This window comes from Pogona vitticeps, chromosome 2 (assembly GCF_051106095.1).
Source record: "Pogona vitticeps strain Pit_001003342236 chromosome 2, PviZW2.1, whole genome shotgun sequence".
Taxonomy (NCBI): domain Eukaryota; kingdom Metazoa; phylum Chordata; class Lepidosauria; order Squamata; family Agamidae; genus Pogona; species Pogona vitticeps.
The window spans coordinates 162,066,402-162,209,858 of record NC_135784.1 but is presented as its reverse complement, the minus strand read 5'-3'; the positions used below and the strand labels follow the sequence as shown (position 1 = coordinate 162,209,858).

At 43.5% G+C, this 143,457-nt stretch overlaps 4 protein-coding genes, 2 long non-coding RNA genes and 1 pseudogene across 10 annotated transcripts; 2 read left to right on the top strand and 5 right to left on the bottom strand.

Annotated features, from left to right (window-relative positions):
* Positions 1-848: 848 nt before the first annotated feature.
* On the bottom strand, positions 849-18,613 carry LOC110091365 (17-beta-hydroxysteroid dehydrogenase type 6). Its single transcript, XM_072991039.2, has 6 exons — positions 17,016-18,613; positions 15,522-15,590; positions 12,501-12,822; positions 8,990-9,248; positions 7,248-7,405; positions 849-2,563 (listed from the first exon to the last, which is right to left on the bottom strand). The coding sequence occupies exons 3-6, from the start codon at positions 12,811-12,813 to the stop codon at positions 2,346-2,348; spliced, it is 948 nt and encodes a 315-aa protein (XP_072847140.2). The 5' UTR covers positions 12,814-12,822; positions 15,522-15,590; positions 17,016-18,613; the 3' UTR covers positions 849-2,345.
* Positions 18,614-32,296: 13,683 nt separating this feature from the next.
* LOC144586413 (17-beta-hydroxysteroid dehydrogenase type 6-like) lies at positions 32,297-43,631 on the bottom strand. The gene is made up of 5 exons (XM_078384586.1): positions 42,012-43,631; positions 38,895-39,216; positions 37,090-37,348; positions 35,236-35,393; positions 32,297-33,645 (listed from the first exon to the last, which is right to left on the bottom strand). The coding sequence occupies exons 2-5, from the start codon at positions 39,205-39,207 to the stop codon at positions 33,428-33,430; spliced, it is 948 nt and encodes a 315-aa protein (XP_078240712.1). The 5' UTR covers positions 39,208-39,216; positions 42,012-43,631; the 3' UTR covers positions 32,297-33,427.
* Positions 43,632-44,710: 1,079 nt separating this feature from the next.
* Positions 44,711-59,674, bottom strand: LOC110091362 (17-beta-hydroxysteroid dehydrogenase type 6). Of its 4 annotated transcripts, none has more exons than XM_020815456.3 (6): positions 56,292-59,674; positions 55,767-56,053; positions 54,134-54,455; positions 53,180-53,438; positions 51,229-51,386; positions 44,711-49,762 (listed from the first exon to the last, which is right to left on the bottom strand). In XM_020815456.3, the coding sequence occupies exons 3-6, from the start codon at positions 54,444-54,446 to the stop codon at positions 49,548-49,550; spliced, it is 945 nt and encodes a 314-aa protein (XP_020671115.3). In that variant the 5' UTR covers positions 54,447-54,455; positions 55,767-56,053; positions 56,292-59,674; the 3' UTR covers positions 44,711-49,547. The 4 variants fall into 4 exon arrangements, with proteins under 4 accessions (XP_020671115.3, XP_078240714.1, XP_078240713.1 ...); XM_078384588.1 differs by having other exon boundaries at positions 55,859-56,053; XM_072991037.2 differs by lacking the exon at positions 44,711-49,762 and adding an exon at positions 50,490-51,098.
* A 4,369-nt stretch (positions 59,675-64,043) lies between these two features.
* Positions 64,044-104,002, top strand: LOC140704653 (uncharacterized). The gene is made up of 6 exons (XR_013541228.1): positions 64,044-75,063; positions 90,777-92,619; positions 92,729-92,812; positions 101,708-102,024; positions 102,589-102,730; positions 103,681-104,002. It is a non-coding gene; the product is annotated as an uncharacterized LOC140704653 (long non-coding RNA).
* LOC140704651 (retinol dehydrogenase 16) lies at positions 77,974-90,173 on the bottom strand. Of its 2 annotated transcripts, XM_072991031.2 has the most exons (6): positions 85,875-90,173; positions 85,529-85,580; positions 84,272-84,593; positions 82,343-82,601; positions 81,020-81,171; positions 77,974-79,240 (listed from the first exon to the last, which is right to left on the bottom strand). In XM_072991031.2, exons 3-6 carry the CDS (start codon positions 84,582-84,584, stop codon positions 79,023-79,025), a joined length of 942 nt encoding a protein of 313 aa, XP_072847132.2. In that variant the 5' UTR covers positions 84,585-84,593; positions 85,529-85,580; positions 85,875-90,173; the 3' UTR covers positions 77,974-79,022. The 2 variants fall into 2 exon arrangements, with proteins under 2 accessions (XP_072847132.2, XP_072847130.2); XM_072991029.2 differs by lacking the exon at positions 85,529-85,580.
* LOC140704654 (uncharacterized) lies at positions 82,600-85,852 on the top strand. The gene is made up of 2 exons (XR_012083973.2): positions 82,600-83,474; positions 84,218-85,852. It is a non-coding gene; the product is annotated as an uncharacterized LOC140704654 (long non-coding RNA).
* A 36,184-nt stretch (positions 104,003-140,186) lies between the features above and the next one.
* LOC140703716 (small ribosomal subunit protein eS4-like) lies at positions 140,187-140,997 on the bottom strand (annotated as a pseudogene).
* Positions 140,998-143,457: the final 2,460 nt, after the last annotated feature.

Below are 143,457 nucleotides of genomic sequence, written 5' to 3'. Positions count from 1 at the left end.
GAACAGGAAGGACTGTCCTGTGATTTAACGACCAATGCATCATCTTCTGAGCTAGAACCTGTCAAGGTTTCCTACGTTGACTATTTCAGAATTAAAACCATTATAGGAAATAGACCTAAAAGTATAGTACTTGTAGACTTTGTGTCATGAAAACATTGTTTACTACAATTCAATCCGTCAAGCGTGTCTTTGGCAATCTCCTTTTTCATTTTGCTTTCCAATCTGTAAAGACATATGGAAATACTGACATCTGATGGGTAATTGGTGTAAATACATTTTGTTTTTCTTCTAGGCAGGTGAGACATCAGATTATTTTTTGTTTTTTGTTTTTTTGCTTATAAGCAATAGTAGAAAAGGTAAAAGCTTGTTGCTGTTTAGCAGTAAGATATAAGGAATGTCTACTAATCAGCAGACAATCACCACTGGGTAGTGATTATCGTTAGCAAAAGCTTATTCTTCTCAGCAAGTTAAATGAACAAAAATTAGATTACAGTGGTACCTCAGTTTACGAACACCTCAGTTAACATAATTTTTGGTTTATGAACAAAAATCCATTGAAAATAATGCGTCGGTTTACAATGTTTTTCAACAATATGAAGCAAGTTTGCATTGCGCTTGGAGGTTTATAGCACAATCCCTTTGCATGCATTCCTATGGGAAACCACATTTTGGTTTGTGAATTTTTTTGCATTACGAAAAGTCCTGGAAAATGCATTAATTTCATAAGCCAATGTATGCCTGTATAAAAACATCCATTGTTTCTCACATTGCTATGAGAAGAAGAGCAGCTATACACAAAATAACAGGGTGCATATCGTAAACAGAAAGAAGGCACCAGAATATCAACAATAGTTACATAGGTTTTTATTTTGATTTGGCTAAAACTGGGTGAGGATAGTGTGTATTGATTTTAGGTTTATCTTAATCTGCTTGGAGCTAAATACTGCTTTTTGTTTTATATATTCATTTTTTAAAAACTTTGATATTTTTCTATGCTTTTATAAGAAGGCTTTTAAGGCTTCTAACAACTTTTAAGAGCATGTTTTCTTTTAATGAAGTATTTTAGACATTCTCAGCCTTTATGCACTATAAGCGCCTATATTTTTAAGAATCTAGTTTTAAACATTGTTTATACTATTTGCTTGTATTTTGTTTCTATATGTTGGACCTTTGCCTATAATGTAAATTTCAAGACTTTCATCCATTTATAAGTGACAAATATGAATTTTAAGTAATGTTCGACTTCTCAAAAATTACATGTTTTTAATACATTTGGATTTCATGTTCTGCCTATGGAATCTAGAAACAATATAAATAAAGCTTAGAAAAAATACAATTTTTTGAGTTGCCTGGAATGATTACAAGAAAGAGACAATACATGCACTTTAGATAATCACTTGAAAATTTCAAATGCTTGTGTACGATTACCTGATTTCATTCTGGTATTAACCCTTTACTGGAATATTGTCAGCTATGATGAACCTAGAAAACATCTGTCAGCTATAAAAAAAGTACAGTGGTGCCTCGCATAACGAGCGCACCGTTGAACAATGAATCCGCATTGCGATGCGGATTTCCCCTTTGCTAATGCGAGGGCATGCTCGCATTACGATGGGGGAACAGGTGTTCGGCGGTTCCAAAATGGCCGCCAGACACCCAAAATGGCCACCGGGACACCCAAAATGGCCACTGGAACACCAAAAATGGCCGCCGGGACACCCAAAATGGCCGCCGGAACATGGGAAAACATTGGAGAACAGTGAGTTTTGGGCCCATTTGGAATGGGTTTCCCCGTTCCACTTAACAATGTTTTCCCATAGCGAAGGTTAATCTGGAACGGATTAACCTCGCTATGTGGGGCACCACTGTACAGTGGTGCCTTGACTTATGGATGCCCTGACCTACAAACATTTTGAGTTACGAACAGCTCTGGACATGAAACATTGCTTGTATTTGAAATCATACAGAGTGCCTCCCAGTGAGGTCTGATATAACTGACGGGACCTACTTTAATTATTGAGCCACTGAAATCTTTCCTTGCAGCAGGTAAGTACTAAACAGGGCAGAAATGTGTCTGTCAGTGTAAGCCTCTACATTATTACCTCAGAGTCAGCCTTATGGAGTCCAACAGTCCTTGCTTAGAGAACTCAATACAGGACGGCTGTTTAAACTGTGTTAGCCAAATACTTATTGGATTCAACAAAAAACAATCCAACTTTCCTTAGAGGTGCTTAATAAGCAAGTCCACATCTTCTTAAGATATGACAAATGGTAATAGGAGGTTTGTCTTCATGCATGTAGATTGCTGGCTTGTTTTGACAATTGTGCTGTTTCCGAGAGATGGTCTAAACTGCCTGTGCTGGCCTTGGCTGAAAGCGGGTAAGAAAATAGTCTGCCAGAGAGGTCGGCAGGTAAGAGAGAGGGAGGTAGAAAAGCTTTGCGTCCCAGCCTGCAGAGTAACGAGTGCGAGGGTGGCAGGAAGTCAGGGCATGCTCAATTTGGTCAGTCACCAGGCGGAGGTTGTTGGAAGTTACAGTCGGTAGTTTCTGGAGTAATCTGTAGACTGAATATGAAAAATATGAAGCACAGAAAAGTTAGAACTGCTCCCTAAAAAGACACCCTTTAAACTGGGGCTAGGTAACCCTGCATCCTTTGAATTGCCCCTTTCCAAAATGGAAGTCTGCATCCAGCTGGAGAGTTCCAGATTGGAGAAGGCTGAGCTAGGGCAATAAACTGAAAATACTGAGTGGATGAACTTCTGAGGAACACCTGCCCCTCGTACTTTGGAAATGGTGCATGTCTAAAGCAGTCTCTGCACAGCTGCCATTTTGGATCAGGTTCTGTGCTCAGGACAGAACTTTCAAACAAGAGACTGAACCCCTGAAATGATGCATTCAGGGAAGTGGCTGTTGTAGTTGAGAAGATCTAGGGAGTGTGCATGCTCTCTCTCCCTGAGCTACCTTTTCTGGTTATAAGGAGAGGCCTTGCCATTTCCGGACAAAGTTTTCCATCATATCATGATATTATTTAATTACTTGATGGAGGGAAGAATAAAATTTCTCAGTTTTTATCTTTTAAACCTTTGCTTAAATCTCAAGATAATTCCGGAAATATTTTGAGAAGGTTGATTTCTTTCGCAGAAACTAATCAAGTGAAATTGTGATCCATGTCCAGTACGAAGATGCTTTTGTTGTAGCTTGAAGATACTAAAGATCAGGAGCCTGTTAAAAATGAAAGACAGCAACCCTTATTCAACCTCAGAAGCATATTTGAAAACAGCATCATCAGAATCCACAGACTGAAGAGCTAAGTTCTCCAGCCTCTACCTCTATTCATGAATCTGTCAGTTTTGCTTTCTCTCATGTTTGAATCTTCCTGAATGTCAACTTTATGAAAAAAAAATTATGGATTCTAGAAAATTCTGGTCAAACATGAACAGAATAAACTTCTTCCCTGTCCTTGCTAGATGGCCCTGGAAATAGATGTATCAGGTAGAATTAGAAATAAATATGAATGGATCTATCCTTTCTGGGTTTTCTCCATTTCTAATTTTTCTAAGCTCAAATTCAGTTTATCCTAAATTTTGCCAGTATTCTCAATCTTCATCTGGAATACTGAGAATTTGTTTTAATTTCAGGAAAATGTACACACATTTTGTGCTAATTTCTCTGAATATATGGACGGCTCTGCACATTACTTGCTTCTTTTTGTATATAATCTGTTTTTAGCATTGTTTCACAAATATGCAATCTACTATGCACTTTTCTTAGTATACATATTTTTTCACCTTGAAGAACTACACTGCAGTTAATAATTCAGCAATGAGGGCAGAAGACTTTATGTGGGGAAAAGGGAAAATGGCTGGGTAGGAAAGAAGAGAAAAAGGCACATGAGAAACAGGAAGAGGAGCAATCAAGTAGACCATCAGAATCAAATTCAGAAGGATGTTCAGCATCTAAGCTAGAAGACAAAATGGGAAGCACCAAAGGAAAGCCCACCATGGAAACAAGAGGATCCAAGAAGAGGAGAGAAAATCTTAATAATAAAGATAGATCAAATGAATAAAAAACAGTTCAAAATATTTTCAGTTGACGTAAATGGCTTAGGTAAAGGTAAAGGTTCCCCATGACAATTTTTGTCCAGTCGTGTTTGACCCTAGGGGGCGGTACTCATCCCTGTTTCCATAGAGCCAGCGTTTGTCCGGAGACAATCTTCTGTGGTCACATGGCCAGTGCGACTTAGACACGGAACGCTGTTACCTTCCCACCGAGGTGGTCCCTATTTATCTACTCGCATTTGCATGCTTTCGAACCGCTAGGTTGGCGGGAGCTGGGACAAGCGACGGGCGCTCACTCCGTCACGTGGATTCAATCTTACAGCTGAAGATCTACAGACCTTACAGCACAGAGGCTTCTGCGGTTTAACTCGCAATGCCACCACGTCCCTCATCCAAAAAACTTAAAAGAATTTGGCAACAATTGTAGAAATTAAAATTGGATATTATCTGCCTCCAAGAAACTCATATGAAAAGAATATATCAACAACATCTATTAGAAAATAAAAAATTAGGAGGGCACAATCAGTAAATTTCAAAGAAAAATATAAAATATGTTTTATAGATGGCATATGACTCCAGCTAAACTTTCTAAAATGTATGAAAATGTCTTCAACAAATGTTGGAAATGTAAAATGTAGAAGGGTATTTTATTATATGTGATGGACATGTACGGAAGCAAGAAATTACTGCAGATCAATACATGAAATGTTACAAAAAATTATATATTGTGTTATAACCTTTAAACTGAAATTGTTTTTATTGAATATCATGCCTGAGACTGTAGATAAAGAAATGAGATATTTGATAATACATGTAATTACTGCAGCTAGGATATTGCATGGGAAATGTTTGAAGCAAACAGAAATACCATCCCTAGAGGAGCTGACAGAAAAGATACTGGAAGTGGCGGAGATAGATGTACTAACAGAAGCACTAAATGAAATGTCATCTCAAAAAGGATTCAAAAACTGGGAACGATTCTATGGCTGGACTCAAAATATGGATTTGAAAACATAGATTTCCAGGTTGGAACATATTTATATTTGTGGTGGAATTGTGAAGTTATACAAAAAATATGGGCCAAAGTTTTTGAAAAAATTATAGAACTATTGGAAGTTAATATTAAAATAGTACAAAAAATAGCATTGTTCCTGTCAGTATAAATTGTGAGATAAAGAATACCAAAAAGAATAAAAAAGACATGGTATTGAATAGGATAACAGTGGCTCAATATCTTATAGCAAAAAATTGGAAGCAGAATTGGGATTTTCAGCTACAACAATGGTATAATGAAGTATGGAATATAGCAATCAGTGATAAATTGATTTCAAAAATTAAGTTTAAAAAAGAGGGATAAAGATAAATAGATTTAATGAAATATGGGAAGAATTTATAAAAGCTATATTGTGTAAAGGTAAAGGGGAAAATGGCCAATGAATATATATATTTTTGGAAGGATTTGGGGGATGGATAAAAGGAGATGGAAGATTTTGTTCATATGAAGTAGTATGAAAGATGTAATGGTCTCCGAAAATAAGCCCTACCCCAAAAGTAAGCCCTACTTAAGTGAAACTCCACCTTCCATCATTGTGCAGCAACCAGAAGAAGATGTGACTGTATTTGAATGACTGTAGATTGTTGTACATGAAAAAGAAAACATCCCCTGAAAATAAGCCCTACTGCGTTTTGGAGCAAAAATTAATATAAGACCCTGTCTTATTGTCGGGGAAACTCAGTATATATGTCCTCCAGCCCCACATGTCAAATAAATCAATATTTTATGACAGAAAGAAATCTTTCTATTTGTATCCCCAAACACCCATACATGGTGATCGGGGATACAAAAGTGTGGATGATCTTGTTCTTGTTCTCCAGTGACGCATCTTTATACTTGACAGTGTTTTCTAATCTCTATTGTTGCCCTTCTGAGTCTGAGTTCCTGGTTGCAGTCCCCCTTTGGATTGATGACTGAACCAAACTATACAAAACCGTTCACTATTTCAATTATTTCATTGTTGTTATTAATATTGTTTTGAGTGTATGCTATGAATTATATTTAAATCCCATCACTAGTGCATACTATAGGTTACAGTCTATGTCAAAGAATAAAGACAAGTACAACTAAATCTAACAATACAGCAATAAAATTAATTTGAACCATCTCTTCTACAAAAAGCCATTAACATCAACTAAGTGCTCAATTAAAAACAAGACTGCAGGGCAGGTTAAACATCATACTTGAGTCAAAAGCAATGTGTTTTTCTGAATAGTCAAAGCTATGGTTTTTTCTGTAGTGATGTACGGACGTAAGAGCTGGACCATAAAGAAGGCTGACTGTCGAATAATTGATGCTTTTGAATTGTGGTGCTGGAGGAGGTTCTTGAGAGCCCCTTGGACTGCAAGGAGAACAAACCTATCCATTTTGAAGGAAATCAACCCTGAGCGCTCACTGGAAGGACAGATCCTGAAGCTGAGGCTCCAATACTTTGGCCACCTCATGAGAAGAGAAGACTCCCTGGGAAAGACTCTGATGTTGGGAAAGTGTGAGGGCAAGAGGAGACGGGGACGACAGAGGACGAGATGGCTGGACAGTGTCATCGAAGTGACCAACATGAATCTGACCCAACTCCAGGAGGCAGTGGAAGGGAGGAGGGCCTGGCGTGCTCTCTTCCATGTGGCCACGAAGAGTCAGGCACGACTAAATGACTAAACAACAACAAAATCAGTCGTAGTGGAACCAAAGGCAGCTTTTGTTGAATGGAGTGCCTTCCACAATCTGGGAGCCACACAGAAGGAAGCCCTCTGAAACTGTTGGTAGTCCTAAGAGGGCCTCTTTTGAAGATCCTAACAATTGGGTGTGTGTGTGTTAACAATGAGACAGGCCTGCACTTCCATAGCTAACCAGGCAGCAAGCCTTTAAAGGTTAAAACCAACACCATAAACAACTGGCAACCAGTGCAGCTCAATCAGTGAAAACCACTTTCTTTTCTATTTGCAATTGTATGTTTCATGTTACTCTTCTGTTTTTTATATAAAAAAAAAAAGGGTAAAAATAATTTCTTTTGTAGCTTCTTGATCCTGATTGCTTCGTCCAGAGCCCTGATACTTTGATTTGGACAATTCTTCTCCTTTCCGTTTGCCACACAGTTTATACATGGTTTGCAAGAGGGTTTTCAGGAACTTAACTCACATTCCTCAAAGTACAGCTGCCCATAGGCTTCCCTGGTATCAGGAGGTGCCCGGCTCCATGCGGCCTTGAAACTCTCAGTTACATTTTGGGCGATGGGTGTGGCAAAAGCACCAGGCTCAATAATGCTGACGTGGACTCCGAAGGGGATGAGCTCACGCCTGAGTTAGAAGGAAAAGGAGAGCCAAAGTTATAAAAATGACAACATAATGTAGATAACAAATATTCTCTTTGGGAATGCTCTGCTTAGTTGCTACTTCTGAGAAGGTGCTCCACTGGACAGCTGATGGGCAGTGAAGCCAGGCTACTGCATCCAGAAGTGCGGTGCCTCTCCTCTGGGCTGGGTCCTGGGTCCATAACACAGTTTCCGAACAGCAAAGTTGGCAGATGCATCCTAGATTGAAGACAGGTCACTGCAACAGCCGAGTTTCACTGCCCATCAGCTGGGCATTGGAGCATCTACTCAGTGGCAGTGGCCTGTCTTCCGCTGTGATTTAGGATGCAGCAGCCAACGTCACTACTACCGGAAAGCTATGACTTCGTCCTAGAAGTCCACCCAGAGGAGTGGTGGAAGCAAAGCCTGGTGGCTGAAACAGCCAGGCTTCATCTGGGCAGCTGGAAATGGTTACATTTATTTGTAATCATGTGAGTACCATATGATTATAAACCGTATTACATAAAGGTCTCTTCTGATGATCTTAGCACCCAAGGAGGCTCTTTTATTGTGTAATTATGTTAGAGCAGCGGTCCCCAACCTTGGGCCTCCAGATGTTCTTAGACTTCAACTCCCAGAAATCATGGCTAGCAGAGGTGGTGATGAAGGCTTCTGGGAGTTGTAGTCCAAGAACACTGTGTTAGAGCATTTCATGAAATTTCTGCACTATCAGTGAGTCATTCAATGTCAAAAATATACCACATGCATATTATTTTATTGAGTTTGTCTATCAAATATTGGGCCTTCCTGTTTTCCTACTGCATTCCTACTGCTTCCTCTCTGTACTCTCAAGAACTTCTTGAATTTCTTCATAGCTGTTGTTCAAGAGCTCATATATTCTTCTTATTTCTTGGCTAGAGTCTCCTTTTAATTGTGTATTAAAGCAAGGTATGGAAAACCTTCAACAGCTTTTATTTCTTCATGGTCAACCTTAATCTTACAGAATTCTTCTCTAGTCATTCTTTTTGTTATCTTACAATTCAGGTGTAATCCTCTCCTTTTTCCTTTTAACCTTCATCAGCTGTTGCTTCAAGTTATTGCTAGTTTCACCCAGTAATTTGGTTCATATCTGAAATTACTTAGGTTTTTACACCAGTTTTCACTTGTCCTTTATATGTGTCTAATCCAGCATTTAATATGATATATTCCATATAAAGATTAATCAGAGAAAGAGATAAAATGTGCCCTTCTCTAACATTTTTGCTAATTGAAAATCATTATATTTTTCCATATACTCTCCTGACTGGAAACTCTTGCCTAGCAGGGAGGTGATGCATCAGGACAGTCAAATGTTGTGGCACATACCTGTTGTGAATTCTAGGTGTTCATTTCCCGCTGCAATGCTTCATGGGTATGGTATGTTTCTCTAGACTTCAAAACAGAAGTAATGGCACATCCCTAGTGGACATTGTTCCAAGAATCTATTGTTAAAACACTGTACTTCAAGACATATGGGCCTATATCTTTAACCAGGCATTGGGTTGGGGACTATGCCAATGAACCAAGCAACAGAGAACAGCAAGCATTTTACCTAAGGCTGTCAGAGAAGGCTTCCACACCATACTTGGATGGGCAGTAACCTCCTCCCAAGGATGCCAGTCTCCCCATCACACTGGCCACGTTGACCACCCTCCCTCTGGCTCTTCTCAACAGGGGCAGCAGGTGCAGTGTTACATCAATCACTCCCAAGAGGTTGACAAGTATCACTTTTTCAAAGTCCTCCTTGGTCAGCCATTCATTGGGACTTATGGGAACACCAATACCAGCGTTGTTGACTAAGCCCCAGAGACCTGTATCAGGAAATAATTTACATATTTAGAGTTATACTTCTCTCTTGTGGTTCCCACACATCTTAAGAGTTTGAAGCAATCTCCCAAGTTGTTTTGGATGTTAGTATGGAACTTTGGATCAGGACCTGGCCTAGACCTCACATCAGAACCATGATGTGGAATTTCTAAGATCCATGGATTCTTTTCACTTGAACAGAGCAATTAAAATGGTTATAACCAGGCATCACAGTAGTTCATACATAACCATGAAACTTGCCAGGGTAGTGAGTCACAAAGAGAATACATAGTATGCCAAATGTCAGACACACAATTTTTCAAATTTTTCTGCTAAGCATTTCCAAATTTTGAAAAAGCCCTCCTTTCCTTTGCACATCTCATATAACATCTGGTAGGGAAGATAGACCTTTCAACATCACAGTAACCCAAGTTTATACACCAACCACCGATGCTGAGGAGACAGAAATTGAACAATTCTATAAAGACTTACACCTTCTAGAACTGACACCAAAGAAAGATGTTCTTCTCATTATAGGGGATTGGAATGCTAAAGTAGGGAGTCAAGAGATAAAAGGAATTACAGGAAAGTTTGGCCTTGGAGTTCAAAACGAAGCATGGCAAAGGTTAATAGAGTTTTGTCAAGAGAACAAGCTGGTCATCACAAACACGCTTTACCAACAACACAAAAGGTGACTCTACACATGGACATCACCAGATGGGCAATGCCGAAACCAGATTGATTATGGTATGTTCTCTGCAGCCAAAGATGGAGAAGCTCTATACAGTCAGCAAAAACAAGATCTGGAGCTGATTGTGGCTCTGATCATCAGCTTCTCATAGCAAAATTCAAGCTTAAACTGAAGAAAGTAGGAAAAACCACTGGGCTAGTCAGGTATAATCTAAACCAAATCTCTTATGAATACACAGTGGAAGTGAAGAACAGATTTAAGGAACTAGATTTGGTGGACAGAGTGCCTGAAGAACTTTGGATAGAGGCTCGTAACATTGTACAGGAGGCAACAACAAAAACCATCCCAAACAAAAGGAAATGCAAGAAAACAAAGTGGCTGTCCAACGAGGCCTTACAAATAGCAGAGAAGAGAAGGGAAACAAAATGCAAGGGAGATAGGGAAAGTTACTGAAAATCGAATGCAGACTTCCAAAGAATAGCAAGGAGAGACAAGAGGGCCTTCTTAAATAAACAGTGCAAAGATATAGAGGAAAATAATAGAATGGGTAAAACCAGAGATATGTTCAAGAATATTTGAGCTATTAAAGGAACATTTTGTGCAAAGATGGACATGATAAAGGACAAGAATGGTAGGGACTTAACAGAAGCAGAAGACATCAAGAACAGGTGGCAAGAACACCGAGGAATTATACCAGAAATATCTGGATATCCCAGACAACCCAGATAGTGTGGTTGCTGATCTTGAGCCAGACATCCTGGAGAGTGAAGTCAAATGGGCCTTAGAAAGCCTGGCTAACAACAAGGCCAGTGGAGGTGATGGCATTCCAATGGAACTATTTAAAATCTTAAACGATGACACTATTAAGGTGCTGCACTCAATAAGCCAGCAAGTTTGGAAAACACAGCAGTGACCAGAGGATTGGAAAAAATCAGTCTACATCCCAATCCCAAAGAAAGGCAGTGCCAAAGAATGCTCCAACTACCATACAATTGCACTCATTTCACATGCTAGCAAGGTTATGCTCAAAATCCTCCAAGGTAGGCTTCAGCAGTATGTGGACCGAGAACTCCCAGAAGTACAAGCTGGATTCCGAAGGGGCAGAGGAACTAGAGATCAAATTGCTAACATGCACTGGATTATGGAGAAAGCCAGAGAGTTCCAGAAAAACATCTACTTCTGCTTCATTGACTATGCAAAAGCCTTTGACTGTGTGGACTACAGCAAACTATGGCAAGTTCTTAAAGAAATGGGAGTGCCTGACCACCTTATCTATCTCCTGAGAAACCTATATGTGTGACAGGAAGCGACAGTTAGAACTGGATATGGAACAACTGATTGGTTAAAAATTGGGAAAGGAGTACGATAAGGCTGTATATTGTCTCCCTGCTTATTTAACTTATATGCAGAATACATCATATGAAAGGCAGGACTGGATGAATCCGAAGCTGGAATTAAGACTGCTGGAAGAAATATCAACAACCTCAGATATGCAGTTGATACTACTCTGATGGCAGAAAGTGAGGAGGAATTAAAGAACCTCTTAAGGAGGGTAAAAGGGGAGAGCGCAAAAAATGGTCTGAAGCTCAACATCAAAAAACTAAGGTCATGGCCATGGGTCCCATCACCTCCTGGCAAATAGAAGGGGAAGACATAGAGGCAGTGACAGATTTTTATCTTCCTGGGCTCCATGATCACTGCAGATGGAGACAGCAGCCACGAAATTAAAAGACGCCTGCTTCTTGGGAAGAAAGCAATGACAAATCTTGACAGCATCTTAAAAAGCAGAGACATCACCTTGCCAACAAAAGTCCAAATAGTCAAAGCTATGGTTTTTCCTGCTGTGATGTATGGAAGTGAGAGCTGGACCATAAAGAAAGCAGACCGCCGAAGAATTGATGCCTTTGAATTGTGGTGCTGGAGGAGGCTCTTGAGAATCCCCTGGACTGCAAGGAGAACAAACCTATCAGTTCTAAATGAAATCAAGCCTGAGTGCTCACTGGAAGGACAGATCCTGAAGCTGAGGCTTCAGTACTTTGGCCATCTCATGAGAAGAGAAATCTCCCTGGAAAAGACCCTGATGCTGGGAAAGTGTGAAGGCAAGAGGAGGATGGCAGAGGACGAGATGGTTGGACAGTGTCATCGAAGCTACCAACATGAATTTGACCAAACTCCGGGAGGCAGTGGAAGACAGGAGGGCCTGGCGTGCTCTGGTCCATGGGGTCACGAAGAGTTGGACACAACTTAATGACTAAACAACAACAGGGAAGATAACGCTGGAGGAACTTACAAAGTATAATTCCTCTGTGGTCAATTCATACTGGTGTGAAGCCAGAGGGAGATGAGGAGCAAGTTTGTTGTGGCAAATGCCCCAGTTTCAAAGGGGAGCATGGGAAAGAAGAGATAAAACTTGAGGGACTTAGGCCACACCCAGTCTCTATGAACACTACCTGAGGCAGCTCAAAGGCTGCTGCAGCAAGTGTGCTTTGATTAATGTCAAGTAAATTTGTATCTGAGGTAAACTAATCATGTTGCTTGAGTAAAAACTGTTAAGGGAATCTGTCACCTTTGCTTCCAACACATCTTTTCACCCACTCTGTTGCTGCGGCAACACTCTCCGTGCTGGTGACCTCCAAAATGGTGGTTTTGAGTCGCCCCGAGGTGAACTTCTGCAGCTCCTCTGCCCCTTTCTGGGAGTGACAGGCGGCCAGCACCCACATCCCCTGGGCATCCAGCTGCCTGGCAAGCTGGTTCCCAAAGCCAGAGTCACAGCCAGTGATGAAGACATGTTTCTCTGTCAGGTTCTCCACAGTCTGTCTCTCCCGGTACCATCGGTGAAGGAAGTAAAGCCCCAAGAGGGCAACCAGGTAGAGCCACATGGCTAAGATCTGTGAAGAAGACAAATCAGAACGGGAGAGCATTAGCTTTGAGTTGTAGCCATGCATGGCTTAAAGCAGTGGTCCCCAACCTTGAGCCTCCAAATGTTCTTGGACTACAACTCCCAGAAGCCTTCACCACCACCTCTGTTGGACAGGATTTCTGGGAGTTGAAGTCCAAGAACATCTGGAGGCCCAAGGTTGGGGACCACTGGCTTAAAGGTCCTGTATCTGTTGTCATTGGAGCATCTGTCAGTAATAAGTAACAAAGTGAGCCAGTTCCAATGGAGGTTTATTGAGATCAATGGACCCAAGGCCATTTGTTAGCAAATGCAATAAGGAATGATTTAATTGATGGTATGGGTGAAAATAATAAAATAAAGATTAACATTTGCTGATGATTCCCTATTGTCAGTGAAAAATCCACTAGAATGTATAGAAAGAATTAAAATTCATTTAGAAAAATTTGGAATTATAAGTAGATTACGTGTAAATTGGCAAAAATCTGAAATAATGTTTTGTCATAATAAACTAGAACAAGAAAAGTTTGTTGATAAATATGATTTTAAGATATGTAAATCTGTTAAATATTTGTTATAGATTTAGTAAAAGATACCCCCAAAAATAAATGACCATAATTATAATAAATTAAAAAGAGATATTAAAAAGAAATTACAGGAATATTCTAACTTAAAACTTTCTTGGTTTGGAAGGATTGTGCTGATAAAAACGAAGATTCTACCAAAAATTAATTTTTTATTTAGAATATTACCAGTACAGTTAATAGAAGATGATTTTATCCTTTGGCAAGGAATGATCAATAAATATTGTTATGAAGGGAAGAAAGTCAAAATAAATAATAAGTATTGGTACAAAACAACAACAAAAGGAGTTATAGGCATACCAAATATTAAAAATTAGATTTTTTAATATAAAAATATCAGTTGAGGTTTATTGGGGAAATTATATAGAAAGGTTAATTTGGTGGAAAATGGAATCATCAGAGCTACAGGTTGATATTGAAAAACATCTATTTGGTATAATTAAAAACATAAAATAAGTAAAATTAATAATTTTTAAGACTATGTTAAACGTATGGTACAAGCATAAAAATAGTTTATGTCCGTTTAACTCTCCATTAGGATTAGTCACTAAAATAGAGAATTTTCCTGCTAATATGAAAGTTTATGTAGAATTATTTTTCTAAAAAAGTGATTAGATTAAAAGACTGGTTGGATAAGATGAGATTGAAAGATCAACTGAAACAAATCCTTCAAAACAATATCTTATGGTTGAATTATATGCAGTTAGAAAGATAGACTAATGAATGGGTAAAGAAGTATAGCAAAGGTAGAGAATATATAAAATATGAACAATTTCTATTATCATATGAAGATATTGATTCAGTAAAGGGTTCAGTGAGTAAAATTCATAGATTCCTGCTAGATCTAGAAGAAGAGACCAAGAATGAAGGATTTAAGTTAGTGTGAGAACAAGACTTAGGAAAAGAAATAAATTATGAAGAATGGATGAAGATGTGGAAAATGAGGGTTTTATGATTTATGTCAGTGAGAATAAAAGAAAAAATATTCAGATTTGGTTTAAGATGGTATTTGACACCGATAAAATTGAATAAAATTAATGCTGGTTATCTGAATGTCTGTTGGAAATGTGAGAAGGAAATTGGTACATACTTTCATATGTGGTGGGAATGTGGAAAAGTACAAAGATTTTGGAAACTAATCTTTAAAGAATTAAATGACATATGTTGAAATGATATAGAATTTAATCCTGAGATAGCTTTGTTATCAATATTTGAGATATGGAATATGATATAATGATTAGAGAGTTGGTTACCAATTTATTAACAGTAGCCAGATTAATAATAGCTAGGAATTGGAAATCAAAATCTGAATTTCAAATGGAAGAATGGTATAATGAAATATGGAACATTGCTATAAACGATAAGCTAACTTGTAATTTAAAGGTTAAGAAAGGAGAGATGAAAAAGAATAAATTTTATGATATATGGGGCAGATCTATTGAATATGTGCTAATAAGAGGAAAAGGGAAAGCTCCAAATCCGGAATCAATGCAGTTCTGGAGAAGAGGTCAATAACAGAAGAAGAAGAATATAGATGGAGGAAGAAGAGGATTACTGCAAGAGGTCCTGATTATGGTGGTGGGGAACACAGTCAATTTGTATTTTGATTTATGTATTTTATGTTTATATTGTAGTTTATTTAATAAAAAAAATTAAACAATGGATCCAAGGCCCTTGCTTTTCTACAGAGAACACGGTCTTTGGATAAAATCACTTGGCTTGCCCTTTTTTAGATTTTTCTGGTTGATCATTAGATTATTAGAAATCAATCTACTTCTGCTTCAGCCTTGCAGATCATTTTATACCACTAACAGCACTTCCCTATTTATTGAAATGTTTCCAGATGGAGGCCTTTTAGTGCCACCCACCCAAATACATTGTGTGATCATTTTGAATTTTCCTTATTAAAATATTTTCTGTGTCAAGAAAACAGATTCTCTCAACTCCTGTTGTGAGTGAAGGAAAAGCAGTTAAGCAGAATAAATACGCATGTGGTTAAGGGTTGGTTCGGGCAGCTTTAGAATCATCCATAGAAAACCAAGCTCAGCTATCACAAGGAATATGTTAAACAAAGAGCAAGACCTGACATTATCATGTAATACTGTACCTATTGAAGGGCGGGGTGTTGATCACACTTCTCAGACCATCCTGATTCTTACAAGATTTTGCTGATCTACTAAAAAAAAAGTCATAATTGCAATACTGTAGCACACACATCTTAATCCAGACTACAGTAGCACCTTCATTGCCACATAATCAGTATCCACTGATTCACTTATTCATGGCCTGAAAATATTGAAAATATGAAAAGAAAAATCCCAAAATTATATATTTTTAATGATGAACTTACCAGACCAGGTCACTAGAGGGAGCCAGAGGCCACGCTATATTTAATGTTCACTAGAGCCAGCATCCCCAACCCCCAGTCCACAGGTCAGTACTGGGCCATAGCCTTGGCAGGACCGGGCCGGGGAGAGAGATAGCCCGCTCCCTGCATGCATGCCCCCCATGCATGCCCCTCCCACCTACACTCATGGACGCACACATGCCCTGCTCATGCATGGACTCACGCATGGGCCCCCCACATGCATGCATGCATGGGTGCCCCCCCATGCTAAACCGGTCTGCGCTTCAAAAACAGTTGGGGACCACTGCACTAGAGGAAACAGATTTCCACGATTTCAGTACCAGAACTGGCCACAAGACAAAACCAGAGACCATACTATAGATAGTGTGCACTATTAAAAATAGTGTTCATTGTTTTTCAGCATCCACCGGAGGCCCCTGGAATTGATCCCCAGTGGATAAGGGGCCTTACTGTGCTTGTGTGGTCATTTTCTTTGACTTCAAAAACTTTCTTCAGTCCATGGTGCTAGCTGGGGAGCTCAGTGAATTTTGCATCTGACTGTAGAGCCAGAGGTTAGACGTTTGATTACCCACAGTGCCTCCCAAGGGAAAAGTGATCCTCTGTAACTTGGAGCAACTGCACATTCCCATGGAAAGGAAAGACAGACTATGTCCAAGTATTCTCTCAATAGAAAAGCCTAGTAAGGGTCAACGTCACCCGGGATTGTTTTGATAGCATGTAATTATTTTTTATTAATCTCTCTACAGCTTCCTGCATGGGGGGGGGAATACAGTTAAAAAGAAAATACAGTGTTTACACAGATATTCAAAAAGTCTTTGTTCACAACAGAGCTGTGCTGAAACTCTGCCACTTCCACCCAGTGCTAATGGTTACATCAAATATATCATTTGAGTGCAACACTTCTTTTCCTTCCATGAAAGGTTTCACTCACAGATGATCACCACAAACCAGCTGCCTTTGAGGTGGGTGAGAGCAAACCTGGCTGGCCAGTTTTACTAGTCAGCTTAATAAGATGTCAGATTTCAGTTATCCCCACTGAGCTGCTTTTTTTTTTTTTTTAAAAAAACCTATTTTATGCCTCTTTTCAATTATGTCCACCAGATTTTAGGCCCTTCTCTTCCAAGTGAAGTTGTTTAGGACATGTTCAACCTCCTCGTTAATCAATGCCATTTCTGGATTGAGACATTTCTCATAAAACATGAAAGTTCTAAATTAGCACAAAGTACAGCTTACTTGATTGTCCTTCCGCTTTTAAGATTGCCAATGTTCTCCAGCTGCGCCTTTTAACAATTGGATGAGAAGCAGAGAAGGAGGACAGAAAGAAATGAAGGGAGAGAGAATTTGTCTGATGAATTTTAGCTTGATGCCCAAATCACAAAACAAACAAAGGTTCCCCCCTTGGCTCCATCACGCAAATTCTTACGAAGGATTATGCCTGTAACCTAATTTACCAGTTAAGTAAAACATGCTTTTGCAGTGAAAGCTGGCTGTCAGGAACTGACCTGTTGGTGATAAAGTGAATAATTACTGTCCAATCGAAGTGGTCATAGAGAAACCACAGCTTCCTCTCCCCTCTTGGTCAGTTTTTCTTGCTGTAATTTACACCTTAAAGGGAAGGGAGGCTGCTGTACTTTGAGTCAGAAAATCACCTGGTTGCAGGGAACCCTCCTGGACAAAACTGGACCAGCATTCCAAACTTCATAACATTACTTTTAAGAAGATGAGCAGTGAGTGATAGGATGACAATCCCGGCCCCAGGGCATCATCCTGATATTCCTTAGTTATTTCAATGTGTCTTAATATTCCTTTGGCTGTCTAGCCAGCTGGAAAGTTCAGGCAAACGGCACTATTTTACTTCTCTCACTTTCTTCGAATTATCCTTTCAGATTAACAGGCCACCAGGACCTCTGATACTGATCTAAGATGTATCAGGCAAAATCAAAAGAAACAAAACAAAACAAAAAGAGAAAAACATGTGGCACCTTTAAGGACTAACTATTATACAGCGGTGCCTCGACTTACGACTATAATCTGTTCCAGAAGATGGATGTTAATCGAAATGGTCGTAAAACGAAGCACAGTTTCCCATAGGAATGCATTGAAATGCAATTAATTCATTCCAGCCGAAGAAAAAAATCACCAAAAAATTCACTGCAAGACTCATTGGAAACATGATTAATCCTTTCCAAGTGAACGGGGAGAGCAATCAAGTGTGCAAGACCTGTTGGAAATGCACAGAAAACAAACGGAGCAGATCAGAAATGCACAGAGAACAAAGGGGGCAGGTTGGAAGTGCAAAGAAAACAAAGGAAAAAGCAAGGGAAGCATGCAGGACCCATCGGAAATGGGGAGGTAGAGCCAAGAAACAAACTTCACAAGACCCATCAGAAATGGGGACCCCCCAAAAGCAACCAAATCCCTCAAGACCCATCAGAAATGGAGGATAAACCAAACAAACAACCCCCCAAGACCCATTGGAAATGGGGAAAAACACTCCAAAAAGCAACAAAATCTCCCAAGAACCATTGGAAATGGGAAAAAACCCAACCAACAAACAACCCCCCCCCCCACAAGAATCATGATAGCACAGAAATATAAATCCCCCCAGCTCAAAATCACTCTGCAAAAACACCCAGAACAGTTTTTTAAAAGCAGGAAACAATATCTTACCTTACCAGCCAGTGGTGTCTAGAAAATGCACCTGTTTCATAGATTGTTCCAGGGTAAGGTTGCAACACCATGTCTTCAACCCCCTCTCTGTCCCTTCTCTCTCACCCCATCTTTGTTCAGGCTTGGTGTCTTTCTGTCTCCTGGAAGAATGTTTACAACAGAACCCTAAAACAAACATAGGCCATAAATTACTGCACGTGAGATATACTATACACCCAACCCTCCGACGGCCAATGAGTATTTAGAATTTTCTACTTGTGAAACTGATATTTCATCCATTATTTCATTCTGTTTCCATGTGTCTGATGAAGTGTATGTGCCCAAAAAACTGACATTAAAATGCAATAGTCTTCAAGATGCCACACATTTTTCTCTTTTTTGTTTTGTTTTTGTTTATTTTCTTCGAATTATGCCTGATAATACTTGCGCAGACTAACATGGCTACCTTCTCTAAAACTACAACTGATCTAAGTGTGTGATCAGACAAGCACATAGCCTGCTGTTTGAATCAGTACAGGGGCAGGCTGGTGTGGGGACACACTGGTGTGCTCTTAAAGACAGCAGTCAGATAACATTTTTGCAAAGGAATCCAGCTCATCTCCAGAGCTTTTGTACCTGCAACTTTCTGGATCCTGTCAAGGTGCTTCTTATTTTTTTTGATCCAAGTAATATCTCTCTACTTTGGCTTATTTCCAGCTCATCTGATCACTGGGAACAGACAGAAAGAAGCCTCCCTCTTTCAGTTTGCCAGTATCCTGGTAGCTTATTAAGACAGCCGCTTCTTGATATAGGCAAATTGAACACATCCTCAGCTCCATTGAAGTGTTTAATATCCAAAGGCAGCAGGGAGAGGCTGCCTTTGAAAAACCAAACCCACCAATGCCAGGTTGTGTGTGTGCTCGGCTTAGCTTTTTAAATGGGGTATGCAGAGCAGCAGTGACAAGAGAAAATCTGGTTCTTTAAGAGAAAAGCAAACAGAAACACACACACACCTGCCTTGCCCTTCCTGTCTCTTTCCTGGCCTTTTGAATTGTGAGTACAGAAGCACAATATCCCACATTCATAAACTGGAGGTTTCTTTAGATCGACATGCAAGCTGAAAACCAGGCAGAGACAATAGTGGAGTTGATAACTTATCTTGCTTTGCCTCCTCAAAACAACCCACCCGTGGTGCTTTTCTTCCTTGCATTTCAGCCCCTATCCTGTGTACACAATAAGTAGCTGTGTGGGGAAAATCTTAATCAGACAGGGTAACGAATCCTAACAGGGGCTTATCATTTACAGCCCCCAAGGACCAAGTCATTATTATGTAATACTGTACCTATCAAGGGGGAAGATGTTGATCATATTGCTCAGACCTTTCAGTATGTTATAGATTTTGCCGATCTGTTTACACAAAATAATTTCAGCTGGAAGATTTTGTTAATACTGTAGTACACAAATCTTAATTCAGATTATTTGCATGATCATTTTTCTTTGTTTTTAAAGGCTTTCTTCAGACCGTGATGCTGGCTGGATAGCTCAGTGAATCTGATAATCTGACTTCTAAATCAGAGGTTACGGGTTTGCTTCCCTACTGCGCCTTCTGAGAGAAGAGCCAACCACTGTAGCCTGGAGAAACTGCACAATCCCACAGAAGGGAAAGGTAAACCATAATTAAGTATTATCTGGCTAGGAAACCCCAGAAAGGGTCACTATCAATTTCAATTGATTTGACAGGTAATAATTATTACTTATTAATCCCTGTACTGCTTCCTTCCTGCATGGGGGAAAATACAAGTTTTTTTGAAAAAAAGGAAAATGTACTCTTTACACAGAAAAGACTGATATTCAAAAAATCCTTGTTCAGAACAGAACTGTGCTGAAACTCTGTCACTTCCATCCAGTTATAACAGTTATATCAAATAGATCCTAAGAATGCAACACTTCGTTCCCTAACTAGGAGAAGTTTCAGTCACTGATGATCACTACGAAGCAGCTGCCTTTGAGGTACTTGAGAGTGAACCTGAGTGGCCAGTTTTACTAGTCCATTGACATGTCAAGTTTGAGTTATCCCCACTGAATTTTACCCACTGGATTTTGTGCCCATATCTTCCAAGGGAAAGCATTTAGGACACTTTCAATCCTCATTGTTAGTAAATGATTGTCGCGAAATGCCAACAGGTGACGTCATTCCTGCCTGTCCATCACAGAAGCTCAAGAGGGAGGAGCCAAGAATAGGGCAGGAGGGGCGGAGTTAGAGAGACAGTTGGAGATGTGGAATGGCAGGAGAGTTAGGGTTTAGGAGAGAGAAGGAGAGGGCTGGTGAATTGAGCTGAGAGTGTTAGGAGAGGGAATTGAGAAGGTTAAACAATATTGAACAAGCAGGAATGAAATTATAAGCACTGTAAGAGAGATATTGATTGAAAGTATACAGCAGTTTGGAATAAAAGTGATTGCCTACATGATCCAATACGTGTTAATACCTGATACAGTTCATATGTGATTTACCTTTATGATTTACTTGACAATAAAAGAATGTTTGTTAATTAAATCTCTGATTCCTAAATTCAATAACCCTTCGTTTTGGCAGCACACGCGTATAACATAATTGGTATTAGGAGAATACCTGGTGGCAGCGTGAAGGAAAAAGGGCGAGATCCATAGTGAGGGCCATATAAACAGGGGCTACAAGGATGATCGCCACAATGATGTTTCTGGATTGAGACATTTCTCATGAAACATGTAAATTCCTTCTTCACACATGGGACAGCTTCCTTGATCGTCCTTCCACTTTTAAGATTGCCAGTGTTCTCCAGGCAGGACAGCTGCACCTTTTAATAATTGGATGAGAAGCAGAGAAGGAGGACAGAAAGAAATGAAGTGGGGAGGAAGAATTTGTCTAATAAAGTTCAGCATGATGTCCACATTGCAAAACAAACAAAGGTTTCCCTCTTGGCTCCATCAGGCAAATTCTTACGAAGGATTATGCCTGTAACCTAATTTACCAGTTAAGTAAAACATGCTTTTGCAGCGAAAGCTGGCTGTCAGCAACTGACCTGTTGGTGATAAAGTGAAGAATTACTGCCCAATCAAAGTGGTCATAGAGAAACCACAGATTTCCTCTCCTCTTTTGGTAAGTTGATTTTTTTCTTGCTGTAATTTACACCTTAAAAGGAAGGGAGGCTGCTGAACTTTGAGTCAGAAAATCGTCTGGCTGCAAGGAATTCCTCTCTCCCTCCCGGACAAAACTGGACCAGCATCTGAACTTCATAACATTACTTTTAAGAAGAATGAGCGGTGAATGAGAACCATCTTGCTGCTGTTAGTTATTTCGATGTATATTCTCGAAGGCTTTCATGGCTGGGATCTGATGGTTGTTTTGGTTTTTCGGGCTGTTTGGCCATGTTCTGGAGGTTTTTCTTCCTAACATTTTGCTAGTCTCTGTGGCCAGCATCTTCAGAGGGCAGGAGTCAGAACTCTGTCTGTGTTCTAGCTCCTGTCCTCTGAAGACGCCGGCCACAGAGACTGGCGAAACGTTAGGAAGAAAAACCTCCAGAACACGGCCAAGCAGCCCGAAAAACCTACAATCACCATATTTCAGTGTGTCTTGAGATTCCTTTGGCTGTTTAGCTAGTTGGAAAGTTGAGGCGAATGGAGCTCTTCTCCCTCTATGATTTTCTTACCATTTATGGTACAGAGAAGCAGGCCACCAGGGCCTCTGGTACTGATCTAAGACTGTGATCAGACAAGAGCTTAGTCTGCTGTTTGAACTAATGCAGGGACAGGGTGGTGTGCTCTTAAAGACAGCAATCAGAGAACATCTTTGCAGAGGGAACCAGCCAAAGCCCAGAGCTCCTAGTTTTTGTGTGTAAGTAGTATGTGTTTACTTTGGGTTACCTCCAGTGTATGTGATCAAAGAAAATCTTTCAGTGTGCCAAGACCATGAAGTGGCTTCTTGATATAGGCAAATTGAACACATCCTCAGCTCCATGGAAGTGTTTAATATCCAAAGGCAGCAGGGAGAGGCTGCCTTTGAAAAACCAAACCCACCTATGCCAGGTGTGTGTGTGCTTGGCTTAGCTTTTTAAATGGGACATGCAGAGCAGCAGTGAAAGCAGAAAGAGACAGGAGAAAATTTGGCTCTTTAAGAGAAAAGCAAACAGAAACCCTCTTCTTTGACCTTCGTGTCTCTTCCCGCTTCTGACAGTGGGCTGGTCGGGACCAAATAGGGCCATATCGGATCCATATGCTATTTGGAGGCAAATATAACACCAAATAGCCTTCTGGGCCTCCTAGCAGCCTTCTTTGCCCTGCTCCAGCCTTCTCCGGAATGGGACAAGCCCAAAGTCAAGCAGGTTGGTAGGGAGGAAGATGGATCTTCAGGAAAGCTTGACAAAAGCAAATAGAGGCTATACTGATCAGAACGCTAAAATCTAGGGCTCAAAAGAGAATGGCTCTTGGTACAGTGATGTAACAGAGGTGCCATAAGATCCAATTTCCTGGGACCTACCCTGGTGCGAGGCATCAGGGTTTTTTTTTACCAAATGAGTTTCAAGCCCTATCTCAAGGCTTCCCCCATACAGTGGATCTGCCTAGATACAGGTATCACTAGGGCACTGAAATTGTTAAAATATGATCCATTCTGACCAGACTGGGTTCCATGTGGCTTTCCAGCCCAAGCTAGCAAAAAGCTGTCTTCAAACATGATCCTCTCCTTAGCTTTTCCTATTACAACTGAGTCCAGGAGAAGTCCCAGATGGAATATGTGGTCTTTTGACGGAAGTGAATGTGCAAACACATATGGCAATTGGTTGTCACCCTCCATCTGGAGTAGTTGCTGGTTTACCCACAGGATCTCCCTTTTGTTGACATTAAATGTTAATGCTGAACCACAACCACCTCCCTTCCAGAGTTTAAGTCTTCCTAGAGTGGCTAGATGGCGGTGAGACATAGACCTGGGTGGCAGAGGTGACATCTCAATCAAAACCTTTTTCTTAAATGATCAGCAGGAGGCAAGAATAACTAAGGAAAAGAGAGAGGAGGAGGAGGAGAGAATATATCCCACGTCCATATTCTCCACCCGCCTCCTCTTTCTGTGCAGTGGGCTGCTCCTGTAGCAAAGGCATGTAGGTAAAGATACCCCTCTTTGTATCTGTACAACTGCAAATACGTACAGTTGCAGTCACTGTATGTTTTAGACCCTGTCCCAACCTTCTGCTTTGCACTCTTGGGCTAAAGATAATTTGCTTGCCTTACTTTTCCCAATATATGGAATGGCTCACTAGTGCTGTAGTAAAATGTGGACTCAACACAATCTTTTTGCATTTTTCATGCCAGGATTTGTTTGCATCAAGGTGGTGAGGCCAGTGCCTCTAGGTAGGATGCAAAATGAATTTTATTGTAGGAATAGAAATGTCCAAGACAAGGTTTCCTCCAATCCCCTTTGTTCCTGCCCTGGGCGCAGTTCCCTTCACTGACCCTGGGCCCCTTGAATCTCTGGGACAACCTCTAGTTACCTCCACCAGGACTGGGCCCGAGTAAAGTCCAGTGGCCGAGACAGTCTGGTTCCTTCCTTTTAAGGGTGGCTTGAACTAGCAGTCAGACATCTTGCTACAAATTCTCCAAAGCCCTCCTGGAGAAGCTGATGTTGGACTTTGTGGCACTTATGCCATATCCACCCTTTGTGGGTTGAAGCCAGGAGTGGGTTGTCAGGTGGAGGTGGATTTCCCCAGTGGATGAACTTGGCATGGGACCAATTTGAAACCCCTTCCTTGTCCTTTGCTGTGTGGGAATCAGAGCTGTCCAGGGTCCTCAACCAGGAAGTAATCTGGTCACTCTTCCCTTATAGAGAACTTCCTCCTGCTCCTCTACCACATTGTACCAGGTCCCTGCTCCTTCAGAGGCAGAAGATCCTGGTCCTGCCTCCTGGCTCTCAGTTTCCTCCTTCTTCCTGATGGCTCTCCCACTCCACTCACTCATCCTCCATCTTTATTCCCTTATGTAGAGTTTATTCACCTTTATTACCTCGTGGAGAGTTCTGCCCCCTTCATGGATTGCTGCCTTGTCGTGGAGAAGGGGCTTGAGTAACTCAGAGAAGCTATGGGCTATGCTGTGCAGGGCCACCCAAGACGAACAGGTCATAGTGGAGAGTTCTGACTAAACGCAATCCACCTGGAGTAGGAAATGGCTAAAAGATATGACGCTGGAAGATGGGCCCCTCAGGTCGAAAGGTGTCCAACATGCTACTGAGGAAGAGCGGAGGACAAGTACAAGTAGCTCCAGAGCTAATGAAGTGGTTGGGCCAAATTCGAAAGGATGCTCAGCTATGGACGTGCCTGGAAGTGAAAGGAAAGTCCAATGCTGCAAAGAAAAATACTGCATAGGAACCTGGAATGTAAGATCTATGAACCTTGGGAAGCTGGATGTGGTCAAACAGGAGATGGAAAGAATAAACATCGACATCCTGGGCATCAGTGAACTAAAATGGACAGGAATGGGCGAATTCAACTCAGATGATTATCATATCTACTATTGTGGGCAAGAAGCCTGTAGAAGGAATGGAGTAGCCCTCATAGTCAATAAAAGAGTGGGAAAAGCTGTAATGGGATATAATCTCAAAAATGATAGAATGATCTCAATACGAATCCAAGGCAGACCTTTCAACATCACAATAATCCAAGTTTATGAACCAACCACCATTGCTGAGGAGACTGAAACTGAACAATTTTATGAAGATTTACAACACCTTCTAAAACTGACACCGAAGAAAGATGTTCTTCTCATTCTAGGGGACTGGAATGCTAAAGTAGGGAGTCAAGAGATAAAAGGAACAACAGGGAAGTTTGGCCTTGGAGTTCAAAACGAAGCAGGGCAAAGGCTAATAGAGTTTTGTCAAGAGAACAAGCTGGTCATCACAAACACTCTTTTCCAACAACACAAGAGGCGACTCTATACATGGAAATCACCAGATGGGCATATCGAAATCAGATTGATTATATTCTCTGCAGCAAAAGATGGAGAAGCCCTATACAGTCAGCACAAACAAGACCTGGAGCTGATTGTGGCTCTGATCATCAGCTTCTCATAGCAAAATTCAAGCTTAAACTGAAGAGAGTAGGAAAACCCACTGGGCCACTCAGGTATAATCTAAACCAAATCCCTTATGAATACACAGTGGAAGTGAAGAACGGATTTAAGGAACTAGGTTTGGTGGACAGAGTGCCTGAAGAACTTTGGATAGAGGCTCGTAACATTGTCCAGGAGGCAGCAACAAAAACCATCCCGAAGAAAAAGAAATGCAAGAAAGCAAAGCGGCTGTCCAACGAGGCCTTACAAAGAGCAGAGAAGAGAAGGGAAGCAAAATGCAGGGGACATAGGGAAAGTTACAGAAAATTGAATGCAGACTTCCAAAGAATAGCAAGGAGAGACAAGAGGGCCTTCTTAAATGAACAATGCAAAGAAATAGAGGAAAATAACAGAAAAGGAAAAACCAGAGATCTGTTCAGGAAAATTGGAGATATTAGAGGAACATTTTGTGCAAAGATGGACATGATATAGGACAAAAATGAACGGGACCTAACAGAAGCAGAAGACATCAAGAAGAAGTGGCAGGAATACACAGAGAAATTATATCAGAAAGATTTGGATATCCCGGACAATCCAGACAATGTAGTTGCTGACCTTGAGCCAGACATCCTGGAGAGTGAAGTCAAGTGGGCCTTAGGAAGTCTGGCTAACAACAAGGCCAGAGGAGGTGATGGCATTCCAGTTGAACTATTTAAAATCTTGAAAGATGATGCTATTAAACTGCTACATTCAATATGCCAGCAAGTTTGGAAAACTCAACAGTGGCTGGAAAAGATCAGTCTACATCCCAATCCCAAAGAAGGGCAGTGCCAAAGAATGCTCCAACTACTATACAATTGCACTCATTTCACACGCTAGCAAGGTTATGCTCAAAATCCTCCAAGGTAGGCTTCAGCAGTATGTGGACCAAGAACTCCCAGAAGTACAAGCTGGATTCTGAAGGGGCAGAGGAACTAGAGACCAAATTGCTAACATGCACTGGATTATGGAGAAAGCCAGAGAGTTCCAGAAAAATATCTACTTCTGCTTCATTGACTATGCAAATGCCTTTGACTGTGTGGACCACAGCAAACTATGGCAAGTCCTTAAAGAAATGGGAGTGCCTGACCACCTTATCTATCTCCTGAGAAACCTATATGTGGGACAGGAAGCAACAGTTAGACCTGGATATGGAACAACTGATTGGTTCAGAATTGGGAAAGGAGTACGACAAGGCTGTATATTGTTCCCCAGCCTATTTAACTTATATGCAGAATACATCATACGGAAGGCTGGACTGGAGGAATCCCAAGCCGGAATTAAGATTGCCGGAAGAAATATCAACAACCTCCGATATGCAGATGATACCACTCTGATGGCAGAAAGTGAGGAGGAACTAAAGAACCTTGTAATGAGGGTGAAAGAGGAGAGTGCAAAAAAACAGTCTGAAACTCAACATCAAAAAAACTAAGATCATGGCCACTGGTCTCATCACCTCCTGGGAAATAGAAGGGGAAGATATGGAGGCAGTGACAGATTTTACTTTCTTGGGCTCCATGATCACTGCAGATGGTGGCAGCAGCCCCGAAATTAAAAGACACCTGCTTCTTGGGAGGAAAGCGATGACAAACCTTGATAGCATCTTAAAAAGCAGAGACATCACCTTGCCAACAAAAGTCCGAATAGTCAAAGCTATGGTTTTTCCTGTAGTGATGTATGGAAGTGAGAGCTGGACCATAAAGAAAGCTGACTACCGAAGAATTGATGCCTTTGAATTGTGGTGCTGGAGGAGGCTCTTGAGAGTCCCCTGGACTGCACGGAGAACAAACCTATCCATTCTGAAGGAAATCAAGCCTGAGTGCTCACTGGAAGGACAGATCCTGAAGCTGAGGCTCCAGTACTTTGTCCATCTCATGAGAAGAGAAGACTCCCTGGAAAAGACCTTGATGTTGGGAAAGTGTGATGGCAAGAGGAGAAGGGGACGACAGAGGATGAGGTGGATGGACAGTGTCTGTGAAGCAACCAACATGAATTTGCCCCAACTACGGGAGGCAGTGGAAGATAGGAGGGCCTGGCGTGCTCTGGTCCATGGGGTCACGAAGAGTCGGACACGACTAAACGACTAAACAAAATGAAAAAATGGAGAGTTCTGCGCCCTCACCCTATTGATCAGGTGTCCTTCATCAACCAGCTACCCTTCCTGGCTGTGAGCCAGCTGTCCAGCCTCAATGCCTGCCAAAAATGCACCAGAAGGTGATTCCAATGGGTTCTCCTGGGGGTTCTGGGTAAGAGCAGAAAGTCCACCAGGGGAGACATAGATTACTCCTCACAGTCACACGTCACTTTCACAACAGTCGGCTTAAGCCTGTGCTCTGGATGGCTTTGCCAACTCCTGTGGCTTCTCTGGCTGTGTCTATCATTTCCTGCCCTTCTCCTTTGTTGACCAGCCCCAAAGGGCACCAGTTGCCAAGAATTCAAAGTGTATTCCAACGTGTATTCATTGCTATGGTGCAACTCTCACCTGCATGGAAGGCACATGTGCTTTTCAGGTGTTTCATTGCCAACAGGGTTACACCCATAAAAGAAGGAGTAAGAGTCAGTGCATAAGCTAGGAGTTAGACTAAAACAAATCATAAGTTTATTTCTAAAGAGCAGCCGTGATATTATCTAATGTTGACTAACTAATTGGAAAGAGAGAGGCGAAAGTTGAACCCTGCCATTGAATATGAATTGGAAGAGACAGTAAGCAGCAAATGCATCCACAAATATAGCTTGGACTCAGCAGTCAGAGGACAGCACTCTGTCTGAAGATGCCGGCCACAGAGACTGGCAAAACGTCAGGAAGAACAACCTTCAGAACACGGCCAAAGAGCCCGAAAAACCCTCAACAACCATTAGATCCCGGCCATGAAAGCCTTTGCGAATACAATAATCTTTCTTCTTTGGCTACACTGTGGTGTAAGGAGAAGTGAGGAGAGGCAATTATAGAGAGGTAATTGTGAGACTGCAGCTAGTAATTCAGTTTTCGAGTCTGCTACTGGAAATTCACATAATATGATATTATACCACCTATTATGTCCTGCACTTTTTAGTACTTTTACACTTTTAAATCTATTTTTGGATAATGGTTTTGATAGTTCCATGTTTAATTCCTTTTTAATAGTTTACCTACCTTGTTTTAATGAAATTTCATGATATACGAATCACTCTTTTGTACTGGTGCATGCATTCTTAGATAACAAAGGACCACTGGGGCAGGTTCATCAGAAGAATTACTGTATATAGAAGATAGACTTTGGTGCAATATCAAGTTGGTATTAAACCACTGTGGAGAAGCAAGTTGGATGCTGCTTACTGGGACATGAGTAACTTTTGATTAACTGATTGGTGTGCCTGATGCTAGTTGTTCAGGTTCTGCAAGTTGATGTAGAGAATAGGAACATCTTGTGAATTGCATCACCCACCCATGTAAGAAGCAGTGACCTCAGACCAGTGTTGCTTTTCTTTGGCAAAGGGCACTCATCACTAAGGTGGTGGCTGCTTACCCTCCCCTAAGTGTTCTTGTGTGGTATGGGTGGTGGGGGTTAGGCAACCGCAAGTATGTGGAGTGTTGTACAGATTTCCCAGATAACATATGAGAAATACTGTATGTTGTAATTACACGCAAAAGCCAGATCCTGAAACACTCAGACAGTTTGGAACGGGGAAAGATGAAGCAGTATTGTTATTCCAGAAATGTACCCTGAGCATGTTTCATGGCATGCACAATTTGCAGCATGTAGAAACTGTAGCCACAGCTGATTGAGCTGTTATGGAAGGAGCTTTACTGGTTATTGAAGTGAGGCATAAGTGAGGGTTTTCTAACAGGAACTGTGTCAGCCATTTATCACAAATTCACAAGGCTAAGACAACCTTCCCTTATCTATTTTTTGTACCTAATCTTTATATAATTCTTCCATAGTTTTTTTGCAAGCAAAGCTTATACTGCTCTCCTGCATTCCATCATTAACTGGTGCTGGTTTCTTCATTTTGAAATGAAGGGCTTGTCGAAGTGGAACATTTGTACCCCATTTTATACATGCTTTATTGCTGATGTTATTGGTATTTTTCCTTCCATTCACATGACACAACCTTGTGCAGGTTCAATCAGCAACAAAATCTGTGACTTCACATATTTTAAATTTTCTTGGATTTTTTTTTAAAGTTTGGTACTTCATAAGAATTGGCATGTGGTTATAAATGGCTTCCCACATCATTTCCAAGGTCACGCTTTCCCCTTTGGAAGTTTCAAATCACAAAAACAATACAAAAAAGGCTCCAGAAGAGTAGTTCAAGTTAGGAATTAGTATTAGAAGATCTTTTCAAGACACTTCTTGATTGTTTGGAGGTCAGAGTTTCCTAGTTGGAAGCATGCAATTAAGTTTTAATTAGTTCACATACACACACATGCACATACGCACACTCCACAAAGGAAGCTTCCGTGGGGAATTTGACTTTGACCAGGAACAGATGCATGAATAGTCTCTTTAGATCAACATGCAAACTGAAAAGCAGCCAGAGACAACAGTGGGGTTGATGACTTCCCTTCCTTTACCTCCTCAAAACAACCCTTCTGGGGTGCTTATTCTTCTTGCATGTCAACCCCTTGCCTGTACACAACAAGTGTCTGTGTGGGGAAAGGATCCTCCTCCCCACTTTCTTGAATGACTGGGACAAGAGGGTAGACTGGTTGGGTGAGTAAATGTTGTGAGCTTATGTACAATCTTTGAGAGGTATAGGTTGCCCTTGACATTTTTTAGTCCTGTCATGTCCAACTCTAGGGGGCCGTGCTCATCCCGCTTTTCAAGCCGTAGAGCCAGTGCTTGTCTGAAGACAGTTTCCGTTGTCACGTAGCCAGCATGACTAGGGAGCACCTTTTACCTTCCCACCGAAGTGGTACCTCTTTATCTACTCGCATTTACATGCTTTCGAACTGCTAGGTTGGCGAGGAGCTGGGACAAAGCTCACTCCGTCGCATGGATTCTATCTAAGACCATGGAACTGGTGGAAGCAGACATGACAGGTAAGAAGGCAGTCATGTGGCATTGGAGAAGAAGGTAGGCCTTCCTCTAGGTCAGTGGTTCCCAGCCTTGGGTGATCCAAGTGTTCTTGGACTACAACTCCAAAAAAACAGCGGGTGGAGAAAGCTTCTGGGAAGCTTTCTTCCCAGAAGTGTTCTCGGTCCAAGAACACCTGAGTTATCCAAGGCTGGGAACCACTGCTCTAGGTCATAGCCAAAGACACCATTTGTCCACAAATGCCTCCTGTTCTTCTTACCTGTGGTGAGATTTGGCCACCCCTTGTTTAGATGTGCTTCCCTATGCTCGGGGGTATAGTGGTATGAGGGTGCACCCTGTCTCCCCTTTGTTTCCCCCGTCAACAGAGGCTGATTTGTATTCACCATAAATCTTTCAAATACAACATTAACCTTATCAAACAACCCAGTAGTCTTTTCCCTTGCCAACAGGGCAAGGAAAATTTTGGGTTCCCCTTGTCTCAGAAAGGTCCCTCTGTTCTTAGTCTGTTGTCATGTTCCACGCATGTTTTAATGTCTCCTCTGAGCCCTAGGCAATGGCAGCAGTAGGGGCAGTGTATAGTCTCCACCCCTCTCTGTCGCCTGCGAGACATGTGAGGCACCTAACCACTTGGATGGTGATTGATCCCATTGAGGTTTCTATGCTGCCCGCTCCTTCCTCTTTTCTTCTTCCTGTTCATGGGTCAAAGGGTTTTCCCATCCAACCTGCTAAGACCTGCTTTTCTCTCTTCGCTTCTACTATCCTGGCCTCTACTTCTCTCCCTCCTTTTTCTTCTCTGCCGCCCCCAATTTTCTTCTCTTCCCTATTTATACCTTCCCATTTTTATCTTCCCCTTCCCTCTCTTTCTCAGTCTTTCTCCCTCTAGTCCTACCTCGTCTCCAGCAGAGGGTTTCCCATTTTCCCTTCCTTTCCCCCCCCCCCACTGTATTGTTGGCCTGGGTTTCCTCTCTTTTCCAGGGCAGAGAGGACAGCATGCAGGTGGATGGTGAGATCATTCCTCCCCCTTTTCCACAGGTAGTATATTTGGAAGTGCAGGTGTCTCTCCTTTCCAGACTGCAAATCCTTGACTCAGAAATACAGAGAATTGTAATGGTTCATCTCAACAAATGAGGACCAAGTCATTTGGAAAGGTAGTGGCTCTGAATTGCCCATTCAAAACCAAGTCATCCTCAAATACTTTGAATTACAATACCGTGTTCCTGAAAAAAAAAAACCCCTCTTTCTATCCTAGCTACTGTGAGGAGTACAGCTCAAAAACAACAGGGAAGGCCAGTGGGATGGCAGTAGTGGTAGATGATGTCAAAGTCTGGGCTACTGAGAAATTTGTGGAGTTCAGAGCTTGGGAGACCTGGCTCCTTTTTATCACTACTCCCAATTGTTTCTGAGAACACAGAACCCATGTGCCATGGATCTCAGAAATGGTTATACAGTCACTTCTGATGCACATCAGCATTTAATTAATAATGTTAGGAAGAACATCTGCAACATACAAGACATTCACTTCCATCACTTGTGTTGCTGCATAAAATATTGATAAATTTTTGTTTATGTAATATACCAGCACTGGAAGGAATACCAATATCAGTTCTTGGTATTCCTTCTACTGGAAAGCGGAACAAAAACATTTTTGTGTGTCGGTAGGGAGAGAGATTAACAAAATTCAGGGAAAAAATGCATTTATGGGGTGCAGTGTTGCTGCCCTAAAAATGGAAAGTACGGTACTTTTAAAAAAGAAGTCTTAAAGGTTGTTTATTTATTTATTTATTTTATTGGATTTTTACCCCACCCCTCTAGGCCATGTCTACTTGTTGAGAAAGTGAAAGTACATCTGTCAAGTGCTTCATGGAGGACAGTTTATATTACAAACCCAAAACACCTAGTTTGTTTTGAAACAAAGCTACTGATAAGATAACCATGCAGAAATAATTCATTCAGTTTTGTGCCAATTTTTGTTAGAAGGAGTAAACAGTAGTTCAATGATGTATAAACTGATGACTGTTATTTTACATTGTTTATTTCTTGATAAGCAAGTTGAGAAGAGAAAGAGGGTTCTCATTTGTTTTATGAGGCTTTAGCCAGAAATCTGTAAGAGGTAATTCTTGCGAGAAAGGGTAAAATTTTATGTTATTGTTATGTTCCTGCCTGCCCTTTGGTTGTTTCACCAAGCAAACGGCACAAGCCACGTGTTGTGTCGCTGCCACCAGTTGATTACATCAACATTGTTTATTATTAAGGATAGAGATCCTGGCAATGTGTCATTTTTAAAAGAACCAAATAGAAGTTGTTGATTATTACAAGTGATGAAGGTACAATCAATGTCGTTAGCTCGTAACAAAACATCCTACTTCATCCACCCTCCACTGCCAACCCTCTCTCTCTCTCCCAAACACCAAATCCTTTACTGGGATAATGTCAGCTATGATGAATCATAGGCTTCTGTAATTTGCCTGAGAGCTTCATAAATTTTTGTAGGATTCCTGAGAGTAAGGCATCCTTATCAGGATCTGACAGTACCTCCTTCAGTTCCTGATCCGTTGAATCCCTCCTGCAGCACATAAGTGGCAAAAAGGGCAGAAGTTTGACTGCCAGTATAAATCTGTACATTATTACCTAGGAATCCCTCTTATTGAGTCCAATGGGTCTTGCCCAGGGAAGTCATTACAAAACAGAAGCTGAAACTGTGATCCAATAGGGCTGATTCAAGGAAAAATAATCCAGCTTTCCTTAGAGGTGCTTGATGACCTTAAGTCCACATTTCATAAAAGCATGACAAACTGCAAGGGGAGGTTTTTCTGCATCCATGTAGATTGTTGGCTTCTTTGGACAATCGTGGTGCTGTTTCAGAGGAATGGTCTACACTGCCTGTGCTGGCCTTGGGAAAATATGGCTCCACATATAGTCTACCAGAAAGCTTGGCAGGTAAGAGACGGGGAGGTAGAAAAGCTTTGCATCCCAGCCTGCAGAGTAACGAGTGCGAGGGTGGCAGGAAGTCAGGGCATGCTCTATTTGGTCAGTCACAAGGCAGAGGTTGGTGGAGCATAGTGGATGGAGTTTCTGGAGTAATCTGTAAACTGCACATGAAAAATATGAAGCAAAAAAAGTTAAAACTTTTATATTCCTAAAACATGTTTTAAATTAGGGTCAGGTGACCCCAAATTGTGGTGCTGGAGGAGGCTCTTGAGAGTCCCCTGGACTGCAAAGAGAACAAACCTATCCATTTTGAAGGAAATCAACCCTGAATGCTCATTGGAAGGACAGATCCTGAAGCTGAGGCTCCAATACTTTGGCCATCTCATGAGAAGAGAAGACTCCTTGGAAAAGACCCTGATGTTGGGAAAATGTGAAGGCAAGAGGACAAGGGGACGACAGAGGATGAGATGGTTGGATAGTGTCATCAAAGCAACTAACATGAATTTGCCCCAAGGGAGGCATTGGAAGATAGGAGGGCCTGGCGTGCTCTCTGGTCCATGGGATCACGAAGAGTCAGACACGACTTAATGACTAAACAGCAACAACCCCAAATGCTTTGAACTGCCAACTCCCACAATGGTAGCCAAAAACCAGCTGGAGCCTTCCAGATTGGAGAAGGCTGTGCTAGGGTGATACTTGAAAAGGTGGATGAACTTCTCAGGAATACCTACCCATTACACTTTGAAATGGTACATGTCTGAAGCAGTCCCTGCACAGCTACCATTTTGGAGCAAGTTCTGTGGTCAGTACAGGACTTTCAAATAAGAAACTGAACCCCTGAAATGATGTATTCAGGGAAGTGGCTGTTGCAGTCCAGAACATCTGACAGCCCCTTAGTGGCGTATCCTGTTATAAGGAGAGGCACTGCCGTTTTCCAGACACAGCTGTCCATAGCCAGATGTGCATGGAATATACTATTATTTAATAGCTAGATGGAGGGAAGTGTCAAATGTTTCAGTTTTTTCTGCTACATTCACCTTGCTTAAATCTCAAGTTCAGAAATATTTTGAGAATTTTGCTGAGTGTTTAACAGAAATGAAAGCAATGAAATCCTCAGCCTTCTGCACTGACTCGAATCAGCCACGGCCAGTATGAAGAGACATGTGTTGTGCGTGCCTGCTTGCCTTGCAGATACTAAAGATAAGGAGGCTTTCCATAAAATCCAGTAAAAAGAGCTCAACTGTAAAAAAAACCCAGTAAAATCAACTTAGTGTATAACTAAAAGCAACACTGCAGGGCAAGTTTAACATCTTACACAAGTAAAAATAATATGTTTTCCCACCCTTCTTGAAATCAGTCAGAGTGGAAACTAAAGGTAGTTCTGAATGAGGTATTGATAAACTTAAGAGGGCTTCTTGTGAAGACCCAAACACCCTGACAGATGGTTCCTCAGATAACCAGGGTTCGAGACATTTCAGGCATTACAGGTTAAAACCTACACCACTAAACAACTAGCAAGCAGTGCAGCTCAACCAGTGCAAACCGTTTTCTCCTTTATCCATTTTTATATGTTTCATGTATGAACTTTTCTGCCTTTTTTTAAAGGCCACAGTTTCTTTTGCAGCTTCTTGGTGCTGCTTGCTGAGGTCAGAGCTTGGATGATTGAATTTGGACAATTCTTGTCCAATTCGTTTCAGTTGCCACACCACTGATATGTGGCTCGCAAGAGGATTTTCTGAAATTTAACTCACTTTCTTCGAAGTACAGCTGTCCATAGGCTTCTCTGGCATCAGGAGGTGCCCGGCTCCATGCAGCTTTGAGACTCTCACTAGATGTATTGACTAGGGGTGTAGCAAAGCCACCAGGCTCAATAATGCTGACTTGGACTCCAAAGGGAATGAGGTCACGTCTGAATTGGAAGGAAAAAGAGAACCAAAGTTATAGTGATTACAACATAACATTGATAAAAAGTATTCAGTTTGGGAATGCTCTGCTCGGTTGAATGGAAGGGTTCCCACAATTTCTGTAATAGAAAAAGTGCTTCTCAAGAGCCCATACTTGAAAACAAGACTAGATGTTCAATAAGGAGGCAGATGAGAGCAACCCTCTGAACCATGCCAGGCTGCTATGGTGGCTGGGAGTGCAGTGAGACCAGTGCCAATGGTTGGTGTACTTAGAAGACTGAAGGTAAATGGGGAAAGGACCTTCTATCATCACCACACCCCAACAGTCCCCTTTGCTGCTGCTGTTCCCCTTGGGGAAAGGCAGAGGTGAGCTATCTGAGAAACAGCTGCTGCAAGTCATTTTAGTCAAAGTGCTGTACTATGTCTTTCTGTGAAATGCCCAATGAAAAGCAACTAGAAATCCCAAATAAGAAATAATTAGCTGTTTGGAGAAATGTATAAGTAGTTTAAAAAAATAAAATTCATAGACCTGGGATAATGTTTATAAAACTATTTCAACAGGTAAACTTGTTGCATTTTTACCAATGAGAAGCAGAGTTTTAACACTAGCACTGAGGTTCATATTTTCTGAAGGAATTATGGAATTATGTTAGTGTATTACGTAATGTTTCCTGTGCTATCTATCAGTGATTCATTCAATCTCAGAATTTTACCCAAAGTATTGTTTTACAGTTAATGGCCATTATTTCATATACAGCATGTGTACTCAACAAGATGCTTCTTTATTATACTTAAGAAAAATTGATACAGTTCTAGGATGGTTGTTCTTATGTGCTTGTTTCTGACCAGAGGCAAAACTATGAATTAATGATCTTTTAAAAAATCCTGTTAACACAGTTTACAAACTAAATGCTGTAGTTTCTTTTATTGGGTTTCTCCATCACATATTGTGTCTTCCTGTTGTCCTGCTGCATTGCTGCTTGTTCCTTTCCTTAGTGTCAAGGACTTTTTCAAGTTTCTTCATAGCTGTTTTTCCAAGCCTCAGTTTTCTTCTGATTTTTTGGCTGCAGTCTCCATTTTAATTGATGATTAACCAAAGTATGGAAAACCTTCAATACCTTCTATTTCTTCATGGTCAACCTTAATCTTACAAAATTCTTATTTAGTCATTCTTTTTGTTAGATTACAGTTCAGGTACAATCCTCTCATTGTTCCTTTTAACTTTCAGCAGCTCTTCCTTCAAGTCATTGCTATTTGCTTCACATCTGAAATGACTGATGCTTTTGGCACCAGTTTTCACTACTCCTGTGTCTCCAAGTGTGTCTATTCCAGCATTTCATGCGATATGTTGTTCATAAAAATTGACCAGATAAGGAGATATAATGTGCCCTTGTCTAACATTGTTAATTGGAAACTATTCTATTTTTCCTAAGAGGAACCTCTTGCCTAAAGGGGATCTGATGGATTAGGACAGTCAAATGTTGTGGCACACACATGTTGTGGATTGCAGGCATTTGTTTTCTGCTGTGATGCTTCCTGGAGATGGTAAAAATTTTGGAGGAAGCACATCTCTAGAATCCAAAACAGAGCAAATGGAATGTCCCTAACAGACATATTTCCCAGTGTCTGTTATTAATCACTGTAAGTCAGGATACCTGGGTTTGCATTTATAACCTGGGGGAAATGGCACTGCTATTTTACCTCAGGGTGTCAGAGAAGGCCTCCACACCATACTTAGATAGGGAATAACCTCCTCCGTAGACAGCGACTCTTCCTGCCATACTGGCCATGTTGACCACCCTCCCTCTGGCTCTTCTCACCAGGGGCAGCATGTGCAGTGTTACATCGATCATCCCCAAGAGGTTGATATTTATCACATTTGCAAAGTCCTCCTTGGTCAGCCATGCATTGGGAATTGGACCATTTATTACACCAGCATTGTTGACCAATCCCCAAAGACCTGTATCAAGAAATAATTTACATATTTAGAGTTCTGCTTATCTCTGATGGTTCCACATCTCTTAAGATATTTACTAGGGTTATGAAGTAAACCCCTCCCCCACATTGGTTTGGAAGTCAGTATGGCGATTTGCATCAGCACCTGTTTGAAGCCTTGCGTAAGAACCGTGGTTTAGAAATCAGAAGATCTGTCACTTGATCAGAAAGACTAAAATGCCTATAACCTAGTTCATACATCACCATATGAAACTTTACAGTGTATTGAGTCACAAAGAGAAGATTTAGTATGCCAAATATCAGGCCCACAACTTCTCAAAATTTTCTGCTAACCACTTCCAAAGTTTGCTAATGCCATGGCAGAAATGCCCTTTCCACATCTAATGTAGCTTCACATAGTGAAGAGAACACTGGAGAAACTTCAGAAGTATATTTCCTGTGTAGATAATTCACACTGGCATGATGCCAGAGGGAAATCCTACTTTACCTCAAAAGACCCAAGGAAATGGTGGAGCAAAAAGGTGGAACCTTCACCTCTAAAGCTCTGGTGTAGCAATTTCGTGAGAAGAAGCCATCTTGGAAGGGAGCCACCAATGGAGATAAATAAATACTCCACCCACTCCTTTGGCTCAATCAGGTGGATGGCTGCCTCTTCAACTCTGCTAAGGGAGGATAATTTGGGTGAATACGTCCTTCCTGATTGCTACCTCATTTTTAAAGTCTTTTTAAAATATTTGGACTCGACTTGCGACTTGTACCCATTTTTTCCAAGTTGATTTTTTGAGTCTTGTTATTTTTTAATGGAGATTTGCAGGCAGAGACAGGCAAATGATTATTCTATTTTCCACCAAAGTAACCTTTCTGGGTTATATATAATTTCCCCAATAAACCTCAACTGATTAGCCAAATAATATTTTTTTTTATATTTGGGATGACTATACATCCTTTTTTTGGTTGTTGTTTTATACCAATATTTTTTATTTATTCTGGCTCTCTTCCCTTCATTGCAATATTTATTATTAATTCTTTGCCAAAATGTAAGTTTGAAATCATCTTCTGTTAACTGTATTGGTAACATTCTAAATATAAAAAAATATTTTTGGTAGAATCTTCACTTTTATCAGTGCAATCCTTCCAAACCATCTTAAAAAACCAAAAACAAACCTAAGTCATGTCTGAATTGAGTGCCCATCCCTGGAAGATTCTAAACAGTGTATTTCCTCTGTAGACAATTCACACTGGTGTGAAGCCAGAGGGAGATGAGGAGAAAGTTTGTTGTGGCAAATACCCCAACTTCACAGGGGTGTGTGGGAGAGAAGCCACTGGTAATGGTGGGGCTAATAAATAAATAAATAAATAAATAAATAAATAAATAAATAAATAAATAAATAAATAAATAAATAAATAAATAAATAAATAAAACTAGAGGGACTTAGGCCACACCCAGTCTCTATGGACTGAGGCAGCCCAGTGATTTTTGTCAAGTAAACATGTATCTGAAGTAAACTAATCATGTTGCATGAGTAAAAACTGTCAAGGGAGTTTGTTACCTTTGTCTCCAACACATCCTTTCACCCATTCTGTTGCTGCGGCAACACTTTCTGTGCTGGTGACATCCAAAATGGTGGTTTTGAGTCGCCCCGAGGTGGCCTTCTGCAGCTCCTCTGCCCCCTTCTGGGTGAGACAGGCGGCCAGCACCCGCATACCCCGGGCATCCAGCTGCCTGGCAAGCGCTCTCCCAAAGCCAGAGTCGCAGCCGGTGATGAAGACATATTTCTCTGTCAGGTACTCCACAGTCTGTCTCTCCCGGTACCATCGGCGAAGGAAGTAAAGCCCCAACAGGGCGAGCAGGTAGAGCCACATGGCTAAGGCCTGTGAAGAAAGCAGGTCAGAATAGGAGCGATTTAGATCTGGTCTAGAGGGGCAGGGTATAAATCCAATTAAAGTACAGTAAAGTAAAGTAAACGGAGCAATGACAAGGATAGTTCAGCTATCACAAGGATATGTTAACTGTAAAGCAAGACCTGATATTATCATGTAATACTGTACGTATTTGGGAAGGGAAGGGGGATGTTGATCTCACTGCTTGGACCTTCCAGTTTGTTACAAGGTTTTGCTGATCCACTAAAACAAATTCATTACCGTTTGAAGATATTGCAATACTGTAGCATGCAGAACTTGATCCAGGTCATTTGTGTCATAATTTTCTTTGGTTCTAAAGGCGTTTTTTAGTCTGTAAAGCTGGCTGCCACAGGACTTTACATTCATTTCAAGAACTCAGAAGCATAATCCAGATTTTTTAATAATTAACCACACTCAGAATTTGCCATCTGACTTTAGAGTCACTGTGGCTCTGGAGAAAAGAGACAACCTCTGTAGCCTTGAGCAGCTCTTCAGCCCACAGAAGGGAAAGGAAAAATGTATTTATTTAAGTATTCACTTGCTAGAAAACCCTAAAATGGGCTATTATCTCTTAGGATTGATTTGACAGCATGCCGTTATTCTTCATTAATCCCTGTACTGCTTCCTCAATGGAGGAAAATACAATTTTTTTAAAAAAAGGAAAATGCACTTTTTACACAGAAAACAATGTTATTCAAAGTCCTGTTCTGAATTGTGTTGAAACTCTAAGCTCAGTTACACATCCAAAAGCCCCTGCTTTTGAATCAGGTTTAACATGTTTCGAATAAATTTTTCAAAATGACGAGTCCTTGACACACGGGGAAGTTTTTGATTTATTTTGACAAGAAGCATGTATTTTTGGTTGTAAATCGAGGTTTATTATTAGCCCCAGAGAGATTGTTTATTTTAACTTGCTTGTGAAATTGGTCTGTTTTGAATGTTTTTTACATATATGGATGCCTCTATATTAAACTGTGTCTATGGGGTTTGTCACGTTTTGCATGTTAAGGCCAACAAATCATGCCCAAGCTGTAGTTTCTGGACATGGCTCTTAGGGAATGATCAGAGCCAGCTCCAGGCCAATTCCCTGATCCCATCCTCTGAGAGCCTGTCCACGAGGATACCATGGTCAACAGTATCAAAGGCTGCTGAGAGATCCATGAGCACCAACGGGGTAGATCCTTCCCTATGAGCCTCTCTTAAAAGGTCATCTTGCAATGCAGTCAGTGCCATCTCGTCACCTCGTCACAGCTTGAATACTGACTGAAATTGATCAAGGCACTCCTGCTCCTCCAGGTACGCTTGAAGCTACTCTCACCACCCTCTTGATCACCTTGCTCTTTAACAAGGGTATGTTGGTGATCAGCCTATAGTTTATAAAAATTTCCATCATCAGATGTGGACATTTAACTATGGGCCAGAGGACGGTTTCCTTCACCCAGGAGGGAAGAGATCCCTCCCTCAGTGAGGCATTAATAACATTCACAGCCCAATCAGTCATAATTGACAGCTTTTATCAATGAAACAGGACAAAGAGTGGCAGCAGTCTGCAACTGGACAGCACCCTGCATACATTCTCTGGTGTTACAGGGTCAAACTGAACCACTCGGGCAGAAGGATAGGTTACAGCAGCGATCTCCACCCAATTGACCAAACTGCTAGTGTAGATCAGCCTGAAAAGCCTCAATTTTAGATTTTAAAAAGGCTGCAAATTGATAACTGGTGAAATCACCAGCATGAAGCCATTGCTGACCAGGGTTGGTGAGGTTATAGACCACCCAGAAAAGTTCCACTTGATGATTTGCAGCCTCACCAATGATAGATATTAAAAGCCCCCCCTTTTTTTGCTTTGGCATATCTCCTGGTCAGAATCTCAACAGCAGCCAGATCTTGATTGGACTGGTCCTTCCTCCACCTACTCTCCAGGCATCTCCTTGCTAACTTCAAAACCCGGAGCTCACCAGGATACCAGGGGACAGGGCAAACTCTGAACTGGAGAGGGCATTTGGGAATGATAATGGCAACCGCCCAACTCCTCTCTGTATAACATCTGTCATCCTGGCTTTGACAAGGTCATCAGTCAGATCCAAAACTCATTAGGGCTGAGAAGTCTCCAAAGGCAGACCGTTCTTTTTTAGGTCCCTTTTCCCCATGGAGGGGGGGTTTGCCCTCAACAGGTTAAAAATCACCAGGACTTGTCCCAAAAGGATGCACACAGTGATACAAAATCCATGTGACTGCCACATAACTTCACAACAATTTGAAAACCCCCAGTCCAGAATCCAGTCTATCCCACCTATTCCTAATAGTTACATCAAATTGCTCATAAGGGTGATACTTCATACTTCTTTCACAAGCCATGAAAGGTTGCACTCACTGATGATGCCAACAAGCCAGCTGCTGTTGAGGTGCATGAGAGCAAACCTGGCTAACCAGATTTACTAGTGAGCTAACATCTTAAATTTCTATCATCCTCACTGAGGTTTTACCTATTTAATACAAATTTCAATTATCCCCACTGGATTTTATGCCTTTCTCTTCCAAGTGAAGGTATTTAGAACACTTTCAGCCCCCCTCACTAGTCAATGATGCTTCTGGATTGAGACATTTCTTTTAAAATTTGTGAGTTCCATCTTAGCACACAGTGGAGCTTACTTGATTTCTACTCCATTGGGCAAATTCTTGCAAAAGATTATGCCTGCAAGCTAATTCATATGTTAAGTAAAACATGTTTTTGTAGTGAAAGCTGGCTGTTGGAAACTGACCTGTTGGAGACAAAGTGTGCTTGATCTGGTTGTACAGAAAGCAGAGACTTCCTCACCTCTTCTGGCACTTTGTTTCTTCTGCTGCTATAATACATATGCAGAAGAGAAGGGTGTACGCTGAATTTTGAATCATAAAACCACCCAACTGCAGGGAACTCCTCCCTCCCAGCATTCCATACTTGGCAGCATGACTTTTAAGAAGAATGAGGAGGGAATGACAGGATGATATACCAGGTGCCTGAGAATCAACCTGCAGCTTCTTGTTATGGATAACTTCAATGTGTCTTAATATTCCTTTGGCTATCTAGCCAGTTGGAAAGTAGAGGCAAATGTAGCTATTCTCCCTCTCTCATATTTTTTTATTCCCACAGCGAAGCAGGTCACTAGGGCTTCTGGTGCTGATCTAAGATTGTGATCAGATTAGGTGTTTATTGCACTGTTTTAACCATTGCAAGGACAGACTGGGGCACTCTTGAAGATGCAGACAATATATTTACTGGAGTGAAGCAGCCTTCCCTCAGTGCTTTTCTACCTGTACCTTTCTGATTCTTCTTTGATTTGCCTCTTTCACTCTGCAATATTGTGAAATGTTGCTTCCGGCAAGGCACCTAGGAAACATAACATCCCTGTGAAGTGCTGAAGTGCTGTAATGAGATCATCACCACTGAGCTGTATGAAATCTTCTGTCTTTGCTGGAGGAAAGGTGGATTACCACAGGACATGAAGGATGCAAGCATCCTCACATTGTACAAGAACAAAGGCTACAGGGGCGACTGCAGTAACTACCGTGGCATCTCTCTTCTTAGCATTGTAGGAAAGCTGCTTGTTGTGCTGAAGAGGTTTCAGGTGCTTGCAGACAGGGGCTATCTAGTATCACAGTGTGGATTTCAAGCTAATACAGTACTCGTGGATCCACCATTGACATGGTATTTTCCCTCAGGCAATTGCAGGAGAAATGTAGGGAAAAACGACAGCCACTCTTTGTGGCTTTCATAGATCTTAGAAAGGCCTTTGATTTGGTTACCACGGACGGCCTTGCGCCAACTCTGTTTGGGATCTTTTTTGCTGTCATGCTGAGGCACACTTTTGGAACTGCAACATAAGGTGTCTATCTCCAGACTAGATCAGATGGAAAGCTCTTTAATCTCTCTAGTTTGAGAGCGAAGACCAAAGTCCAGCTGAAAAGTATGTGGTACTTCCTCTTTGCCAATGATGCAGTTGTTGTTGCCCATTCTGCTGAAGATCTCCAACAGTTTATGAACCATTTTAGTAAGGCTTGTCAAGATTTTGGATTAACAATCAGCCTGAAGACAATATAAGTTATGGGCCAGAGTGTGGACTCACCTTCCTCTATCACCATCTCTACACAACAATCAGAGATTGTTCATGATTTTGTCCTAGAACAAGCTGGAATTTTTAGCATGTATACATTACTGAAACAGCGGTGTCTACGTTGGCTCAGGCGTCTTGTGAGAATGGCTGATGGTTGGATTCCAAACGATCTTCTGTATGGAGAACTAGTGCAGGGAAATTGCCCCAGAGGTAGATCACAGCTGTGATACAAGGATATCTGCAAGTGGGATCTGAAGGCCTTAGGATTGGAGCTCAACAGGTGGGAAACCTTGACATCTGAGCGTTCAGCCTGGAGGCAGGTGGTGTAGCATGGCCTCTCCCAATTTGAAGAGTCACTTGTTCAGCAGATCAAGGCCAAGAGGCAGTTCCCAAACCAGCAAAATCAGGGAGCTGGACAGGGGACAGATTGTATTTGTCTCAAGTGTGGAAGGGATTGTCACTCTCCAGTTGACCTTCTCAGCCACACCAGAAGCTGTTCCAAGACCTCTGTTCAGAGTACATTACCATGGTCTCTCAAGACTGAAGGATGCCTACATTTTAAAAAATGTGAAATGGCTTAATAAGAGCCACTTCATGATACACTAGGACTCCCTTATCTATGGGATCAGTAGCCACTGATTCACTTATCCATGGTCTGAACATATTAAAAATATTCAAAGAAAAAATTCAGAAAAAAGCCTATTTCCACATGTGTTACCAGAACCAGCCACAAGAGGGAGAAAGAGACCATGGTATGAATACTTGTTAATGAAGAACACATAGCATGGTCTCTGGCGCGCTCTCGTGCTGAGTTTTAGTAGTGCAGGTAAAATAAGTTTTGTGGGTTTTTCCCCCTTTTATCATGCTATTTATATAGTATTTGCCTATATAAAAACTTGTTCACAGTTTTTAGTGTCTGCAGGGAGGCTTGGAACCAATCCTCTGTGGATATGGGGGTCCTATTGTACAGATAAATTAAACAGTTCCTTGGATCCATGGAAAAATATAATTTGCCTATATCATGATGTGGTTTTTATTAAGGAGAGGCTTCCTTTGGAAAGCTGAACCCTCCTTTACTCATGCGTGTGTGCACGCATGTGTGCCTGTCTGTCTCTGTGCCCTTGCTCCCCTTCTCTCTGCGCTCTCTCTCTCTCTCTCTCTCTCTCTCTCTCTCTCTCTCTCTCTGTGTGTGTGTGTATTGGCTTGGATTTTTAAAAGAGGCAAGCAGAGCAGGGGCAGGAGGGGAATTTTAGTTTACTTTTTTCAACTGGACCTCCCAGTGATCTTATTTACTCCACTGCAGCCCATTCCAAGATGGGCATGGGCAGGTTGGTAGAGAGGATGGTGGATCTTCAGGTGCGACAGACTGAAACAAATAAGGACTTTAATTACTTAAATAGTGGTGACATCTCAGTCAAAATCATGCTGCTTAAATATGAGCACCAGGAGGCAAGAATAAGTAAGGGAGAGGTGTTACCCAAATGGTATGAGTCAGCCCAAATATTCAACACAGGAACCCCAGACACTCAAACATTTCATGTTTGTGTTCCAGCCTCAAATGCAACCTTCTCTTTCCAAGATTTAACAGACTCAACTCTAGCAGGGAACTGTGTGGCAACTTTTTAATTGGGTTTCTCTTATTAGTATGCATATTGCTTTTTTATTTCCTGCTGTATTCCTTGTCTTCCTTACATTATACAATGGAAGGGTCTAGAGACAACATGAGGCTGGATACACAAACCCTTATTAGGGATGGCCAGCATTGTCCTAAAACCAGTCAAAAACGGTTGTACAGGCCTTGCCTCTGGCACCGCCCCAAAATCCCCCCTCCTAAGTAGTTAGTATAAGAAACTGATAAGAAACCTGTAAGAAAGGGGTTTGTCTTTGTAAGGGGCTTTTGCTTGCATTTAGAGCATAGCCACTAGCGTCCATCTCTTCCCTTTAATAAAATTGTGTTTGTATCTCACTAGTCTCCTTTTCTCAGTCTTCCAGCAAGGATGATCCCCACTTAGATTTTGGGTAACAGAGGGAGAGGGAGGGAGGGAGAATATCCCCATGGTGCAGTAATGAAATGTATGCTTAGTGCAATGTTTCTGCATTTGTGTGTGTGTGTGTGTTTGTGTGCCAGTCATTGTGCATGCCACTGTCCCCAGGTTGGATCAGGATGTAGTTGTTATTTCCATGGGCTCCAGACCCTGGTTAGGATACAGAGTGGTTTTTATTGTAGGACTAGAAATGTTACTTTGACCAAATTCCGGGAGGCAGTGGAAGACAGGAGGGCCTGGCATGCTCTGGTCAATGGGGTCACGAAGAGTCAGACATGACTTAACGACTAAACAATAGAAATGTTACAGACAAGGTTTCCTTAAAATTCCTCTCCCCTTGATCCTGTCCTGGGCACCATTCACTTCACTAGCTGAGAAAACTTTGAATCTCTGGGAACCTCCAGTTAGCTCCACTGGGGCTGGGTACAGAAGCACAATATCCTGCATTCATAAACCGGAGGATTTTTTCCCCCAAAGAATGGACTATTGTGGCTTTTAAAAGCAGGCGTATAAATATACGAAACGAAAACGAATACACAAATCCCAACACAAATGTCGCAGATATAGAATTACCCAATGCTGGAGGATTTCAGAAGAGGACCACATGATCTGTACTATGGTTATTGGGGTGGGGGTGTGGGGGACAGGAGGAAGAACAGCTTGGATGTGGCTTGTAGTCTCTCCATGCCAAAATATTTTGGAGGACTGTTCTGGACTTCATGAAATGGTGAAGCAAAGGTGTGAGTAGGGGAACACGTGAAATGGAGGAAGACTCTTTAACCTGTCAGATAAAGTATTGTTGCCATGCTTGTTCCACAGAATGGAGACTAGAAAGCCATGTCCCAATTTCCAAACTCCTTATTTGATTTAAGCCAGTGGAGAAAGAAAACATATATACGCCAAAAGCTTTACAGACATGCTGTGCGTATGTTTTCTAAAAGATGTTCCTTTCCCTTTTGAAATTAAAAAAAGAGAAAAGGTTGGAATTCACAAAGAATGACACTGGAAACAAGGTGAAAATCATCTATACTCTGTGAAAAAAAGTTAGTGACGAAAGACAGGGACAAAAATAAACTCATTCGAAAAGTGCTGTTGGAGGAGAGCCGTACAGATATAAAAGCCAGAAACAAAGAAAAGTGGTTATTCAATCAAGTCAAGCCTGAATTCTCACTAGAGCAAAAATGAGTAACTTAAGCGTATCCTACCATGCACATATAATGGAAATACATGGTGACCAGAATAGACTATATTGCTGGGAAAAATGGGTTGGAGAAGTAGGAAAAGAGGAAGGCTTAACATGAAATGGGTTAACTCAATAGAGGAATCCACAGCTTTTGGTTTGCAAGATCTGAGTAGAACTTATTGGAAAAAACACTATTGCTAGGAAGAAGAGGCAGTAGGAATAGAGAACAACCTAACGTTAGATGCTGTTGGCTTGCAAGATATAAATAAAGCAGTTAATTATAGGACATTCTGGAAGTAAGTAACTCACATAGAGCCTGTCCACACTGGAATATAATTATGGTATATGGAACCATGATGGCACTCTTTGTCACAAACGGAAAGACCTCATCTGCTTTTGTTTTAACTTACAGCAATCTGTCCTTCCCCTTTAAGAGCTGCCCCACGCCAAAAGGGCACAAATCTAGGGCATGAAGTCTATTTGGCATAGCTCAATGAAATACAAAATAGCTCCTTGTTTAGCTTTTATAGTACTTTGTACTTTCAGCAAAATGACTCTGAGGCTGCTGTTAACTGAGGAGACAACTCTATGATGTTGCAGAGGTGGCATTAAAAGGGAAGTTGGAGAAATCTTCTCTATTTTAATCTTCTTTTATTTTTAATATCTCCCTAACTGAAACAGCCCTTTAAAACCATGCCAGGTTGATGCATTGCCATATCAATACTCCACTTACTTTTAAAAACATTTTAAAACAACCCCCAGAAAATGACAGTCCCCTGAATGAGGTCTGTGAGGAAAAGACAAGAAAAGGGGCTATGTTGACTCCAAGGCAGTGCAGCCCCAGACTTGGCTGAAGGAGGCAAAATGGTGTGTGTGTGTGTAAAAACTTGCTTTGAGATCATCCCCAGCCACAAAGAATCATTGAAATTGATCCTGACTGAGAGGGACAAAAGTTCAGTCCTCCCTGGTTTTTTAAGGTTTATGATTAATTTTAGAACATTGACAGTTTATAAGATAGCCCAGAAACTCAGATTTTTTTTCTGCCTTTAAAATGGGTGTTTTCAAAGACCTTATTAGAAATTTGGATGCTTGGATTCCTCCCAAATTTAAAAAAAAGCCCTCCCATGAGAAGTGTCCATACAAGTCTTTCAGTCACCGCTTTCCTCATATGTAAGTGCACCGGGTTTAGACATGAGTAAGATTTACCCATTTTATTTGCAAGCACGTTTACCCAGCTTATCCATGAGCAAGGATTACCCAGTTTACTTGTAAGTACGGAAACAGCAGCACAGGTTAGTGGTGGCATGAGGGGTGAAGGTTGGAGAGAAGGAAAGGAGGTAATCCCCCTGCCCCCCTCTTTTTCCTCAGCCAGACTTCTGTTGGAGCTGTGCTGCCTGGTGGGGCCAGAGCCCATGGAGTCATCCTGCCCCCCTTCTTTGCCTTTTTCTGTGGCCTTCATTCAGCAGCCCCTGGTGACTTTCCTTGTTGGCTCAATAAAGTAAGTGGCATATCAAAACAGCAGGAAGCTTTCTGGCCACCTCATGCACTTTCCCCAATGCAGAGAGTTGTGAACAACTGTATGTTCTCTCCCGCCCCTGCCCCCCCCCATGATATTTCCCCTCACTTCATCAACCTCATGAGAGTCATTCCATTCCATCTCCCCAGTTCACACCCCACACAGCACCAACTGGGTGCAAAACAGCCACCTATACAGTGGTGCCGCGCTAGACAGTTACCCCGCATGACAGTTTTTTCGCTAGACATTGGCTTTTTGCGATCGCTATAGTGATTCGCAAAACAGTGATTCCTATGGGGGAATTTCACTGGACAATGTTTGGTCCCTGCTTCGCAAACCGATTTTTGCTAGAGGACGATTTTGACAGCTCCCCCCACACTCGCAAACAGGTGTTTTTGGGACCTAAGCTTCGCAAGATAGCGATTTAAACAGCTGATCGGCAGTTCGCAAAGCAGCTTTCCTATGGCCGATCTTCGCTAGACAACAACGATTCTTCCCCATTGGAACGCATTAAACAAGTTTCAATGCATTCCAATGGAGAAATGCTTTTTGCTAGACAATGATTTCGCTAAACAGCTATTTCAGTGGAACGGATTATCATCGTCTAGCGAGGCACCACTGTATAGGCTATACAATGCAATAATTAGGAATACAATACGTTGAATGGTACACCTAGTGCTGTGCCAGAAAGGAACAGGGCAACTCTTAGAGAGGCAGGATGGACTGATCTAAGCAGAACCTCATGTGGATGCCGTTATTGATTCTGAAACAAATTGTACAAACTGCGATCCAAACAGGGATCTCTATCCCTATCTGGACAGACCCACCGTGGCTTCTTGGGATGGGGCTGTGTCCCTTCCCATTGCTTCCTGTGTCACCCACAGGGCACACAAGGACTTTCTGAGGAAAGAGAGAGAGAAAGACTTTAAATGTTAAAAATGTATGGGATGCGAGAGTATTGGGGAGGCAGGGTTGCTGGGGCCTCACTTTGCCCATCCCATCTTACACTATATAACTATAGAAGAGGCTGGAGTTGTGACTGATGACATTCAGTGGGATTTACTTCTACATAATTCTGAAAAAATACGGATAGTGCTTAAAGACCAATGCATCATCTTGCAAACCAGAGTCTAGCTGATGGTACCTTCTTCAATTACTGATTTGTTGAAATCCTTCCTACAGAAGTAGAAGTGTGGCTGCCCATGTAGGCCTCTACATTATTACTTCCAAGTCCTATTGAGTCCAATGGGCCTTGCCCAGAGAAGTCATTACAAAACAGAAGCTGAAACTGTGTGATCCAATAGGGCTGATTCAAGTTAAAAATAATCCAGCTTTCCTTAGAGGTGCTTGATGACTTAAGTCCACATTTCATTAAGGTATAACAGACTGTAAAGGGAGGTTTGTCCCCATCCATGTAGATTGTTGGCTTGATTACTGTGGTGCTGTTTCAGAGAAATAGACTACACTGCCTGAGCTGGCCTTGGGTAAAACCGGATCAGCACATAGTCTGTCAGCCAGGTTGGCAAGTAGGAGAAGGGGAGGAAGAAAAGCTTTGCATCCCAGCCTGCAGAGTAGCGAGTGCGAGGATGGCAGGAAGTCAGGGCATGCTCTATTTTGTCAGTCACCAGGCGGAGGTTGGTGGAGCTTCGTGTTGCAAATTCATGCATTCTGTAATCTGCATATGAAAAATATAAAGCAAACAAAAAGCTAGATCTTTTGTCTCCCTGAACAGATATCTTTTGAACTAGGGTTATGTAACCCCCAGGATGAGGTGTAGTAGCTAGTGGAGGGAGCTGGTTGGGTAACTCAGTGATTTAGGTACTGTATCTGGTTACAGAGCCAGAGGTTGGGAGTTCGATTCCCCACTGTGCCTCCTGCAAGTAGAGCCATCCAAGCTGTATAATCCCAGGACGCCCCCAGAAGAAAGGAATGGTAAGCCACTTCCAATTATTCTCTACCTGAAAAGGGTTGCATTGAGTCAGACCTGACTTGGAAGTACATAGTTATTATAAAGTAAACCCAGAGGCTTTGGGTTGCTGACTACCACCGTTACTGGCCATGCCATGTAGGGCTGAACGAAATGGTAGCCGAAAACCAGCCAGAGAAATCTGGATTGAAGAAGACTCTGCTGGGGTGATACTTGAAAAGCCTGAATGGATGAACTTCTCAGGAACATCTGTTCCCTCATACTGTGGAAATTGTGAGTGTCTAAAGTGGTCCCTGCAAAGCTACCATTTTGGAGCAAGTTTGTGGGTCAGAACTTTTAAAGGAGAGAATGAACCCCTGAAACGTATTCAAGGAAGTGGCTGTTGCAGTTGAGAACATCTGGTAGCCCCCTAGTGGCCTATTCTGGTTATAAAGATAAGCAGCATTACCATTTCCACACACAGAGTTCCATAATATTATTTTATATATTATTTAATTACTTGAGGGAGGGAAGAATACAATTCTTCAGTTTTTTTATTCTGCTACATTCACCTTGGCTGAAATCCCATGCTCAATAATTTGACAATTTTGGTGCACATTTAGCAGCAAGAAAGCAAATGAAATTCTCAGCCTTCTGCTCTGACTAGTTTCAGCCATACTCAATAAGAAGAGGCCTGTGATGTAGCTGCCGGCCTTGCAGATATTAAATATTGGAAATGAAAGACAGCAACCCTTAATTATGGATTCTAGAAAATTCTGGTCAAAAATGAACAGGATGGATTTCTCACCCATCCCTGTCAAATGGCATTGGAAATAAACTTAGCAGGTAGAATCAGAAGTAAACATGATCTATTCATCGGGGGTTTTCTTTGCCTCAAATCTTTCTGTTGCTAATCCCAAGAGGGCCTCTCCTGAAAATCATGACATCCTAACATAGCAGTCCCTCAGATAACCGGGCCTCGAGCCATTTCAGTGATTATGAGTTAAAGCCAACACCAGTAAACTACTGGCAACCCGTGCTGGTCAGCCAGTGCAAACCATTTTCTTCTCCATCTGTAAATGTGTGTCTCGTGTTACTTCTCTGCCTTAAAAAAAAAAGTACACAAATAATTTATTTTATAACTTCTTAATCCCGACAATTCTTCTCCTTTCCATTTGCTACACAATTTATGGCAAAACATGGCTTGCAAGACGGTTTTCTGAAACTTAACTTACATTTCTCAAAGCACTGCTGCCCATAAGCTTCTTTGACATCAGAAGATGCCTGGTTCCATATAGACTTGAGTCTTTCCTTTATGTTTTGGCCAATGGATGTAGCAAAACCACCAGGCTCAATAATGCTGACTTGGACTCCAAAGGGAATGAGCTCATGCCTGAGTTAGAAGGAAAACAAGAAGCAAAGTTGTAGCAATTACAATATAATACTGGTAAGAAGTGTTTACTTTGAGAATGCTCTGCCCAGTTGAACGGAAGCGTCCCTACAATTTCTGTCATAGGAAAAGTGCTTCTCAAGAGCACTTACTTAAAAAACAAGAATAGATGTTGATAGCATGGAGGTTTGTCTTTTGATATGGACGCAGGCAAAAGTGACCCTCTGAACTTTGCCAGGCTGCTGTGGTGCCTGGGAGTGCAGTAAGAACGCTGCCAACTACCGGGGTGCCTGGAAGACTGAGGGTAAAAGAGGAGAGGACTTTCTATCATCATCATCACACCTCAGAAGTTCCCTTTGCTGCTGCTGTTCCCCTTGGGGAAAGGCAGAGGGAGCCAGCTGAGAAACAGCTCTTGAGGAAGCCTGCCATCATCAGTCAGTTTTGTCAGAGCACCATGCTGTGAAATGCCCAGTGAAAAGCAACAGGAAATCTTGAATAAGAAATAATTAGCCATTTTGAATGGTGTGATAATAGTTTTTTTTTAAAAAGGAAGCTTGTAGATGTGAAGTAATTTGTATAAAATAATTTCATGAGGTGAACTAGATAAATTTTTACCAATGAAAAGCAGTTGCAGAGTTATAATCGTAGAACTCAAGTTCAGATTTTCTGCAGAAATTATGAAATTATGTTAGCGTATTATCTAAAGTTTGCTGGGATATTAAAGATTCATTCAATGTTTAAAATGTATGATATGTATTGCATATAAGTTAATGGTGATTTTAAAGAAAATTCTTTTTTATAAAGAATGTAAGCTCAACTTGATTCTTCTTTGTTATACTTAAGAGAAGTTGAGAATTATTGTTCTTATATCCTTGTTTTCAGGCTTATAGCACTGCTACAAATTAATGACCAACATAATGTCCCCATATTAACTTGCAAACAAAGTGCTGTGGTTTCTTTTATTGAGTTTGTCCATCATATGTTGGGACTTTGTTTCCAACAACTTTCCTGCTGCTTCACTTCCTTACTCTCAATGGCCTTTTTTAGTCCCTTTGTAGCTGCTGTTCATTTTTTTTTCTAATTTCTTGGTTGCAGTCGCCCTGTACTGATGATAAAACCGAGGTACTAAATTCTTGTTATGAAAAACCTTCAATATCTTCTATTTTTTCATTGTCAGCATTAAAATTATGGAATACTGTACTTCTCTAGTCATTCTTTTTGTCATCTTATAATTCAGGTGTAATACTCTACTTGTTCATTTTAAACATCATCTGCTCCTGCTTCAGATCATTGTTGTTTGCTGCAAGTAATGTGGTTCACATTTGAAATGACTGATTTTTCTTTCACGGCTCCTTCACATGGGTGTAATCCAGTATCTCGTGGGAAATGTTCTGCATAAAGATTGACCAGATAAAGTGACGATCTGTACCCTTGTCAAACCTTTTGCTAATGGGGAACCACTCTATTTTTCCATATTCTATCTTAACAGAATACTCTTGTCCAGAGGGTAGGTGATGCTTTATCACCATCAAATGATGTGGGACACACTTGTTGTGGATTCTGGGCTTTCCTTCCCTGCTGCAGCGCTTCTTGCATATGATAGTTTTTTTTTTGGAAACACTTCTGAAGAGGCCAAAACAAAAGAAATGCCATATCCCTAGTGACTATATTTCCTAGCATCTGTTATTAAATGCTGTAATTCAAAATACCTGGGTCTGTATTTGTAACTTGAAATTTGGATGGGGAATTTGCCAATTAACCAAGCAAAAAAGAACACTGGAAAGCTGGTATTTTACCTCAAGCTGTCAGAGAAGGCCTCCACACCATACTTGGATGGGCAGTAACCTCCTCCAAAGAATGCCAGTCTCCCCAGCATACTGGCCATGTTGACCACCCTCCCTCTGGCTCTTCTCACCATGGGCAGCATGTGCAGTGTTACATCAATCAGCCCCAAGAGGTTGACACGTATCACATTTTCAAAGTCCTCCTTGGTCAGCCATTCATTGGGAGTTAAAGGAGAACCTACACCAGCATTGTTGACCAAGCCCCAGAGACCTGTATCAAGAAACAATTTGCATACATAAAATTCTGCTTATTTCCAGTGGTTACTACATATCTTAAGATTTAGACATTTACAAGGGCTATACAGCAATGATCCAATTTGGTTTGGATGTCAATATGGCACTTTGGATCAGGACCTGATCCAAACCTCACGTCAGAACTATGATTTGGAAATCTGAAGACCCGTACCTTCGGTTCACTTGAACAGAAAGACTAAAATGGTTATAACCTGGCACATCACCAGGAAAACAGCCATGAAGAGAAGATTTACTGTGCCAAATTGCAGGAAGGTGACTGTTCAGATTCCTGTGACAACCGCTTTCAAATTCTGCTAAAACCTTGGCAGGAATGACCCTCCCTCTCTCCCACCAATGTAGCATTTGAGAAGAAAGGAAATACTAGTGGGACTTGAGCAGTATTCTTCTTCTGTGGCCAAAGCATACTGGCACGAAGCCAGAAGGAGGCTAGGAGCAGGTTTGTTGTGGTAAAGATCCCCACCTTCAGAGGGTAGTATGGGAGAGAAGAGAAAAAGCTAGAGGGACTTCTGCCATACCCTGTCTCTATGGCCAGTGCCTGAGGTAGCCCAGTGGCTGCTGCAGCAAGTTTGTTGTGATTTTTGTCAAGTAAAGTTGTATCTGAAGTAAACTAATCATGTTGCTTGAACAACAACCATCATGGAAGTCTGTTACCTTTGTCACCAACACTTTCTTTCACCCATTCTGTTGCTGCGGCAATGCTTTCTGTGCTGGTGACATCCAAAATGGTGGTTTTGAGTCGTCCTGAGGTAGCCTTCTTGAGATCATCTGCCCCTTTCTGGGTGAGACAAGAAGACAACACCCGTATCCCCCGGGTGTCCAGCTGCCTGGCAAGCTGGTTTCCGAAGCCAGAATCGCAGCCAGTGATGAAGACATATTTCTCTGTCAGATTCTTTACAGTCTGCCTCTCCTGGTACCATCGGCAAAGGAAGTAAAACACCAACAGGGCAAGCAGGTAGAGCCACATGGCTAAAGCCTGTGAAGAAGACAGGTCAGAACAGGAGAGCTTTAGATCTTGCATGTAGCCATGCATGGCTTCATGGTCATATATCTGTTGCAACAGGTGTATCTATCAGCAATAAATCCCAAAATGGGGCAGTTCAGGTGGAGGTTGATTGAAATCAATGTATCCAAAGCGCTTGGTTTTCTGCTGATCGATCGATCAATCAATCAATCAATCAATCCATCCATCTATCCATCCATCCATCTATCCATCCATCCATCCATTGAGACAGAGCATTGGAAGTAATGATAACAGCACTTTGCTTGCCTTTTTTACATTGTCTGGCCCATCATAACAATTAGTGATCAATTTACTTCTGCTTCAGCCTTGAAGATAATTTTCTACCACTGAAAACATTTGTGCTCTGACTGAGTCACTATCTTTGGATGGTTCTAAATCCAGGCCTTCTAGTGCAGCCAAACCAAACACATTGCATGATTATTCTGAATTTTCCTTATTAACATACTTTCTGTAGCAAGAAAGTAGATTCTCTGATCTCCAGTTGCTAGAGAAGGAAAAAAGAGTCCAGCAGAATACGGACTTTCCATAACATCTCGTTTGAGGGTTAGCTTGGGCAGCTTCAGAATCATCCGTGGAAAGACAAATTCAGAAAGACATTCTCATGTAATACAATTCCCATTGGGGTGTGTGTGTTGATCACACTTCTCAGACATTTCTGTTTGTTATAAAATAATTTCAGCATGAGAATGTTGCAGTACTGTTGCACACACATTTTAATCCAGATTATTTTTCTGATTATTTTCTCTATTTCTAAAGGCTTCCTTTAGTTCATAAAACTGGCTGGATAGCTCAGTGAATTTGGTATCTGATTGTGAAGCTAGACATTAGGGGTTTGATTCCCCACTATGCCTCCCAGGAGAAGAGCCAGCCTCTGTGTCCTTTGGTAACTGCACAGTCCCCAAGAAAGGAAAGGTAAAACATGTATCCTCTATGTAGAAAATCCTGGAGAGGGTCACAATTAATTGAGATTGATTAGACAGCATGTACTTCTGTAATTATTATTTATTAATCCCTACACTGCTCCTTGCATGGGGGCAAAATCCTTTTTTAAAAAAGGAAGAAAATGCACTGCTTACACAGAAAAGATTGATATCCTTGTTCAGAACAGGACTGTGCTGAAATGCTTTCACTTTTACCCAATGCTAATGGTTACATCAAATAGCTCCTAAGAATGCAACACTTCTTTCCCTAAGCAGGAAAAGTTTAAGTCACTGATGAGCACCACAAACGAGCTACCATCGAGTTGCACAAGAGCAAACCTACCTGGCTAGTTGTGCTGGTCAGCTAACATGTCAAATTGTAGTCATCCCCACTGAGTTTTGTAACTGTTTTATACCTATTTCAATGATACCCACTGGATTTTATGCCTTTCTTGTCCAAGTGGCGATATGTCTTCGACACTTTCAGCCCTCCTCGTTAGTCAATGACATTTCTGGATTGAGACACTTCTCATGAAACGTGCCAGTTCCTCCTTAGCACACAGGGCAGCTGCCTTGATTGTCCTTCCGCTTTTTAAGATTGCCAGCGTTCTCCAGGCAGGACAGCTGCACCTTTTAAACAAATGGATTACATGCACAAAAGGAGGACAAGAAGATATCCCTTTTCACGAGTGTTACAGAATTGGGGGGTGGCAGTGGTGAGAAGAGTTGTCTAATACATTTTATTTTGATGCCAAAACTGCAAAACAAACAACGACCCCCCGCTCGGCTCCCTCAGACTAATTCTTACAAAAGATTATGCCTGTAACCTGATTCACGAGCTAAATTAAGCTGGCTGTCAGGAACTGACCTGTTGGAGAAAATGAGAAGAACTGCCCGCAGGAACTGTTTGTAGAAAACGTACTGTACTGTACAGACTTCCTCCTCTTTTCAGGCCCCTTGGCAGTTGACACTGTTTTTTTAAAAAACTTCTTGTTGTATTTTATACCCGGAAGGGAAGGGAGGCTGCTGAACTTTGAGTCAGAAAACCGCCTGGCTGCAGGGAACTCCTCCCTCCCATAGAGTAACTCGACCAGACTTCCAAACTTGGTAACATTCCTTTTATGAAGAATGAGCAGTGAGTGATAGGATGACTCTCTAGGTCCCAGAGCATCATCCTGCCACCGCTTAGTTATTTCAGTGTATCTAAATATTCCTTTGGCTGTCTAGCCAATTGAAAGTTGAGGCGAATGGAGCTCTTCTCCCTGTCTCATTTTCTTAGCATTATTGGTACAGAGAAGCAGGCCACCAGGGCCTCTGGTACTGATCTGAGAGTGTGATCAGATTAGGTGTTTAAACCCCTGTTTGAGCCGGGCAACATTCTTCTGATTTCCTGGCTCTGTTTGATCCGATGGTTGAGGCGTTTCTTCTGATGCTTCCACAATTCAAATACTGTGCTTCTAAGTGGAAACATTGTGCTAACACAGTACATTGTTCCATGGGAAGGGGGGGGGCAGAGGATGAAAACAGCCTTGCTCCCCTGTTAAGGACAGAGTTTGAAAAACAGTGAAAAGCATCCCGCATCCCAAGACCAAACAACCTGATACTTCAAAGTGTGAATAATCTCTTCAGTCATTTGGTGGGGTGGGGCATGCAGTTGTGTGAAAAGCAGCCAGTTTTGCTAGATACAGAAAACTGGGATCAGTGTGTGCATCTTCTTGGGAAAATGTTTAATATGTTTTCAAGTTATGTTTTATCTCAGTTGAGGGTTTTAGAATAGTTGAATTTGACACTTTGTCCTGTACCCACCCACCCTGCTCTCATACTGGCCACTCTGCCCTGCTGCTGCGGTGAGGTGAGGAAGGGGGAGAGAGAGCTATGTACTTGTCTTTTTAGAAAGTTTGGCTGCTTCTGCTGCTTTAAGAATGCTCCAGCTGTTGCCATATGTCCCCACAGAAGACACCACAGAAATGAAAGGGGCCTGGCTTTGCAGTGGTGCAAAAACACTGATCCAAGCATGTGTCTTCATAGATCCATATGATTTTAACATGGGATCATCCTCAAGCCACTGTCCAATCTGTGGGCAGAGATGGTGCCTATGGTTGAGATTGTTTTGAGGATGATCCTACATAAAAATCATGTAGATCCATGAGGATCTGTGCCTCTGATCCATTTTTTTGCCCAAAGACAGCTGTTCACTCCTCCAATCCTGCAATGGACTAGCTGTGTCTTCCCTTCCTTTTAAGCTCCCTGCACCCATCCCTCCCTCCTCCCTCCCTGATGCCCTTTCCCCCCTCTCCTACAGCTCTCCCATTCTGTTTAATATTTCTGTTATGTAAAATTGTTTTATATGTATATTTATTGTACTATTTTTTATGTTGTTAGCCGCCTAGAGTGGTCCTGATCCGACCAGATAGGCGGGATATAAATAAAATAAAGCATGCTGCTTTAATAAATAAATAAATAAATTCCCATGCAGCTCTTCTTACTGCTGCCATTTCTCCCACTGCTTCTGCTGGTTATCCAAAAATGCAATTTGCAGCGACAGTACTGTTTAGATATATGGAAACAACAGAAATAAATCAAGGTTTCATATGTGTGCTAAAATAAATTATCCCCTGGTGGAACAGTATTTCATGTCACTTTCCAAACAGACAGCATACTTCCCTGGCAAAGTAATCATGTTTCTGTTTATATCATGGAGACACCTTATGTTAAATTGCTTTTTTCCCCCAAAAGCAGAATGCGATACAACAGTGTTTCTTTTTGTTGGTAGGATCAAGCCCACAGTTCTCCTAAAGACTGCTTTAACCAAATGCACCTTTGTTCCAAGGACATCCATTAGTGCAAGCAACAAGAGAATGCCATATGCAGTCCCCTGTACTCTGGAAAATACAGGCAGGTCCTCAAGAACAAGCCTCAAGTCAAAGAGAGGAAAGAAAGAAAAAGACCAACTAAAAGCAGACACTGCCACTTTAAAAGAAATGGCAGTGAATGTGAGGGAAGGCAGAGAGAGAGAAGGGGAAGAGAGGGCAGGAGAATATAAAGGGGGATCAAATGGCAAAGGGACAGACTGGGTGGACAAAGAACACACACATACAAACGCAAGAAGGGGAGTGGATTGAACTTGAGAACCTATGAAGGGGAGAGTGGGGAAAACTGACCGTGCTTTGGGAGGAGGTTGAAAGGAGGAAAGAGGACCCTAATAAGAGGAAGCCTTCTTATTAGGGGGAGAAAGAAAAAGAAGAGAAGAGAAGGAGAGAGCTAGCTGTGGCACAGAGGAATGATGAGAGGGGGTCTCCCAAGAGAGAGTCTTCACTGCAGGACAACCCATGGAGACCTGGCATGATAACCCAGGAGAATGCTGGGGACTGCCCAGTGATGAGGAGTGGTGAAGAAAGGAATCTGACTTAGCAAAGCTGCTTCATTGTTCTCAAAGACTGCACAAAGCATGGTCAAGCTGCCCTAATGGCCAGTGAAGTGAACCAGATAATCTCTGTGTTTATCAAATGCTGCTAATGGGCTTCTTTGTACTTTATCGATGCATAAATGAGTTTATGGTGGCAGGGTGCTATCTAGGGTGTAGTTCACATGCTTGTATTGCCCCCAAAGCATAACAGAGCAATGATATATTACCCAGCTGCAACATGCTGGTGTAAACAGCTAGTACGGAGTGCCAACCTTACCAATTGCATAATAATCTGAATCTCTTATTGAAATTGACACTCAAAGGAATCTTGTCAGCCACAAGGCTTGGTTTTAGTCTGTTTCCAGCAATGAAATGTCCTGGGAACAGACTAGAGTGCACCAACCTGGTAAAAAAAATATACAGTGGTGCCCCGCATAGCGACAATAATCCAGTCCGAAAAAATCATCGCTATACGGATTCATCGTTATGCGGGGCAAAAAAGCCCATAGGAACGCATTAAAACATGTTTAATGTGTTCCTATGGGGAAAAAAACTCACCTTTAAGCGAAAATCCTCCATACGACCGCCATTTTCGCTGCCCGGTAAGCGAGAAAGGGCGCGAAAACACGGCTGGCGGCCATTTTATTTACCTGGTGGCCATTTTGGAACCGCCGATCAGCTGTTTTTAAAACATCTCAATGCGAAAATTGGTAAGCGAAACGCTTACCGATCATCGCAAAGCGATGTTCTGCCATCTAAAACATCACAATGCGATCGCAAAAACAATCACAAAAACACATCGCTATGCGGAGTCGTCGTTAAACGAATCGCTCGTTATGCGGGGCATCACTGTATAAAGGCCTGAGGGGCACAAAAAGATGTGGATTGGGGGCCTAGGGGCAAATTGGTCCACTCATCATGTGGTCACTAGAAAACAAGTGAACTGATGTGCTCTTGAAGCACATTAAGCAGGGGGACAAATGTTAATCTCAAGCCCTGACTGTTGACTGCTTAGGTAGATACAGAAACAACATATTTTCATGCAGAACTGTTGTTGTATTTACCTCCTACATGGCTGTGAGAAGGAATTCTCAGGGGACATTTAAAAGGGAGAATGGTGAAAGTAGTTATATAGCATAGCATTCATCAAATCACAATTTTGACAGCTACAACTGCCCTGTAAGGTGGGACATCTGGTCAAGGATCGACCCTGGCCCCTTCTGCCAGAAGGGGCGGGGTTTTGGGTGACGTCAGGGGGTTGTGGAGGCCCCCGTGGACCTATAGGAGGTTTACCTAGAGTTGGGGGACCCCCGTGACCCTAGGGAGGCCTGAGGATTGGCTCCTGAAGGGTAGGGCAGGCCTGTGTCCTTGTAGACCAATAGGAGTCATTGGAGGGTCTGTGTAGAAAAGGGGGGGGGTGGACCTAAGGCATGCCTGAGCATGCCTTAGGCCACCTGACTCAGAAAACCTCACAGCCGCGTTTTTGGAGAGTTCTCTGTGTTGGCCATTCTTTGCACCTGATTGGTTGGAAAGGCTGCAGGCTCTGATGGAGGGTGATGGGATATAAGGCCAGCTAGAGGAAATGGCTGAGCTCAGCAGTTCTGGGCAGCAGCTTTATTCTGGCTGGAAGATGTCATCCAGCCTCCTGTTATGAGGAACTCTGCTTGAGCACTGGAACCTTGTTACTGTGTGGGGAGAGCTGAGAGGTAGGAAGCTGTTACTGTTTTCCGTGAGAACAACTCTTAGCTGCCTAAATCTCAGAATAGGCTTTGTCCTTAAGGTTGCTTTTCAGCCTGGATGTGTTTTTGTATCACCCTGGATAGAAGTAATAAAATTGTACAGTTTTCTCATTGACTGCTTGAGGGATTGTTTGTGCTAAAACCTGTGTCTTCCCCTTAAAAGGCTTTTTGAACATTTTGTGGGGTTTACATTTTCTACCTTGCAGAGTGGGTTTGCTTCCAAAAGCAGTCTGCTACTTTTAGGCTCCCTGGAGAACCAACGGGCTTGCAGGACGTGCTAGTACTATTTCCCAATCACTAGCACATTGACTCTCCTGGCAAACACCCCATTGCTTAAAGCAATGGTAGCAGGGCCGGACTGGTCATCTGGAAATTCTGGCAAATGCCAGAAAGGCCGATGGTCAGAAGGCCGGTTCCTGCCTCAGCCAGGGCCGATTTTTGGTCCCAGTCCGGCCCTGCCTCCAGAGAAGATGGAGCGGAGCTCCCCACCAGCCGCTGAGGGGGAGCGGCCGGAGGGCGACGGCGGCGGTGGAGGGGAGCCGGAGCGAGAGGAGGAGGAGGAAGAAGGAGAAGAGGCACCCCCTGACTCGCCCCCTTTCTTCCTTCTCTACCCCGGCCGAGGAGGAAGAGGCGCCGCCGCCGCCGCCGCCACCGTGACCGGCTGGCCGCCCCCGAGCGCCTGGAGCGTTGTTGGCCCGGCCGGCCCAGGCGGGCTCCCTTTGCCCGTCTTGCTCAGTTACATCGAGTCGGAACCGGGACCGCCGCAGACCGGCAGCTCCCGTGAGTCAGCCTGCCCGGGGGTGGGGTGGGGGGCGCCGCCGCTTCCTTTTTTCCCACGCCCGCCCGCCATCCCATCCCTCCCTTCTTCCCTCCCTCAGCCGCTGCCCTCCTTTCTCTCCCGCGGACCCCACCCTGACGGGTGGGTAACACGTGCTTTGTACAGATCGGGTGTGTGCGTGTGTGAGTGTGTGTGTGTGAGTGCCCGTGTAAGTGCCCATCCCTCTCGGATTTCCCATTTCTTACACAACCCCGAGATGTGGGTCGCCCTCCCCGCTTCGTCGCTACTTTTAGGGCGTCGCCTTGGGGTGTGTTTTTTTTTGGGGGGGGGAGAGGAGAGCTCCCTTCTGCTCCCCACCACCACCTTCCATACCTCAGAAGGTAGCCCACCCCCTCCTCTCACTCGTTTTCTTTCCCTTCCCTCTCCCCATTCCTGCCAGCCCCCCTCCCATCTCTATAATCTTATTTTTAAAGCCTATTAGTCGCCTCTATCCGGCTTTTTTAAAAAAAAGACTCCCGAAGCTGTTGGGATCCATGCAAAGGGAAGATTAAAAATTGGTGGCCAATAGATCTGTCTGCAGCCTTCCCCTTTTGCATCTTTACTCGAAAGTAACTGTAGGACTCGCTATCAAGAAAGGAAAGCTTTTGCAGCTTTCCTTTTTGTGTGTGCATGTGAATTCTCCTTCGCTTCCCTTAATGCGTTTTCCTTCCTTGCCACCTCCCTCCCAGCCTCAAGGAAAATCCTTTCTTCCTGTCCAGAAATGCTAATGGAGTGAGGGAGGATGCTTAGTCCCATCATCCATGATAGTGACAGAATGCTTTGGCTGATTCTATTCAGTGTGCCACTGTTTTAACAATATTAAAAAGAAGTATACAGTACTATCTAGACATAATAGCAAGACTTTTTAAAATACCACCATCGCAATAAACGGAGTTTGGTTGGGAGCGTCATTCTTCATTCCATTCCAAGAACCTCTTGTACTGTAATTGTTGTCACTGATTGCTTTGCGATTATTGGAAGTGTGGAATCGGACAAATGATCAGTTGGAAGAATTGTTGAAGCTTTCCTGTGGAATTGAAGTCTTTTCTCAGGGTGTGTGTGTAAAATCTTTTAATTTACGGATTTATTTTGGCCAAAGGAACTAGGAAAAGGTTTTGATGAAATCAAAGAGAGAGGCCTCTCTCTCATTATGTAAATACAATTTATGTGTCCTGTTGGTAGAGGGTAAGAAAGTGAAAATGTTCTTGGGACAATGAAAGAGGAAGACAAATTTTTGCAGTCTTGGTGACTACATCTTGTCGAATTTTGACTATGCAAGAATTTGATTTTATGATAATTTTTACTGTTTTAACAGAAAAAAAAGAAACAAATAGTTAGTCCCTGGCTCCCCAAGAGTTTACCTTCAGTCATGGCATAACATATTATTTAATTCTTCAGCACCCATCATATAATACAGTATATACCATATGTAGTGCATCATTTTCTCAAATGTGGTTTTGTTTTATGGATTTCTTCAAGCCCTGCTATTGATGACTTTGTCATCAGAGTACACTGTGCCATTCTTTTATAGAGTTCTTAGGTGGAAGTGGTATTCAGACAATTCTCACGGGTGAAATGCTGTAGACTCGTCCCCTTTAAACACAGTGTTCCATTGTCAGTTCTCATGTCCAGTGTTTAATGTATTAAGTGAAAGAAGCCGGATCAACTCATAGAAACATGGCGTGTTGATACTGTTACACAAGAAGTATGTGAGGAATAGATTCAGGAAATCAATAATATTTATTTTATGGATTGCATTTTAAAAATTTATACTCCATGCTTTAGTGGCCCTCTCAACAGTTCCTCTCAGATGGCTTGCAGAATTGAAATATACAAATATTATGTAAAAAAATTAATTAAACACCAACATAGGACAGGATAAGAAGACAAAATGCATCAGTTCCAAACTTTGAAGTTTGTGCTGTTTAAAAGACCGAGGAAATAAAAAGTATTCATGAATTGATAAAGTAGCTAAGTTTTTCATCAAGAGGGCATTCTGTAGTTGTGATCAAATGTCAGCATTCTCTGTATAAAAGAAGATAGATGTGTGGCAGATGATGATTATTTTGGGCTACATGTGTCACCTAGCTTGTATACTTATATATGACTTTCTATTTACACATTCTTAAAAAGTCAAGGAAGTGTCATGCTAACATGTGTCAAACCTTTCTGAATCAGAAAGCAGAAAAGGGAATTGAGGTAGAGAGTTCATTTGCTCTTCAAACTTATATAGGAATAAGAAGTAGTGCTGATACTAGGTGGTTCTTAGGATGCCTCTTTTTCTGCTAGGAGTAGCTTTATAATGTAGATTTATATTATAATACTGAATTGGCCCCACAACCATATTTTCCAGGGTTCCTGGAGAGTATCCATGTGGTCTGGAAACTTTTTTTATTCAAACATGTCATTCACTTCTTCAAGAAAATGATACAGTGGTACCTCGGCTTACAAACTTAATCCATATTGGATCGGTGTTCGCAAGTCGAAAAGTTTGTAGGTCAAGGCACCATTTCCCATAGGAATACATTGAAAACCGATTAATATGTTCCGGGAAAGAAAAAAACAAAACAAGTACACAATGTGATCCTTGATGTAATCACGGAGAGCATAACTCGACGTTTTCTTGCTAGTGAAACACTGTATGCCGACTACGCATGCCTAGACCCTAGGAACTTTTCAAACATAAGAGAACAAGGGCTTCATATATCTGCAATGGAAGATTTAAGTAAAGTCTTGATCAAATTTAATGAGAATGCCACAGCTGAAAATTTGCGGTGTGAATTAACTAGTCTAGCTTTGCATTGGGACAAATTGAAGACATCAGCGCTAGAAGAATACACTGTAAGGGTATCAAGAGAAACGCCCATGGAAGATCTAAGTCAACAATTTGATGAAATGGAGCTGTTAAATAAGCCATGTGCAACATGTAAGAACTGTGCCATTTGTTGCTATCAAATTCTACGGCGCTACAATTTATTAACAGATGCCTATAATGTGATAGGTCTAGCCTACAAATTCCTACTGACTCTATCATTTACTCAAGTTGCTTGTGAGAGAAGCTTCTCCACCTTGAGGTTCATCAAGAATCGACTGAGGAATACTGTATCCCAGGACCATTTGGATTCATTCATGTTAATGGCTACAGAAAAAGAAATCCTCATGAGTCTTGATGTGGATGCCATCATCAACAGAGTTGCAGAGAGTAGTGAAGCCCTGCAAAGTCTTCTTATTCCTTGATAACGTATCATTCCTAAGTCTTTCCAGTATTAGTAGGGTTCAAATTTAAAATGTTCAAATCATAAACGAGGTGGAAAGTTCTTGAGCCGAGCCTTTTGTTCCTGGTGGAAGTGTTGATGTAGGAGGATCTGCTACTTATGGCTTGTTCACATTGAACGTTTTGTTGCAGTTATGTTTAATGATCTAATGTTTCAATACATTAAAATAGCTATAAGATCTCACATTGTACTGTTGGTATTTTTTGTTTAGCATTGTTTGGCATTGACAAATTTAAACATTAAATTTTAATTACACTTTTTGTTAAACGTGATGATTTTATAGGTTTAGATTTCCTGATGCTCCTTGTTATTTATACAACCAGGGCAATGATTGGGATAGGGAGAACTCGTAAGCATGTACCAATACCACTATACCAGCAACGCCCTTTCAGCACGCCACAATATCGTGAACGGAGCCCACAACAGGTGGGCCTGTGTGCTCTAAATGCCAGGGCCGATTTTTGGTCCCAGTCCGGCCCTGAATGGTAGTGTGACACAGGATGTGTGCACTTGCAAAAGAAAAACAATGGAGACAAGAATACACAGCAGCAGGAAGGGACCAAGGGGTGCATGGGGGAGAATATGACATGAGAGGGGATAGACAGTGTTTGTCAAGGAGGGAATGACAACAGCAGGAAGGGGGAGAAGATGTGGGAATAGAGAAAGGTTGCGGCAATGAGGGAAGGCCTGGAGAGTTTAGTGGTGCAGAGAACCAGAGTTGTACTAGGCCAGAAACGTTAAGTGTATAGACAGAATTGGCATTGAAAATAGAATGATTGGAGAGTGGAGAGGTGCAAAGAATGAGACTTCTGATGTCAGAAAAGGTAGAGGGGATAGATAGTTTGTGTTTGGAAGGAAATGACTGGACAGCACGGTGAGGCAGGAGAAGCAAGCTGCTGGTGTTCCAGAAAATAAGGGTAGATAGACAGGTGTATTGCCAAGAAGGGATTAACTGAAGACTCGGGTTGATGAGGCAGAGAAGGACCATGGTCCAAGTGTTACAGAAACTTTTTGAGCCAATGTACAGGATTTGCATTAAGGATGGAATTAGTGAAGATTTGAGGCATGCAAAGAACCAGGGTTGTGCTGGGCCCAAAAAGGTGGAGTGATAGACCCAATTTGCATTGAGGAGGGAATACCTGTAGAGTTGAGCAGTGCAAAGAACCAGGTTTGTGCTGGGTCAGCAAAAATGGGGTACAGATGGGGCTTGTGTTGAAAAGGGAATGATTGGAGAGTTTATGGGTGCAAAAAACCAGACTGCTGGTGGCTCAGAAAAGATGGGGGATAGACAGCTCTTGCACCAAGGAAGGAATGACTGTCGAATGGGTTATTGAAGAACCAAGCTTGTGGTTGCCCAGAAAAGTAGCTACAACAGACGGAGATTGCTCTGAGGATAGAAAACATGGAAAGTTGAAGGGTGGTAAGAACTAGGGTTATGGTGCGACATAAAAGATTGGGTGAGAGACAGGGCTCGCGTTGAGGTGGGAAAGACTGGAAAGAAGGGTAGGGCACTAGAACCAAACTTGATGGGCCAAAAATAATTTGGGGGGGTAGGATTTGCATCGAGGCATGAACAACTGGAGATTTGGAGGGGATGAGATTGAACAGAGTTTGTGTTGAGAACAGAATGACTGGACTAGAAACTGGGAGGGAATGACTATGGAATGGGTTGTTGAAGAACCTAGATTGTCATTGCCCAGCGACAGACAGGAGAGAATGCCTGGAAAGATGAAGGGTACTAAGAACCAGGGTTGTTGTGGGACAGAAAAGACTGGATGAGAGCCTGGGCTTGCTTGGAGTAGGGAAAGACTGGAAAGAAGTGCAGGGCAGTAAAACCAACTTTCTGATGGGTGAAAAAAGAGGAGGTGATAGACAGGACTTGAGTCAAAGAAGGAAAACCTACAGTGTGGAGGAGTGTGAAGAATAAGACTTGTGCTAGACCCAATAAAATTGAGCGGGATACACAGGGCTTGCATTGAGGAGGGAATGTCTGCAGAGTGTAGGAGTGTGAAGAACAGGACTTTTGCTTGGCGAAAATAGAGGGGCATAGACGGCTTACCTTGAGGAGGGAAAACCTACAGAGTGGCGGGGTGAGAAGAACAAGACTTGTGCTGGGAAAAAAATGGAGGAGAATAGACAGGGCTTGCATCGAGAATGCCTGCAGAGTGTAGGAGTGAGAAGAAAAAGACTTGTGCTGGACATAAAAAAATGAAGGAGAATAGACAGTGCCTGCGTCGAAGAGGGAATGCCTGCAGAGTGTAGGTGTGGGAAGAGCAAGTCTTGTGCTTGGCCAAAAAAGATGGAGGGGGATAGACAGGGCTTGCATTGGAGACGGAATGCCTGCGGGGTGCAGGCTTTCTGAAGAACAAGAATTGTGCTTGGCCAAAAAAGATGGATGGGGATAGACAGGGCTTGCGTCGAGGAGGGAGAACCTACAGGATGGAGAGGTGGGAAGAAGAAGACTAGTGCTTGAGGCCAAAATGTGTAGAGTGATAGACCGTGCCTGCATCGAGGAGGGAATGCCTGCAGAATGTAGGAGTGTGAAGAACAAGACATGTGCCTGGCCAAAAAAGAAGGAAGGGGATAGACAGGTCTTGCGTCGAGGAGGGAAAACCTACAGGGTGGAGGGGTGGGAAGAAGACTTGAACTAGACCCCCCCCCCAAAAAAAACAGGGGGATAGACAGGGCTTGCATTGAGGAGGGAATGCCTGCAGTGTGTAGGAGTGTGAAGAACAAGACATCTGCTGGACTGAAAAAGATGGACAGGGATAGACAGTGCCTGCATCGAGGAGGGAATGCCTGCAGAGTGTAGGAGTGAAAAGAACAAGACTTGTCATTGCCCCCCCAAAATAGAGGGGAATAGACAGGGCTTGCATTGAGGAGGGAAAACCTACGGGGGAGGTTAAGGGTGTGAAGAACAAGACTTGTGCTGGGCCCAAAAGATGGTGGGGGTTAGGAAGGGCTTGTGTCGAGGAGGGAAAACCTAGAGTGTTGAGAGATGTGAAGAACAAGACTTTTGCTGGGCTCCAAAAAAAGGAGGGGGATAGACAGGACTTGTGTCAAGGAGGGAAAACCTACAGAGTGGAGGGGTGTGAAGAACAAGAGTTGTGCTGGACCCCAAAAAAGGAGGGAGATAGATAGGGCTTGCGTCGAGGAGGGAAAACCTACGGGGGGGGGAGGTGAGAGGTGTGAAGAACAAGACTTGCACTGGACCCAAATGATGGAGGGGGATAGGGAGGGCTTGAATCGAGGAGGGAAAACCTAGAGTGTTGAGAGATGTGAGGAACAAGACTTTCTCTGGGCTCCAAAAAAAGAAGGGGGATAGACAGGGCTTGTGTTGAGGATGGAAAACCTACAGAGTTAAGGCGTGTGAAGAACCAGGCTTGTGCTTGGCCAAGAAAAAAAGAGGAAGATAGATAGGTCTTGCATCGAGTAGGGGAAATCTAGAGGGTGGAGGGCTGTGAAGAACAAGACTTGTGCTGGACCTCCACAAATGGACGGTGATCGTTGAGGGGGGATGCCTGCAATTGAAGTGGAGTGATGAACAGGCTTTTGCTGGTCCCAAAATGATATAGGGGGATAATTAGGGCTTGCGTGTAGAAGGGGAAACCTATAGACTGGAGGGGTACCCAAAAAGATGGAGGGGGTAGACAGGGCTTCCTTTAAGGTGAGGAAACCTACGGGGTGGAGGGGAGTTAAGAACAAGACTTGTGCTGGATTTCCAAAAGAGGGAGGGGGATAGGCAGAGCTTGTGTCGGGTAGGGAAAAACTACAGGATGGAGGGATGTGAAGAACAACGCTTGTGCTGAACCCCAAAATATGGAGGGCAATAGACACGGCTTGCATTGCGGAGGGAAAAGTATGTAAAGAACAAGGCTTGTGCCAAATCTCAAAAATTGGAGGGGGATAGAAAGGCTTGTATCGAGGAGGGAATGCCTCCATTTGGAGGGCAGTGAAGAAAAAGGCTTGTGCTTGGCCAAAAAAGTTAGAGGGGGTTATACACAGCTTTTGTTGAAGAGGGAAATGCTACAGGGTTGAGGAGTGTGAGTAACAAGGCTTCTGTTGGACCCAGAAAAGATGGAGGGGACAAGGCTTCTGTTGAGAACTTAAAACGTAAAGGGTGATATGTGTGTGAAGAACAAGACTTGTTCTGGACCTATAAAGATGGAGCGGGATAGACAAGGCGTGCGCCGACAGGGTGGTGAAGTGTGAAGAACAAGACTTGTGGTTGACCTAAAAATGGAAGGGGATGAATGGGTCTTGTGCCGAAGAGGGAAAAACTATTGGGTGGATGGTTTTGAAGAACAAGTCTTGTGCTGAACTCCAGAAATGGAGTGTGATAGATAGGGCTTGTGTCAACGTGGGAAAACTTGTACAGTGGAGGTGTGTGAAGAACAAATCTTGTGCTTGGCCAAATAAGGTGGAGGGGGATAGACAGGGCTTGCATCAAGGTGTGAAAACCTACAGGGTGGAGGGGTGTGAAGAACAAGACTTGTGCTGCTCCAAAAAGTTGGAAATGGATAGAGAGGGTTTACTTCAAGGAGGGAATGCCTGAAAATTGGAGGGTTTTGAAGAACAAGTCTTCCGCTGGGCCAAAAATGTTAGAGGGGGATAGAGAGGTCTTATGTTGAGAAGTGAATGCCTGCAGGGTGAATCAGCAGGAAGAACAAGTCTTGTGCTGGACACATATAGATAGAGGGAGATAAAAAGGGCTTCCGTCGAGGAGGGAATGCCTGCGGATTGGATGGTTTTGATGAAGAAGTCCTGCTGGACCCATATAGAGAGTGACAGAGAGGGCTTACGTCGAGGAGGGAATGCCTGCAGGGTTACGGTGTTTAAAGGACAAGGCTTGTACTTGACCCATAAAGATAAAGGGGAATAGAGAGGCCTTACGTCGAGGAGTGATTGCTTGCAGATTGAAGTGGTTTGAAGAACAAGCCTTCTACTGGGCCAAAAATGTTAGAGGGTGATAGAGAGGTCTTAGATCAAGGAGGGAATGCCTGCTGGGTGAATCGGTGTGACTAACAAGTCTTGTGCTGGACCCATGAAGATAGAGGGGGACAGAGAGGGCTTGTGTCGAGGAGGGAATGGCAGCCGATTGGAGGGTTTTGAAGAACATGGCTTCTGCTGGACCCATAATGATAGATGGTTATATAGAGGTGTTACATTGAGGATGAGAATGATAGATGGTTATATAGAGGTCTTACGTTGAGAATGAATTTGAATAACAAGGCTCATGATGGACCCATAAAGTTTAAAGGGAATAGAGAGGGCTTACGTCGAAGAGGGAATACCTGCAGATTGGAGGGGTTTGAAGAAAAAGGCTTGTCCTGGACACATAAATATAAAAGGGGATAGGGAGGGCTGGGTCCAGGAGGCTTGTGCTGGACCCATAAAGGTAGAGGGGAATAGAGAGGGCTTATGTCGTGGAGGAACGTGGTGGCGCTGCGGGCTAAACCACAGAAGCCTGTGCTGTAGGGTCAGAAGACCAAGCAGTCATAAGATCGAATCCACGTGACGGAGTGAGTGCCCGTCATGTCCAAGCTCCCGCCAACCTAGTGGTTCGAAAGCATGCAAATGCAAGTAGATCAATAGGGACCACCTCGTTAGGAAGGTAACAGCGTTCCGTGTCTAAGTTGCACTGGCCATGTGACCACGGAAGATTGTCCTCGGACAAACGCTGGCTCTATGGCTTGGAAACAGGGATGAGCACCGCCCCCTAAAGTCGAAAACGACTGGACAAAAATTGTCAAGGGGAACCTTTACCTTTACCTTTTTATGTCATGGAGGCAATGCCTGCAGCATGGAGGGGTTTGAAGAACACACACACATATAAGTTTATTGCTTGGCACACAAGCTGTTGCAAAGTACATCAAATAAATACAATACAGTACAATTCAATACACTGTAGTATGAGGGGGGAAGCTCAAATCAAGTTAGATTTCTATCACAGGTAAAAACCTCTAACGTCTTTTTTTTTAAAACCCTAAGGAAAACTAAGTGAAGGCAGATGATAGACAGTATTTGGTGACATTAACAAGCATCTATTGTGGAAGGTGGAACCCCAAGGGTACATGAACCTAAATAACCACTTGATTAGTAGTAGCGGTGGTTACAAGTTTCATTTTCATAAGTATAGATATAAATCTTGCTATTCAAAATAATTTTATCACTGTCTGAAAGTAGAATCCTGAGCTTTTCCTGGACAGGTCTTCCAGGATATTTTTCCAAAATAAGCTTCAGGAGCCTTTCACAGTGGGTCACGAATAGGGGAGAGTAAAACACATCATGTACTAAGTCCTCAACTTATTTTGATTGCAAGAACTAAGTCTCTCATAGTATGGAATTTGTGTGTGTTGCCCTTTTAAGCTAGCAAGCGGCAACATATCAAGACGTGCCTGAGTTAAGGCTTTTCTAAAGTCGAAGCTCACTGAATCGGCAAAAGAAGGAATATTTAAAGGTGGAGATGAAATCTTATAGAACGGGGCCATTTTTAGAGTGCCTAGCAAACCTATATCTGTTTGGTAACAGACATCAAATAATCTCTGCTTTAATGAGCTTTTTGCTGAAGACAGACCAAGGTGCCTTACATACTCTTCTGAAAATCCAAGTTTGGCTACTAGTTGCAGTATGGAGGATTTCCACGTTCCAGAATTCATTTCCCCGTATGATTATGTTAAATATTCTGACTGAGTGGTAAACAAAATTTTCAGCCAGTAGTTAATTATTGATTTGTTGACTAGTGTCATTATTGACATTATTGACAATTCTAGTCTAACTAGCGTTGAGGGAGTTGAGGGAGATACTGGCAACAATAGTCGGGCAAATCTGTTTTCGGTTAATTCTAGTAAGTTTCCAATTCCCGATATTTCAGCACTGTACAGAATCTGGGGGAGTAACTTGGTTTTATAAATTTCACGAGTGGGGGGGATCAAATGTCCTCCTTTAGTTCTACAGAATCTAAAGTATGCCAAACATGGCTTTTTTTGAATTTCTGCTTTGTAAAATCAATCTGAAATGCCCCGGAACCTTACTGATAAAACATCACACCTAAATATTTAAAGTAGGTTACCTGTTCCAATATTCTCCCATCCATTGTCCATTTATGTGGCTGAGGTCTTCTATTGAGAACCATAATGTTGGTTTTCTCATAATTAACATTCAGACAGTTCTCCTTGCAATAATTACTAAATTATTTTAAAAATCTTCTGAGACCTATTTGTGTGTGGGATAGTAGCCAGGTATCATCTGTATAGAGTAATATTGAAACATACTTTCCCCCTACTCTTACAGGGAAAAATTGCAGTTAACCTGGCTACCATATCATTGATGTACAAATTGAAAAGCAATGGAGCTAGGATACAGCCCTGACGGACATCTTTCTATGTTTTAACTATGTTAGATAGTTGACTAGAAATGCTGTCTCTGACCCTTGGGGAAATATCAGTATGGAGGTCTCTGATTCTTTGTAGCAATCTAGGATCTGTTTTAAGATTTATAAGTTTTTCCCACAAATGACCTCTAGGGATGGAATTGAAAGTAGCTTCGAGGTCAATAAATGCTACATTTAATTGTCCTGAAGATACAATAACATATTTGTTAATTAGATGGTTAACAGTAAAATATGGCCCAATGTTGAATGCCCCTCCCTAAAATCAACCTGTTCAGGAGCTAAAAGTTTATATTCCATCACCCAATCTTCCAATTTTAAAATGAGATATCTTGCGTAAAGTTTGCCTATTACATCAAGCAAACTTATAGGTCTGTAATTGGCTAGGTCCTTTCGCTCGCCTTATAGATGGGCACAACAAGTGAAGATGACCATTCTCTAGGGGTGCCACCCACCATATCTATATAAGTAAGGTATCTAGGGTCGGGGCCCACCAGTCCTGAAAAGATTTAAGTATATCCAGGAGGGTGAAATTTTCCCTGGGAGCTTTATTGTTCTTGATTGTTGAAATCAATGATTTTATTTCTTTAATTGTAACTGGAGGCTACACTGTTAGATCACTGGGCGATGATATTAGAGGTATAGATATTTCGCTAGTAGAGGGTGGATCACTGAATAATTTCAAGTAATACTCTTCCCAACATTCAGTGGGTACATAAGAATCCAGATCATGGCAAAACCTCACCTCTGCTGATGCGAGCAGTCGCCAAAATTTTGCTGTATTTTTCTGGGACAAAGCCAGGGCAAGTTCCCGATAAGATTCTTTTATTGAGGCTTGTTTTTTCTTTTTGAGAAGCTGTTTATATTTATTGCGGAGGTCAAAAAATATCTGGGTAAACTTTTAGACTGATTTTGTTTGTACAATTTTAGAACTCTTCTTAATTGGTGCTTCATAGTTTTGTACTCTCTATCAAACCAACTGATATTAGTTGGTCTGTTTCTGGGTGATAGTCTTACCCTCTTGATCAAGAAGGGTCTCAAAGTATGTATTAGTTTACCATATCCTCCAAGGGCAGTGTTGTTGTTTTGAGCTGCCTCAATTTCCCCTTTCAGTTTGAGCATAGGAGCACTATACAAAATTTGTTGTATTTCTTGCTGGAGTATGGGAGACCACTTCAGTCTAGTATCTGCTGTCACCAACACTTGATCTATTGGGAAATAACTATCCTTCCCATTATTTAATGAAGCTTTAGGGGTGTGCATGTAGAATATAAGGGGATGATGGTCACTTTCTGTCTGTGTACCCACTGTAAAGTATAAAATGTTACCTAGTAAGAGTGGGGTAATATCTAAATAATCAAACTAGCTCCATTTTTACTGAAATATGTGAACTGGGGGGAAAGGGTTCTGCTTGGCCAGAAATGTAGGAATCCCAGACAGGGCTTGTGTTTTGGAAAGGTATAACTGAAGAATGAGTGGGGGATGGGGAAGAGCTTGAGTTGTGGAGGGAATGCGTGGAGAATGGAGTGTTGAAGATGCAGGCTTTTGTTTGTCCACAAGCTGGGATTTACTCATGAGGGCTGAGTGTGCAGAAACAATCTTGTGTTAGGCAAGAAGAAATGAGGGGGGGTATACCTGGCTTGTTTTGTGGAGGGAATGACCGGCAACAATGTGGCCAAAGAACCACATTGTCGGAAAATGTGGGATGATAGGGTTTGTGTTCAGTAGGGAATGACTGGAGAGTGGGGAGTGATGAAGAAGCAGGCTTCAGGTAGCTGAGAAAAATTGGGGAGTGGGCTTAGACAGGAATTTTGTCAAGGAGGGAATGATTGGAGAATGTGGGATGAACAACAAGGCTTGCGGTGCGCCAGAAAACTGGGAAATAGATAGGCTTGCATCAAGGAGGAAATAACTGGGGAGTCGGAGAGAGAAGAACCAGGATTGTGGTGGGCCAGAAAACAAGAGGGGATAGACAGGGATTGTGTTGAGAAGGAAATGACTGGAGATAGTGGGGTGAACAACTAGACTTGTGTGGACCCATAATATATGGGGCAGATTGACAGGTTTTGCAACAAGGAGGGAATGACTGGAGATTTGGAGGATGAAGAATCAGGCTTGTGGTCAGCTAGAAAATTTGAGGGGAACAGAAAGGGCTTGCGTCAAGGTGGGAATGATTGGAGAGTTGGGGGTGAAGTGAATAACCAGGTTTTTGATGTTCCAGAAAATTTTGGAGAGACAAACAGGGCTTCTGTCGTTGTGGGAATGAGCAGAGAGATAAGTGGTAGTAGAGGAGAAGAACCACACCTCTGGTGGCCAGAAAAGATTGGGTGATAGACAAACCTTGCGTTGAGGAGGGAACACTTGTAGAGAAGTGTGAAGAACCAGGCTTGTGGTGGGCCAGAGATGTGAAGGGGATAGACTGGGTTTGAGTTGATTAGGACATGACTGGAGAGTTAGTGGGTGAAGAACCAGGCTGGTGGGATAGACAGGGTTTGATGAGGGGATGATTGGACAGGTAATGATTGGACAGTGGGGGAAGAAGAAGCAGAATTTCAGTGGGCCAGAAAAGATGTGGGGGGGGATGGAGAGGGCCTACATGACTGGTGAGTGTTGGTGGTGAAAAAACAGTCTGATGGCAGGCCAGAAAGATGGGGAGATGCTCAAATTGCAAAACAAATAGAGGTCTCTGCTGGGCTCCATCACATCATTCTTACAAAGGATTATGCCTGTAACCTAATTCACAGGTGCAGTAAAACATACTTTTGCAGTGAAAGCTGGCTGTCAGAAACTGGCCTGTTGGGGATAAAGTGAAGAACTACTGCTCAATTCAAGTGGTCATAGAGAAAGCACAGACTTTATCTCAACTTCTCGCCCCTTGGTTTGTTTGTTTGTTTTTTCTGTTGTAATTTATATACAGAAGGAAAAGGAGGCTGCTGAACTTTGAAGCAGAAAATCAGCTGGCTGCAGGACACTCCTTCCTCCTGGACATAACTCGACCAATCTTCCAAACATGGTAACATTATTGGTTCACAGGCAGGAAATTCATGGTTCATGGTTCATCAGCCTTGATGGACCATGAACCAGGACAAACTGCCCGTCTCTATTTGGCATCCTTTTTCTATGCTGGCAACATAGGCATGATGTTTTGCATCAATATTGGGTCATTTCCTGGATTTTTGAATCATGGGCACAGAAATGCAATATCCCACATTAATAAACCAGACACTTAAAAAAAAAGAATTTATTTCCTGGTTTTTTAAAATGGGAGCTTTAAAATATCCACAAATCCCAATAGAAATTTCCCAAATATAGAATTATCCAGTGCTGTGGGATTCCAGGAGCACATGATCTGTGCTATGGTTATTGGGAGAGCACTGAAGCAAGAACAGCTTAGATGTGGCTGTAGTTCCTCTGTTCCACAATATTTTGAAGGGTTGTTTTGGACCTAACAAAATGGTGAAGCAAAGATGTGAGTAGGTACACCAAGTACAGAGACATACACACCCTTTAACCTCTCAGATAAACTAACATTGCTCGCTCTGTAGAATGCTTGAAAGCTATGTTCCAGTTTCCAAACTCTTTATTTCAATTAGGCAAGCTGCAAAAGAAAAGCTATATAGGACGAAAAGCTTTACAGACATGCTGTGTGCATGTTTTCCAAAAGATGTCCCTTTGCCTTTTGAAATAATAAAAAGGAGAGACTGGATTTTGCAAAGAATGTCACTGGAAACCAGGGTCAAAATCATCCATATTATGTGAAAGAAAGGCAGTGAACAAGACAGGGACAAAAATCAACTCATTTGAAATGTGGTGTTGGAGTAACGCTTTATAAATACAAAAGACAGCCAGAAAAGTAGAAAAGTGGATGCTCAATCCAGTCAAGCCTGAACTGATTGAAAAAGAAAGGAAGAAAGAGAGAACAACCTAATACGAGATGTTAGTTTACAAGATCTGAGTAGAGCTGTTAATGACAGGACATTTTGAAAGTCAGTAACTCTCATAGTCAGCACACATCAGAAGTGATTTAATGGCACAAAGTATCTTTATAGTTTTTTCCTTAATAACTAAGCAATTGTCTAGTGACAACGTTGGTGGAATAGGCCCCCAAGCTCTGCTAACATCGAGGTAGACCATCTCCAGCCACAAAGTAAAAACCAGTAATTTCACAGTTTAAATGAGTGAGCTTTGAAATATTTATCCACTCATTTTATATAGATATTTAAAAGATATATAATATAATAGAAAAATATATTTAATATATTAATATATTTTTAAAAGAGGATAAATATTTCAAAACTCACTCATTTAAACTGATAAACAGACATTTAAAAGAGTTTCTCTTTCTGGTGTACCAAAATATAAATAAATATATATGTAAATATTTGTACACCAGAAAGAGAAACTCTTTTAAATGTCTGTTTGGGCAGGAATGTGTTCAGAAGTTTTCTCCTTAGAGTTATTCAATTTGGTTCCGAGTGTCAGATTCAAAATTTCAGACCTCCCCTGGGCTGTCAAACGCGCAACACTGTTGCAGACTTGAGAGTGTTTTTTATGTTTAGAACACTCATTCACCTCAGGAAGCCGGAAACACAGACTTTCCCCCTCAAAATTGCTTTTTAAAAATTCAGATCATCCCCCTCCAATGCCTGGATTCCTTACAAATAAATGAAGTAGCTGAAACTCATCATTCTCTGTCAAGATAAGCAAGTTTGGACTTTTGAATATATTTGATCTGTTTTAAATCTACAGACTGCAGAAGATTACTGCTGTCTGTCTGGGAGTAAAATAGTGTTACATATTTAAAAATAACTCAAAAGCCATTTGTCCAAACTTCCCTAAATTTAGCACAGAGCAAAAGCAGACCATCTGTCATATCTGTGCCAAGTTCAGCATTGATGCAAGGTCTAGTTTCAAAGTTATGATTTTTTGTTTGGGGTGCCCCTATTTTTTTCCTATTTAAATATTTTTAAACTACTAGGAATAGGGTAAGGTAAAAGGTAAAGATAAAGGTTCCCCTTGACAATTTTTGTCTAGTCGTGTTCGACTCTAGGGGGCGGTGCTCATCCCCATTTCCAAGCCATAGAGCCAGTGTTTTGTCTGAAGACAATCTTCCGTGGTCACATGGCCAGTGCGACTTAGACACGGAACGCTGTTACCTTCCCACCGAGGTGGTCCCTATTTATCTACTCGCATTTGCATGCTTTCGAACCACTAGGCTGGCGGGAGCTGGGACAAGCGACGGGCGCTCACTCCATCGCGTGGATTCGATCTTACGACTGCTGGTCTTCTGACTCTGCAGCACAGGCTTCTGTGGTTTAGCCCACGCCACCATATCCCTAGGAATAGAGTAGGGAATACAAAAGGTAAAAGGAAGTGTAAGGGATGGGGAAAGGGTTTTAAGTATAGGAGAACACAAAGTATACAATCATCCAATCTATTCATATTAGGTATGCAAAAAACAACTTTATATTCTTTTTTATACTGTTTGGTTATCTAAATATCAGCTTATATTCATGTTTTAATTTAAATCTAAGTTATTCCAACTCTATCAGGAAATCGAGAACAATTATAAAATACATCCCCTCTTTCAATTTCCTTCTGTCTTGGACATACATTCAGCCTGCCTGAAAAATATCCATTTCTAGTACTTCCCATATTGTCTCAGTATCCTTCTCTTGTTTCTGTGACTCTATTTTCTTCCATTTTGGGGGAGATAAAATTGAATCCAGGACAGTAATCTGATTTTTAACATCACCTTTTCTGACTGTTATAGCTGAGTTGCTCACAGGGTAACTCTTAATCTTATCTATGTTACCTGGCATCGCTCTCAATTAAAACTGTTCTGGAGTTAGTACATTTTTTGAGTTGCCTTATGGAATGCTGAATTTGCAGTTGCAAGTGTTGCCCTTAATTTAGTTATAGATGGTAGAATATGGGTCTGGATGTTTGGACACACTGTCACATGCACTGGGGGCTGGCATCAGCTGAATTGGCTGTTTGTTTGCTCCTTTTAGTGCACAAATAATATTTTGCTGCACCCAGTCCAAATGATGGCCTTTTTATCATTCACTCAAAATTAGAGATGGGGATGACACACCATTTTGGTGAGTCATCCTGCTTCGTGATCCGTCAAAGTTGATGAATCACAAAGCATGAAGTCCCCCCCCCATGAACCGACGAAGCACAAATTTATTCGTTGGTTCGGGTGGGGGGGGGTTAGACAACCAGAGGCTGTATAAAAAACAAAGCTGACCCCTTCCCACCCCCACAGCTTGCCCCCCTGCCCCTGTCGCCTCCCTACCTTGGTGGCCACTGCTGTACCGCTGCCACCGGCAGACTGCCGCTGCTGACAGACCACCGTTGCCGCAGTCTCCAGCTGGCCTTAAGGCAGGCTAACGGAATCCAGGCTGCCCTTTGCAAAGTTGGAGGCTGCAGCTTCGCTAACCTAAATGAAGCCGCAGCTGCCATCTTTGCAAAGGGCATCCTGTGTCCTTTTCTGCAGGCAGTGGCTGTGGAGGCCCCCTGGAGACTGCGTTATCACCTCAAAAGCAACAGCTACAAGTATGGTAAGTTGTTAACTTTCCAGTACTCTCAGTTTTAAACTTCTGTGCCAATAAGGATCTGGGAGCTGGTAGGCAGTTCAGCTGTGTGCCTGTCCAACAAGTAATAATGTAGGAAATTGCAACAGAATGAAGAGATCTTGAAATCATCTTTCTTGATATCAAAGCACTGCACAATTTTAAATTATGGTCATATGTGAAATATAGGTAAAATTAAAAATACATTAAAATGTTATGATAATTAGACTACTTTTGACCAGAAGTGGACTGTTTCTATAGCATATCTCAGCCATTTGCTAGATCTTCTTTTGTACACATGGTGGGGATATTGGTTGTATTGGTCTTGGAGTATGGGGATATTGGTTGATCCATTTTTCAATATGTTGGCTTTTGTAGACCTCATAGGCCTATGTCAGAAGAGAGCTTTGGCTGGTCTTGGTTGGCGATACGTCATGACAAAGTCCCCGACTGATGCTGGCAAGTAGGAGAGCGGGATGAAGAATAATTTGGCATCCCAGCCGGCAGTGTAGCGACTACGGGGGTAACAGGAGGTTAGTGCATGTTCCATACAGTCTGTGACCGGGGAGAGATTTTTCTTCCGCCATCTTTGGCCAACAAATGTTTTGTTAACTGTAGAAGAAGAAGAAGAACACAGATCCATCAGTCTCACCTGTGCTAGTGGCTGAGGATGCAGCTGTCACAACTTATGTGACAGAACTGAGGCCTAATATATATATTAGCAAGGAGGGCCTAGCGTGCTCTGGTCCATGGGGTCATGAAGAGTGGGACATGACTAAACAACAATGACGAATATATGTTAGGAACTGGAAGGTGGTGCTGTCAGTTTGGTTAACTACACCAACGTCAGTCCCAACCAGTAATCCTACTCACACCTCCACTTTCAGAACTTAAAGAACAACCCTTCTCCTTTTGCAGGAAAGCTAGAGTCAGAAAAGGCAGAAACTGTGTTTCCTTCCACACAATAGCCCAGTCTCATACTGTCTCCTACAGGAACTTTTTCCAAAACAGTTGTGTGTTTTTAAGAACCCTCCGCACTCCTTTTATTAAGCAAATTCCCCTAGTACCCTTCTGTCCAAAATGTAAGAAGCATAAAGACTTCTCCAAGATTCAGCCCCATAATCTCTTTCTCAATAGCAAGACTGAGCTCTACCACTCAGCATGTATACATAGGAGGAAGATGCCAAGCAGGCCAGTTCACAGTGTATTATACACTGTTCATCAAAAACATGCTGCCGAGTTTTCTCATGACAGAGTGACCAAGTACAAGAAGCCCTTCCTTGCTGGAGAGCTGTCTCCCTGGGAGTGGGGTGCATTGGTTATATTCCCCATAGTTCTGCAAACCTCAGTGCCTCCACTCTGGAGGCCAGCCTTGGCTTCAGAAGTTGCCAGCCTTGGCTTCAGAAGAACATAACATGGACTTTAAGCACTGCATAGCTCCTTGACCATCTAAGAAGATGAGACAGAATGTTCAGCATCAAGCCCAGGGCCACCTGCCCCTTTAAAGTTCTCTGTTCCTCAGCCAATGGGTGGAACGGGACAGAGCACTCAGGGCCCATGGGAGGGTCTGGATCTGAAAGTGACCTTTTTGGAATAAGACACATCCAGCTCCCAGTGGCCTACTGAAGGTCCCAGAAGCATTGTCTCTAGTGGCCTTTGCTTGTGGACTGTCTTCTAGCCACCCCTGCCTATCCTGCCTGCTCCTTGTACTCTCCTGCCATCTGACTGTTGTACCATCTGCCTGTTACAGGCTTGAAACATTGACATCAGTCTCTTCTTGCACCACCAGTAGCACATCTCTTTAAGGAAATGCACCTTTTCAATGGAAAAAAAACTGTGCAAGGATCCATCTCCTGCTCTGTGTAAGAACTCCTTTACATGACCAAGTCACTGTGCTCAGTTAATCTAGATCCCGAATGTTACAGGAAACAGATATGCATCAGAATTAATTTGAAGCAGCAGTTAACACCTGGCAATAAGTGCTCATCATCCATTTGGAGCAGAAGGTGCCTGGGAGAGGCAATGTGGTGTATCACAGCAGCCTTATCTCACATTTTCAGCATGTGCTAATATTATTGCTGCAGGAAGTCAAGGAAGGAGAGAATATGAGCTTTTCTCTATCTAGCTCCACAGCTCTTTCCCAGACTTGGCAATTGTTAATTGAAAATATCATCAGCATTTATCTCATGATTCTGGGAGGGGCCAGGCTGAGAGTTCCAAGTGAAGGGCAGAGCTCCTGTGGGACATGTTGAACTGTGTGTGGAGCTATGAGGAATTTGAATTTGTTAGGTCTTATTCATTTCTTACACTACAGTAATGGCTACCAGTCAGGCCCCAATCCCTCCCACCTGATCCTACAACATATTCAACCTCTAATGGCTTGGGACTCACAGTTATTCCAGTACTCTTGCCCATAGAGTTCCTTGATCTCCGCAGGCACTGTATCCCAGATTGCACGGAAGTCACTGACATTACTTATTCCTGTGAAAAAGCTTCCTGGCTCAATGATGCTGACTTTGACCCCAAAGCGGTATAATTCACGCCTAGGAAGAAAATCAACGTGTGAAAAAGAACATTTTCTCATGAGCTAGGATCCTTTATTGCACTGCCCCACTAGCTAAACAGGGAAATGTCTTTCTGGTGCTGAGTGGTCTAATTAAGCCTTTCTAAAGGAGCCAAGAATCAACAGAATTCAAGATAGATCTGTTGTGAGGCAAAGTAAACCACTCTAGAGTAGGCCCACAGAATCAGTCGGGGTTTGGTGAGTCAATTCTTTCATAAGTTCCACTGATTCAAATGGGCCTACTCTAACTGTGATTTACTTGGCTACAGTATGTCACTGTTAGAGTAGGCCCATTTGAATCAGTGGCACTTACCCAGAAGTTGAGTCACCAAACCTCCACTGATTCAATGGGTCTACTCTAACATGATGCACTACACTAAAGCAACAGAATTTTGGCCGCCACTTATGAAAACTGATAGGATTATCAGATATTATTCTGCTGACAGACTAGTGCAGAGGCTGTGACTGATGAGGAGACTACTATTTGGCAACACACACACAAAAACACCACAAACCAACCCAGAATACAGTAACAACAACAAAATTTACCAGTCAGAACATTACAAGATAATTTACTATGGCTAATTTCAGTTAATTGCCAGGATGCCAGGGCACATCTCAGTGGTGCAGCTGGGCACACAACATATGACTGGCACCATTTCAATTAGGTGCAATTAGCCACAGCAAGTTGTGTATATCTCATGTGAATGCCAATAAGATTCTGGCCAATCTTCATTCATTTGAGAAACCTATTTGTAAAAAGTGTAAGAGAAAAAAAATTTCTAAAATTGATTTCAAGAAGCCCCGAGAATTTTCTTGTATTCCTACAGGTCTAGTTAATGTGGTGGAGAAAAAAAAAGCCAGAGGATGCATTCAGAAAACAGAGGGAATCTTAAGAGCAAAAGTTTACTCATAGCTCTAATAAAAACCTGAAGGGAAGTTGCACATATAGTCTATCTATCTGCCTATGAGTCTGCCACCCTTCCTCCCCAATTGTTCGGATGATTTGCTGTATGATTTGGTCATATATTTAAATAAAAACAAGCTTGAAAGTATGACATACAGCCGAGTACCTGACCCATCTCCCCTTTTGGCTGGTCGACAGCCGCAGAAACCGTAGAAGTGTTTTGGATTGAGAGAGGTTTATGTACCTGAGACTGTCGGAGAACGCCTCCACTGCAAATTTCGAAGGGCTGTAGCCCCCTCCGCTATATGCCACTCTTCCAGCTAAGCTGCTTACATTGACCACCCTTCCTTGAGCTCTCCTTACGAAGGGCAGCATGTGCAGGGTCACATCGACTGTTCCAAGGAGGTTGACTTCTACTATCTGTGCAAAGGTCTCCTTGCTTTGCCACTCATTGGGGCCCAGTGGCATTGCAATGCCCGCATTGTTCACCAAGCCCCAGAGTCCTGTGGAGAAAGACTCATGGGTATTCTTGCACTTGACATCTATCGGCAGTGATCTCAGTTATTTCAACCTTGTCTGTTATTTCAAAATTAACTAGGTGTTTCTAAAATTGATTTCCATACCATGTCAACGTAACCTGTAAGATTGATTTCAAATGAACCTTTAAGCCCATTCTCATGGTCAGACCATATTATGGCACAGTTTAAATTTGTAATGGCTCCCCCTCTCTCTGCAAGAATGGGCACACCTATTGAATTGGTCAAGATGGATTCTTGAAGGCTCTGAGGAATTTTCAGAACAACATGGCTTGCTTTCCTATTGAAACCTTTGGCTCTCTGTGTAATGTTAAGAGGGGAACACAAAATTGAGTAGCTGTGTAAATCCTCACTTGTCTCATCCTTGTCTATGCTTCACAAGCGAGTGGTGTATTTTGTCATGCTCTGGAAGAAGAGAAGAATGAGAACAAATTCTTTTGTGCAAACCAAGGAATATTGCCCAAATAATGTTTAATGCAGAAGTCACACTTCTTACACAAAAGTTGTTTAACTTATCTCCTTTTTAAACAACTTCCCAATTCTTTTAGGCTTTATGTGGTTTGCTTCTCAAAATGAAGGGGTACTTTGCACAAATTACAGAAACACTGACCAAAAATAGCATTTTTTCCACAAGGAATTTCACAGGAGCTTGAAAATTCCTCACTGCCTCATCAAGTTGCGACCCATGAAATCTATGAGACCAAAGAGCAAAACGAGTCCTATTGTCAAAAAGGTCAATCTCGAGCCAAGCATCCTCTCTGGTGTTACAGAGCCCAGCCAGCTTTTTGACCTACCAAATTTGCTGAAGGGTTGAAACAAAGTGACTACAACCAGGCAAAAGTAAGCACACAGCTTTGGGAATGCTTTGTGATGGTGAGAGTGTCATAATATATTTTGTGGAATAGGGAGCAGATACTGTATAATGTCAAACAGGGTGGGTGAAAGTAACCTAGAGTTTCAAAAGAGAATACAGTGGTGCCTCGCTAGATGATGATAATCCGTTCCACTGAAATCGCTGTTTAGCGAAATCGTCTAGCGAAAAGCATTTCCCCATTGGAATGCATTGAAACCTGTTTAATGCATTCCAATGGGGAAGAATCGTCGTTGTCTAGCGAAGATCAGCCATAGGAAAGCCGCTTTGCGAACTGCTGATCAGCTGTTTAAATAGCTGTCTTGCGAAGCTTAGGTCCCGAAAACACCCGTTTTGCGAGCACAGAGGGAGCTGTCAAAATCGTTGTCTAGTGAAAATTGGTTTGCGAAGCAGGGACCAAACATTGTCCAGCGAAATTCCCCCATAGGAACCATTGTTTTGCAAATTGCTATAGCGATCGCAAAAAGTCAATGTCTAGCGAAAAAACTGTCATGTGGGGTAAATGTCTAGCGAGGCACCACTGTATAAGGATTGTACGGTGGTTAGGGAAGCCAATGAGTTGAGGACAGGGGACAAAGATAATGAGGAGGGATTTGGGAACATGAGGGATAAATCTATTTATGTGACAAGTGAAGTGTATCGGCATTTCTGTATAGATGCATAGGTGTGCTGTGTATGTAAAATTAATAATAATTATGTACCATCCGGTCAGTTTTTCTAGATACAGAGTACTGAGAGCATTATGAACAAAGAGGGAGCCTGTTACCTTTGACCCCAACACATCCTTTCACCCACTCAGTTGCTGCAGCAACACTCTCTGTGCTGGTGACGTCCAAAATGGTGGTTTTCAACCGATCAGTCGTGAGTCTCTCCAGCTCCTCTGCCCCCTTCTGGGTGAGACAGGCGGCCAGCACCCGCATACCCCGGGCATCCAGCTGCCTGGCAAGCGCTCTCCCAAAGCCAGAGTCGCAGCCGGTGATGAAGACATATTTCTCTGTCAGGTTCTCCACAGTCTGTCTCTCCCGGTACCATCGGCGAAGGAAATAAAGCCCCAAGAGGGCAACCAGGTAGAGCCACATGGCTAAGGCCTGTGAAAAACAGTGATCAGGCAAATAGGGGGCTTTCACTTGCTGAGCATGGTCGTTTTTCCTCCTTATGAACAGCTTTCCGAGCTAACTGCCCTGTTAGTTAGGTGCATCCAGGTCACCCTGTGCTTTTGCTGCTGAGGTGGCAGTGAGGAAATATGGGCTGATTCCAAGCATGGCCCTAGAAGGCTGGCATAGCCTTCTTGTGTTGGGCAGAGTACATCCAGGCATGTTACAACTGCTTCCAGAGAGGGTGGGCTGCCAGGGTTGGTTGAACTCCTGAGCAGCCTGTTTTCAGGTGGTTCCTCTAACATAAAGATGTGGTGCTTGTGTTTGCTCATTTTCAGGGCAGCTGAAGGCATTTTGCAGTCTGGGATACAACACCAAATTGTCAACTGGCAGAAGTAGCTATTCCTACACACACACACACACACACACACACACACACACACACACACACACACACACACACACACACACACACACACACACACACACACACACACACACACACACACACACACACACACACACACACACACACACACACTTACTTCTCAACACACTGTGGCATTCTCATCACATCAATAAACACAAAGGCAAATAAATACATGTAGAAATTTTTTCTGCCTCTAGTAAGGAGGAAGGCAGAAATGAGATAGCTGGGGATAGCTTGAGGTGCACGTCACTTGCTCTAATGCATGAACTGCTACCATTAGAGTCACGTTTCATAACACCTGGAAGCCTACACCTTGTAGGAGAAAACTCCACAGATCTGGGAATCTGGTGGCACTCAAACAGAAGAGGAGTGAGGACTAGAGACATATGTAAAGTCTTGCTCGTTCTCTTCATGTCAAATATGTCTCTTCCTGTTTCTGCTGAACAAGGAAGAAAGCAAGGATGAGAAAGATGGCAGGAATTTCTTCCCAACTAAATACAGTTTGGGCTTCAATTGCAAGAAAACTTTGATCTGATTCATTCTATGATGGCCTGCAGAAGATAAAAGCTTTACATTAAAATGGTCTTTCTATACCCAGATACTGTGACAGACACACAGAAACATTATGCATTGTATTAAAGTGTTATAAGGTCATTTGTAAATGATGTATTCAAAAGGTTTAAGCAAAAATTTTAGAGTATATATTTTAATTGTATTTTAATGTTTTATCTTTTTATTGTATTTTGATTGTTGTAAGCTGCCCAGAGACCTTTGGGTAGTGTGGGTGGCATATACGTTAAATAAAATAAAATAAAATGAAATAGCTCTTTGAATAAATTTCTTACCTTTCTTACAACTCTTTCATCTTTGCTTTTGCCTTGGTGATTCCAGGTCTTCTGCCAGATTCTACTTGTGTACTTTGGTTAGCAAGATCAAAGTTCAGGGGATGTTTTTTCTCTGGCTTTTGGCCCTGAATTGATTTCCTAACACATATTGAGAAACTATAGTTCATGAGCAGAGAAGACAGATTGTTTCATTTATTTAGAAGGAAGAGGGAGGTCTCAGATTAAAGCGTGCAAAAAAAAAACTTAGCTAGCTGGTTGGCTGTTTGTGGGGGAATGCCAGTCCCCAAAGTTGCTAAACTGTTGGCTGATTCTACAATAGTAGAGCAAACTCTCCTGGGACGTCACAGCTGCTTCTGGGAGGATTACTACCCATTCTTCCTCTTTCTCATAGTGATAGGGAGCTAGCTTCAAAGCCTTTCCTTGGGCCAATCCTAATGGCATTATGTAATCACTGTCCTATCTGAACTCTGTCAACAATCTGTATACTGTCAACTATCTGTGAGCTTGTAAGGTTAAGAAAACACAGTCCTCCTGGGGGTAGGGCAGTCTTGTTCGAGGTTCTCTTCTTCTGGTCACCCATCAGGAGCACTGCTAGCAGACATCCTTCTCTGTGTGTGGCTGACTTTTTTAACTTCTATTCTCTAAGACTATTTGCTATCTTAATTATTTGTGATCACAAGCCCATCAGCCTTCTCATTTCATGACCCTACAACCGTTGTAGCGAGAACATGGGTCGCTGGACCAGTTTGTGCCTCATGACTGACTGACTGACTGACTGACTGACTGACTGACTGACTAAATAAATAAATAAATAAATAAATAAATAAATAAATAAATACAAGAAACTGACTTATATTGAGCCAAACAGTTGGCCCATCTAACCCAGTCTTGTGCAATCTGACAGCATTGCCTCTTCAAGGTTTCAGGAGCATTCTTTCTTAGCTATACTTGAAAATCCTTGGTATTTCCGGATGGTTGCCCGCCAAGTACTAACCAGGCCCAACTCTGCAGTAGCCAAAATCAGTATATGTTCAAGGTGGCATTGTAGGACAAGCAAAAAAAAGCATGTATTTTGTGAATTTTGGTAAATTCTTCAACACATGGCATGACATGAAATTATTCTCCACCTCTACTGACTATTCAATAGGTGTTTTTATTCCGAGCATGGAGTGGACCATGTTGTCTGTCTAATGACTAAGCAGATGTTAAAGAAGGGGGACGGGTAACAATTCAGGGCCTACTTCAGGGCCAATATCGTTAAATAATCAGTGGGAGAGTGAAACCTAGACCTTTAAGAATTAAGAGTACTGAAAGCCATGGATCTGGATGGATGGATCTGTTTGTTTTGGTTCTTCCTGGGTTTATTTTTTAATATATTTTCAATGCTTTAAAAAAACCTCCAGTATATGAATGTGGGATATTTTGCTTCTGTACCCATGATTCAAAATGTCAGAAAATGGTCCAATATTGCTGCACATTAGCCTGTGCATGTTGCCAGCAGGAAAGGGGATGCCAAGCTTTACATAGCAAAAGCAGCCTGAATGTTGGCAACAGCAAAACATGATGGTGAGGAAAAGAAAACTTTGTCTTTTTCAGGAAAAAGGATGGAGAACCTTCTTCTGGGCAGAGAGGAAGGTATAGGGTAGGGAGTGAGATGAGGTTCATTGCCACTGTGGTATGCTCCATATCAAAGCAGGAAAAAAGCTGAGTGGAATATGTGTTTTTCTTCCTATTACCTGACATTCTCTTTGTCCTTTGGGCTAACCCCATTGTTACTGGGCCTCCTCCTCATGATCCATGGACTGTTGGTCGCCCACAGTTAAAAATGGAGTTCTCAGTTAATCAGACACTTCTGTGGGGTAGAATGGGCTGAGTGAACGCCATTAGCCAAATGGTTTTGACTTTTTTGTGAAACCTTTGGAGTCTTTTTCTGCTGCCTCTTATACCCTGGGAAGATTAGTTGGAAACACTGAGAAATACAAATGGCCTTTGGAACTTAGGCACACAATTCCTAGCTATCTCACCGTCTTAGGTCAGATAGCTGAGTCTGTCCCAACAGGATAGTTGAGATTATGACTTATCTGGACAGGCTGGAGTGGCTGAGTGTTCAAGAAGCCCAAATGATGTCAAAGACTTGTTTGGCGAGAAATTTGGGGGCAAGAATGTTGTTGTTCTGGAATAGGGCAACCACAGAGGGTAAGTGACCTCTCAAGATAGCTGCAGGCAGAGCAGAACAGAAGAATCCCTTCAGAAAATGGCAGTCTTGTATCCTCAGCCTTCCTTCTTCAGCTATGCGTTTTTAGTATTGTCCCTTCCAATCAGTGGTTGCACTTGGTCTTTAAAGAAACCAGTACGAATTTAATCCTGAACTGCCTCTGCATGCTTTCCTATCAATATAGAGCAACTGTGCCCTATTCCCATACAATGAAGAGGCAAGGTGTCCTCACAGGACAAAGATAAAGGCTGCAGGCTTCAATTGCTCAGAGAAGACAGAAAGTGTAGCACCGAGCATAGCTCCCAGGGCTGATACTGACATGTACTGTATGGGATGGAAATGATCATGGAAAGGATCTAGAAGTAACCTGAGCATCTCCAGCAGTGTATCGGAACAAGTGAAGATTGGCAATAAAATGCTGCAGGGTATCTGAAATGCCACATAAACCGAGCACTCCTGTTTAGAGCTCCAGGAGCCTTGTATTATTCTGTGGTTGGATGGGTAAGACTGGGGTGGAAAGAGAAGAGTTTGAGAGGAGGATGAAGAGAGCAAAGGGGAAAAGTCACCTTTCCCCTCTTTCATATTCCTTTGCTATGTAAGACTTCAGGTTTCACACTTTTAGCCACATGCCTGAGCACTTCCATGTGTTTATTTTTACACAGCTCAGCAAAAGAGGTTCTCAGCATGCAGTTCTGAGGAGGTTTGCCAGCTTTAGCTACAGGCTTTACATCGTGTCTCTGAATGTTCAAAGTCTGCAGCCAAAGAATGTACAAATCTGTTTTGCCCCCAGGGACTCCAACAGTTGTACATTCACCAGGTTCAGGGAAGAGCGACTGTGCCTAATCTCTGTGTTTACTGAATTCCGTCACTAAGTATGGAATCAACAAGAAAATTGGCTATACAGTGGTGCCTCGGTAGACAGTTATCCCGCATGACAGTTTTTTTGCTAGACATTGACTTTTTGCGATCGCTATAGCGATTCACAAAACAGTGATTCCTATGGGGGAATTTCACTGGACAATGTTTGTTCCCTGCTTCGCAAACCGATTTTCGCTAGACAACGATTTTGACAGCTTTCTCCGCGCTCGCAAAACAGGTGTTTTCGGGACCTAAGCTTCGCAAGACAGCGATTTAAACAGCTGATCGGCGGTTCGCAAAGCGGCTTTCCTATGGCCGATCTTTGCTAGACAATGACAATTCTTCCCCATTGGAACGCATTAAACAGGTTTCAATGCATTCCAATTCACTAGACAATGGTTTCGCTAAACAGCGATTTCAGTGGAATGGATTATCATCGTCTAGCGAGGCACCACTGTAATGGAAAGGAAACAGAATTCCTTTCCTCTCAGGTTCTCCTAATATGTCCCTGCGGTATGCAAGAAGCAGAATTTTAAAAACTTCATAGCTTAGATCTCCCAAGGCATGTTTCCCATCTCCAGGATGATGCACATAATTAATCGTATTTCTTCTTAAAGCCTGTTTGTTTAAGACTATAGTTCAAACTAGCTCAGGATGGTTTAAGTGCTTCATAACATCACACAGCTTTATAGCTTAAACCTGCATGGTGTTATGCAGCATTTGAGGCAACGAAGAACAGCTTGAACTCCAGTCTGAAGCCAGCAAGATTTCAAATTGGTGATTAGAGTTACCACATTCTAATTCTGTAAGCCCAGGCAGACTAATTTGCATATTGTGCAAACTAATTTGCATATTGTGCAAACTAATTTGCATTATAGGCAAACCCAACACTTGAATTATTTAATGGCTTATCTACCACTGTTCTAATCTTGGTGTCACATGTAAAGTAAACAGAGATGTAAAACCGCTAACTCAGTATAATACACCACCCACTAGCATGTGTCGACCAAACCATGACTCCAAAACAAAAAAGAAAAAACGGATTTATTGACACTTTTCAAAAAGCCATTAGAAAATGCAAGGGGACTTGGTTTGTCAGATAATCCCAATTTTCACATGAAATCTACTTTTCCATTAACAAAAAACTTTTGTAGCAACCATTATGGTTGATAAGCATGGAAATACACAGATTAGGGAATGCTGCCCTCAGCAGTGAGGGAGTTATATTTCACTCCAGCAGAATGAAAGATCTTTGGCACTGAGGTAGCTTGGTTTGTCTCTCGCAGGCACACAGAGGCATGAGGCATTGAGCACTTAGCAGCACTGACATAGTTGGCAGCAGTAGAGTGGCAGCAGTGCCCCATCGGGCACTGGGGCACATAGAAGCAGCAAAGTAGTATGTGTTGCCCCATCAGGCACTGAGGTAGAAGGCAGCAGCAAAGTCGCGTGTGTTGCCCCCATCAGGCACTGAGGTAGACGGCAGCAGCAAAGTCGCGTGTGTTGCCCCCATCAGGCACTGAGGTAGACGGCAGCAGCGAAGTTGCGTGTGTTGCCCCATCAGGCACTGAGGTAGATGGTAGCAGCAAAGTCGCGTATGTTGCCCCATCAAGATGTCCACATCCCACACTGATTTTCTAGGCTGGATCAGTGTGGGATTACATTCTAGGTACCAACATAATTATTGGCAGATACGGTGGCATTGGGGGTGGCATTGGTAATTTATTGGCAGATATCTGCCACATGGATGAGGAAGAGGGAGGCATTTGCCATCAAGGAGGGATAGAGACACTCACCAAAGTGAACTAAAATATGCTGTTTTTGGCTGGCAGAAACGGTGGGATGCTGAATTCAGATCTGCAAGCAGCACATGAGCCTCTAGAAGCTGGAATGAACAGTGTACCTACCTACTGAGGCAGTAGAAAAGGCTAGGACGCTGGAATGAACAATCTGCAAGGAATTTGGAATGAAGGCTGAGTGGACTTTGGAGCACCGTGCTTAGCTATGCTATTTTGCCAATCATTGGCATTAACGTGAAGAGTGTTTTGTTTTGTTTTTTGAAAAAATTATTACAACTGGGATAGGAAAATTAGATTGAGTGATGTCATTGACAACTGCAGACAGATCATGAACTTGTCTTTATATTGGTTTAAAAATGGTTATGGTACATAGCTGTGCACTATGACGGTGTACATTTAAGGCAGTAGATTTAAACATGGAGAGGGAAGAGGTGCCCTTTGGAGTTTTCTAAGCAAAAGAGAGAACCAGTGGACTCGTTTCGCCATTCAACTGAGCATCACGGCACTGCAGTTTGAGGACGAGAAAATGCAGAGAGAGTCTCAGCCCACAGAAGAATATAGGCTCTTGCCTGAACTGGATGGCGTAGTGGAGGTTGATGGCTTCGAGAGGTCAATATGTCAGTGAACCTGCTCTAGGTTTTATTCTGAACTTTACAAGAGCCATCCGAAGTAGGGAACCTTCTTGTCAAAAGGAGCTGAGCATCTCACACAGGACTTTCAATGTCTAAACTAAAACCCAGAGCAGATTGGCCACACCACTGACCTTGAAGACGCCAGCCTTCCCTGAAATGCCACTGTGAGGGATAAACTACGAGGCTGGCTCTCTCCTTCCTCCTTTTGTCCCACGATAGATTGAGTTCCAGTGGTTGATGGGAAGCTACGGAAGCATTAGTCACATCTGGCCTTAATTTTCAGTGGTTTATTTTCCCAGTCAGTATAAGGCAGACAAAATCTTTATTGAGCTATCAGTAGAAGATTGCAATATGAGAATAGGATTAATGCACCAATTTAGGGCAGAATCCAAAATCCCAGATAGGCTTGCTGTAGAAGGTTTGGATTGGCCTTTAAGTCCCTTTTGCTGGCACAACTATCCTTCTGCCGGCCTAGCCCCCTGAGGCTGGCCTAACCCTCTGTGGGGGCTGATCCCCCATCTGATCAGTGGGGAGAAGGGCCAAAAGGGGAAGGGGAAGTGGAGGAGAAAGGGAGGGGCAGGGGAGGAGCTGAGTTACACCAAGCTCAAACTCCTCACCCTTATGCTGGCACAAGTCAGGCCAGGGAAAAAAAATACTCCAAAGTAATTTCCAGCACATGGAACCCAATGGGAGCTCGCAAAATAATTAAGGCCCCAATCCTCCCACCTCTCAGGGAGACACACTCAGTTGAGATTACGATACAGCACACCATCACCGGTATATATACCCCTCACTCAGATGTCAACATACGGGCCAGGGGACACTTTCTCTCTGGCTTTGCAGGGTACTGACTTTGGACTCACAAGGAGACACTTGAGTCGTGGTGGTGGTGGCAGCTCACTATGGGAAATGGCACTTTGCAACACAAAACACACAAAAGACCCACTCCAAAGCGTGTAATTTCTCTTCTCTAACATCTGTCTGCCTTGCATCCTGCCTCGTATCCTAACAGGTAGAGACTTCAACCCCCAGAAATCTTGACCAGCAGAGGTGGTGGTGAAGGCTTCTGGAAGTTGTAGTCCAAGAATATCTGGTGGCCCATGGTTGGGGACCACTGTCCTAACAGGTAGAGCCACTAATCTGTCTGCCTCGTATCCTAACAGGTAGAGCCATCCAGGAATGCAGCTGCAAGACACAAACACCCCGAAGCCTGGGGCTTCCAGCTTCTAGAAAAGAAAACCCAGGTAAGTGAAGGGGGAGAAACCATGAAATGTCAGTCTTGCATTTCTCATGAGAGTACTTCTTACTAGCAACAAAAAAGACTTGACTTCTTCTCCTGCCTGTGTCTTCTAGGGCTGAAGTGAAGTTGTTGTGATAAAGCTGAGACTCTGCATGCGCACAATAGACTTCAGGGAGACTCCAAAGCCCATGAGCCAGGTCAGTCCATACCCCCTTGGTGCCCTCTTTAGCTATCTCCCAACAGCACCGCCATGTCCAGTGTTCTACGTCTTCAAAAGAAGCAATGGCCCGCTGTCCTCTCCTTTCCATACTAGGCTAGGGCTTTGAATGTGGTCCCCCCCCATCTCTCTTTTTTATATAGGTAGCTGTGCTACGGGTGCAGCTCCTGAACCACTCTGCCCTGTGTGACGACAGCCATTTCACTAAGCACTGCCTGAGCCTTGCACCTGGACACTGGCAATGGTATGGCCAGACAGCTATGGGTCAGGTGCAGCACAGCTACACGAAGGCTCTCTGCACATGTCTCTCTGCTGTCTGTCTCTCTGTCTGTCTTCTCTTTGTCGAAGATACAAGGGTGTTTCTGAGGCAAAATGCCAGTGCCCAGGCACACTATATTCCTAGCACCCTTTCTTTGAACCTGCTCAGTAAAATGCCATTTACAACATGTCATTTGTTTATTCTTGTAATTACATGATTACACAAGTAGGCTCAAGGCCTTTCTCCTAGGGGATGATGTGGCAGGAAAATGGAAGGAACATAAACTCCATTTTCCATCATAATGTCAGGGGAAGGGTGGAAGAAACCCCATGGCTGGCCTTTAACATGGGGTGGGGAGTGAAAACAAATGCAGAGGGCCCATCCACCCATCATGAGCTCTAGGAACAAGGTTGAGAGTGGGTGAGGCCTGTGCCGGCTGTCCAATAATGACCCAGGAGGCTGAGGGTGGGCAGAATGCTACTCTTCAGGGACCCAAACTACCCTCCCAGAAATTAACCGGGAGGCTGAGGGTGGGTAGGACTAGGGTCGGATGGATCCACGTAGCTCCCCATTCATGAGCCAGGAGACGGAGGGAGAGGGTGGAAGCCAACCCGGCTGCCCAATCATGGGGGAAAGAGCCCAAGTTAAGTCCCTAAACATTACCCAACCAGAAAAGAAGACAGGAAGATGGACAGTGAAAGGTCAGACCCTGAGCTGTGTAGAGTTGTGTCAGAGGGACGAGAGCCCCCGTGATCCCCAACATGCCCAGCCTAGGAATGGTTGCCCAAAGTCCAACTCTGCACAGCTCTGGTTGCTATAGTTGCCACTGATGTCGAGTTAGTGTGACAAACCCAGACCTACTGGGATCTGCCACACAGTTACACTAAGCTGCCACCAACCATTCCCTATAAGAAGTCACACAGACCAGGGATGGATTTTTAAACAATAAAAAGAATAAGGTTTATTTAAATAACAACAGGGTAAATAAAACAATCAGGTGAATCAGATAAAGTAACGTGGCTTATTCTCACTCATACAAGCATACAGTTTGGTTCACCCAGAACCCTTAACTTGAAGCACAGACCCTGAACCTATCAGTTCTGGCTAACCAACAGACACCTGAACCTATCAGGTTGGTACTCTGACACACAGAAGTACCCTGTCTGACACACAGACTTCCACAACAGCTTCTTCTTCCCAGCTGCTGCTTCGTCACATCCCAGTGTCTCTCAGCATCTCCTCTCACCACACAGGCATCACATATTTATACAGTACAGCCCCTCCTCCTGATGTCCCGCCTTCCACTCCCCATAGGATGGAACTTTCCCTCCAAACCCATGACAGACAGGTAACATCAGTGCTGTATGTAACACCTCCCCTCTTTAAAAGTTGTTTTGTAGGGGGAAAGCTAAGGTGCTTTTCACCAAAAAACAACCTGAATAAAATACACAACAACAATTATACATACCATATTATACTTACTCATACTTACATTCTAAGTTAAGCATAGCAAATAGGCATTTAAACATTTACCATATACATTACATCAATTTACCTTTATTCATACAAACCCAAATTCAGAAAACAGGTACATTAACTTTTTGTCATCATTATATACACAGAGTCCATGTTCTTTCGCCGTCTTCATTCTTCAGGTCTTCTTGACAAGGCGTCAGCAACACAGTTCACTGACCCTCTGACCACCTTCACTTCAAAGTCATAGTCCTGTAGGTTTAAAGCCCACCTCATAAGTTTGCTATTGTGGCTTTTCATTGTCTTTAACCATTGCAATGGTGAATGGTCAGTACACAGAATAAAATGTCTTCCCCAGATGTAAGGCTTGGCCTTCTGGATCGCGTAGACTATGGCCAAACACTCCTTCTCCACGGTTGCCAAATGTCTCTCACCTTTTTGAAGTTTCCTACTCAGGTAGGACACTGGATGCTGGTCACCATTCTCATCCTCCTGGCACAGAACTGCTCCTACCCCGCTGTTAGACGCATCGGTGTAGATGATGAACTCCCGGTCGAAGTCTGGAGCACGCAGGACTGGATAGTTGATTAACGCCTCCTTCAACCTCTGGAACGCCGCCTCACAGTCGCTGGTCCACGGGATGCGGTCATCAGCCTTCTTCCTCGTCAGATCGGTCAGCGGAGCCGCAATCTCGCTAAACCTCGGGATGAACTTTCTGTAGTAGCCCACCAACCCAAGAAATGATTTGACTTTTTTCTTGGTGTTGGGTCTAGGCCAATCACGAACAGCTTCTATTTTGGCCTCCAGGGGTTTTATCACTCCTCCCCCTACCATGTGACCCAAGTATTTGATTTCTGGGCTACCCAGCTGACACTTGCTGGCCTTTACTGTTAGCCCTGCTGCACTTAACCTCTGCAGCACTAACTCCAGGTGTAACAGGTGATCTTCCCAGGTATTACTGAAGATCCCTATGTCGTCAATGTAGGCCACTGTAAAGTCACTGAGCCCTGCCAAGGTCTGGTCCATCAGCCTTTGGAATGTGGCTGGTGCATTTCTGAGACCAAAGCTCAGGACTCGAAACTCATAGAGACCAAAAGGGCTGCAAAAGGCAGTCTTTTCTTGATCCCTGGGATCAATTCTTAATTGCCAATATCCCTTCACCAGGTCCAATGATGAGATGAACCGACAACCCCCTATGGTTTCAATCAGGTTGTCTAGCCTGGGCATTGGGTAGGCATCAGGAGTGGTTACACGGTTTAATTTCCTGTAATCGACACAAAACCTAATGCTCCCATCAGGCTTGTCCACAAGGACTATCGGAGAGGACCAAGGACTAGAAGAGGGGACGATTATGTTCTCCCTCAGCATCTCGTCCAGCTCCTTCCGCACCTTGTCCCTATAGGGTCCCGTTACTCGGTATGGGGATACTGCCTGCGGGGGTGCATCCCCTGTGTGGATCCGATGCATCACTCCCTTCACTATCCCCGGCTTGTTGGAAAACACCTGCTGATATTTACTAAGCAGCATTTTTAGTTCTTGCTGCTGGTCTTGGGTGAGTGCAGGACTGATCTTTACCTCCTCTGGGTTGTATTTTACTTCCCCTCTACCCTCCCAGAAGGGTAATTCCGCTTCCTCACTCTCAGCTGCTTTTATCGCGAATAAAACCCTCTGTTCCCCTCTGTAGTAGGGTTTTAGGGCATTCACATGAACCACCCTCCTTGCTTGGTTCTCCTCCTGCTCTATTAGGTAGTTCAGGTCTGACATCTTGGAAATGACCCTATATGGTCCTGCCCATTTGAGCTGCAGTTTGTTCTCTCTGCAGGGCCTAAGCCAAAGCACTTCCTCCCCTGGGTCAAAGTGCCTCTCTCTAGCTTTGCGGTCATACCATGTTTTCTGTCTGACCTTCTGAGCTTGCAGGTTTTCTGCTGCCAGCTCTAGATTTCTTTTTAGGTCATTCATCAAGGTGTCTATGTAAGTCACAACGTCTTGTGGGTCATCCTGGGTGATCTGCTCCCAATTTTGTTTGATCAAATCAAGGGGCCCTTTCACCCCTAAGTGTGCAGCAGACATGTCAGAGTGACCCCTTTGTAAGATCATGGGGCGATACTTTTCAGGTACCATCAGCTGACTTGTGATCCCATCTCCCCCTTTTGAGATATTCCTCAGGGTTTCTCTACATAAAACCCCCTTTTCCTCCAGAAATCTCACTGGGGTTTCAGGTGTTAGCTGGGCGCCAGTCACCTGTTCAACACACTTTTGGAGAGTGGCGTCTGCCTTTTGCTCCTGTCCAAATCTGCTGTCTGTGGTTAAGGTTTCCACCACAGCTTCTGAACTCCCCTCTGCTTCCGTCTCTGGCTCATCATTACCCCCCTGAACTGTCCCTGTGGTGGCTTGTGAGCGTGTAATCACTAGCACCCGTTTCACATGTTCAGCCAGGTCATTTCCCACGAGCACGGCTGCTGGCAGAGTCGATGAAATCGCTAGCCGCCAAGCTCCCCTCCAGCCTTGAAAGTTGACAGGTACCTCTGCTACTGGTAGAGAGATTACCTGCCCCTCAATCCCTGCCACCTTCATGCTCTCATTTGGGATTATAAACTCCCTAGGGATGATATCTGGATGGCACAGGGTTACCTGGGAACAAGTGTCCCGCAGCCCCCTATACTGACGGTCAAGTATTCCTACGTCCACCCCTGCTGCCTCAAACAATTGAGAATCTGTTTTCACCAGCAAGCAGCGCTTTACCTCTATAAGAGGACCATTTTCCTCAGCCTGATCAGCAGAGGTAGCTGTTCCCGACTGAGTAGCCATGGCAACAGGCTCCCTCTGTGACACTGAGCCTTGCTCTTTCTGGACACAGAACACAGCTTTTGGCTTGGTCCCACTAGAATTCTGAGGCACCATTCCTTTTAGCTGCTTTAGTTTCTCACACTCTGAGATTAGATGACCCTTTCCCTGACAGAAATAACATTTTCTGGTGTATTTTGATTCTCTCTCATCTTGTTTTGGTTTTCCCTCCAAAATCTGAGGTCTTAGTTTCATGTCTGAGGGCTTCCCTTCACCATGGGCCCCTCCCCCTTGCTGGCTTTTCCCTGGTCCCTGAGAGTACTTGCTGTAGGCTTCTTTGGGTTTACCTACAGATTTCCCCTCACCCAAGGGCTCTCTTATTTGGGAAATAAAATCCGCGATCTCTGCGGCTGCTGCCACAGATTTCGGTTTCCTTTCCCTCACTTGGAAGTTCAATTCCCCATGCAGGACTGAATAGAACTGTTCCAGGGCTATCAAGTCTTTAAGCTGTTCATAGGTCTCTGTCCCCTCCTGCGATAGCCATTTCTCAAGCAGCCTCACCAATTGGGCCCCCACTTGAGTAAAAGTCTGTTCTGGTTTCTTGGTTAGGGACCTGAATCTTTGTCTCAGCTGCTCTGCATTTATCCCATGTCTTGCAAACACCAGTTTCTTAAACTCTGCAAAATCTTTCATCAGTTCCTCAGGCATCTCGGCATAGACCTCAGCCAGGCTACCACTGATTAAAGATCGCATGATGGTCATCTTCTCAGTTTCCCTCACTGAGAAGTCCACAAACGCTCTTTCCACTAAGGAAAAGAACACCTCAGGACAATCTCCCTTGTGGTACACAGGGAATTTCTTCAGGTCAGCCTTAGACAATTGGCCTCCCTCAGAATCCCTATTATTATTATTGTTCTGGTTCATCATTTCCAATCTCCTTAATTCAAACGCCATCCTTTCTTTTTCCAGAGCAATTTTCTCTCTCTCTCTCTCTAGTTCAAATGCCATTTTCTCTCTCTCTAACCTTTCCTCCATTTCCCTCACCCTCAGTTCATGCTGTTGGGCTAGGAGTATTTTTCTGAGTTCTGGGTTCTGCTCTCCTGTGCTGTCACCCTGCACTGAGCCAAATTCATCCTCAGAACCTTGGTCAATCTGGGGGTCTTTCACTTCACTCATTTCTGCTACTTGGCTTCGAGTCAAGGGCATAACCCCCCCTCAGAACAGGCTGCTTTAAAAAGTCAAGCCTCAAAATAAAACGACCACTTTTTTCCTCTTGCCTCAGAACCAGCTTTCCCTAGAGATTGCTGCTGTTCTTCAGCACTACTTGCAACAGTATCGAGTCAGAGCCTACCCCCCTCTGCTGGGCCTCTCAGCTGGCAAGCTAGCTCACTGTTACTACGCAGTTTTGCCTCAGCTTTTCCCGCCAAAACTAGGCTGCCTCAGAGCACCTTAATCTAAGTCTCCCCAGTTGGCACGTTCTTCTACTAGCGCACCTCCCCGTGAGGTACACCTAGAAGATTACCTACGCGCCTCAGACTGTCCCTGACTAGACCCCCCTTGCTCTGGGCACACTTGCCAAGGCTTTGCTGGACCGCTGGACAACTGGACCAGTCGTATCCCACACGCTGGACACCAATCAATGTGACAAACCCAGACCTACTGGGATCTGCCACACAGTTACACTAAGCTGCCACCAACCATTCCCTATAAGAAGTCACACAGACCAGGGATGGATTTTTAAACAATAAAAAGAATAAGGTTTATTTAAATAACAACAGGGTAAATAAAACAATCAGGTGAATCAGATAAAGTAACGTGGCTTATTCTCACTCATACAAGCATACAGTTTGGTTCACCCAGAACCCTTAACTTGAAGCACAGACCCTGAACCTATCAGTTCTGGCTAACCAACAGACACCTGAACCTATCAGGTTGGTACTCTGACACACAGAAGTACCCTGTCTGACACACAGACTTCCACAACAGCTTCTTCTTCCCAGCTGCTGCTTCGTCACATCCCAGTGTCTCTCAGCATCTCCTCTCACCACACAGGCATCACATATTTATACAGTACAGCCCCTCCTCCTGATGTCCCGCCTTCCACTCCCCATAGGATGGAACTTTCCCTCCAAACCCATGACAGACAGGTAACATCAGTGCTGTATGTAACAGTTAGAAGGGAGGGAAAAGGGAATAAGATGAGGCCCTGCCACAGAAGGAGGGTGGCATGGCATGTAGGGAGGTCGCTAGGAGGAAGGGGGTGGGTTTCGGCAGGAGAATCCTTGGGAAATGCTTGGGAATGTGAAAGGCAGCTCTGCAGTTCCAAAGAAGTGGGGAGAGGGCAAGACGGATCACATCCTGCAGCAGCTTGCTTGCCTCGTGGCCCAAAGTAGGCATGGGCCACGTCATCCCGCAGCTGTACCGCCTGTGGATCCTGGCCCTGGGATGTTTCCCCCGTCACATTCAAAAAACACATGGGAAGTCATGGCTAGAAGAGTCCCCACATCTGGGGGGGATCTAGGGGGGCAAGTTATGCAGCACAGCACACACTAGCAAGGTCTTTGACACCTTTTCTGATTTGCGGAGCAGGCGACCCCCTACGTGCTGCAGAAGACAGAAACAGGTCCTCAGGGTACGGTGTCTGCTGGAATGGCCGGAGAGGATAGCCCCAATCAGCTGGAGTGGGGGTAACCTGGCCGATAGCATCTGGATGAGTCCCCCGTGTTCCCTCCCATTTGCCACGCACTAAACTTACTCAGCCACCAGCCTCGGCTTCATGAACCTGGGCATCATGAACCCATCCAGGCATGGTGCCATTCACAAAGGTGAACGTTCCCTGGGCATTACCAGAGGCTATCATGTTAATGGCATTTATGAAAGATTTCTCACTTCCCCTTTCACCTTTTTACAGCCGTGACCCTCCCTCAGCAGGTATTTCCCAGTATACCTACCAAGGCTGCAGCAGGCAGGGCTGGAACCAGGGATCTGCTGGAGAAGCATCGAGAAACCCATCAGTCAAAAAGACTGCGTTCGGCCAGAGGGCGTGTCAAGGGCATCACCACACCGTCGCCTGCCTGTCATCAGAGAGACCCTTGCCTCCCTGGTGCCAGCGGTGGGGGAGTTCAAAAGCATTTAAAACTCAGTCCCTCTCCCTGACTCAGAGATTCCTGGTTTTGGCACCAGGAAAGCTGCCACTCTAACCATCTTTCAGAAAACAGAGCAGAGGAAAGACCAGAGAGTCCCTGGGAGCAAAAAAGCAGTTTATTTTGAGCTCAAAAATCACAGTCACAAATGCATTTTGTATGAATTCAAGTGTACCTACATGTTCAGCTCCCTTATACCTAATAGCTACCTGTTTATATATTTTGGATGTCTTATTCACTTCACAGCTACAAAAAGAGTGGAAAGGAAAGAAAGAAGGTTCCGGCTATGAGGGAGCCATCCTGGCTGTGAAGAATGCTTTCTATAGGCCTTGAAACTGGGGAGGAATTTTTTGGCTTCCCTTGGTGTGCTAATTAGGCACACCTGGCGACCTCCAGGAGCTACTCTTCCAGGCGTTACCAATTAGTTGGCTTCAGAAAGGACTGCAGCTGATTGGTTGGAAAGGCTGCAGGCTCTGATGGAGGGAGATGGGATAGAAGGCCAGCCAGAGGAAATGGCTGAGCTCAGCAGTTCTGGGCTGCAGCTTTGTTCTGTTTGGAACATGTCCTCCATCCTGCTGTTATGAGGAACTCTGCTTGAGCACTGGAACCATGTTACTCTGTGGGGAGAGCCGAGAGGTAAGAAGCTGTTATTGTTTTTGGTGGGAACAGCTCTTAGCTGCCTAAATCTCAGAATAGTTTTTGTCCTTAATGTTGCTTTTGAGCCTGGATGTGCTTTTGCATCACCCTGGCTCAAAATATGATTAAAGTGGTCAGTGCATCCTCTCTGTAAGAGGCTTCCCACTTCACTAATAGTGAACCTGGAAGAGTCTAGGGGGGAAAAACAATTAAGCTGGGTCAGCAGTTCCTTTCAACTGGTTTAGCTTTGCTTGGTTATTCAGGGGAATGCATTTCCCCCGAACAGTGTTGACTTTGCTGTTAGGTCTTTGAGTATTGATTAGGCAGAAGACTTGTTCAGCTTCCTTTATTTCAGGTGGGCCCTTTTGATGGCCTTGCTTTTGCCTCCCATCCATTGGGGGCATTCCTAGCCGGTGCAATAAAAGGGCCTTTGACTCTCTCTGCATGCAAGGCTTAGTCTGACCTGTAGGTAGGCAGCAGAGCAGTTCTCTCTCTCCCTCTCTCTTTCTCTAGCCATGCTTTCCCTGGTTCTCAAGTTTGATGGTGTCTCTCTTTCTCTGTCTGCCTTTCCTCCTCCAAGGTAGAGTGAGGCGTGGACAGGGCGCTTTACCAGAGCTGCTGCCTATGGCAACTGGATGTGCCCCCCCAAGGCGGAGGCCAGGGACCTTCTCTGCCCCACAGACTCTTTTGTGAAGGGCCTGCAAGCGCCGCCCAGCGAAGGGAAAGCCTCGTCCTCCGCTCTCTCACCACCCAAATTGTCCTGGGAGGATTCCCACGAAGGCCAGCGCTGCTCCGCCCTGAGGCAGGGCCCAAGCCCGTTGCCGAGCAACCCTCCGGCATCCCCCGGACTGGCGTGCTCTAGTGGAAGCGGCATCGGCAGCTGGCCAGGCAAGGCAGGTAGGTTGCTGCGCCTGGCGGGAGAGGGTGGTGACCTTTTGGACCGAGGGCTGGGCTCCTGGCCCCAGTCAGCGCAGGTTCTTGTTTCTTTACCCAAACATCAGAGGACTCCGCAGTTTGCCAAAGACCGGGAGTGGGGAGGGGGGTGTAAGAAAATGCCAGCCCAGGGGCTGCCTTGTTACCTGCGACCTCTTTCTGTCTGTCTCTCTTTTTCCCTTCAAAGGTCCCAGCTTGCTTGGGGGGGGGCGTTGGGGGCGGGAGTCACCCTTGTAGAGTCTCTTCTAAACTGATCATTTCCTCAGGGCTTTTTGATCTTAAGTGTCTGGAGGGGATCAAACCCCTTCATCTAAGGTATGATAAGGAAAAGATTGCACAGTTTTTGACTGCTTTCCTTTTCAGTTTTAGGCGTTAAGAGGTACATTTCCCCCCCATTTCATATTGTCCATATGAAGCAATAAATGAATATATAGGTTATGTTAAGAGTGTACTTATTGTTTTGCATGTTATGTCTTGACAGCTGCTGCATTGTCATTTTGGTTTATTTGGTGTGCATTGTGTTTTCAGACTTTTGAAGCACGTCTGTGCGCCGATTGTTGAATGAGCATAATGAGTAGCAAGGAAGAAACATGGCAGAAACGGGATGCCAAACACTATGATTGTCCGGTTGAAATGAAAACTCTTGACTGAAAACTGTTGAATAAGTCAGGTAAACCTTAGAAGGAAGTATTTCTTTTCTTCTTCATTTTAAAGAAACTTTTTTAAGGCACGTAAAATAAACAGATGTACAGCATTTTTTTAAAAAATTAAAACAAATCAGTAGTCGGCAAAGTATCATTAAAACAGTGGCAAAGGTAAATCTGTTCTTGCACAGTACGTCATTAAAAGCTGGTTGGAATTGGACTGTCTTCACAGTCTGTCCAGGAGCTGTTAAGGGACGTGTGTCGCAAGGCCTTTTCCGTTCATAGCAAACCAGATGTGCCTGCCAAATGCCTCTCTAAGAGTGCAAGCGATTTTTCAGGTTCAGAGAAAGGATGCATCTGAGCCGCCTTTACAGAGATAAAGAAACGTAGGATTGGACAATGTTATGACATTGTAAATTCTTTTTGAAAGTTCTCCACCTGATGTTGAGAACTGTAACGCAGTGGTTGAGAACATGGTTATGAATAGGTGAAAACTCGTGTTCATCCATGTAAGGATCAAAGACTAGGAGAGCGTACACAGCATCACTTAGGTTACTTCAGAATAAAAAAAAATAAAAGCAGCAGTCAAAAAGAGTGAATGAGAGAGTTCTGGGAGTTAAGAACAAAGCATACAGTTGATTCAGGATTATCAAATGGCCAAAATAAATGTGCGATTTCCCACATTTACACTATTTTCATCTGACAGTTTTTCCTTGTGTAAAGAAGAAAGATCTTGTGTGCCAGACTTTATATTTCTATTCGACATATCTCATTCTAATATTCTTGACTGATTTTTCATGGATGGAAATGTCAGGGTTCTAGTGCCTTCAGTGTGTTTTTCTGCTTAGAGCTGTGTCGCCAAATGCAAACTCTAACTATGTAGGTGTGTTGACTTTAATGCTTCTGTGAACTTACGGCAGAAGTATTTCAGTCAGTGTTCTGACCATTGCAATTTTGTCTTCTTTTCTCCCTGCAGAACGTCAGAGATGTGCACTTTGCATTAGAAAGCTCAGTGAGCCATCAAATGCAAGCACATGAACTCTTGGTTGAAAGAACTGGAGTGACTGTTTTATATGCCAAATGGCTTCTGCATCTGCTGAAAGGTCTCACGCCTGAGAGACATCCTAGACTATAGTGATCAAGAAACAAAGACTAAAGGTTTAGGTGATCACAGAACAAAAAGAAAGCAATTAACTTTAGAGACAAGCAAGAAGTCAGTGGACATGTAGATGTCCGCCAGCGGAATTCCTAGAGCGTCGCCCTGAGAACTCCCTTTTATGAACCTTAACAAGCTTACAGATTGTTGACAGAATTCAGATGGGACACTAGTTACCTCATGGCCACTCAGGATAGGCTGGAGAAATCCTTTGAAGTTATGCACTAACTCTAAGGGAAAAGAGGCAGAATAAGTGAGTCACTGCTCCCCATCAGGAGCCGCTCTCACTGTGCCAGGACAGTGTACTCTGCACTGAAGAACAGATATTGGCTAGTGACCTGGAGGGGAGCGTTCCCACACTAGACCAAATGGAAGTGCTATATTTGCCAAACCTGAACTTGAAACATAGTCCAGCCAATCTTTTTTCTTTCAACCTGTGGCCAACGACCATTGGCAAAATGAGGGAAAAATGCCTCCTAATGAGAGACTTCAGTTGCCACACTTGATAGCAAGTGAAAAACAAGAGAGAGAACAAAGCTGGCATCAGGAAGGGATGTGTGTTGGGGAAGGAAATGACCTGAGAGGGGAAAGACAGACGGTGTAGCAAGCACAGAATGGCAGAATGTCCTCAGGGGTGGGGGAGAGAACCAGATTTGTGAATGGCAGAACTTGCTCCGGGGGGGGGAAGAACTAGGCTTGTGAGTGCCGCAAATGTGGGGCGGGGGGAGGAAATGGACAGGGCTTGGGTCATGGAGGGAATGACTGTAGAATGGGGGGTGGGGAACCATGCTCGTGGTGGCCGGAAAAATACGGGTGGATAGACAGGGCTCGCCTCGAGGAGGGAATGATGGGAGGGGAGGGGAGGGGAGGGGAGGGGAGAGAACCGCACTTGAGGTGGGCAGGAAAAGGCCATATTAGATGAGATGCGTTGAGGAGGGACTGACAAGAGAGCGGGGCAGGTAGGAGGGACCATGCTTGGGTTGGGCCAGAAAGGCAGGGTGGGGATAGAGGGGGTTTGAGGGGAGGAGAGAGAAGAGGGTTGAGGGTGAAGGGAGGTTTGTGGTAGGCAGGGCACGCAGCAGGGAGCAGAGGGGGCATTGCGGGAGGGTGTGTGAAAGGAAAGAGGTGGTCCTGGGAGTGAAGAGGGATGGACAATAGGGGTTTATTTGCATAATAGAGTTGAATGAGAAGAAAGGAATGTTATTTTCTTGGGTATATAAGGGGAAAGAGAAATAGTCTTTTTATGGGTGTGTTATTACCCATTTAATGCACGCTTCCGCTTAAAATAGTGTGCTGCATCCCAAATTTCAAATCAGCTATTCCCAGAAGCTACAAACGACCCCATCAGAGTTGTTTTCTTCTCTCTACCCCAAGAGAGATTCTTAATAACTGACTGAATCCTCTTCAGGGAAGACCCTGGAAAGCATTTCCTTGACATCCACCTAGGTAGGGGCTGAGAAATATGTCCCCTACCCCAATATTAAAATTGACCCATCAGTGGCACTTCCTGAAATGAGACAATGCAAAGGCTGCTTATTTCCTTGGCTGATGGGAAGCGATAGCTTCTCTCGTGTTATTGTGAATTCAGCAGGCTTTCGTCTTTGCCTTTTAGAGAGCGGTGCTGTTTTAAAGCTGAGACAGTAGAAATATTTCATGTACCCGTCTCGTGGGTGGGTGTTAAGATAATCCTGGTATTCAATTTTTTCAGGAAGGGAAGCATTGGCTTCTCTTCCCTTAGAGGGAAATAGGCAGGCTTGGCATCGTCTCGTGCTGCAGCTGGCTGAAGTTCTACTCTTCAGGCAGGAGAGCTCCTTCTACCCGTCATTGGAGGGAGGGTGTCAAGGAGAGCACTTAAGCATTTGAGAATTGTTAGTTTCTCTTCTGCTCCATGGTCATAGCAGGTTTGGCATCGTCGCATTTTGAAGAAGGGTTCGTTCTGGCAAGTTTTTGCATTGTTTATTTCTGGGGGTGTGGTGCGTCCTTAGGCGCCTTTCATATTGGATTAGGCGACGTATTTCCTCTACCCGTCTTGAGTGATTGGTTGTCAAGGAAATCTCTTCTGTGGGCTTTCCTGAACAGAAGTGGTGATTTCTCTTCTGTCCAAAGACAATATCAGGCTTGGCTTCGTCGTAATTGGGGGAGCTGGGTTCGTAGTGCGATTTTCATTACGAAAAGGATTTCCTTTACCCGTCCTGTGTGATTGGAGTTCTAGGAAATGACTTTCATGGCTATCTTGAAGAGAAGAAGTAATTTCTCTTCTGGTTGAATGAAACTAGCAGTCTTTGCATTGTATCACTTCGGTGGCGTTATGCGTCCTTAGGCGCCTTTCATCTTGGTTGAGGCGACGTATTTCCTCTACCCGTCTTGAGTGATTGGTTGTCAAGGAAACCCCTTTCGTGGGCTTTCCTGAACAGAAGTGGTGATTTTGCTTCTGTTCAAAGACAACATCAAGTTCGCCTTCGTCGTAATTGGGGGGGGGGTTGGGTTCGTAGTGCGTTTTTCATTACGAAAAGGATTTCCTTTACCCGTCCTGTGTGATTGGATTTCTAGCAAATGACTTTCATGGCTTTCTTGAAGAGAAGTAATTTCTCTTCTGTTTGAAGGAAACTATCAGTCTTTGCATTGTTTCACTTCGGTGGCGTGGTGCGTCCTTAGGCGACTTTCATCTTGGAATAGGCGACGTATTTCCTCTACCCGTCTTGTGTGATTGGTTGTCAAGGAAATCCCTTCCGTGGGCTTTCCTGAACAGAAGTGGTGATTTCTGTTCAAAGACAACATCAGGCTTGGCTTCGTCGTAATTGGGGGGGCCTGGGTTCCTAGTGCGATTATCATTACGAAAAGGATTTCCTTTACCCGTCCTGTGTGATTGGAGTTCTAGCAAATGACTTTCATGGCTTTCTTGAAGAGAAGAAGTAATTTCTTTTCTGGTTGAAGGAAACTATCAGTCTTTGCATTGTTTCACTTCGATGGCGTGGTGCGTCCTTAGGCGCCTTTCATCTTGGATTAGGCGACATATTTCCTCTACCCGTCTTGAGTGATTGGTTGTCAAGGAAATCCCTTCCGTGGGCTTTCCTGAACAGAAGTGGTGATTTCTCTTCTGTTCAAAGACAACCACAGGCTTGGCTTCGTCGTAATTGGGGGGGGGTTGGGTTCGTAGTGCAATTTTCATTACGAAAAGGACTTCCTTTACCGTCCTGTGTGATTGGATTTCTAGGAAATGACTTTCATGGCTTTCTTGAAGAGAAGAAGTAATTTCTCTTCTGGTTGAATGAAACTAGCAGTCTTTGCATTGTATCACTTCGGTGGCGTTATGCGTCCTTAGGCGCCTTTCATCTTGGTTGAGGCGACGTATTTCCTCTACCCGTCTTGAGTGATTGGTTGTCAAGGAAACCCCTTTCGTGGGCTTTCCTGAACAGAAGTGGTGATTTTGCTTCTGTTCAAAGACAACATCAGGTTTGGCTTCGTCGTAATTGGGGGGGGGGTTGGGTTCGTAGTGCGATTTTCATTACGAAAAGGATTTCCTTTACCCGTCCTGTGTGATTGGATTTCTAGCAAATGACTTTCATGGCTTTCTTGAAGAGAAGTAATTTCTCTTCTGTTTGAAGGAAACTATCAGTCTTTGCATTGTTTCACTTCGGTGGCGTGGTGCGTCCTTAGGCGACTTTCATCTTGGAATAGGCGACGTATTTCCTCTACCCGTCTTGTGTGATTGGTTGTCAAGGAAATCCCTTCCGTGGGCTTTCCTGAACAGAAGTGGTGATTTCTGTTCAAAGACAACATCAGGCTTGGCTTCGTCGTAATTGGGGGGGCCTGGGTTCCTAGTGCGATTATCATTACGAAAAGGATTTCCTTTACCCGTCCTGTGTGATTGGAGTTCTAGCAAATGACTTTCATGGCTTTCTTGAACAGAAGAAGTAATTTCTTTTCTGGTTGAAGGAAACTATCAGTCTTTGCATTGTTTCACTTTGATGGCGTGGTGCGTCCTTAGGCGCCTTTCATCTTGGATTAGGCGACATATTTCCTCTACCCGTCTTGAGTGATTGGTTGTCAAGGAAATCCCTTCCGTGGGCTTTCCTGAACAGAAGTGGTGATTTCTCTTCTGTTCAAAGACAACAGCAGGCTTGGCTTCGTCGTAATTGGGGGGTGGTTGGGTTCGTAGTGCAATTTTCATTACGAAAAGGACTTCCTTTACCCGTCCTGTGTGATTGGATTTCTAGGAAATGACTTTCATGGCTTTCTTGAAGAGAAGAAGTAATTTCTCTTCTGGTTGAAGGAAACTATCAGTCTTTGCATTGTTTCACTTCGGTGGTGTGGTGCGTCCTTAGGCGCCTTTCATCTTGAATTAGGTGACGTATTTCCTCTACCCGTCTTGAGTGATTGGTTGTCAAGGAAATCCCTTCCGTGGGCTTTCCTGAACAGAAGTGGTGATTTCTCTTCTGTTCAAAGACAACAGCAGGCTTGGCTTCGTCGTAATTGGGGGGGGGCTGGGTTCGTAGTACGATTTTCATTACCAAAAGGATTTCCTTTACCCATCCTGTGTGATTGGATCACTAGGAAATGACTTTCATGGCTTTCTTGAAGAGAAGAAGTAATTTCTCTTCTGGTTGAAGGAAACTATCAGTCTTTGCATTGTTTCACTTCGGTGGTGTGGTGCGTCCTTAGGCGCCTTTCATCTTGAATTAGGTGACGTATTTCCTCCACCCGTCTTGAGTGATTGGTTGTCAAGGAAATCCCTTCCGTGGGCTTTCCTGAACAGAAGTGGTGATTTCTCTTCTGTTCAAAGACAACATCAGGCTTGGCTTCGTCGTAATTGGGGGGGGGGGGGGGGCTGGGTTCGTAGTGTGATTTTCATTACGAAAAGGACTTCCTTTACCCGTCCTGTGTGATTGGATTTCTAGGTAATGATTTTCATGGCTTTCTTGAAGAGAAGAAGTAATTTCTCTTCTGGTTGAAGGAAACTATCAGTCTTTGCATTGTTTCACTTCGGTGGCGTGGTGCGTCCTTAGGCGCCTTTCATCTTGGTTGAGGCGACATATTTCCTCTGCCCGTCTTGTGTGATTGGTTGTCAAGGAAATCCCTTCGGTGGGCTTTCCTGAACAGAAGGGTTGATTTCTCTTCTGTTGAAAGACAACATAAGGCTTGCCTTCAATATTCGGGTAGGGGACATATGTCTCGGGCCCTATCTGGGTTCTATGTCAAGGAAATGCTTTTCATGGTCTTCCCTGACGAGTATTCAGTCAGTTATTAAGAGTGTCTCTTAGTGTAGAGAAAAGAAAACACCTCTAATAGACTAGTTTTCATTTTCCCCTTATATACCGAAGAAAATAACATTCCTTTCTTCTCATTCAGCTCCATTAAGCAAATAAACCCCTCTTGTCCATCCCTCTTTACTCCCAGGCCCACCCCTTTCCTTTCACAAACCCTCCCGCAATGCCTCCTCTGCTCCCCGCTGCGTGCCCTGCCTACCACAAATCCCCCTTCATCCCCAACCCTCTTCTCTCTCTTCCCCTCAAGCCCCCTCTATCCCCACCCCGCCTTTCTGGCCCAACCCAAGCATGGTCCCTCCCACCCGCCCCGCTCTCTTGTCAGTCCCTCCTCAATGCATCTCATCTAATGCCCATGGCCTTTTCCTGCCCACCTCAAGTGCGGTTGAAAACCCTCCCCTCCAATCATTCCCTCCTGTATGGCGAGCCCTGGTGCCATGTGTGCCATGGCTGTGCTCTGCCAAGAAAGGGCCACCATTTCCACTCCAGGGTGGATAGTGGTTCTCACTTAGATGTAATTTTGCATTAGCAAAAAGCAAAGTGTGCGGCTGATGTACCTCCCCATAGTGCTTCAAGCACCAGAATACACTGAACATTACTTGGAGAGGATAGATGGCTCAGTGAGTTAAATATTTGGCTGAAATGTCAGAGGTTCTGAGTTCAGTTCTCCAGTGTGTGTCCGAGGTAAAGAGCCAACCTCTTTAGTCCTGAACAAGCTGCACTGTCTCAGGGTACCATCAGAAAAAGAAAATGTAGACCACTTCAAGAGTATACCTACAAATCCCTGGCTAGAGTTGCTATAAGTTGGAATTAAATTGATGGCAAACAATGATTATTATCGGACATAATGAGTGCCAGGGCTTGTTTATTTTATTTAATTTTACTTGATTTACTTTTCTGTACTGCAGTAGCTGGAGGCTAAATTTTGACTCTTGAACTGGTATCATCCTTCAGCCATGAATTAAAGAAACTATTTAGTTATGCTTACAAAACGGGAGCATTCCCAGAAAGCATACGGCAAACTTGGCCACCTCCCTGCTTCTCCCTGCCTCCAGGTCATTTCTGAAGAGATTGAAAAGTACTGGTCCCAGGACAGATCCCTGGGGCACACGGCTTTTCACCTCTCGCCATTGTGAAAATCGCCTGTTGACTGGACCTACTCTCCTGGTTTCCTGGTTCTCAACCCATTCATAAGAGGACCTGCCCTCTTATCCCCTGACTGTGGAATTTTCTCAGCAGCCTTTGGCGAGGGACCACGTCAAACGTCTTCTGAAAATCCAAATAGATAATCTCTAATGGTTCGCCCACATCCACATGCCTGTTGACCTTTTCAAAGAATTCTAAAAGGTTTCTCCCTGGAACAGACGTTGGGCTAACCGGCCTGTAGTTTCCAGAGTCCCCCCTCCTTCCCTGTTTAAAGATTGGTGTGACATCTGGCACTGTGACTGTTTTAAGGGACAAGGTGTATATTTTAGTTAAGAGATCAGGAACTTGATTTCTCAGTTCCTTAGTAACCCTTGGGTGGCTGCCATCTGGGCGCAGTAACTTATTGATCTTCCGTTTATCAATTAGGTCTAAAACATTGTCTCTTTTATCCTGTATAATGATTATGCATTATGATATGAATAAAAATGTGCTGTAGAACAGAAAAGATAGAATTAGATATTTTTTTCAGTCCTTGTGAGAAGTATGACTCTCAGAGTAACAGTATGCTGCCTGAAAACCAGGATGCTTGTTTTTTTTCCTTGCTTATTTTTTCTATGACGTAAGTCCTGTTGCATCGTTAAACAAAAGATGTAGCATTTGGAATTGAATGGTTGTAAGTTAAGAAATCTCTGTGGATGTATCGGTTGCATGCCAGTTTGTGTAACTCAGTATCAGACTATGGAAATTTCTTAACATATAGCAGTTTACTTTCAGAAGTTATATCCTTTGCATATCTGCAGATTCCCTGCTCTGAATTTACAGGTACATTATTCCCAGTGCAGCAACAGCAAAAATCTTTTGACTTGCATATTGTGGGCTTATTGTGATGCTTTCCACGTAGCTCCATTTCATGCTGCCCTCCCCTGCCTGATTGTTTTTGCCTTAATATTTGTGTTGTGTTTCTCTTGTCTGGTTTTGTTATGGCCCAAACCAACCAACCAATCAACCAATTATTCCTATTGTGCTGATGTGACACAACCAAGCAGAATTACTGGCAGAAGTGGCAACAGAGGGAGGACAGGATCAGCAGCGCAGACAGTCCTGTTTTGATTTTCCGTCTGCTATGTCTTGCACATTCTTTTGCTTATCAGTCAAAACTTCTGTTGTCCTCTCCCACCTTACAAGCAAGCAGGTTTGGATCTGTGGATGGAGAAATGAAGCTTGGTCGTTCCGTATCATTATAACCCAAAGACTCTCCAGATTAGTCGAGGACAACAAAAGGGAGAAAGCATGAGGATTTACAAGCTCACAATATCTGGTATCACCTGATTTGTCACAGACGGTTTCCTTGCAATTTGCTGGTCATGGCTGTGGCATATCTGGAATGTTGTTGGTATAACCAACCTTGCATCAAATCTGAGAGACCAGGGATGGGGGCCCTTTAGCCCTCCAGATACTTTGCATTACAAATGTCCATTATCATTTATCATTAGACATGCCGTAAGAACTACTGGGAACTGCATTGCATAATACCTGGAGGACCAAAAAAATCCCCATCTTTTTATAGCAATTAAGCTAGTGCTAATCAGGTTTAGGGCTAATTTGCTAGAAACATTCTTATAATTGTCATCCGAAATCATAACAGAAGAATATGTACATGCATATCATTTGCACGGCTCTTTCTTCCCAGTAAATGCAAATGAATAATTAAGATGGGATTATGAGTTGTCATATCATAAGGTTCTTCTTGGCACAACTTCAGCCAGCCATTTGCACTCAGGAGACGTGTGTTTCTTTCTTCCTTTGCAAACAACTCTTTGGAGAGTAGGTGTCAGATAACTGTACAGGGCAAGTAAAGTAGGCAAACAAGTTTAGCCCATTTAATTTATCTGTGTAAATCATGCCTTGTGTGTGCTTGAACATCCCTGCCTTGGCAGTAAAAAGGGAAGGAGCTTTTGCGAAGATGGGGTTGTTTGGAGGTTTCACAACACGTTGTATTCTGGGTGCCGTGACCAGATGAAGTAGCCCAGTCGTGTGTGTCCTCCCCCTGTGGTAAAACATCCACCCCCACACAAAGTCACTCATTCTCTTTCTTCCTTGATTGGAAATGGAAATCGTTGGCCAGAGATTAATGCATTCCAGATATTGCCTTGAAAGACCCCTGAATACCATAAATAAGATCTGGGCCGGGGCCGATGGGAGGGCAGGGGAAAGAGGGGAATTCTGGAAGATTTCCCGACCCGCTTCTTGGCTTTGCAACCCTTTGTGCCTCTAGATGCTTCTCTAGAAAGCATGAATAGCCTTGGGGAGAAAAAACGTGGTTGGTGGTTGGAAGTTGGTTGGAAAGCAGTGTGACAACAGTGAATTAGAACCAGGAATCCTATCATCTTATATATATCAAAGTACTGTATGTCTCTAAGACATACTAGCTTTACACATTTTTCTCATAAGCCAGTGTCTGAATGTGATTTCTAAAAGTAAAGAGGCTTCCACTAACCGCCTTTTGATGGTCACGGGCTGAATCCACAGGTTAAATCTACTGATCTGCTAGCACTGTAGTGGTGGTTAGAGGTCTTGACTGGAGCTCAGAAAGCCAGCTTTGCTTCTTAGTACCTTTAATTAATTACATTTAATGTGGTGGCCCTGCGGATTAAACCACAGAAGCCTCTGGGCTGAAAGGTCAAAAGACCAGCAGTTTGAATCCACGCAACGGAGTGAGCTCCCATCGCTTGTCCCAGCTCCTGCCAACCTAGCAATTCGAAAGCATGTTTAAAATGCAAGTGCATAAATAGGTACCACCTCGGTGGGAAGGCAACAGTGTTCCGTGTCTAGTCGTGCTGGCCACGTGACTACAGAAACTATCTGTGAACAAACACTGGCTCTACAGCTTGGAAACGGGGATGAGCATCGCACCCTAGAGTCGGACGTGACTGGACTAATTGTCAAGGGGAACCTTTACCGTTACTCTAACTTTAATTTATGCTGCCTTTCTACTAGGTCTGGGACTGAAAGCAGCTCACAGTTTAATAAATACCCTAAAATAAAGTATGGGCTAATTCAGAGAGGTATTGTTTGATGTGCCTCAGGAGCAAATGATTTGCTCTTTTTTCTTACAACCACATAATGTAACTGCTAGAGTGAACCAATTTGCCCCTACAACCCCCCCAACGTGCACAGTTTTAAATCCCTGTCAGGGGCTTCTACATTTTAGGTGCAGGTTTGTGCAACTCAGGTTTAGTCTGTTCCCCGTGTGTGTAATTGCTGGGAATCCACTGAAATTTAGCCTTACAGCTCCATAGTCAGTGTCAATGTCCAGTATTGTGAAAAGGCTTTAAAAATAAACTGCTTCAAGATATTGGCAAATTGAACACTTCCCCTGATCCTATGTGGAGGGACAGGGTAGTAGTAGTAGTAGTAGTAGTAGTAGTAGTAGTAGTAGTAGTAGTAGTAATAATAATAATAATAATAATAATAATAATAATAATAATAATAATAATAATAATAATAATAATAATAATAGTAATAGTAATAGTAATAATAATAATAGTAATAATTTCACTCCACCTGCCCCTCCTAAATAAGAAAGTGGATGATAATGACAAAGATCATGCAGTGAATCTTCTGCAAAATATGATGGAGACAACATTGCTTGCCTTTGTCTCAGATGTTACCACCTAAAGATATGAACAAGATTCTTTGGCGGGGGTGTGTGTGAAGAGTTTGGAGAAGTTTGTAGAAAACAAAAACTCCTCCTCCTCCGCAATAGTTCCATGACAAATTATCCCCTACTTCTGAGACCTTAACTATGCAGCCAGAATGGGGTGGAATGCTGACTTGCTTTTCAACTGCTCCAGTGCCACCCCACCCTTCACTGGGCAAGTCATGGTGCTGGCAAGCTGCTTTTTTCTGAAACTTGGCCTTTCTCCCTTACTCCTCCCATCATCTGGGTTGTGCTTGCTCTTTCTGAGCACGTGGAAGGGCAGGGAGTCTGTGGTTATAAAATCCAAAATATTTAGGCAGACTACCCACGAATGGAGCAGCCTGTTTATCTAGACCAATATTTTACAGTCAAGCGGGATCTGCAAGCAGGATCTGAAGGCCTTAGGAATAGACCTCAACAGATGGGAAACTCTGACATCTGATCGTTCAGCCTGGAGGCAGGCAGTACATCACGGCCTCTCCCAATTTGAAGAGACCCTTGTCCAGCAGGCCGAGGCAAAGAGGAAGTCACAAAGGAAGCAAAACCAGGGAGCTGGACAGGGGACAGATTGGATTTGTCTTCAGTGTGGAAGAGATTGTAACTCTCGAATTGGCTTCCTCAGCCACACTAGACGCTGTTCCAAGTCCTCCATACAGAGCACGCTACCATAGTCTTTGGAGACTGAAGGATGCCTACTACTATTTTACAGTCATTGCAGTAGTTTTGACTGACTACCATAGGCTAGAATCAACTTAAGTTAAATATATACACAAAACAGGGCAACCTGACAGCTGCTCCAAAGAGGTTTCTGCAATCTGAACAGTGAGTGCAAAAAAGCTATTCATAAAAAAGATGCTTCTGTTTAGTAATAGCAAGGGTTTGTTGATTATTCTGGCTTGTGCAGTTCGCTGCCAATTAGAGTACTCCAGCAGAAGTTAAAAAGTTACTTTTAAGAAGAATGAGTGTAGTTACAGGATACAGCCAAGCAACAGAAGGATAGTGCTTTGGGGCACCGGTTCACAAATATATATAGACACAGAGAGAGTATATTCCTAACAGTGTTGTTATTGCATGCCACTGAGTCACCTCTGACTTCGTACATAAAAATAGAGCTTAAGTTGTAGGCATGCTCTTTCATTTGAAATACAGGAGCATATGTTTTTAGAGTAAAAACTGTTTTGAAAGTAAAAAAGAACAATGAGAATGTGTTGAATTCATTCTAAAAATATAATGGCTTATAGCCTTAAAATAAGGCACAATAAAACAGCAGAAAACAGAAATATATCTCTTACAGTATTGAAGTTTTAAAATGTAAAAACATATAAAGTTTACACACACACACTTAGCTCTAAGCATTTTTAGACACACAGAACAACTCTTAGCTGCCTAAATCTCAGAATAGGTTTTGTCCTTAAGGTTGCTTTTGAGCCTGGATGTGCTTTTGCATCACCCTGGCTCAAAGCATGACTAAAGTGGTCAGTGCATCCTCTCTGTAAGAGGCTTCAGACTCCACTAATAGTGATCCTGGAAGAGTCTAGGAGAAAAAAACAATTAAGCTGGCTCAGCAGTTCCTTTCAACTGGTTTAGCTTTGCTTGTTGACTCAGGGGAATGCATTTCCCCAGAACGGTGTTGAGTTTGCTGTTAGTCTTTGTGTATTGATTAGGAGGAAGAGTTGTTCAGAAACGGGATGTGAAATGCTATGATTGTCTCGTAGAGATGAAAACTTTTGGCTGGAAACTGTTGAATAAGTCAGGTAAACCTTAGAAGGAAGTATTTGTTTTGTTCTTCATTTTAAAGAAGCTTACTTAAGGCACATAAAATAAACAGATGTATTTAAACAAAATTCTGGGCCTTGTTTTATTAACCCTCTGACTAGACAATGGAGGAGTGCAGAGCCATCTCTTCAACATATCAAATTAGCAGCCTATACATTATATATACATTATATATACATTATATAAACAAAATCAGTTTTGGGCAAAGCATCATTAAAACAGTGGCAGAGATAAAACTGTTCTTCTGCATCATTAAAAGCTGGTTGGAACTGGACTGTCTTCACAGTCTGTCCAGGAGCTATTAACAGGCGTGTGTCACAAGGCATTTCCAGATGTGCCTGCCAAATGCCTCTCTAAGAGTGCAAGTGACGTTTCAGGTTCTGAAAAAGGATGCATCTGAGCCGTCTTTACAGGGGAAGCGCTGGCCTCTGCTGCCAGTTTAAATACACAGGGACAGAGTGGAGGTAGGAGTTGAAGTGCTGTAGTAAGTCAAATATTGTGAAGTGTTGCATGTGTGAAACAGAATTTATTTTTGTAGTTGATCTTTCCAGCATTTCTGTGAATGCTGATTATTGTTTTCTTCCCTTTAATTTAGCGATGCAGAATACATTAATATAAAGTATAAATTTTTCTTACAATTAGAGCCATGGAGATAATGAAACATTAAAAAAATAGAAAGTTTATGTAGGATTGGACAAGGTTATGACATTGTAATTCCTTTTTTGAAAGTTCTCCACCTATGCGGATTCATCGTTAAACAGGGCGCTCGTTATACGAGGCACCACTGTATTTGTTTTAACCTAAGATCATCTACTTCCTTTCCCCCCTTCTTTTCCACCCTGCTGGTTTACAAAGCATTTTCTGCAGCTGCTATCTCCGTTGCCAGGTCAGGAGCAGAATCTTCCTTATTTGCTTCTATTGTTGAACATCTATACTCAATTGACCAGTCTAGGTTGGGAGCAGGTAATGGTATCATTGTAATTGCATTGATATTTTTAGTGCCCTCCTCCTTGGGAGAAAAGAAATCAGTAATTTTCTTTTGTCTCCCTTTCCTTTCTACTAATAAGTTTTCATGTGCTGGAAAAATCCCATGTTCTTTATGAACCTGTCTAGTAAAAACACATCTCCAGGTTTTCGTCTCTGCCAAAAGCAGTTTACTCCCCTCTATAGATCTCAGTTCCACTACTTTGTCCTCAGGCCAGAATGGAACCAGGTTCAAATATTCCCATCAAGGGTCCATAGCATTAAATCATTTAACTGTCTCTGCAGGTCAGCACAAGCTGTTGCCAATAGAGAATCCTATGGAATGGCTGCAGGAGATTTATAAGCAGTCCCCTGACCTTCATTTGAAGGGTTCTTTTCCTTTATTAATCTTGAGTTGCAGCCCTGCAGCTTTGTTTACTTTCACAGGTCCTTGGTGGATTCCAGCTCGGTGCATGAGACCTTATCATGGAAAGGATGAGCTGGCATTGCAACCTGCAGAACCCCATTCCAGATTTTCACTCAGTGATGACCCTAACCCTAAATCAGATGACTGCATGTCGGAAGTGCCAGACCTGAGAGCTCTCAGTCCAAAGTCACCTGAGGGATGTTAAAGGCGCAGAATGCTAATGCAAAAGAACTCTAAGCCAGCAGCACATCCCAGAGACTTTTGAGACTTTTCTACTAGTTGTTGTCTCTCAGCTGAATGCCAGCTCCCTGATGCTGTTGTGTTTTCATGTATGCACCTTAGCTAAGACCATTAACCACACTTCTACTGCTATTTCCCTGCTGAATCAGGAACAACATCAATTATGTAATGCTATTTTAACCATGTAGCATTGGATTATCTCATGTTGCACAATCATATTGGTTATGAATCTTTTAATAATCTCTGTTGCTTCAATTTATCTGATAATTGTTATGCAGTGAACAATCAGCTTGCTCAGCTGAAACAGCTTGCCGATAACATACAGCAAGACATACTTTCTTCCTGGTGCGACCGCTTATGGTCATGGCTGCCCAACTTCGGATGGTTTGCACTGTATTAATGTATGCAATTAGGATTTTCAGACTCCTTGTAATTTGCTGTTGTTTTATTCAATGCATTCCAACCTTTTTTTCTGTAATTACTGCTTGTTGCAAACCTCCGCCTTCTGGCCTTCGTAGAAAGGACATATATGTAATCCGTAAGCATAAAGAATATATATCTTTAATTAATAAAAAAGAAAAAGGGGAAATGTGGGAGAATGCCTCTCACCAAAGTTGCTAAGCTGTTGTCTGATTCTGCAGTAGTAGAGAACACTCTCCTGGATGGCATCACAACTGCTTCTGAGAGGTGGCGTGGCTACCCATTCTTCCTCTTTCTCATAGTGATAGGGAGCTAACTTCAAAGCCTTTCTTTGGGGCAATCCTAATGGCATTATTTAACCATTGTCCTATCTGAACTCTGTCAGCTATCTGTATACAGTGGTGCCTTGCAAGACTAAAGTAATTCGTTCTGCGAGTAGTGCTGTCTTGCGAAATGTTCGTCTTGTGAAAAGCAGTTTCCCATAGGAATGCATTGCAATGCATTCCTATGGGAAACTCACAAGATGAATGAATTATTTTCGTATTGTCAGGCATCGGTCTTGGGGGAAAAATCGTCTTGCAAAGCATGGCCATTGAAGAAGCCATCTTGTGAGGCACCACAGCAATTGCAAAAACTATTCATCTTGCGGGTTTTTCATCCCACGAGGCATTTTATCTTGCGAGGCAGCACTGTACTGTCAACTATCTGCGAGCTTGTAAGGTTACTAAAACACAGTCCTCCTGGGGACAGGGCAGTCTTATTCTAACTCTTCTACTAGTCGCCCATCAGGAGCACTGCTGGCAGACATCCTTGTGTGTGTGGCTGACTTCTTTAACTTCTCTCTCTAAAACTATTTGCTATCCTAATTATCTGATGATCACTTAGCCTATCCGCCTTCTCATTTTGTGACCCTACAAAAAAGCAGTTATTTTTATTTCAAAAATCACAAATGCCTTTGTAGGTGCCCAGACAGCAGAGGGCCCAGAACAAAGGATGACCAGCTGTCTTATACTCTTAGCTGGCGTGGTATTGAATCCTAACTCTACATAAAGCCTAGAAACCACTCCTCTCTCTTCTTATTCCTTGAGAGGTTTTTTACTCTGCATTAGGGCTCTGCACTAGGTTAGCTTGAGACATGACATTAAGGCATTTCTTCTAATTGAAAAAAATCCTAAGAAAAGAGATTTAAGCCAAGACAGGTTTGGTAACCCCGACCTCTTCCTTGCCTCTTCCTTCACATCAAGTGCCATCCTCACTTGGGTATTCAGGAGGGTGAGACCATCTGTGGTCCTTCCCCATATGCACACAGGCAAAGCCCTATCCCAATTAACTATCTAACCAACTAACATATCATGAAATCTATTCCAGTTTAGGGTTACCCTTTCCAGAGTTTTCTAGCCCTCCGGGACTCAGAAATGGGCCTCCCACTAATATCTCACCTGACCAATTTGCAGCATTTTAAAATTCTATAGTGGAGACCATCCGCCAGGATCTCTCTCCTTTTTTTAAAATACAGTGGAGGAGCAGAGATGTCCAGCGCTCTTTCAGCCTGTGACACCAGATTTGATGGACAAAGCGCTTGATCGCTGTCAGGCCACCATCTTCTCCCTTGACCCTTGCCCGTCCTGGCTGATCAAAGCAGCCAGGCCTATAACAACTGCATGGGCCACTGTGATAATTGATGGGTCTCTCCTTGAGGGCAAGGTTCCTCCTGCCCTTAAGGAGACACTCATTAGGCCCATTAGGAAGAAACCAAATTTGGCAGTGGACGACATTGGCAACTACAGGCCCGTCGCCAATGTTTCTTTCCTTAGCAAAGTGGTGGAGAGGGTGGTGGCCGATCAGCTGCAGGTTCTTTTGGATGAAACCAATGCCCTGAACCCATTTCAGTCAGGCTTCAGGCCGCGCCACAGTACAGACACGGCACTGGTTGCACTGCTGGTTGACCTGTTGAGGGAGGCAATATGTCCTTGTTGGTCCTCCTTGACATTTCAGTGGCCTTTGATACCGTCGACCACAGTTTCCTCCTGGGGAGGCTCTCGGAGTTAGGAATCGGTGGACAGCCCTAAACAGTTCAGGACCACAATACATGGTGGAATACCTTCTTCCACCTAGATCTATCCGAGTCACTCATTCTAGCCAGGAAAGATGGCTGAGGGGCCTAACACCGAGAGAAGAAAGAAAGAAGAAGAAACTGGGCCTTCTCGGCAGTGGTCCCTTGATTATGGAACACCTTGCAGTCGGAAATCACCCACGCTGGGTGTTTTTAAGAGTAATTTAAAGATTTGGGTCTTTAGGCAGGCCTTCCCTCCAGTCAACACTTGATTCTTTTCTTCTTTAGTTTTCCTTTTTCTCTATCTTGAACTTCTAAATTTGTTGATTTAATTATGTGATTGTTTGATGATGAATATTTTTATGATGTTTTATAACTGTTTGTAAGCCGCCCCGACTAGACTCTGCGTAGAGGGGTGGGGTAGAAATCCAATAATAAATAAATAAATAAATAAATAAATAAGTGGTTTACTGTTCCCTTCCTCAGGACACAGAACAGTGTGCCCTGAAGAAGGGAACTCTGGGACCATGTGGCTTGCCCAAAATGGCTTTTCTCCCACAAGGCACAGTGGGGAATTGAACTCCTAGCCTCTGGCTCCACAGCCAGGTGATCCGTCCCATTTAGAAGTACTTCTGGTTTATTACCGGTAGAAGAACTTTAAACTATTTTGTCCTAGTTCCATAAGGACTGCAAATAGTCATCCTTTGGGATTCACTGCTGCAGTTGCTGCTGTTCCATGCTGTCAAGTCACCTCCAATTTCTGGCCACCCTATGTGTCAGCTGCCTCCAAAATGTCTTGTCCTCAACAGTCCCGCTAAGCTCTTGTGAACTCAAGGCTTCCTGTGGATTCCTTTAGGGAGGCCTCCACCTTATACCAGGTCTTTAGTTTGCAATCTAAATTTGGTCAGTTGTCGAGACCCTATGGAGTTGGATTCTGATTTCTGACTCCTTTCTCAGCACAAACCTTTCTCATCTGGGACCAGTTATGGATCGAGATATTTAGACATCTCTGCGATATTTAGACATCTCCAAATCATACTCCATCTGCCACCAAAGTACAGTGGTGCCTTGCATAACGATGTTAATTGGTTCCAGAAAAAAAAACGTTATGTGAAAACATTGTTATGTGAAGCACCATTTCCCATAGGAATGCATTGAAAACCGGTTAATCCGTTCCAATTGGAACGGATTATCCGGTTTTTTCCCTCCCCCCCGCGGCTTAGATCTGACCCATGGCGGCTACCTCAGCCATGGCTGGACTCCCTAGAGTCCGGCCATGGCTGGGGTAGCCGCTGCGGCTCGGATCCAAGCTGCGGGGGGAGGGTGGTGGGATTGGGATGCCTTTCAGGCATCCCGGGCTTGGATCCCACCAACCGCTGGTTACCCTTTAAGCGGAGGAGACAGGCTGGGGGGTGGACCAGGGAGCTTGAAGCCTCTCCGCGCCGCCTACCCCGGCCGTTCTCGGACTTCCAGAAGTCCGAGAACGGCCTGGGTAAGCAGCGCGGGGAGGCTTCAAGCTTCCCGATCCACCCTCCAGCCTGTCCCTGCCGCTTAAAGCCTCCTTGCGCTGCCTAGCCCGGCCGTTCTCGGACACCTAGGTGTCCGAGAACAGCCTGGGTAGGCGGCGCGGGGAGGCTACCGGCATCGGAGACAGGCTGGGGGGTGGACCGGGGAGCTTGAAGCCTCTCCGCGCCGCCTACCCCGGCCATTCTCGGACTTCCCGATCCACCCTCCAGCCTGTCCCCGCCGCTTAAAGCCTCCTTGCGCTGCCTAGCCCGGCCGTTCTCTGATTTTTCCCCATAGGCAAGATCGGTGTGCGATCGCAAAAGCGATGGCAAAAAAGCCATCGCTATGCGATTTTTTCGTTAAACGGGGCGCTCGTTAAGCGAGGCACCACTGTACTGTTCTTTCAGCTAGAGCTGGCGGAGGCTTTCAGGGAGGCTTAGTGAAATCGGGCTGGCAGCATCTTAGGCAGATTCACAAGGGCATTGTGAGATATGTTAAGGGACCCAATGAGACCATGTTTTACTAGGCGATGGGGTAAAGAAATTCCACTGTGATATCTGCATGCCTGTTTGTGTGCGTGTGTGTGTGTGTGCTTTTATTTGGAAGAGAGCTCTCCTCATACCTACATAACAAGAGATGAAATCTGATTCATGAAGGAGTTTGTATTGAAGTTAGTTGCTAACTTTGGATTTTGAGAAGAACACACAACGGAGCTTGGTTTTTGAGCAGTTAATCTTTCTGTGACGCAGAGATCACTAGTGCCAAGGGTTCAGACTGATGTAGGGTCACCAGGCTTCGTAGCGTCCCTTCCTAAGCCGATTTCTCCCATTCCCTGACTCTCCGTTCTTATTTCACCGATCGATGGATTTTGATCCCAGAAAGGGACTTTACCAAAATGAGTTTGAACATGCTGCTGTTAACTGCATGAGAAGATGGCACGTCCATGAAACTATGTCTCCTGTTTCTAAATTCTGTCCTGACCCACAGATTCCCCCCCCCCCGGATGGTAGCTACGCAGGGCTAGAGGTTACTGAGTTGTTTATCAGCCCAGCCTTTGGAAGGATCACCCCGACAGCCTTCCTCAATCTGGAACTCGCCAGCTGTTGTTTGGATTAACGTTGGTGGAAATCATAATCCAAAGCACCCGGCCTTACCTGGCTCTAGTTGAAAAGGTGTCTTTTCAGGGAGCAGTTCTAACTGTTCTTTGCTTCGTAGTTCTCTGATGTGGAATACAGATGACTTCAGGAACTCATGCCGCCAAGCAGCCCCGACCTCCGCATGGTGACGGACAAAACAGAGCCCGCCCTGACTTCCTGCCATCCTCACCCTTGGTACAGTGCAAAGTTTTTCTACCTCCCTCAGTCTTATCTGCCCACCTCGCCGGCTGACAATGCTGCCAAAATAAATGTCGTCAAACTTTCCTAATTCTGGGTGACAGAGAATAAAAATGAAGCTTCAAATTCTTGATGAGCTCTGTCATGATTCCCACGTGGCCCCTGATTGTTTGACCAAACTAAGAAGTCACGCTACGTGTCTTTCAACTGCCACCAGTTGATGACATCAACATTATCTGTCCTTAATGACAGAGGTCCATGCCATATGTCATTTTAAAAATAACCCGATAGAAATTGTTTATTGTTACAGATGATGATAGTTCAAGCAATGTTGTTAACTCTTAAAAAAATTCCTCCTTCATCCACTCTCAACCACCACTCCCCTGCCCAAAACTCTGTCAACTCTGAATCTTCTTCCTCACTCTCTCTAACTAACACTCCTCCTGGTGCTGCTGAGTATCTTATAGCTTGTGACTCCACCCCTCCAGCACTCCCATTGGCCTGTACAGACATCATATGAATATTCATGACCTGGGAGGACACCACATTCCTTCCCCCTTAATAAGCTTGTTTTAAGAGGGAGAACTTAACAGTTTGCCCTCATAAACAAATGAAGGTTTATGGAAGAATACAAAAACTAACCTCTTACATTATTTACATCACTAAGGATACATTACATTACTCTTACATCAATAAAGATATATTAACCTCTTATATTACTGACATTAATACAAATTACATAACTTTTACATTGATACTCACCATTATTTTTACCATCACTATACACACCTCTGAGTTTATCAACATCCAAGCAAACACTGCACTTTAAACATATTCCATTATTATTACACAAACAGAACAGTTATACAATATTGCAAACTTTGATCCACCCATTAGTCATTTGGCCTTCAAGACAAGGCACCAACAACCACATTCTGGATCCCTTTTATGCTGTGGATTTCAAAGTCAAAGTCTTGCAGAATCGGTGTCCTTCTTGCTGCTATTGGATTTCATACTTCATAGCCACACTAAAGGGGAATGGGTGGTGCAGAGGATGAATTTCCTTCCCTAAATGCAGGGCTTCAGCTTTAGCAGCATCCATATGATAGCTAGGCATGCCCTCTCAATGGCGGACAAACGTTGCTCACCAGCTTGGAGTCTCCTGCAGATAAGAGTCACTGGGTGTAGACTCCCGCTGTGGCTCCCAGTCCCACCTTTGACACATCCATGCAGATGATGAAGTCACAGTCAAAGTCTGGTGCAAAAAGACAGGTCCTGAAGTCGGTGCCTGTGACAATCTCCCATGTCATTCATGCCATTCATATTCATGAGCTGATTTGCATGAACCTATGAGTGGAGTGGAGAGGCGGAGTCAGCAGCTACATGAGGCTTGGTGGGAGAAGGAGGAGTCAGGGCTAGTTAGTCGGAGAGAGAGAGAGAGCTGGTTAGGCAAAATAGGTAGAGAAGGTGATAATGATATAACAAGAGAAAAGAAGTATGTACTGAGAGAACGGTTGATGATTTGCTTATGTATAATGTATACCTGAAGAACTTCTGTTATTATTCAATCTGCCTCACTTCAATAAATAAGGTCTGTTTCTGTTCACAAGACAAGTGTTTTGACAAACGAAATTTATATTGTGGATTGAGATAATCCACTGGTGTCAGCGAGAAGAAAATGTGGCATGAGCTTTTGTGAGGGAAAGACAAGCAGGCAGCACAAGGGCAAATGGCACAATTGGTGTCCAGCGGCGGGATATGAAATAATCCAGTAAAGCCAAAATTTAAAAGTGACTTTTCTGGAGTCGTGGGTACCTTTTAGTCAGAGGTCTGTGGTGAAGAAGTGGGTGACCCACTAGATCTTTTGTGGAAAAGCTTAGTGGCAGGGCGTCTGAACTCAGATCTGGGGGAACTAAAAATAGGGAACTGATTCTAAAGGGAAAATTTTTGTGTGTGTGTTACCTCAGGCTTTGAAAGACCCAGTGGGCTAGCTTGAAATCCAAGGCTCTGAGAGAGAAGGGAGCACTGGTGGATAAAAAGTGGAAGACAGGGTCAGAGCGGATCTGAGTTGATAAGAAAATAAAAAGCAGAGGCTTGAAACTAGAATTTCTTTTGTGTCTGGAGGCAAAAAGGTTGTCTCAGACCATGAAACATCGTGGCTTGTGCGTGCTGCCAGAGAAACTACAGCCATCTTCAGCTGCTGAGCGAGAGCTACATAATACCCCAGAAAAATACTGGGAAAAAGAAAACAGCAGTAAAAGTTTTTTAAAAAGAGGCCTGACTAACTCAGCAATAGAAATCAGTTCCTTTTATTAAGAAAGTACATACTTATGCTACCCAAAAGAAGCAAAAAGCCAATCATGGAGGAAAGTGATCCTCAAGAGTTTAAGGGGAATGGGAATGGAGACCCTCAAATACCTGAGGAACTCTCAAGGGAAATTATTCAAAGCTCCCTAGATGTGGAGAAATGGAAACTAGAAAAGGACTATAGACTCAGAGAAAAAGCCATGGAATTAGAAATTAGGGGAAAAGCCAGAGTTGAAAAGAAAGCTAAGGAGCTAGGGCTCAAGGAAATGGAAATTAGAGAAAAAGTGAAAGCTGAGCACGAGGCCAGACAAATGGAATTAAGACAAAGAGAAATGGCATTTCAGAAAGAAAAAAAGACAAATGGAATTTCAAATAGAGACGAAAAAATTAGAAATTGCTGCTCAAAATAATAATAGTAATAATAACAACAACTAGTGAGGGAAATCTCTCAAAAATTGATCTAAAGAAATTTCCCCAATATAGGAGAGGAGATTGCCCTGAATCTTTCCTCATTTCATTTGAGAGAGCATGCTGGGACTTTGAGATTAAGGATGATGAAAGGATGATAAATCTCCACTTATACAAATAAGTGGAGATTTAGCTGAGTTTTATTATCAGATGCCTTGGAGCAAGCTAGAGATTTTGAGGCATATAGAAAAATGGTATATTCTAGATTTGGCATAAATGCAGAACACCTTAGAAGAAAATTTCATGCCCTTACCAAAAAGCCTGAAGAATCTTATGCCCTATTAGGGCCTAAATTGTTTTAATGTTTGGACAAACTGATGAAACGTGAATGTCACTTCTCTAGTCCAAATGAAAAATGTAGTTGGTTTAGAACAATTTTATTCAGTGTTGCCAGGAGAATTGCATTATTTGGTCAAGGACAAACATCTTAAAAATGTATTACAGGCGTCAGAATTTGCTGATTCCCTTAGTGAAATTAGAGATCCTCAGTTTTCTGAGGTAAAATTGTTGGAAATGTGTCGAATGATAGGAGGAGAGGACCCCCACCCAGTAGAGATTACCTCAGAAGTGCCCAAGCTACTGGAAGCCATTTTGGAGACAGACCCTCATCTCCAGACCACAGTTATCTGAAACCTAATAGTCATGAGGGAAAAGTTAACAAGGCTCTTTATTTTGAACCCAAGGCCAGTAAATGGTGCTATACATGTGGGGAGAAAGGTCATTTTTGGGCTCAGTGTGAGACTCAAAAGACTAAGGATTGGAATCAGCATAAAGGTGGAGATTCCAGTCCCCCTAAGGTGGTGTTTTGTGTACAGCATAATAAAACAACCAATGCAGCAGTTGAAGCTACTGTGGAGCTTTTGCGATAGCAATGCAAGTAACAGAAGGGTCCGAGATCCAAGATCCCCCTGTGACCAGGGTTGTCCAGTGCTTTCTGATAGAATGTAATCTGAATCTTCTACATAGCTCCGATGATGTTATCGATGTGAATAATAATACGTATCTAGCGCTCAAGGATTCTTGATCACAAGTTACAATATGTCACCATGATATAGTCCCTAAGGAAAATATGTTAGACGATGAAAATATTTCTATTAAAGGGATTGGTTCTGAAATAGTGGTGCTGCCCATGGCAAAAATACCAATGAGATATAGGTCAGGATTTAGCTGAGCATGTGCAGAGTATTTTTGTGACAATTCGCTCTCAGAGAAGGCAAACTGAAGCCACTGAGGGAAATGAGGGAAATCTTCCTGCAATAAGAGAAGTGAGAGAGACAGCTGATCTAGTTATTCTGAGAAACCTTAAGAATCTATCTTTCATCAAAGAATAAAAAGAAGACCCTACCTTAAATGAATGCTTTGCACAAGTTAAGGAAATTCCACTCACCCCTGGAAAACCCTGAACGATGCCCCAGGTTAGAGGAAAACTCTAAGATAGTAGAAATGGCTGAGGTGGTCATATTAAAAAATTCTAATAATACTTCCTTTATTTTAGAAGCGAAGGAAGATACCACCCTGATTCTATGTTTAGAGAAAGTCAAAGAATCTCTCTTCCTGTTATCTCCTGAACATCCAGAGAAGTTCATAGTTGATAAACACGTGTTATATCGTGTGGGGGTGCCATTCCCAAGGTTGCTAAGCCACATGGGTGTTGTAGTGTAGAGAAAACACTCCTAGCATCCTGTGGCTGCTTCTGAGGGGAGGAGGTGTCACCATTCTTCCTCTTTCTCATTATCATAGAGAGCTTGCCATAGAGGCGCTTCCTTTGGCCAATCAGAGAGCTTGATTAAATGGCTTTCCCCAGACCAACCCTAATAACATGATGTAACCATTGTCCTATCTCCAACCCTAATAACATGATGTAACCATTGTCCCATCTGAACCATGTGTACTATCTGTAATGCTGTCACTACGTGTGATCTTGTAATGTTAATAAAAGAGCAGTCTTCTGGAAGCAAGGCTGAGAGAGACGGACAGAGAGAGAGAGAGAGCTTTGCAAGTTTTCCCCATAGGTCCCATTTTCCCCTAGCTGATAGGCGGGCGCTTTGGAAGGATGGCGGGGGAGCCCTCCCCCACGCTCCTTCTGAAGCACCCGCTGGCCAGCTGGAGAAAAATGCCGGCCGGCGCTTTGGAAGGACGGAGGGGAAGCCCGCCCCCCGCTCCTTCCGCCAGCCGGCACTTCGGAAGATGCGGGGGAGGGCTCCCCCGCGCTCCTTCGGAAGCGCCTGCCGCGAAAATGCCAAGTAGATCTTAGGACCACAAAGCTCATGTGCAACTTCATGCTGAGCTTTCTTAAGGGTCAGCAAGTATCTTTTTAGGGCAGACTTGTAAGTAGTAGTCTGTTGTACGCCCTGGCTGCAGTCACCAGGACTCACCCAGCTGCATAGGGGTACTCAGATTTCCAATTACTCTCTGTCCGACCGACCAAGTTCTACCTCATAGGAAACTGGGTCCTGACAGTAAGAGACTCCTATATCTCATTAAATGTCTTTACCAGAGTACCGCACTTCATGTTAGATGTGGTACAGAAGGAGATCTGCCAAAGACTATTCAGGCTAATAAGGGGGTTCGACAGGGCTGTATATTAGCCCCCACATTATTTAACCTGTATTTAAATGATCTGCTTGGGTGGTGTCTTGGAACAGACTTCCATCCTCCTAGACTGGCAGAGATCAAATGCCCCCTATTGCTTTACGCAAATGACGCTGTTCTTCTGTCACTATCGAAAATAAGCCTTAAACGGCCTATTCATATATGTATGACCTACTGTAAGAACAATCAATTGGTTACAAATTTGGCAAAACCAAAAGTATGGTTTTTGCTCAGTCTGTAACAATAAGAAAATGGACAATTAATGGCACATGCATTGAGCAAGTAAAATGGCTGAAGTATCTAGGTATTATATTCCACCATAAACACAGACAGTCCATAATCTAAGCAGCCGAGCACATGCAGAAAGCTCTCTTGAGGTTTTTTTTTATTGTGGGGGGGGCAATTTATACCAGCCTTTATCCAAGTTTCTAAGCTCAAGATTCTGCCCCAACTGCTATATGGAATACCAACTTAAATTCTAGTATTTCACAAAAGTATAGAGTGTGCACTTTCAATTTTTCTAAGATCCATCCTTGGAATACCAAGATGTGCCCCTGCAGATACATTACGATTAGAGACTGGCCTCATATCACAAGAATGGAGTGATTGGCTCTTTGCTTTCAGATATTGGAATAAGGCAATACATATTGATTCCGCCATGGGATATCTTAACCTTTTACAGAAAGAGGTACATTAAGAGCTCATGGCTTAACACTTTTCCAGCCAAACTGCATCTATTAGGGCTCTCGATGGACTTTCTTTATGCCCAGGAACCCAAGGCAGCCAACTCTACCCTAGAAAAGCAGATTAGGGACATAGAATACTGAAAATCAATTTCAATGGCTCGCAAAACATGTTTCATCTTGCATTTTGGCCTAAACTTTAATTTTTCTCAAAGCTCTAGGTAGTTGGAGAATTTGATTATCCCAAAATACAGCACGATTTCTCAAAAGCCCGATTTAACTGTCTCCAATTCAGAATTTTAGATGGGCGTCATTCCGCCATCAGTTATGAAAAAAGATTGTATCCTTGTAGCGACAGTAAAATTGAAATACGTCCTCTTTGAGTGTAATCTTTACAGGAATGAGCCTATCAAATTTCTCAAGCCTCTAATGAATGTCTTCCCAGTTAGGACTCTGCTTTGTTATATAAAGTATTTATTAAGCAACACAAACAAGATAACTACTGAATTAATGGCCAAATTCCTATTCTCTGCCAAAAGAATACAAAACAATTCTTGACCTCTGCCTAACTCCCATCATAAAAAAAAGTCTCGTGAATCAATTTTATTAACTTATGCTGTTTTAGCTATCTTGAAATGTTTCAATTACTTCCATTTATTTTAAATACTGCATGCATGTATTTTATTGGGTCAGAGACCAAAAATATTGATGGATTGAGGCAGGCCCTGGTCAGGCTACCGAGAAGACCACACACCAGTAATTTTGGGTTAAGCACTATTCATGTAACATTTATTGATGAGACATAAGAGACAGGATATGAGAAAAAAGGTACCAGGAGGAGTCTCTAATACTTCCCAATCTTGAGAAGCTCATTGATCCAAATGACCCTTCTGTGGCAGGCGTTCAGTCCTGAGCAAGGATGACAGGAGCAATTCCTGACGCACTGTCAAAGCCCACCTGTCCCTTCCTGGGTCATCCTACTTTTTCGCATAGAGCTCCCTTGTGGGCAAGCAGGGGACAGAATCTGGTTTCCTGGGCAGATACAATGCGTTACCATGCAGGAACGCTTCCTTTCATTTGTACAGTTTGAACAATCTGCCACAGATATGGTTTTAGCTAGCCTTAATAAACTACCTTCTTCAGGATTTAGGAGAATGTAAAAGAAAAGTTTTTATTTTCATCTCTCCAACATTATTCTGAAAATACAGATAAAACATCTTTCCCTTGTTTCTCCTACTGACTGCCAGTAAAATAACAGTCAGAGTTTAGATTACCACATCACAGGAAAGCAAAATATATAGGCATATATCTATATATATATATATAATAACATCCATCAGGGGAAGAAAAGCATCATTTCTTTTCAAGAAAGCCCATGAAAGTCATTTCCTAGAAACCCAATCAAACAGGACAGGTAAAGGAAACCCTTCTCCATGATAAAAGGAGCACTATAAAACATTTCCCCCCCCTTGACGATGATGCCAAGCCTGATGTTGTCTTTGAACAGAAGAGAAATCACCACTTCTGTTCAGGAAAGAACACAAAAGGGATTTCCTTGACAAGCAATCGCACAAGACGGGTAGAGGAAATACTTCGCCTAATCCAAGATGAAAGGCGCCTAAGGACGCACCACTCCCGCGAAATGAGACGACGCAAAGACTGATAGTTTCCTTCAACAGAAGAGAATTGACTATTTCTCTTCAAGAAAGGCCATGGAAGTCATTTCCTAGAAACCCAATCACACAGGACGGGTAAAGGAAATGCTTCTCCATAATAGAAGGCGCACTATGAACCCCACCCCCATATCGACGGTGCCAAGCCTGATGTTGTCTTTGAACAGAAGAGAAATCACCACTCCTGTTCAGGAAAGCCCACGGAAGGGATTTCCTTGACAACCAATCACACAAGACGGGTAGAGGAAATACTTTACCTAATCCAAAATGAAAGGCGCCTAAGGATGTACCACTCCCCCGAAATGCGACGACGCGAAGACTGAAAGTTTCCTTCAACAGAAGAGAATTGACTACTTCTCTTCAAGAAAGGCCATGGAGGTCATTTCCTAGAAACCCAATCACACAGGACGGGTAAAGGAAATGCTTCTCCATAATAGAAGGCGCACTATGAACCCCACCCCCATATCGACGGTGCCAAGCCTGATGTTGTCTTTGAACAGAAGAGAAATCACCACTCCTGTTCAGGAAAGCCCACAGAAGGGATTTCCTTGACAACCAATCACACAAGACGGGTAGAGGAAATACTTCGCCTAATCCAAAATGAAAGGCGCATAAGGACGTACCACTCCCCCGAAATGTGACGACGCAAAGACTGATAGTTTCCTTCAACAGAAGAGAATTGACTATTTCTCTTCAAGAAAGGCCATGGAAGTCATTTCCTAGAAACCCAATCACACAGGACAGGTAAAGGAAATGCTTCTCCATAATAGAAGGCGCACTATGAACCCCACCCCCATATCGACGGTGCCAAGCCTGATGTTTTCTTTGAACAGAAGAGAAATCACCATTCCTGTTCAGGAAAGCCCACGGAAGGGATTTCCTTGACAACCAATCACACAAGACGGGTAGAGGAAATACTTCACCTAATCCAAAATGAAAGGCGCCTAAGGATGTACCACTCCCCCGAAATGCGACGACGCGAAGACTGATAGTTTCCTTCAACAGAAGAGAATTGACTACTTCTCTTCAAGAAAGGCCATGGAGGTCATTTCCTAGAAACCCAATCACACAGGACAGTTAAAGGAAATGCTTCTCCATAATAGAAGGCGCACTATGAACCCCACCCCCATATCGACGATGCCAAGCCTGATGTTGTCTTTGAACAGAAGAGAAATCACCACTCCTGTTCAGGAAAGCCCACGGAAGGGATTTCCTTGACAACCAATCACACAAGACGGGTAGAGGAAATACTTCACCTAATCCAAAATGAAAGGCGCCTAAGGTTGTACCACTCCCCCGAAATGCGACGACGCAAAGACTGATAGTTTCCTTCATCAGAAGAGAATTGACTACTTTTCTTCAAGAAAGGCCATGGAAGTCATTTCCTAGAAACCCAATCACACAGGACGGGTAAAGGAAATGCTTCTCCATAATAGAAGGCGCACTATGAACCCCACCCCCATATCGACGATGCCAAGCCTGATGTTGTCTTTGAACAGAAGAGAAATCACCACTCCTGTTCAGGAAAGCCCACGGAAGGGATTTCCTTGACAACCAATCACACAAGACGGGTAGAGGAAATACTTCACCTAATCCAAAATGAAAGGCGCCTAAGGTTGTACCACTCCCCCGAAATGCGACGACGCAAAGACTGATAGTTTCCTTCATCAGAAGAGAATTGACTACTTTTCTTCAAGAAAGGCCATGGAAGTCATTTCCTAGAAACCCAATCACACAGGACGGGTAAAGGAAATGCTTCTCCATAATAGAAGGCGCACTATGAACCCCACCCCCATATCGACGATGCCAAGCCTGATGTTGTCTTTGAACAGAAGAGAAATCACCACTCCTGTTCAGGAAAGCCCACAGAAGGGATTTCCTTGACAACCAATCACAGAAGACGGGTAGAGGAAATACGTCGCCTAATCCAAAATGAAAGGCGCCTAAGGACGTACCACTCCCCCGAAATGCGACGACGCAAAGACTGATAGTTTCCTTCAACAGAAGAGAATTGACTATTTCTCTTCAAGAAAGGCCATGGAACTCATTTCCTAGAAAACCAATCACACAGGACAGTTAAAGGAAATGCTTCTCCATAATAGAAGGCGCACTATGAACCCCACCCCCATATCGACGATGCCAAGCCTGATGTTGTCTTTGAACAGAAGAGAAATCACCACTCCTGTTCAGGAAAGCCCACGGAAGGGATTTCCTTGACAACCAATCACACAAGACGGGTAGAGGAAATACTTCACCTAATCCAAAATGAAAGGCGCCTAAGGTTGTACCACTCCCCCGAAATGCGGCGACGCAAAGACTGATAGTTTCCTTCATCAGAAGAGAATTGACTACTTTTCTTCAAGAAAGGCCATGGAAGTCATTTCCTAGAAACCCAATCACACAGGACGGGTAAAGGAAATGCTTCTCCATAATAGAAGGCGCACTATGAACCCCACCCCCATATCGACGATGCCAAGCCTGATGTTGTCTTTGAACAGAAGAGAAATCACCACTCCTGTTCAGGAAAGCCCACAGAAGGGATTTCCTTGACAACCAATCACAGAAGACGGGTAGAGGAAATACGTCACCTAATCCAAAATGAAAGGCGCCTAAGGACGTACCACTCCCCCGAAATGCGACGACGCAAAGACTGATAGTTTCCTTCAACAGAAGAGAATTGACTGTTTCTCTTCAAGAAAGGCCATGGAACTCATTTCTTAGAAAACCAATCACACAGGACAGTTAAAGGAAATGCTTCTCCATAATAGAAGGCGCACTATGAACCCCACCCCCATATCGACGATGCCAAGCCTGATGTTGTCTTTGAACAGAAGAGAAATCACCACTCCTGTTCAGGAAAGCCCACGGAAGGGATTTCCTTGACAACCAATCACTCACGACGGGTAGAGGAAATACGTCGCCTAATCCAAAATGAAAGGCGCCTAAGGACGTACCACTCCCCCGAAATGCGACGACGCAAAGACTGATAGTTTCCTTCAACAGAAGAGAATTGACTGTTTCTCTTCAAGAAAGGCCATGGAAGTCATTTCCTAGAAAACCAATCACACAGGACAGTTAAAGGAAATGCTTCCCCATAATAGAAGGCGCACTATGAACCCCACCCCCATATCGACAATGCCAAGCCTGATGTTGTCTTTGAACAGAAGAGAAATCACCACTCCTGTTCAGGAAAGCCCATGGAAGGGATTTCCTTGACAACCAATCACACAAGACGGGTAGAGGAAATACTTCGCCTAGTCCAGAATGAAAGGCGCCTAAGGACGTACCACTCCCCTGAATTGCGTCGACGCAAAGACTGATAGTTTCCTTCAACAGAAGAGAATTGACTACTTCTCTTCAGGAAAGTCCATGAAAGTCATTTCCTAGACACCGAATCACACAGAACGGGTAAAGGAAATGCTTCTCCATAATAAAAGGCGCACTATGAACCCCCCCCCCCAATTAACGACGATGCCAAGCCTGAGGTTGCCAACAAATCACATAAGACGGGTACATGAAATATTTCTCTTGTCTCAGCTTTAAAACAGCACCCCTCTCTAAAAGGCGAAGACAAAAGCCTGTGGAATTCACAATAACACAGAAGACACTATCGCTTCCCATCAGCTAAGGAAATAAGCAGCCTTTGCATTGTCTCATTTCAGGAAGTGCCACTGATGGGATAAATTTAATATTGGGGCAGGGGACATATATCTCAGGCCCTACCTGGGTGGATGTCAAGGAAATGCTTTCTATGGGCTTCCCTGAAGAGGATTCACTCAGTTATTCAGAGTCTCAGGGTAGAGAGAAGAGAACACCTCTGAGAGATGGGGTAGTTTGTAGCTTCTGGGAATAGCTGATTTCCCTTACATACCCAAGTAAATAACTTCCCTGTCTTCTCATTCCCCTCCAGTATGCAAATAAACCCCCTCTTGTCCATCCCTCTCCACTCCCAGGCCCACCCCTTCCCTTTCACAAACCCTCCTGCAATGCCCCCCCCTCTGCTCCCAGTTGCGTGCCCTGCAATGCCCCCTCTCCTCCCCGTAAGCTGGTCTATCCCCACCCTGCCTTTTCTGGCCCAGCACAAGCATGGTCCCTCCCGCCCTCCCCTCTCCCCCTCCCCTCTCCCCCTCCCCCTCCCCCCCGCTTTGTCGGCCCCTCCTCGACGCATCTCATCTAATGCCCATGGCCTTTTTCTCCCCACCTCATATGCGGTTGTCCCCCCTCCCCTCCCCTCCCCTCCAGTCATTCCCTCCTCGACGCAAGCCCTGTCTATCCCCCCCCCCCCGTATTTTCCAGCCAGCACAAGCCTGGTTGTGTTGGATTGTTTTTCTTTTGCTATCAAGTGTGGAAAGTCTCTCATTAGGAGGCATTTTTCTCTTTTTTTTGCCAATGGTCGTCGGCCACAGGTTGAAAGGAAAAAAATGGCTGGACTATGTTTCAAGTTCGGGTTTGGCAAATATAGCACCTCCATATGGACTAGTGTGGGAACGCTCTCCTCAAGGTCAGCAGCTGATATCTGTTCTTCAGTGCAGAGTACAGTCTCCTTAGAGTTAGAATATAACTTCAAAGGATTTCTTCGGCCAATCCTAACTAGTGTCCCATCTGAATTCTCTCAACAATCTGTAAATATGTCAAGGTTAATCAAAGAGAGTTCTCGGGGCGTGGCTCTAGGAATTCTGCTGGCGGACATGTACATGTCGACTGACTTCTTGCTTTATCTCCAGTTAATTGCTTTTTCTTTGTTTTGTGATCACCTAAACCTTTAGCCGTTTCATTTTGTGATCACTACAGTCTAGGATGGCTCTCAGGCATGAGATGTTTCAGCAGATGCAGAAGCCATTTGGCATATAAAACAGTCACTCCAGTTCTTTCAACCAAGAGTTCACATGCTTGCATTTGATGGCTCACTGAGCTTTCTAACGCAAAGTGCACATCTCAGACGTTCTGCAGGGAGAAAAGAAGACAAAATTGCAATGATGAGAATGTTGTGATTTATTTCCAGGAATAAGTCCTTTTGCACTGAAATACTTCTGCTGTATGTTCACAGAAGCATTAAAGGCAACAAACCTGCATTGTTCGAGTTCGCATTTTGCAACACAGCTCTAAGCAGAAAAACACACTGGAGGCAGTAGAACCCTGACATTTCCATGCACAAAAAAACAATCAATCAAGAATATTACAATGAGATATACAGAAGAGAAATTTAAAATCTGGCACACGAGATGTTTCTTCTTTACACAAGGAAAAAACTATCAGATGAGAATACTGTAAATATGGGAAATCACATCTTTATCTTGGCCATTTGACAATCCTGAATCAACTGTATGCTTTGACCTTCACTCCTGACACTCTCTCATTCACTCTTTTCGACTGCTGCTTTTATTCCTTTTTTAATCTGAAGTAACCCAAATGATGCCATGTATGCCTTCCTAGTCTTTAATCCTTACATGGATAAACACGAGTTTTACCTATTCCTAACCATGTTCTCATCCACTGTGTTACAGTTCTCATTTGGTTTCAAGCCACATCAGGTGGATAACTTTCAAAAAAAGATTTAGAATGTCATAATATTGTCCAATCCTACATAAACCTATTTTTTAAACGTTTCATTATCTCCATGCCACTAATGGTAAGAAGAATTTAAACTTTATACTAAGAGAGAGAGGGAGAGAGAGAACTCCTCTGCTGCCACCTACAGCTCAGACTAAGCCTTGCATGCAGAGAGAGTCAAAGGCTTGAATGCCCCGAAAGGGATGGGAGGCAAAGGCAAGGCCATCCAAAGGGCCCCCCTGAAATAAAGGAACCTGAACAACTATTCCACCAAATCAGTACTCAAAAGACTAACAGCAAAGTCAACACCGTTCTGGGGAAATGCATTCCCCTGAGTAAACAAGCAAAGCTAAACCAGTTGAAAGGAACTGCTGACCCAGCTTAATTGGGTTTTTTTTCCCCTAGCCTCTTCCAGGTTCACTCTTAGTGAAGTGTGAAGCCTCTTACAGAGAGGATGCACTGACCACTTTAGTCATGCTTTGAGGCAGGGTGATGCAAAAGCACATCCAGGCTCAAAAGCAACCTGAAGGACAAAGCCTATCCTGAGATTTAGGCAGCTAAGAGTTGTTCCCTCCAAAAACAATTAACAGCTTCCTACCTCTCAGCTCTCCCCACAGAGTAGCATGGTTTCAGCGCTGAAGCCGAGTTCCTCATAACAGCAGGCTGGGTGACAGGTTCCAGCCAGAATAAAGCTGCTGCCCAGAACTGCTGAGCTCAGCCATTTCCTCTGGCTGGCCTTATATCCCATCACCCTCCATCAGAGCCTGCAGCCTTTCCAACCAATCAGGTGCAGTCCTTTCTGAAACCAACTAATTGGTAACGCCTGGAAGAGTAGCTCCTGAGGTCACCAGGTGTGCCTAATTAGCACACCAAAGGAAGCCAAAAAAACAAATCCTCCCCAGTTTCAAGGCCTATAGATAGCATTCTTCGCAGCCAGGATGGCTCTGTCATTGCCCGAGCCTTCTTTCTCTCCTCTCCACTCTTTTTGTAGCTGTGAAGTGAATAAGACATCCAACAGGTGGCTACTAGCTATAAGTGAGCTAATCATGTAGGTACACTTGAATTCACAGAAAATGCATTTGTGACTGTTTGTGATTTTTGAGCTCAAAATAAACTGCTCTGTTTTCTGAGAGATGGTAAGAGTGGCAGCTTTCCTGGTGCCAAAACTCGGGATCTCTGAGTCAGGGAGAGGGGTTGAGTTTTAAACGCTTTTGAACTCCCCCACTGCTGGCACCAGGGAGGCAAGGGTCTCTCTGAAGACAGGCAGACGATGGTGTGGTGATGCGCTTGACAAGCCCTCTGGCCGAACGCAGTCTTTTTGACTGATGGGTTTCTCAATGCCTCTTCAGCAGAATCCTAGTTCTGCCCCCTTTGGGGAGACTCTTCCTGAAGCGAGGAGCATTTGGTGCCCATCGGTGGAGGGGTTTTGGGGAGTCCAGCCCTGCCTGCTGCAGCCTTGGTAGGTCTACTGGGAAATGCCTGTTGAGGGAGGGTCCCGGCTGTAAAAAGGTGAAAGGGGAAAAATCCCTCGTAAATGCCACTAACATGATAGCCTCTGGTAATGCCCAGGGAACCTTCACCTATGTGAATGGCACGATGCCTGGATGGGTTCATGATGCCCAGGTGCTGGAGGCATCCAGTCTGCTTCCTTTGCTGGAGAGGTGGGCCTGCTGGGGCGAGGTTGGTGGCTGGGTAAGTTTAGTGCGTGGCAAAGAGGAGGGAACAGAGAGGACTCATACAGATGATGAGGGCCATGTTTCCCCCACTCCAGCTGATTGGGGCTATCCTCTGTGGCCATTCCAGCAGACACCGTACCCTGAGGACCTCCCTGGATGAATCAGCCCCTCTAATGAAGCGCACAGGAAAACCAGAATGGTGACAGAGCGAGCGATCCTTTGGGATGGGGAAAACGCATGGATGGATAAAGTTTAGGAACTTGGGCTCTTTTCCCCCATCATTGGGCAGCCGGGTTGGCTCCCAACCACTCCCTCCTCCTCCTGGCTCATGATTGGGGGGCTGCGTGGATCCATCCGACCCTAATCCTGCTCACTCTCAGCCTCCTGGTTAATGTCTGGCTGGGTAGTTTGGGTCCCTTAGAGCAGTGGTCTCCAACCTGGGGCCTCCAGATGTTCTTGGACTACAGTTCCCACAAGCCTTCACCGCCATCTCTGCTGACCAGGATTTCTGGGAGTTGACGTCCAAGAACACCTGGAGGCCCAAGGTTGGGAACCACTGCCTTAGAGTAGCATTCTGCCCACCCTCAGCCTCCTGGGTCATTACTGGACAGCTGGCACAGGCCTCACCCACTCTCAACCTTGTTCCTAGAGCTCATGATGGATGGATGGGCCCTCTGCATTTGTTTTCACGCCCCACCCCATGTTAAAGGCAAGCCATGGGGTTTCCTCCACCCTTCCCCTGACATTATGACGGAAAATGGAGTTTATGTTCCTTCCTTTTTCCTGCCACATGTTCCCCCAGGAGAAAGGCCTTGAGCCTACTTTTGTAATCATGTAATTACAAGAACGAACAAACTTGACACCATTGTTATAGATGACATTTTATTGAGCAGGTTCAAAGAAAGAGTGCTTGGAATATAGTGTGCCTGGGCACTAGCATTTTGCCTCAGAAGCACCCTTGTATCTTCAACAAAGAGAAGACAGACAGACAGACAGACAGACAGCAGAGAGACCTGTGCAGAGAGCCTTTGTGTAGCTGTGCTGCACCTGACCCATAGCTGTCTGACCATGCCAATGCCAGTGTCCAGCTGCAAGGCTCAGTCAGTGCTTACTGCAATGGCTGTGGTCACACACTGGCTGAGTGGCACATTACCTTATGCTTTTTTTTCCCCAAAGGGTGTGTGACTTCCTTGGCTCTGTGACAGAGCAATTTTGCCTTGAAGGGAAGAAGTGGCAAGATAATTCTTAGACACCACATATAGTAGTTTTCTGGAGGAGTAGACATTTCTCAGGAAAGAAAACGCTACTCGCATGCTGCATTCACAAACAGGCACGTACATCCATCTAAACGCACAGTTCTAGCACTGCACATTCACCCATTCAGCTGAATGACCATTATTACATTTGTGGTGCTGTGTCACTTCTTTGCTGCCTGGAAATTTGGTTTCCATTTTTTGGTCTTTTAAATGTTTTGGACTTCAGCTCCCAGAATATCTTCCCATTAGTTATGCTGGCTGTGGCTGCTGAGGTCCCAAACATCTGGAAGCCCAAAGGCTGAGAATGATTAGCCAAGGGTAGACAGATTTTAAAAGAGAGAGCAGAGCACTTGTGTCTTTCGTTGTAATGTAGAAGAAGTGATTTCCGTGCGTGCAGCCTGTCCTGCAGCTTTACTGGCCGAAATCCTTCTTTTGTGTAACAACTAAAGCTGCATGTGCGCTGTCATCATCTGTTTCTGGCTGCCTGAAGGTGCAATCTTGCCCTCCAATATTGCACCATCCTTTCTCTCTCCAGGCCCTTTGCACTGGCAAGGCTGACTAACCTTTTAATTATACCACGACAACACACTCCAACATATTATGTGCATGGCTCAAATGATATGTGCTGAGTTTTTTGAAATCTCAGTAAAATAAGAGGATGATCAGGAAAATTATCTAGTTTTGTGACAGACCTCAGAATATTCTCTTGAGCTGCCTCTGACATTTGATGGGAGAAAAGGCCACACAGCTGGCTCACCACCTCATTCTCTAAACTCTCCTCCAGGGTGATTGGGAAAGCTGCCTCGTTGCCAGACTTTATTTCATCTCCTTTACTGCTCAACGTCTATGTTAAATTGCTGGGAAAAGGTGACTGGCACCAGCATTGGATCTATTTTGAACCACTAGGTCACATAATGTCTTGCTTGACCTTGGAGCAGGGATCTTGGGCCTTCCAAAGAGTGTCTGGACAGCTGTGGTTGGACAGCAAAGGGCCAACAGCCTGCAACTGAATCCAGACAATATAACTCACTGAGCTATTCAGCCACCGAGAGTTGGGATTGCCCGAGTCTAACTGTGAAGATACCTAGCCAAGTAAAACGAAGCGTAGGTGGGGCTCCATACATATCTATGAAACAAGATCTGTATCTTCCACCAGGAAATAACTATGCTATTGGAAAGTCAGCATAGCCGAGTAAGCTCAATGTTCAGTCAACCTATTCTCTGGGAGGAAAGTCCAGAGGGAAATTTCAGTAGCTGGAGTTGGGCCTCCGGACAAGGCTCCCTCCCCTCCCTCCCACAACCAAAGGCCTCCAGAGTGCTAAGCAATCACTCATTCTGCGACACCACACTGAGAATCTCAACTTTTCCTTACATAAAGACAAACAGGGTTCTGACCAAATGCACAAGTATTCTAGAGGACTCTATCCCTGCTCCATTAGGCGGCCAGCCTCTTTTCTCTCTCTCTCTCTTCTGCAGTGGGGACGTGGATTCCCTTTCCATGAGGAAGGGAGATTCAAGGCTTCTTAATCTTGCCAATAACAAAGATGTTGGACAGCCTGCTGGCAAAGCTGTTACCTTTGGCATCAATACGGAAGCACCAGGGATGCAGTTGATGGTCACATCAGTATGTCCCAAGTCACCACACACAAGTTGCCTGTGTCAAACGTGATTAGGTCTGCAATCTTGCCTGTCTCCAGGCTAATCTGAATAGTGTTCCTCACCTTAATGACACAATCAAAATGGCAAACAGTCTCGCCATTGTTAGTAATAAAGTGCCCATGAAGATCTTTACTTTGCACAGCTTGTACTTTGCCTTTTTTTTGGTGTGTCATTCAGTGAACAAGCATCCTTCTGTGTCATACACAAAGTGCAGGTGCTCACTGGTTTTCTTGATGATGATTACATTTATAAAGAAGGGGATGTCCATGTGGCCTTAGCCATGAATCTCGATAAACCACCGCGTACTGTTCTTATTGACTTTGTCAGGGTATTTATGAGCCTGTTCCTGAGCAAAATGGTGAACAGAAGGCACTCCCTTACTTTGTGGGAACCTGTGGGTGGCTAGGGTGCCTTGGCTGTGCTCTGCCAAGAAAGGGCCACCATTTCCACTCCAGAGAGGATAGTGGTTCTCACTTAGATGTAGTTTTGCATTAGCAAAAAGCAAAGCGTGCTGCTTCTATACCGCCCCATAGCGCTTCAAGCACTCTTTGGGTGGTTTACAAGTTAATTATGCAGGCTACACATTGCCCCCGCCCCAGCTGGGTACTCATTTTACCGACCTTGGAAGGATAGAAGGCTGAGTCAACCTTGAGCCGGCTACCTGGGATTGAACCCTGCCCGGGTCGTGAGCACAGTTTTAGCTGCAGTACAGCAGTTTAACCGCTGTGCCATGAGGCTCAGTGCATTAGGGTGCAAGTCTATGTACTGTACCAGCTTCTGCAGCAGAAAGCGGTAATAAACCATCAGAATACACTGCATGTTTCCAGGTGAACATTATTACTTGGAGAGGATAGATGGCTCAGGGACTTAAATACATTTGGCTGAAATGTTAGAGGTTCTGAGTTCAGTTCTCCAGCGTGTGTCCCAGGAAAAGAGCCAACCTCTTTAGTCTTGAACAAACTGCACTGTCCATCAGAAGAAGAAAATGTGGACCGCTTCCAAGAGTATACCTACAAATCCTTGGCTAGAGTTACTATAAGTTGGAATTTAATTGATGGCTGGCAATGATTATTATCGGGCATAATGAGTGCCAGGGCTTGTTCATTTTACTTAATTTTACTTGATTTACTTTTCTGTACTGCAGTAGATGGTGGCTAAATTTAGACTCTTGAACTGGTATCATGCTTCAGACATGCATTAAATAAACTTGAACTTGAATTTATTGTACTGTACAGTCAAAGATGCAAAAGTACAAGGATAAAAACATTACATAAAATATACAAAACAAGTTAGATATCAAAAGATAACAGGAATATGAAACTTGAATCATACATCTATCTTAACACAACACTTTACGAATTCTTAAACCTGAGAATAAAAACTTAGCCACTGACTGTGATATTAATTGGTTCTCTCCGGACAGCAGAAACTTAAGGTAGTCTGCGGGAAGTATACTAATGCATTTACACATTATTGGGTAGAGGTAATGGGTACGTTCAGACTTATATAAACTACATTCTAGAATGGTGTGTGCCAGGGACTCAACTGTTTCTTCCCCACAGGGGCATATCCTCTCTCCATAAGGAATGTTATTACACCGCCCTTTTAACAAGGCTGAGGGAAAGCAATTGAATCTAGCCCTTGAGGAGCCAAAACGAAACAATTTAGTTATACTTACAAAATGGGAGCATTCCCAGAAAGCATACGGCAAATTTGCTTTAAATAATATTGTCCCCTTGGAGAGAAATAAAAATGTGTCTGCTTCTGCCTTTTTCGGCAACTTACAAGAACATAAGAAGAGCCCTGCTGGATCAGGCCAAGGGCCCATCTAGTCCAGCTTCCTGTATCTCACAGTGGCCCCACCAGATGTCTCTTGAAGCACACGAGACAACTAGATGCCTGTCTCCTGATACCCCTCGCCTGCATCTGGCGTTTGGAGGTACCTTCCTTTAAGCCATAAAAAAAACATTTTAAAAAAGAGAAGAAAAGTGTGCTGCTTATTTACTGCCCGAGAGCACTGAAAGCCCCCTCTGGGCTGATCAAAATTTCCTTATTCCCCCAGGCGCTCTCTTATTCATGCATGCTCCATCGAAGGTCCTCCTGCACTGTTTCTAATTTCCCTATTTAATATGAGTTATGCTATATTGCTGTCCCCTTCATGGATTGCTGCCTTGTCATGGCGAAGGGGCTTGAGTAACTCAGAGAAGCTATGGGCTATGCCGTGCAGGGACACCCAAGGCGGACAAGGTCATAGTGGAGAGTTCTGACCAAGTCCTCCTTGCCTGCTGCTGTTTCCAGTCACCTCTTCGGACGAGGTTCTGCCCACGTCCTGCCTGCCTGCTGTGCTGAGTCCAGTTTGGACAGAGAGTGCCACTGTGTGATCAGGATGAAAAGTGAAGCCCCTGAAACTAGCAATGTTGAAAAGGTCATATATCCAGTCCAGATGCTCCACTGGGCTATCCGTCTGAGTCTGACTTACATCACATAGGAGGCTAGGCTAGAATCCTTTTTTCCCCATACTCCATCATCTTCCATTTGTTCGGCTTTTCCAGGAAGGTTTGTTCAAACAAGCCACTTCTTCCACACTGGCATCAGAAATGGGGCAGCCTTGAGGTCTCTAAAGCAGTGGTGCCCAACCTTGGGCCTCCAGGTGCGTAGTCTAAGGGATACATTAACTCCTGCCTGGTGAGTCCAGCCTCCTCAGGCTTCATTCCCAGTTCCTGCCTGCGTATTCCAGCCTTGTACCTTTTCCGGGCACCCCTATGCCAACATGTCCGGTGTGGTCCCACCCAAACCTGAGTGTTTCTGTTGTGTGTGTCCCTCTCTATTGCCTCTATAGGTTGGCAGAAGCTGGGACCAGCAAGGGGGCATAGCTCACCCCGTCTTACAGATTCGAACTGCAGT

Coding starts and splice junctions, on each gene's coding strand:
- LOC110091365 (XM_072991039.2), bottom strand. CDS start 12,813: ATGTGGCTCTACCTGGTTGCCCTCTTGGGGCTTTACTTCCTTCACCGA. Junction 7,406..8,989: donor GCCTTCTCTGACAGCCTTAG/GTAAAATGCTTG, acceptor CTTCTAACTCAG/GCGTGAGCTCATCCCCTTCG. Junction 2,564..7,247: donor GCAGCTGTACTTTGAGGAAT/GTGAGTTAAGTT, acceptor TTTCATATTCAG/TCTACAGATTACTCCAGAAA.
- LOC144586413 (XM_078384586.1), bottom strand. CDS start 39,207: ATGTGGCTCTACCTGCTCGCCCTGTTGGGGCTTTACTTCCTTCGCCGA. Junction 37,349..38,894: donor AGGATGTGTTGGAGACAAAG/GTAACAAACTCC, acceptor TTCTTGATACAG/GTCTTTGGGGATTGGTCAAC. Junction 33,646..35,235: donor ACAGCTGTACTTCGAAGAAA/GTGAGTTAAATT, acceptor TTTCATGTGCAG/TTTACAGATTACTCCAGAAA.
- LOC110091362 (XM_020815456.3), bottom strand. CDS start 54,446: ATGTGGCTCTACCTGCTTGCCCTGTTGGTGTTTTACTTCCTTTGCCGA. Junction 53,439..54,133: donor AGAAAGTGTTGGTGACAAAG/GTAACAGACTTC, acceptor TTCTTGATACAG/GTCTCTGGGGCTTGGTCAAC. Junction 51,387..53,179: donor GCCTTCTCTGACAGCTTGAG/GTAAAATACCAG, acceptor CTTCTAACTCAG/GCATGAGCTCATTCCCTTTG.
- LOC140704651 (XM_072991031.2), bottom strand. CDS start 84,584: ATGTGGCTCTACCTGGTTGCCCTCTTGGGGCTTTATTTCCTTCGCCGA. Junction 81,172..82,342: donor GCGTTCTCCGACAGTCTCAG/GTACATAAACCT, acceptor TTTTCTTCCTAG/GCGTGAATTATACCGCTTTG. Junction 79,241..81,019: donor GCAAGAGTACTGGAATAACT/GTGAGTCCCAAG, acceptor CTTCTTCTACAG/TTAACAAAACATTTGTTGGC.